This window comes from Mesoplodon bidens (assembly GCF_964165515.1).
Source record: "Mesoplodon bidens genome assembly, chromosome: 14".
Taxonomy (NCBI): Eukaryota; Metazoa; Chordata; class Mammalia; order Artiodactyla; family Ziphiidae; genus Mesoplodon; species Mesoplodon bidens.
In genome coordinates this window covers 81,765,298-81,906,652 of record NC_138170.1, presented here as the reverse complement: position 1 = coordinate 81,906,652, position 141,355 = coordinate 81,765,298, and the positions used below count along the sequence as shown (strand labels likewise).

At 52.7% G+C, this 141,355-nt stretch overlaps 1 protein-coding gene across 1 annotated transcript; it reads left to right on the top strand.

The window, feature by feature from the left end:
- Window positions 1–26,583: 26,583 nt before the first annotated feature.
- On the top strand, window positions 26,584–139,595 carry HPCAL1 (hippocalcin like 1). The gene is made up of 5 exons (XM_081253980.1): window positions 26,584–26,898; window positions 106,508–106,594; window positions 133,266–133,661; window positions 135,980–136,085; window positions 138,721–139,595. Exons 3-5 carry the CDS (start codon window positions 133,284–133,286, stop codon window positions 138,816–138,818), a joined length of 582 nt encoding a protein of 193 aa, XP_081110106.1. The 5' UTR covers window positions 26,584–26,898; window positions 106,508–106,594; window positions 133,266–133,283; the 3' UTR covers window positions 138,819–139,595.
- Window positions 139,596–141,355: the final 1,760 nt, after the last annotated feature.

Here is a 141,355-nt window from a genome sequence, read left to right as displayed (position 1 = left end):
TTCCTTGGAGGCCTCACCCTCCTCCTGGGGCCGCCACCACCATGCTGGCCTCGGGGAACCGCTTTGACTTTTAGCTTCTCTGAGCTGGGAAGTAGGCATCAGTGGCCTTGGTTTCCTTATGAGGGATACCTACATCTCCTCCCCCGCAACCGCCTTCCAGGAACAGGAGGATCAGGTCACAACCCTTAACAGAAAGGAGTTTTGCAAACTGCAACTCAGGCCACATTGTTATGTATCTGTCTGAGTCTGTTAAATCAGATGGTATTAAATTTAACTAAATGGCATTTATTTATTCATGCAATAAATATTTGTTGAGTGTCTACTATATCGATATATGTATGTGTCATGGGCTGACCAAAGCAACCAACCATCCTGGTTTGCCCGGGACTGAGGGATTCTGCAGGATTCAAGACTTTTAACGCTCAAACTGGGACAGTCCCACGCAAACTGGGACCGTGGGTCCCTCTGGACAAGGTAGAGGTCTCCATCCTAATGCAGGGGAAAGGTGAGCAGGAAGAAAGTAACCCTGGCCACCACCACCAGTTCTAACCTTCAGGATGATGGTAGTAGGAGGTGGGGTCTCTGGGGTGCTTAGGTCATGAAGGTGGAGCCCTCATGAATGGGGTTAGTGCCCAGAGAGATCCCTTCCTCCATGTGAGGTTACAGAGCTGTGAGAAACAAATTTCTGTTGTCTATAAGCCACTGGTCTGCAGTATCTCTGTTATAGCAGCACGAACAGACTAAGACACGTGTCCAAACCCAAAGGATTCATGTGATGGGAGAAACCACAAAGTCATATGGCAAAAGCATGAATGTAGGAGGGGTAGGGTTGGGGCCAATCATGCACTGACCATGTGGACACAGCCATCCCACTGTGATGGGTCAGGTCTGGGGGACAAACCCATCCCAGGGCCAGGGAGAGGTTCAGACACTCTGACAGACGCACCCCAGAACTACATGGAATATCAGGAAAACGGGCACCTCCCCAGCTGGAAAAGGGTGCTGGGCAGACAAAACCCCACAAACATCCTCTACAGACAGGAAGGCAACTAATGGCTTCCATGGGACAAAAACCACCAAGGGGCGTGAACATGGGCTGTGGAGCTCAGAGGAGACAATGCAACCTGGAGTGGCCAGGAAAGGCCTTTCTGGAGCGAGGCACACAAACTGAGCCTCGAGTGTGGGAGGAGGGGCATTGCAGGCAGAGGGAACCAGCTGCCCGCAAGCGTGAGGCAGACCTCTGCTCAGGAAGTGAGTGCCTGCAGCCCAGGGTTGGGGGTCTGGTGAGGCAATGAGGCAGGAGACAGTCAGGAGAGGCAGGCAGCCCACAGATCACAGAGGGGCCACGGGCCGGGGGAGGGGCCTGGAGTCTGTCCCTAAAGCAATGGAAATCCCTCATGGGCTTTAAGGAGGGGCGTGACGTGATCCCCCCAGCAGATGGGCAGGTGGCACTGATAGCAACCTGGGGGAAAGTGGGAGTGGGGGCTCTCGTGTCAAAACTAGAGACCACTGGGGACGGAGTCGCTGAGGCTGGAACTAGTAAATGGGGACACAGGGAGAGTAAATCAGGAGACATCTAGCACTTTAAAAGGATAAGGATTGGTTTCTCTCTGATCGGAGATGAGGCAGAGGGCGTGTCCAGAAGGAAGCCAGGTGCCCAGATAAGGAAAGTCAGCTCACACATCTCGGCAGCTCAACACAGCAAAGCTTATTTCCCGCTCAAGCAGGGGTTCAATCTGGGTGTCCTAGGCAGCTAGCTGCAAGCAGAGACTTAGGGATCCAGGCTTCTTCCCTCTTATAGAGCCACCCTGTATGACACGTGGTTCCCCAAGGTCCTCCCTGGGGGTTGCCCTCCCCTCTACCCACTAGAAGAAAAAGGAGGAAGAGGAGGGGGAGGGTTTTATGGACCAGGACTAGAAGATCCATAAATCACTTCCACCCGAGTTCCTCGGGCTCCGTCTCCATCGCATGTCCACACCTAGCTGCAAGGGAGCCTGGGAAACACAGTCCAAACTGTGTGTGTCCAGGAAGAAGAGGCAACAGACTTGGTGTTCAGCCTGTCCCACACCAGGTTTGGGGCTTGGGGGAACCCAGGCAGGGAAGACTGAAGGGGGAGGAAATGTGCGGAGGGATGGTCTGGGTGGCCTTAGGGACATCTCAGCGTGTGTCTACGTGGATGCATTGGCGAGAGTGGAGGCCACTAGTGGTACAAAGAGCAGAGGTGACAAACCTGGGGAAGAAGACCTCTCAGGAGGCTCTGAACAGAGGAGAGACTTTGTACAGGAGTCTGAGATTTCAAGTCCAGAGAATGTGACCTTTATTCTGGGGACAGTGGGGAGCCATGGTAGATCTTTGAGTGGAGGGGTGACCTACGCAGAACCGTTTCTTCATAGAAGGTAACGTTTGTAGCTTTCAGGGATTAGGACATGGATGCTTGTGGGGTCCTGGGTAACACAAAAGCCTGATAGGCCCAGAAGAGCCGGGGTTGCCCCAAATCCCCCCACCCCCTGCACATACACACGCTAGAGGTGCCGGCCTTGCCCAGGACTCGGCCCCCTGGGCTTTCAGGGTCTTCCTCACTCGGTCATCTCCTCTGGAGGAAGAATTCAGCCCAGATTTGCTGAGAATCCCTGAACATTCTAGCTGCCTCGGCTACAAGTATCCAGTGGGCTCCATTTGAAGAAAACCCAAGATAGAAAACCCCACATGTGTCAGCGCCCTTGCTGCTATTCCTGGTCCAGGTGAAACAGTCGCTTGGCAGCTAAGTCACCTTGCAGATCCTTTCAATACACGTCTCCTGGTGCATTTGAAATTTTCAGTTCCACAAACCCTTATTAGGTGCCAAGCGCTGTGTTGGACACGGAGCTGGGGCCCTGGAGGCCGCACACGTGAGAAGAACTCCCAGTGACTCTGAGAAGGCGGGGTTGCATCCAGGGCAGGGAGGGGCCTGCTCAGCGCGACCCGAGGGGACTCGCCTGGCGGAGGACACCCCTGCACGTCCCTGGAGCCATCATCTTCCTGACTTGCCTAAACTCAGCAGGATTTCCGAACAGCACCTCTGTGTGGAGCAAGGCTCCCTGCCTGCTGGCACCATCAGCTTATCTTTAGAGGCTGGAGGAGCTGCCAGAAGAGAGCTCCCCTCTGTGTCCAGTTACACCCTGGCTTTGCCATTTAACAGCTGCCCTGCGTGAACCAATCCCTCTCCTGCCTCTGCCCTCCATCTGCTCCCGGGAATGGGTCTCTGGGAACTAAAGTTTCCCTAGCTGCCGGGGCGGAACCTGGCAGCCTCCTTTCTCCTACGTCTGAGAGGAGGCTCGGTGCCAGGACCTGAGCTCTAAGGATGGAAAAGATACTCCGCCTCCCTCCAGATGCCCCCAGCCAGGTGGGAAGGCAGACTCCTAGACACTTAGTGCAGCAGCTTTGTCCCCGGACAGAACACACACCCTGGAGGGGCGGTGGGAGCGGAGGTGTCCTGGGGAGGCGGGGAAGCCAGGCTGGGGCTGGACTGCTCCTGCTGCAGTGTGCACGCTGACCGGGTCAGGGCTCCACCTCCACCTCTGCCCCAGGGCCTGCACCCCAGCCTGGGCTCTGTTTACGTTCCAGCTAAGTGTGCCAGCCCTTGTGCTGAGAGCAGTCTGCAGAGTCTCCCGTCAATGATTATTATAATACATGCCCCTGATTCTAAGAGCCCCCCTGCTAAAAGATGTACCTGCAATTGCAAAAGAGCATGAGGGGAGGGGATAGACCAGATGCAATGACAAGACTCATTAGAATTTCACACATATTATCGTGTGTGTGTGTGTGGGGCTGGGGGTTGGGGGGCAGCTTAGAATCAAGGAGATGTAGTGAATGAAGATGACGCATGAGGCAAACCATACCTCAGAGTGTGCAGTGCAGCAGTTCTCAAAGTGTGATCCAAGGGCACCCTAGGGGTTCCCCAAGACCTTTTCAAAGGATCTGCAGATCAAAACTATTTCCATAATAATACTTGCTTTCATTGTTCTGGTTCGCTCCTGAAGGTACAGTGGAGTTTTCCAGATGTGGGCACTATTATAATAAATAAATAATAAATGCAGAAGCAGGTATGTAAATCCCCGATCAAGCCAGACATTAAAGATATTTGCGAACAATGTAAAAGAATGCCTGCCACTCTTCTCACTAAATTTGCTTTATTTTAGAAAATATAGGGCTTTTTTTTTTCATGTAAACTGTTATGATGTAAAGGACTTATTATTTTTAAGTTAATTAATAAAAATATCTCTGAAATTTGGGAGTTTTCATTTCGATTACAATATATTGATAAGTATAACCCCCATACACAGAGTATCTCTGGCATCCTCAATAATTTTTAAGAGTGGAAGGGGTCCTGAGACCACAAAGTTTGAGAATGCTGGTCTAGAGCCGGCCCTGCCGAGCATGGAAGCTACTGAGGTGTCAGGTGGGGACGCTGCAGACAGCTCTGAACTTGGAGCAGGAGACAGGGCTCGTGGCAGCCTCTGAAGCGCCAGGCCCACGTGGCTCTGGGCAAAGCACATGGTTCCCCTGGACTCCCATCTCACCTCCCTGCCGGGGGGAGAGGGAAATCCAGCCCGCTCCAGAGGCAGCAGTCGACCCAAGAGGAGGCCAGATGTGGGGAGGGGAGGGCGGCTTCGAAGCTGTAAGCACTGTGCAAACACCGGCTTCATCACCTTTCACGTTGCTCCCTGGGCATCAGGGGCGTGTCACCAGCAAGAAGCCAAAACTACAGAAGCTGTGTCACTGGCAGGCAGGGAGTGGTGTCTTATGCACACGCACACGCACACGCACACGCACACCTGTTGCGGGAAGCGCTCAGGTGCCGGCCTCCGTCTGGCCCCCAGCTCCGGCATAAGTCAGATGAGCCCGGTTTTCTGACTTTGAAAGGTGGAGAGGGCGTGAGGGCGGAGGGCAGGCCAGAGGTGTTCCTCTCTGCTGGTCCTCAGTCCTGTTCCCAAGCAGGTGGAGCTGGGTCAGGTCTGGCAGCGAGAAGGACCCCACCCCGTCAGCTCCTGGGGTGGTTGAGCCCAGCCCGTGCCAGCCGCTCTGTACCCCCAGCGTCCTTGGGCACGCGGGGCTGGACACACGGGCACGGAGGGCCGAGGATGGAAGGCGCTGTGGCTGACCGGCTGGGTGACCTTGGGCACGTCCTTTCTTCTTCCAGGACCTCAGTCCACCAGCTGTGAAATGAGAGGGCTAGAGTCTGCTGTGGGGTCTGAAGCCTCCCACGGGGGGACCTCACCCAGGTTTCTAAGGGCTTCTGCCTGAGGAAGGTGCCCAGGGACCAAGCCCTCAAGGCTGCCCGGCTCCACCTGGTACCACTCCTCTTCCTCAGCCCAGCCAGGAGCCTTTTCGGGCCAGCCCTGCCCAAGACACCCCTAACCAGATATCGCAAACCTGGTATCCCAGGCTGAGTGGGAAGCGTGTGTGTGTGTGTGTGTGTGTGTGTATACCTACACTCTCTCTGCTTCCTGGGAGCACTTTCTTCCGTTGTGAGGCTTAGGTCAGAAGGATCATGGATGACCTGCCTTCTCCTTCCCAGGAATTGGAGTCAAACGCCCAACTGCAGCAAAGCTGGCCTGAGGAGACCACAGCCGGTTGGGGAAGGTTCTTTCCAAGGAGGACAGCGTCCCGCAGGCCCAGACCGCACACGCCCCCTGGGCTGCACACACAGGCAGGGGAGGGACCCGCCTGGCCCCGCTTTTCTCTTTTTCCTTCAGACCGTCTGGCCGATTCATATTTTCCAAAAGCCTTAGTGACCTCACCATCTCTTTATCATGCCTGTGGTTGAGTTAAAATTTTTTTCCAACTTCCTTTTACTTTTTCCAGCTGATTTAACTTTCCACGCTCAAGGCCACATTACACACCAGAGACTTCCTCCAGGCAGCAGTGGCAACACTGGTTCAGGCTGGGCTCTGAGTGGGGGACCCTCAGCCCTCTCTCCCCAGAGCTGAGCCCCGAGAAGGAGAAGGTAGGGCTGGGGGGAGGGGGCCCAGGGACCTGGTCTAACGTAAGGAGGGCTTAAAAACAACAACAACGACAACAAAAAAACGGAATTCCCTGGCGGTCCAGTGGTTAAGACTCCACGCTTCCACTGCAGGGGCTGTGGGTTTGATCCCTGGTCGGGGAAGTTCCGTGTGCCACGGGGTGCGGCCCCCCAAAATAATATAAAAACAAATAGATGAAATAAGGAGGGCTTCTCCTGCTCAACCCCACACTCCCCACTAAATGGCTGTGGCCCCCCTCCCCTCCTACTGTCCACGCAGAGCTCATGTCCCCAGCCCGCCCCCTCTTTGCCAGGAAAGCCCCTACGTATGTGTCAGGACACAGCTGAGGCAGCGCCTGCTCTCAGAGTGCATTGGAGGCTCCCAGGTTGGAGTGGATGCTCTTCGCCCCCTGGTGGGGCTGGACCGTGTCCCTTCCAAAGTCACACTGTCAAGTCCTAGCCCCCAGTAACCCAGAACGTGACTACATCTGGAGAAGGGCCCGAAAGAGGTAATCCGGGTGAAACGAGGTTGTGAGAATGGGCCCCAGTCCAACATGATTGGCGTCCTTATAAGAAGAGGAGATGAGGTCACAGAGAACTCAGACAGAGGGACGACCCCATGAGGACATGGGGAGAAGACGGCCAACTACGAGCCAAAGAGGGACACTCAGGAGAAGGCACCCCCGCCGACACCTTCATCTCAGACTTCTGGCCTCCATTTCTGTTGAGTAGGGCTCCCCCGCCCTCCATTTGCCATGGCAGCCCCAGGACACTAATATACCCCCTATGCTCTCCCGTCTCCCCGATTCCCTCCATGCCGGCGAGCACCATGTTGAAATGCTTTCTTTACCTTGACATCTCCTGCTCTGGATGGTGACTTCCCTGGAGAGGAATTCATCTCGCCATCAGTGCCTGGATGTCTAGGTATTCCGGGAATGCTTACTGGAGGGAACTAAACTTTTCTTAAACCAAACACACACTTTCTACAGCTCCTAGGTTCATGGATAAAATGTGGATTTAAAGAGTTGTTTCTCTGAATGCTAAATTAAATGCTTTGAAAAAGATTAATTCTAGGTGAGTTGCTTTAAATAGATTGCTGTTGAATTAAGCCTGGTGCCATAGCCAGTCTCCAGGAGGGCCCCCTTGCTGTTCACACCTTGTGTAAGCCTCTCCCACACTGAATCAGGACTGCTGCGTGAGGCCGAGAGACTACAGTGTGACACTCAGTGCCTTCTGAGGTGAGGTCACAGAAGGTATTGCAGCTTCTGCCTGCTTCCCTTGGGTCAGTTGCTCTGGAGGAAGCCGTCACACCATAAGGACACACAAGCCTCTTGGAGAGGCCCACATGGACAGGAGCTGAGGCCTCCTACCGCCGGCCGGCACCAGCCCCATGAGGGAGCAGACACAGACGTGGACCCTGCAGCACCCCAGACCTTCTCGTGAGGGCAGCCCTGGCTGCCGTCTGGCAGCAGCCTCATGAGAAAACTTGAGCAGACCTGTGTGGATGAAAAACACGTTGCCTGCCATTTCAGCTAACAAAGAATGTTACCTTGGGACTTCCCTGGTGGTGCAGTGGTTAACAATCCGCCTGCCAATGCAGGGGACACAGGTTCGAGCCCTGGTCCGGGAAGATCCCACATGCCGCGGAGCAACTAAGCCCGTGTGCCACAACTACTGAGCCTGCGTGCCACAACTACTGAAGACCACGCGCCTAGAGCCCGTGCTCCGCAACAAGAGAAGCCATGACAACGAGAAGGCCACACACCGCAACGAAGAGTAGCCCCCACGTTCGCCGCAACCAGAGAAAGCCCGCGCGCAGCAACGAAGACCCAACACAGCCAAAAATAAATTAAAAAAAAAAAAAAAAAAAAAAGAGCATTACCTTCCATCAAGCCATCAGCCAACGGTGCACCCTGGTGGGAATTCGGGATGGAGAAAAATAGGATACTGGCCCTAGATAGTTAAGATGCATAGGAAAGGAATGATTTCAGTGAGCCCTGACTCTTGCATCTCCCCATACGTAGAAAAGCACTACGATCATTAACTCGACGTGTCTGGTTTTTTTGCAATTAGCAGTAATCTTTTGATTACTTTTTTCTTTTTACAATAAAAATCTCTTATATGTCCTGGCTCCTTCCTCAGCTCTTTGGCCCCCTCCTCCAATATTCTCTGAGAGGCTGTCTCCAGGGCTATGGTCCTTAGTAAGTTCCCCAAATAAAACATAAGTCGAAACTTTCAGGTTTTTTTTTTTTTTTTCCCAGTCAACACGTGAATAATCCAGTTGCTCCTGAATTGCTGGTCGCAGACACTGAGACAGAATGAACGATTCTCATTGCTTCCAAGCACTAAGTACTGAAGGGATTTTTTTACATAGCAGTAGATGACCAGCACACACAGGGAAAAGAACCACAGAAAAAAGAAGAACAATCTAAATGGAGCCTGCACTCGGGTTGTTTCACAAATGCTTTTCAGTGTTTTTCAGATTTTAAAGAAGCAGGAAGTAGGAGTCATGAGTAGTGTAGTGTGGGGGCTGCCAGTGTGAGAAGAGCCACTCGTGCTCCAACCACGTGACCCAGGCTCAGTGGAGGCTTTGCCCCGTCATCACAGTTGACTGATGAGTGTACTTCTATATGATTTAAGTTAAAAATGTTAAGATATGTTTGAATTTTTTTTAGGCTGAAGAACAACTTTTATTTATTAAGACTTAATAAGACATAATATATAATAACGAAAATAATCAAGAACTAATAATGTATGAAGAAAAAGGATTAGTACTGACTGATACACATAACTGAAAAGCCCAAGCATGGCTAGATTCCAAGACTCAGATGATGCTCTCAGGATTCCGCCTCCTTCCATCCCTCGGTCTAGCTCCCTTCCCTCTAGGGTTCACTTTCATACAGACTCTCCACACGTGGTAATAAAAGTGGCATTCAGCAGCTCTAAGTTTAAATCCTACCAGCAGTAACTCTGAGACAAATAGTTTCTCTTTCTGAAGGGTTCCAGTACATTGACTAATTGGCCTGATCCAGTTCAGGCACCAACCTCAGAACCAGTCTCTCTGGGCAGGGAAAGTGTGATGCGTTGAACCTGGGCAGGGTCACATCCCACAGTAACCACGCTGCTGATTTAGAAAGGAGTCATTTCCCCCAAGAAAATTTCAGATACTGTTGCCAGTTGAATAGGGTAGATTCTAGGAAGAAAAAAATAGCAGATATTCATTACTATTCTCTTAAGAGCGTAAGCACTTAACCATATTTCTCAGATAAAGGAGTTTACTGAAATAGCTATGTGTGTGGTGGTTAAACTCTTACATTAAAAAAGGGACATTTTTTAAAAAAAAGGGACATTGAGTGATTAAGTCTACACCAATGTGTTCATGAAGGTAGTCTCAAATGCCCACAGACAATACTGAACACAAGAACAAATGCTCAACTTTGGTTTGTCACAATAATAATGAAAATAAAAAATATACAAAGGACCAAGAGCAGAGATTTGAGGCCTAAAATCCATATCAAGATATGTTTGGATTTTTAAAAATCATTTTCCAGGGAATCCCTAAGCGTGGTTAGGACTCCACACTTTCACTGCCAAGGGCCCAGGTTCAATCCCTGGTCGGGGAACTAAGATCCCACAAGCCACGTGGCCAAAATAAATAAATAAATAAATATTATTTTCTACTTGAACCCACTTCCTAAAATTTTGTTTATTTTTTGGCTGCGTTGGGTCTTCGTTGTTGCGTGCAGGTTTTCTCTAGTTGTGGCGAGCAGGGGCTACTCTTCGCTGCTGTGCGCAGGCTTCCCATTGTGGTGGCTTCTCTCTATTGTGGAGCACAGACTCTAGGCACGCGGGCTTCAGTACCTGTGGCACTCGGGCTCTGTAGTTGTGGCTCACGGGCTCTAGAGCACAGGCTCGGTAGTAGTGGCGCACAGGTTTAGTTGCTCCACGGCATGTGGGATCCTCCCAGACCAGGGATCGAACCCATGTCCCCTGTGTTGGCAGGTGGATTCTTAACCACTGCACCACCAGGGAAGTCCCCTTGACCCCTTGAGCCCATTTTTTTAAAAATTTAATTAATTAATTTATTTATTTGGCTGCGTTGGGTCTTTGTTTCTGTGTGAGGTCTTTCTCTAATTGCGGCCAGCGGGGGCCACTCTTCATCGCGGTGCGCGGGCCTCTCACTGTCGTGGCCTCTCCTGTTGCGGAGCACAGGCTCCAGACATGCAGGCTCCGTAGTTGTGGCTCACGGGCCCAGTTGCTCCGTGGCATGTGGGATCTTCCCAGACCAGGGCTCGAACCTGTATCCCCTGCGTTGGCAGGCAGATTCTCAACCACTGCGCCACCAGGGAAACCGGAGTCCGCTTTTTGATTAGCTAAAACAACACTGCTCCAGAAAGCTTGGAGAGAGTGTTTCTATGGGATTTGATATATACAAGTGGATGGCCCTTTGTGCAATGACCTCGAAGGTTGACTGTCAATCAAACATTAAAACATTTGTTATATTTTAAATATGATTAGATAGCTTTAATTAAAAAGGGGGGGGCTCATAATAAGTTCTTTGACGTAATCTGGGTTCAGGTCCTAAAACGGCTAAAATGGGTAAACTCATAGCACAGGTGGACCAGACCAGAAATAAGAGCGTTCCCACAGAGAGCTGCCGTCCGTTGGTGCTGCGGCCTGGCCGCCCTTCGGCTCAGCTGTTGGCTTGAAGAGAATTGCGTTTCTTCCCTTAAGTTTTCACGAACTGAAAAGAGCTTGAGAAGAGGCCGAGTAGCTCCCCCCGCCCGGGAGGGTAGCTGTTGCTGGTTTCACAGGCCTGGGGCTCCATCTCTGCTTGCCTCTTGCACATTCCCTGGGACTCGTCCTCATCAGGCTCAGCCAGCCCCTCCTGACTGTCACCGCGAATCGCCCCTCGCCTGGGCCCCATTCTCGCACATCCAGCCACCTGCGGGCATCTTGTGGATGCCACCACAGCTCACCACGACCTTGTCTCCCTTCCCCAGCCCTCCCACTCCAGGGCCCTCTCCTTGCAAATGGTGCCACCTGCCCACTCCTGAGCCAGGAGCCTGGGCTTCTCGCCTCTTCTCTCCCCGGCTCCCCTTACCTTCCATCAGGGCCAGAGTCCCTCTGATCCCCCATCCGCCCTCTCCTCTCTCTCTCTGCCCTCACGGCTCGAGGACCCACCAAGAGTAGCTGCCTTGGAGCCGGGAGACCTGGGTCCCAGTCCCTGCTCTGCTGGGCACCGGCTGTGGGACCTCGGGCTGACTGCTTCCCCTCTCCGGACCCTCAATGTCCCCGGATTTCAGAATGCTTTCAGGTCTTCATGCTCCGGCAAACACCGGTGTGGTGGCATTGTTCCAGGAAATGTCCCCACCTGAGGAAGTTCACACCAGGTGGCAGAGGTGGATGTTAATCAGATAATCACACACCTGGTTAATTGATCACACTTGCATGGGGTGCTATTGACATGTAAAAGGGGGGGACTCTTACCTACTGGCGGGAGGTTCTGGCAGGCTGCTTGACAAGTGACATCTAAGCTGCGACCTGAAGAAGGAGCAGGGGCCAGACAGGAGGGGACTTGGGGGCCAGAGCATTTCAGCAGAGACCATGGTGCACGTGGACAGCCTGAGGCTGAGCGTGGGGCATTGGAGGAACAGGAAGAGGGCGACAAGGGCTCTGCTTTGTCAGAGTGGGGAGATGAGGTTGGTGAGGTCACAGTGGGCATTTAGGCAACACCTTGTGGGCCGTATTCCTAAGAGAAATGAGAGGCTTTGAGGGGTTTTACCCAGGGGAGCAATGTGATTTATTCATGATCTGGGAGCCGATCTGTTCCACAGGGTGGAGTGGACACCCGAACCAGAGAGAGGCTCTTCCTGCACTGGAAGTGCATAGTCTTAACTGCTGGACCGCCAGGGAAGTCCTGAGAGAAGCTCTTCCTGAAGGCCAAGTGTGAGATGCTGGCAGTGGTCATGGGGATGGAGAGAGGCAGACAGATGCAAGGAATATTCTGGAAGCTGGACCATGGGGACTTGGTGGTGGACTGGATAGAGGAGGTAGGAGAGAGGGGTGGATCACAGATGACGGCCACGTTTGGGGCATGAGGCCTCAGGTGGAGGTCAATGCCACCTTGAACCAGGAGCAAAAGGAAATGGAGATGCATGAGTGCATGGGTGGAGACCATGAGTCCTTTCAAATTACAACACATCTGAAACAGAAATGAAAGAGAAGGAGGGCAGTAAATGGAGAGGAGCATGGAATTCTAGGAAGGATCTGTTGTTGTTGTTTTATTTTCAGATTGGGGATAGTAGAGGGTGCTTATCCATTACAATTGGTTTTGCCATGAGCTTGTTATGGACTGAATGCCTGGTCCCCTGAACTTCGTATGTTGAAGCCTCAGTCTCCACTGGGATGGTATCTGGGGGGTTGGGGGGAAGGGGTTGGGAGTTGATTAGGTCATGAGGGTGGAGCCCTCAAGAAGGGAATTAGTGCCCTCATAAGAAGAGGAGGAGAGACCCAAGTCCTCTTCCTCTCCCTTCTCCTCTCCCACCCTCTCTCCCTCCACCATGTGAGGACACAGGGAGAAGGTGGCCATCTGCAAGCCAGGAAGAGGGCTCTCACCAAGAGCCAAACCTGCTGACATAACGACCTTGGACTTCCCAGCCTCCAGAAGTGCGAGGGACAGATGTCTGTGGTGTAAGCCACCCATGCCATGGTATTTTGTGATAACAGCCCGAGCTGACTACTTCTGACACCACCGACCACAGGGTGTGGTTGTTCTGTCAGGAAAGCTTAGAGGTCGGCCATCCAGGCTGGGAGTGACAGCGACCCCCTCACGTCTGCCCTCCTGCCGGGAAAGTCTCCTGGGCACTTTCTGTGCCTCACACACACAGCTCAGAATCACCACCACGTCCCCATGCCCTCCTGCCTTTGGATGCAGGAACAGGGGTAGTACGTGCCTTAGCCGCAGGCTCTAGAACTCAGGGCACGGGGCAGAGATTCAAGAGCTGCCTCTTTATTTGGGAAGTGAAAGCCCAGGGCTGTGAGGGTGAGGAAACACCAGAAATGAGACGACTGTTCTTCCCCAAGGGGCAGTCAGGAGACAGCAGTGGCTCCCCAGGGGCCGGGCAGAGCCCAGAGACAAAGGAAGGCGCTGCATCTGCAAAGCCCCTCACCTCCCATCGGTGCAGCTCACTCAACAGGGAGCTCCCCTGACCCAGGGTGCATGCTCTGGTCCCTTGGGAAGCTTTGGGGAGAACTTCCTCACTGAAACCAAATCTCCCAGCACCCTGATCTCAGACTTCGAGCCCCCAGAACTGTAAGAAATTAATGTCTGCTGTTTAAGTCACCCAGTCTGTGGTATTTTGTTATGGCAACTTGTGATTTTGTGATTTTTAATAAGAAATATATATTTCTTCTTCAGCCCCACCTCCCACTTCCTGCCACAGAGCTCCTAAAACCCTTGGAATTTCCTAAACGTGGGAGAGATAAAGGTATCTTTTGTTATTCATAACAAGCTCCTTTCAACCGCCTCTGAGTTTATGTTAATGAAGTGACTTTGGAAAGCCCCCAGGGGAGACCTGAGGGGGGGCGGGGCTGGAGAGTGAGTTCAATCACCAATGGCCAATGATTTAATCAATCATCAAGCTCCATAAAAATCCTCAAAGTACAGGGTTTGGAGAGCTTCGTAGTGGAGCTTCCAGAGGGTGGCACCTCTGGAAGGGGCAGGGAGACTCCTCCCCGATGCCCAGCTTGCCCTGGCTGCTCCGGAGTTATATCCTTTGCTAATGAACTGGTAATCTAGTATGGAAACTGTTTTCCTGAGTTCTGTGAGCCACTCTAGCAAATTAATCAAAGCTGAGGAGGGGTCATGGGAACCTCCAATCTACAGCCAGTTGGCCCAGAAGCACAGATGACAACCTGGACTTACGATCGGTGTCTGAAGAGGGTGGGGAGTCGTCTCATGTGACTGAGCCCTTACCCTGTGGGGTCTGTCCCGCTCTTCAGGAGGACAGTGTCAGAATTGAGTTGTAGGGCACCCAGTTGGGGTTGTAGAGTTACTTGATGGGAAAACCAATATATGTGGAGTTCAGAATATTCTGTGAGTAGAAAGAACACAGGAGTTTTTCCCAGTTGCAGCTAGAGCAGACTAACAGGCCAGGTTTGTGCCCCAAAACTATGAGTAGCAAGTCGAATTCACCTCTGCTTCCTGCACAGCCGCTGACTGGGTGCCTGGCCCCAAAGCCCACAGTGTAAGCATCCCCAGGAGGGGCGAGTGAGTCCTGGGCCACAGCCTCCCGCAGGGATGGAGCAGCAGGGGAGGAGGGAGCCATCCATGTACAGTGAGGGCAGTGAGCGCTCATGGCCTCCTCTCTCAGTGTGTTCTCAACCTCACACCCGGTGGGGGAGGTCCTCGGGCCCAGATGGGTCTGGCAGAGGAGCTGGGAAAGGTAGGGGAAGACGGGGTGTCATGGCCATGACCTTGAAGCAAACAGAGCCTTGGGCTGCCTTCCAAGGGCTTGCATGTCCAACTCTCTGCACCACCCTTTCCCCAATTTTTTTTTTTTTTTTTTTTTTGGCCACGCTGTGTTGCTTGCAGCATCTTAGTTTCCCAACCAGGGATTGAACGCGGGCCACGGCAGTGAAAGCTCAGAGTCCTAACCTCTGGACTGCCAGGGAATCCACCCTTTCCCCATTGATTCAGTTATGAAAGGGTGTCACCAAGCACCACCCAGCTCAGAGGCTTCCCATCATCGGCCCAGCCCTGCTGGCCCCCAGACCCCCTCTTTGGCTGCTAGTGTTTTGGGCATCACTGGGAGGCTTCTGTAAGTACCAGCCTGTGGGGAGGGGTTTGTTCAATGAGGGTTCACTCCATGGCCAGCTGCTGGAGCCCCCGCCCCTTTCTCAAGGCCCACTCACAGCCCCTCCCAAGCAGCGGTTCATCCCTTCTCACCCCTCCAAAATGGAACCTCCCTGGTAGGACCAGCTCCCAGCCTGAGAAGCTGAGGGCATGGCACCCCTTCTCTCCTCTTTCACCCTCAGCCTCTTTATTCTTCCACCCCCAAAGTGCTCTCTCTTTTTCTTTCATGTTAGATCCTTTCTGCAAAACACAGGCTAGCTTAACTTCCATATACTTCCTGGATGTAAGGGAAAATATTTGCATTTTTCTCCTGGGAGGTGCGTTTAATGCTGGATCCTTTTTAAGCAACAAAGAAAACTAAGAGGAAAAAAATTGTAGTTTCCATTTCAAATCAAGCTGTACGTTTATTTCCTGTCTCACGTCACGCAGACATTTGTTGTCTGGGCCCCCAAAATAAGCCTGGAATACAGCGGGGAATAAGATGGTTCCTGCCCTCAGCACTCCTTGCGGGGGAGTCTGAGCAAAAGACCCAAGTCACAGAGCAGAGGTAGTGCTGGCTAGAAGGGTTCTCAGGGCCCCAGTGACTCCAGGGCAAGGGTGGCAACTGGCCCTGCAGAGAAGGGGGGAAGGGTCCCCAGGCACCTCTCCATCACCCAGGTGTTGAGGCACAGAAGTGGGGTGGCAGGAGGGGGCAGGGTTCAGCACTCCAGGGAAAAAGGAGAGCTTGGAGATAGAAGATGCCCCCAGGCAGCTCCTTCAGGAAGCCCCAGGGCTCCCATACCTCTGGAGCTCTGAGACACAGGGGGCTGAGTGGAGACTCCCCACCCAATGCTTCAGGCCCTCTGCCATTAGGCCTGTGACGTTCCTCTGTCAGAGGCTGGTGCAGATGCCAGGTTGAGCACAAAGACACACCGTGTCCTCTGGCATATGTTAACTGACCCTAAGCAGCCAGCTGGAAACAGGCGCAGCTCTGAGGGGGGCCTGGCACCCTGTGGATGATGCCTCCCCAGGCTCCATGGGGGGCTGTGCAGCCTCCCTCCCAACCTGCACTCCTGGCAGACACACCCGCGGCAGCCCCGGCACCCAGGTCCTCCTGGATGAGCATCCTTCCCCACAGTCAGTCTGGGTGTCCTGATTTTTGGAAAATATGACCACCATCCACAGCAGCTTGTACCCCAAGACGTCTGCAGGGAAGCAGATCACGTGTGACCTTCATGACCTGTCCCATCCCAGCTGCGCTAACATATGGAAGCTTCCATCATACGGAGCACTTCCCACGGGCGGACTCATTCACTCCCCTTGACAGCCTGCAGTGAAGCCCAGACAGACAACCTGCCTTCTGAGGCTGGAGACTGGTGTCCCGAGGAGTGAGGGAGCTGCTTCGGGGCGCACAGCATGGGCAGAAATGTGTGTTTGTGTCTGAGCTTCAAGCGGGGACCTGTGGTCCATTGCTTTTCCAACGTCACCACTGTGCTTCTCTTGCAAGAAGGAAAACTTGCCAAATACCTCTCTGGGCTGTCCCCGGGGAACCTGAAAGGACCTCACAGGGCAGAAAGTGGGGAGCACACAGAGAGCCACCACGTGTGCCTCGACTGCCAACACGGAGAGGGGAGCTGCAGGGCCAGACCTCCTGCGGGGACATTGAGCTGGGAGGAGGTGTCTGCACAGCTAAGAGCAGGAACAGCCCAGAGAGGTAAGAAAGGGCGGGGCCTGCAGAAAGGGGCGGGACTTTCAGGGTCACTTTATTTTTTAAAAATTTTATTTATTTATTTTGACAAGTGGTATTGCTTTATTTATCTTTTTATTTTTTCCTTTTTATCATTAACTTGTATCCTAAGTGTTTGCTTATCATTGTGAATACTACATTTTTTTTTTTTTACATCTTTACTGGACTATAATTGCTTTACAGTGGTGTGTTAGTTTCTGCTTTACAACAAAGTGAATCAGCCATACATATACATATATCTCCATATCTCCTCCCTCTTGCGTCTCCCTCCCACCCTCCTTATCCCACCCCTCTAGGTGGACACAAAGCACAGGGTCACTTATTTAATTCTTGAATCAGCCTCGGAGCGAAGAACGCTGAGTTCCAATCCCTGCTTCTCAGAGATGAAGAAACCCAGGCTCAGAGAGGTTGTGCGACATGCCCAAGGCTACACAGCTGCCAATGGATTATCAGAAGCCCAAGTCCCAAGGTCTGACCTCTGGTCCGGGAATGGCACATCAGAAACACCAGCCCTAGGCGCTGGCAGGCACCAAGCTCCCTGCTGGCTGCCCAGCCAGCAGAAGCGGTGGCGCTCTGAGTAGGAAGCCTGCCTCCAGTGCTGAATCACTCTGGCCCCTGGCTGGTGTGGGCAGGAGGAAGGTGGCTCCCCGGGCTGTGGTGACCACTTGGCCCTTTGCTCCCCAGGGTTCCCAGCAGCCTGGGTTCCCATGGCCTGGCCAGCTGCAGACAAGCCAACCCACCGACCCCTGCAGGGCCTGGCGAGGCCCCAACCTTCTCTTGTCGCTGCGTGTCTCCTGGGTTGGGGCTGCCCCATGCCCCTCAGCGTGCTTGCAGATTGGGCCATGCCGGCAGGTAACCCATCATCGTGAAGCCCCGCCACAGTGCTTTGAGGGAGCAGTACAGGGCCGGAGGGCACTCAGGGCGGCCACGTTGAGCCTTGAGATGAGCCTGAAGGGTGAAAAGTGCGTAATAAGTGGAGAAGGTGAGAAGGGCCTTCCCAGCGGGAGTGGCGTGGGCAAGGTTGCCTGTGGGGATGCAGGAGGGATCCCAGGGTGGCCCGTGCAGACTGGCCGATCGGGGGAGGCCAGGGAGAGGGGAGGCCGACTTCTGCTGTTAGGGGCCTGCCCACTTGTGGTGGGCCCTGATTTCTCAGCAGTCTCCACTTTGATCAGGCGCTAGGTGGGCTCTTGGGCAGGGAAGGCTGGCCGGGCTGGCCGATGGGTCCTGCCTCAGGAGCAGCTGGTGGTGAGGACGGCTTGAAGGGCTCAGTGTCTCGTGTCTTCACTGAGATCGGAAGATGGAGGTCTTGGGCACACACCCTGTGGGGAAGGTCCCTACCCTGTAGATTCTTATCCAACTACACATCTCTGACGGGGAGTCCCTTCCGGAGAGCAGGCCTGTCAGGGCCTCACCTGCCTTCCGCACAGGCAGGCCTGGCCCTTGCTTACCTCTGCCCTCAACCGGGGCTGCAGAGGCCCGGTGAGCTCAGTGTCCTGCTCCCTCTGAGCTGACGGTCTTTTCTGGCAAATCTGGACAGCCTCCCGGGAAGGTGGAGGAGGTGAGACGAGCCCCTGAAGCAATCCAGCAAATCCCCTCCTCCCAAAGCAAAGCCCAGCACCACTGCAGCCTCAACCCTGAAAAGAGAAGCGACAAAGCCAGGTGCTTTACTGTCTGCAAAGCGCTTTCAGCTTCCTTTTCTCGCTGACGTCCTGGCCACCCTCCACCTGAAGACAGTGATGCTGAGAGCTTCTGCTCTGGGAGGGGGAGGCGCAGTGCGTGTCGGACCAACGGAGGGCTGGGTGGGTCCAGAGACCCAGGTTCTGGAGCTGCCAGAGGCTCAGGGCATGGCCCAGGCCTGCCTGCGCCTCCCTACACCTGTAACGGACACACGGGGGCGTTGGTGGGGGGATTATTTCAGACCCTGTACCCCTGGAGCCTCCCTGTGAGCCTCTAGACCATGCGCCTGAAAGGCTGGGGATAATGCTGGGGGTTCTGTTGGCAGCTGGTCTGAACTCCAGAGACAGCGGACAGAGAAGGAACCATATTCTCCCCAAGTCAGGACAGGATGCTGCCCAGTCAGCCTGGGTTAGCCCATCACCAGGACCAATTTTCAACATCTTTATCGCCCTGAAAAGAAACCCTTTAGCAGACACCTGCCCATTTCACTCCAACACAGCTTCCAGCCCTAGGAAACCATGAATCTACCAAGAAAATAAAATGCTTTTACATTGGAGGTTAGATCTTTGCAGATCCTAAACCTGTCTTAACAGTGTAGATACGAATGTATGCTGACTTTTTCTTTTTCTTTCTCCTTTTTTTACTGCCATGCCGCACGGCTTGTGGGATCTTAGTTCCCTGACCAGGGGTTGAACCTGGGCCCTCGGCAGTGAGAGTGCAGAGTCCTAACCACTGGACCACCAGGGAGTTCCCTGTGCTGACATTGACATTTCCCTTCTTTCTTTCTTTTTTTTCTTTGACATTTCCTTTCACTGGAAAAGCCCTAAGACCCCCACCCCCTGCCCCGAGTCAATATTCCATCTTGACGCTCTCCCTTTAAAGTATACAAAGTATTTTTTATTTCAACTACTTTTTCATGGAAATCTTTCTAAGATATTGTGAGAATTGCCCCAACAGCCATTCTCTTCCTGTTCCTTAACAACAGGATCCCAAATTTATTTGGAGCTGCAAAGATATCATTTAAGGACTGCTCCCTTATTGGAAGGTGTAGCTATATAACAAAGCTCTGGCCAGTGAGATGTGAGCAGAAGTGTTGTGTGGCACTTACTTTCTCTTTAGAAAGGAGGGAGATGGCTCTTTTCCTTGTTTTCATCCTTCTGCCTAGAAAAAGTATGTAAGTGTTGGAGCTTTTGCAGCCATTCTGGGCCATGAGGGGACTTTGAGACTAAAGATGATGCAAGGAGGAAAAACACAAAAATAGAAGACCAAGTCCCAGTCACCTGGACAATTTTAATCCCAGACTTCCTGTCTTTGGGCTATTTCCTGTCTCTGGGTTTCTCAACTTTGTTGAGTTATAATTTACATAAAATAAATTGCACTCATTTTAAGTGTACAGTTCAGTGAGGTTTGATGTATGTATATACCCATGCAACCACCATCCCAATCAAGATATAGAATATCCCGTTACCCCCAAAAGTTTCCTTGTACCTTTTTGTAGTCAATCCCCACCCCCTTCCTCCATATACCTACTCTATCTCCTTTCTGTCCTGTAGATTAGCTTTGCCCTGGTCTACTTTTATATGAGAAAAAACTAAATGTTTACTTTGTTGAAGCCAGTATTTCTTGGGCCTTTATTATTTGCAGCTGATTCTAATGCAGAATTGAATATAGATATATTACACAGTCTCAAATAGAGGCTCCTAAACACATCGTATGTAACATGTTTTTGATAACTTCAGACCATTGTTAGATATCCTGTGTCTTTGATTGTTCCCTGGGAAACAGATTTGGAGGTGAGATTTTCAGGCAGGAGTTTTATTAGGGAGTGCCCTTGGGGACACACCTCTGCAGTAAGTAAGAGACACAGAATAAGGCAGCTACAACAGAGCCTCAGCCATCCTCACAGGGAGCTCTGAGGCTGGGTAGACCTTCAGGGACATCCTGAGCTGGGTCCCCAAGCTAACAGTTACTGGATGTGGGCTGTCCCTGGGGAGCGGTGAACCTTAGGCCAGGCAGCTCTTCTCACTCAAGGCAGTTCCCAGGGAAGGATGAGCCGAGAGCCATTAGTAGCCAACACTCCCAGCAGCTGAGGTGTGCATGCCTTGGGTCTGATGGGGAGTCTGGGAGGTGCATCACAGCAGCTATGATACCGCGAGTTCTGGATGGTATCCTCAGGGCAACTCAGGGCAGGGGCGTGGGAGCAGCTTGCACTTGCCTGGCAAGATCTTACGTCCCTCTTGGGGCAGATGCCTGGCTTTGTGGGCCCTGAAGCTCTCAGAACAGCAGAGGCCTGATCTTGGGGGCAGGGCCATGAGTCGTCAAAGAAGCTGTCTGCTCTGCTTCTGCTGGACCTTCCGTGCGCTTCTCCTCCTGGATTCCCTCTGGACAGTCCCTCCTACACCCCCTCACCAGGGAGGCTGTGGCATCAGATGCCTTCTCTCACTGTCTCTTAAACCCGGTCCCCCTGCATTGGGATCGCAGAGTCTTAACCACTGGACCACCAGGGAAATCCCTTGATCATCTTTTCCTGGTGTGTGCTTATTGGCCCTGCATATATCTTCCTTGGAGAAAGTCCTTTTCCATTTTTAAATTGGGTTGTCTTTTTTTTGTGTGTGTGGTACGCGGGCCTCTCACTGCTGTGCCCTCTCCCGCTGCGGAGCACAGGCTCCGGACACGCAGGCTCAGCAGCCATGGCTCACGGGCCCAGCCGCTCCGCGGCATGTGGTATCTTCCTGGACCGGGGCATGATCCTGTGTCCCCTGCATCGGCAGGCAGACTCTCAACCACTGTGCCACCAGGGAAGCCCTAAATTGGGTTGTCTTTTTATTGTTGAGTTGTAAGTGTTCTTTATATATCCTAAATAAAAGTTCCTTAGATATTTAATTTGCAAATATCTTGTTCCATTTTGTGGGTTGTCTTTTCATGTTATTGAGAGTGTCCTTTGAAGCACAAAAGTTTTATTTATTTATTTGGTTGGTTGGTTGCGCCGGGTCTTAGTTGTGGCAGGTGGGCTCCTTAGTTGCGGCTCGCCAGTGAAGCACAAAAGTTTTTAATTTTGATGTCTAACTTGTCAGTTTTTTCTTTGGTTGCCTGTGTTTTGGGGTCATAGCTAAGAAACCATTGCCTGATCCACAGTCAAAAAGAGCTATGCTTACGTGTCCTTCTAAGAGTTTTATAGTGTTAGCTCTTACATTTAGGTCTTTGATCCATTCTGAGTTAAATTTTTGTAAATGGTGTGAGGTAGGGGCCCAACTTCATTCTTTTTCAAGTGACTATCTAGTTGTTCCAGTACCATTTGTCGAAAAGACTATTAAGCACTTGAATCGCATCTAATCTGAACTGAGATGTGCTGTAAGTACAGAACACACGCTGAATTTCAAAGACTTAGTATGAAATAAAAAGAATGCAAAATATCTCATTCATATTTTTTAGATTGATTACATGTTGAAGTAATAGTTTTTATAGATTGGATTAAATAAAATGTATCATTAAAATTAATTTCACCTGTGTGGTTTTACTTTTAAAGTTGTGCCTGCATATGTGGGTTGTGCTCTCTTTCTGCTGGAATTTGGACACTGTTGGCTGAAGAAGGCACAGGACTGCAGGCTGTTCCTTGCACCCCACAGTAGTTGTGGAACTGTTGCAGGCACACACCTATTGTCCTGCTCAGGGCATGTACCAATTTCTCAGGCACCAGGAGCTCTATTTCCCAGAAAAGAAGCCATCAGGAGCAGAGCTGGAAAGGCAAGCACAAGCACAGGCTCCGGACGCGCAGGCCCAGCGGCCATGGCTCATGGGCCCAGCCACTCCATGGCACGTGGGATCTTCCTGGACTGGGGCACGAACCCGTGTCCCCTGCATCGGCAGGTGGACTCTCAACCACTGCGCCACCAGGGAAGCCCCAGCTAGCCTTTGATGTGATGATGATGTTGATGGTGATGAAGGTAACGTACTGATCGTTTATTGAGTTTCTCTCATACCATATGTCCTTGTACACACATTTGCCTGTCTTAGTGCAGGGGAGACATTAATATCCACATTTTACAAATTATGAAATCAGAAACCTGGTTTATCTTGACCCCCCGGAGCTTGCAAGGATGAAGGGGAAAGGGGGATCCATCAGAACGTGTCCCTGAGTCACATTCCCTGGGTGACCCACGGACCACAGCATCTTCTTTGGGGGCTGCCACAAACACTGGTAGACCTCAGGGATAAGCAAGATGGTCTAATGGTTCAACTTCCCCACCTCTGATCATCCGCTGACCAGAGGCAGATCCAGTGATTCTTACTGCCGGTGCTGCCAGCGAGTTCTCTGCTTGTTTCCTTTGCCTTGAGCTTCTGGGGTCAGGAGAAGGGCGGGCAGCCAGAGGGGCCGCCATCACCCGCTCTATTCCTGGCAGCCACACTGTAATTACAAACGAAACAGTGAAAGAATAAAAAGAGGACCTGGAAACAAGCGGGCCTCCACCTTCTCAAACATTCCGGGGCAGGGGTTTGTGACCTAGAACTTCATTTATTTGAAAGGACCTCCCTAGTAAGATACACACTCAAGTTCAGCAAAGTAGTACAGATAGTTTTTTTAAATAGTATTTTTTCTGATGCCTGTGTGGGCCCAGCACAGTGACACTGAGTCTGGCTTTAAACCTGGCTGTCACTGATTCTAATATGCAACCTTCCACACCTCATTTGTCCAAGCAGAAGTGTCCTCATCTGTAAAATGGGGGGGAACTAATCTCAAGAATGTTAGATGTGGTATATGTAAAAGTGCTTCAAAAACAACATCATACCCCAGACATAGAAAACAAACTGATGGTTACCAAAGGGGAAAGGGGGTGGGGAGGGATAGATTAGGAGTTTGGGATTAACATATACACACTACTGTACATAAAATAGATAAGCAACAAAGACCTACTGTATAGCACAGGGAACTATACTCAATATTTTGTAATAACCTATAAGGAAAAAGAATCTGAAAAAGAATATATATATATATATATATATATATAAATATAAATATATATATAACAATCACTTTGCTGTACACCGGAAACATTGTAAATCAACTATACTCCAATAAATTAAATAAATAAAAAAGAAGGCAGACTCTAAAACAAAATTTGTACATAAAAAATCAAATAGATGGAACTATTTAATATCTGACTCATGCAGAAGGTGAATGGTAATCTTCATCTCCAAGGAGATTTTAGAAATGATAACAAAAAGGCAAGTATTTTGTAATAACCTAAGGGAAAAGAATCTGAAAAAGAATATGTATATATATATCTGAATCACTATCCTGTGCACCTGAAACACAGCATTGTAAATCAGCTACACTTCAAATTTAAAAAAAAAATCATAAAAGTCAGATATTATTAAGAATAATCAGAGTCATTCCTGCCTTTAAGTTTTCACAGCTATCTTGGACACTCAGCCTCCAGACTATGAGACAATAAATATCTGTAGTTTAAGCCACCCAGTTTGTGGTACTTTGTTACCGAAGCCCCAGGAAACTAATGTAACACGCTACTCTGAATTTGCTTGCTTTCTTGCTCTAGTGATAAAATCCACATGTGCTTATTGAGTGACCACTGCATGCTCTCCACGAAGCTTCATAAGGGGTATTGAAGGAGCTGCAGACACAGAAAGGAAGATTCTCGGTTGTATCTCACCTGAGGGAGAACATGCCTTCCTTAGAAGTTCAGAGAAGGGAGAAGTACATCTGAGCTGAGGGATGGGGGGCCAGGTGGGAGCTGAACTGAGCCTCAAGGGATTGGTAGGTGCCAGATTGGTGGGGAGAAAAGGGGAAGCCATGCTGGGGGAGAGGAGAGCCTGGGCAAAGGCGGGGAGGTCCAGGAACGTGCCCATCTGCCTCTGTGCTTTCCCAGGGCTTTCTCATCCTCCAGCCTGCTTCTCCCCTGTGTCTATGTCTCCCCTCCTCATCTTTCCAGGCCCAGCAAGAATGTCACCTGCTCTGTGAGCCTCTTCTGAGTGGGTTTTGTGTGTCGTCATAGGTGGTCACAGCTCAGACCTTGATGACAGTGATTCCCATGCTCTGGTGGACATCTGTGGCCCTGTAACTGAGCTTCAAATTGTGTTCCGATTTTGTTTGCAATGAGCTCACCAAAGTGACTGTTTTCTTCTGGGCACACAGGAGACTGTAATTCCCAGACCCCGTGCATTCAGGTGGGACCAGGTGGTTAATTCCAATCAGTGAATGAGGTGGATGTACAGTGTGCCTCCTCCAGGGCTGGCTCCTAAGGACCCCCCAGACCCCCGGCTGGCGCTCTCTCTTCTCTTATTGCTGGCTGGTAGCCGAGGGGCCAGTGGAGGCCTCAGAAGCCCTGAAGGAGGGTGGTGGACTCTCTAGATGGAAGGGCTAGGGTTCCGGAGTGCTTGCATGGACTCTTCTCCATGCCCCCCGACCTGCACTGAACCGCACCCTGAGTGAGAAGTAGGGTCGTAAGTGTGACCACAGCAGAACATAACCTGCCCCCACTACCCCAGGCTGATAGGCCTGGGCTGGGCATCTGAGTCAGGGCACCTCAGCTGTAACCCTACCCTCTGCGTGGATATGCTACCAGAAGCCTAGGCAATGACCTTGGCCACTGGTCTCTGCTGAGAAGGAATGATGGAGCCCTTGGGTGCCAGAGCTGGGTCCCGATGACATCACCACAGCCCGGCACTGCTCCTGCTGACGGCCATTACAGCATTTAATGCTTGACGCAGGGCCCTAGGAGACGAACTCCCTCCAGGTTTAGTTCTATCATTTGTCTGCAGAGAGAGGGGCCTGGGATCAGACCACATTCTCTGCCAGCTCCCAGCCAATTCCCCCCAAAGCTGCCCATCACCATTTCTCTGTGCAGCCTCCTGTGTAGTGGGAATTCACTTACTGTGCTTTTGTGGAGGAGGATTTGAGGGAGGATTTGAGTTCTCCCCTGGAGACGCTGGAAAGACAGTTTGTCTCAGCCTAACGCTAACTCCCAGCTCCGCATTTATGGCTGGTTTCTGTGGTTACATTTCTTTGGGGATGTTTGGGGTGGGTGGTGATGGTAGTGATGGGGGTGATGGTGATGGTAGTGGAGGGGGGGTGGTGGTGGTAGTGGAGGGGGGGGTGGTGGTGGTAGTGGTGGTGGTGATGGTAGGGGTGGTGGTGGTGGTAGTGGAGGGGGTGGGGGTGATGGTAGTGGAGGGGGTGGTGGTGGTGGTAGTGGAGGGGGTGGTGGTGATGGTAGTGGTGGTGGTGATGGTAGGGGTGGTGGTGATGGTAGGGGTGGTGGTGATGGTAGTGGAGGGGGTGATGGTTGAGGTGGTGGTGATGGTAGTGGAGGGGGTGGGGGTGATGGTAGTGGAGGGGGTGGTGGTAGTGGAGGGGGTGGTGGTGATGGTAGAGGTGGGGAGGGTGGTGATGGTAGTGGTTGAGGGTGTGGACATATTTGCTCTTCTAGACCCCCATTTTCTGGGGCTGCTGGCAAGGGGTCTTGGGAAGCACAGACCCTGACGTTTGTCAGCTAGCTGCTCACGCCAGGGCCATGGCAGGCAGACGGGAAAGTCTGCCGAAGACACCTGTCCACCTCCCCGAGAGCCAGGGACTCTCAGTCCCTGGGACTAAGATGGCAACCAAGCCCCTTCCTTAGCAGAGACTGAAGACCCACAGCATGTCAAGGAGGGAAGGGCCCGAAGAAGCCCGCTCCTCGTCCCGTCCATTTTATGGGTGGGGAAACCGAGGCCGAGGGAGTCCAGGGGATTTGTCAAAATGGCCTAGAGGCAGCAAAGGTAAGCAGAACTGGAACCCAGGCCTCCGTTCTCCCGGCCCCCGGCTCCTTCCCTGAACCAGGCGCGGGAATGCTTGTGGCATCTGCTCACGGGATGGGTGGTGAAGGGGATCAGAGGGGCCTGACAGGCAGCCTGGGGCGACCGAAGCCTTTTCCCCTTCTGGGCCACCTGGGCCGCACTTCCGGAAGAGGGCTCGGGGTCGGCCCCTCCCGGGTGCCGCCTCCAGGCCTCTCCCACACCCTCAGGCCAGAGGCCAAAGGTTAGCGAGGCGGAGCCAGTGCTTGGCTCCACCCCTGCTCCGAGATCCACGCAGGGCTAAGACCGGGTCAAGGCCTCAGCTGGGCAGAGAGTGAGCTAGACAGGAGCAAGGGGCCGGCGTTGGAAGAGCGGAGGCCGGGCGCTGCAGGGCCATCAGGGGGCGTGGTTAGGGACGGGGGCGTGACCTGAGTGGGTTGACGGGCGGGGCTAAATTGGGGCGTGGTCGAGGCGGGGGCGGGTCCGCAGGAAACTTGAGCTCCCGCCCCGGCCGCGCGCCCCGCCCCCGGGCCCTGCCTTCCCGTCCCTTCCTTCCCCGGTCTGGCAGGCGGGCCGCGGCGACTGCAGACGGCGGACTGGCGGATCGGCGGACTGGCGGGCGCCTCCACTTCGCTCTCTCCCTCACTGCCGGCTTCCTTTTGTCTTTCTGGGAGGAGATGAGCGCAGGGCCGGCGCGGCGGCTGCGGGCGCACGGAGGCCCGCGCTCCTAGGCACCCTTTCCGGCCTCGGCGCGCTCGCCCCTCGTAGCGGCCCGCGCCCGTCCCAGCGCCGGTGGCTCGGAACTTGGGCTCGGGGAGCCGGCGGATCGCGCGTCCTGCGACGGAGCAGGTAGGAAAGGGGCGGGCTGCGGGGCTGCGGGGAGTACGGGCGTGTGCACCGGCGTGCGCTGCGATCGGGCTCTCTGCGTGTGTGTGTGCGTGTGTGTGTTGAGGGGTGATTGTGTTTCTCTGCGCGGTGGAGTTGTGGTGTGAGTACGGTGGTGTGTCCCTGGAATGGCGTGTCCTCGTGGGGATCCGTGTGTGCAGTTGGATGTGCACATTTGGGGCTGCGTTTGTGGAATTGTGTGTCGGGGTGCAGTTGCTGGTGGGGACCGGGGCGGGGAACGTGTCGTGTGTGAGCGGCTGTGCGTGTGGCGCGTGTGGCAGGGTGGGCGTGGGCGGTCCACCCCGAGCGCGGAGCCTGGGGTCCCGGCCGGCCGGCCCAGTGCGGACGCAGTACAGAGCCCCGGACGATAGCTGGGATCCGAGGGGGCTAGCCCGGGCTTAGGGGGCAGCCCGGGCTAGCCCTGCCCGGGGACAGGTCCGCGCGGCCCACGTGAGTCGCCTGTGTGCTCTGGCCAGGGGAGGGGGCCCTCGCGGCGGCCATCTGCTCCCTCTTCCCCAGGCGGAGGGGCGACGTACAGAGCCCTGCTGCGGAGTTAGGAGCCCTGGCATCGCCGTGACTCGCACTGCGACCTGGGCCCGACACGCCACCTTCCCGGGTCGCGGTTTTCTTATCAAATGGGGACAGTTCCTCCCTCGGGGTCTGTCGTGACGGTTAAAATGAGAACCACTAAAGATAGCTCTCGGCCCAGTGCCTGGCGCATAGTAGGTGTTAATGTTAATTGGATTAGCGTCTCTCTTTTAAAAAATCCTTTTGTTTTTTTTATCGTGGGTGGGACTCTTACACCGCCCCCCCCGCCACCCCGCGCGTGTTTTGTGCCTCAGTCGCCGTCCTAACTTAACCATGAAGCTCCGAGATTCGAGAAAGTTTAGGCTGCCTGCTGCGCCGCCTCCCCGCCGCAGCTCCCGGGCGGCGCCGCCTCGAAGGTGCAGTAGCGCGCAGCGCGGGGCGCCGGCCCTTCTCCAGCTGCGAAGGCTCCGGCGCCCGAGCGGGGGTCCCTCTCCTGGCCGAAGGCAGAGGCTGCGGAAGTCAGGAGCCCTTTTGTTCAACAAGTGCCTAGTCCCCGGGGCGTGCACATCTGCGATCTGAGAGCCCCGGTGTGAAGTGGCGCTCCCCGTAGAGACGGATCTCGGGCTCCCAGGGCACCCTGGCCAGGCCTGGTCACGCCGAAGGCTGCCCCCTTTTCCTCCCCGCCAACATCGATTCCCCCTAGAGGAGCATGATTGCCGGGACGACGAGTCCTGCCTTAGGCCCTGGCATTGAACACCCTCTGGGTACTGCACCCCCCCACCCCCACCCGCACCCCCCCCCCGTCAACGGCAATCCCCTCTCCCTTTGATCAGCCCTACGCAGGAGCCTGAGGGTCTGCATCCTCGTCCCACGCCTGAATTTTTAAATTGTTTAGTTTCAAACCTACTACTCATTGAACTGCAGTGAATGTGCACACAGCTCTGACCACGATTCTCTCTCTGGTGGAGTCCTGCCAGCAGCACCACAGCGCTTGCTCAGGCCCAGCAGGGTGAGCTGGCCAGGGCTGCTCTGCCGCTTTCTGCCACAGCCAGTGATTCCTTCCCTCCATCTCTGGTTTCTCTCTCTCAGGACCCTTCCCGGTAGGAAAAAAAAAAAAAAAAACCCTTCGCCAAGGGAGCAGCTGACCTCATGGTACATGAGGTTGTTAAAATGAAGCGCTGGCATGGAGTGGGCAGGGCCTGCGTTTGGGTCTGGGTGGCTTTCCAAGTATCGGATGCTCCCGGTTGGTGTGCTCAAGGAAGCTTGTTCAGGCTTTTATGACACAGTAGCAGAAACCTCTGGTTTGTCTTCCACCAGGACCAAAGCCCTGAGATTTCAACAGTGGTTGCAGGTCAGGGGAATGAATAAGCTAATTTGTTATCCTGATTTGGTGTCAGGGGCATACTTAGAACGGAACCTGCTTTTCGTGTTTCATAAAATGACTTTATATCCTAGAGGAGAGAAGGCTCTTGATCGGAATCCTATTCTCTTCCCCATAATCCAATTCAATAATAATATTAAAAAAAATCAGTCTGACTTTCTCTGCTCAGAAGACAGACCAAAAGCTGGGATTTTTTCCCCCTTAGTTAAAACCAGCCCTTTGCCTTAAAGAAACCAGTGTTTTGGCCCTAGATCTATTTCTGTTTCACTTTTGAAAGCGCCTGTAATTACCGAGCTCTTGCGGTTTTATTGGATAATGTGCCAAAGGGAAGGGCCAGGGGCTCTGCCTGCTGCTTGCCGTGGGTCGTGGTGCCGTGTTCTCGCCTTGCCTGCTCCACTTGCGTTGCAATTTTTGTAAGTTGGAAAACAGATGTCAACGTGCGATAATAATTTGGGAGACCTGCCTTTGGGAATCAGATGTCTGGAAGGTCATCTTCTTGTGGAGAAACAAGAATAAGTCAAAACCCCAGAAGAACAAAGATTTGCCCCAACTCTAGCCAATGACCCATTCATTTTCAATAAGCCCTTCCAGAGAGAGAGACTCTAGAGAAATAAAAAGCTTGGACGAATTCCTTCAGAATTTGTCCTAATGTCCCTTTCTGGCCTCAGGGCTGTGCAGAATTAGAAATACAAGCGACAGAAGGGCAAGGAGTGGACCCCCGTTGGCCCACATTCCCCAGCCTGGGCCTTGCACTCACCAAGCCCCATTTCTACTTGGAGCTGCTGTGGAGTTTCATCTGGTAAAGAGGTAGTGCTATCCTCTGGGGCTGGCGCCCCCCTCTTTTCAGGGCTCTGTGTGCACAATTCCAAGGTCACCATTCACATAAAACTGGGTGAGGGACTTCCCCGGTGGTCCAGTGGTTAAGACCTCGCCTTCCAATGCAGGGGGTGCGGGTTTGATCCCTGGTCGGGGAGCTAAGATCCCGCGGTGATCCCGCGGTTTTCTAGTGGCCAGAAAACCAAAACATAAAACAGAAGCAGTATTGCAACAAATTCAATGAAGACTCTAAAAATGGTCCACATCAAAAAAAAAAAAAAAAAGTCTTTAAAAACAAAACAACACAAAAAATACCATAGTGAGTGTTCATCCCTCAGGGTGGTCTGAATTCCCCTTATTCCCACAGGCCTCCCCCAGACTTACTCTAAGACCTTGCATTGCCACTTGGAAGTGGTGGAGTGCCAAGGTCTGATAATCCAGGGTATTAATAAGGAGCCCAGAGTTTATTTGGCATCAGATAGCAAGCTTCTTGGCAGCCAAAATTTTATCTAGGTCGAGGATTGGGTTTGTATTAGAATTTAGCATCCCAGCAAGCCCTAAACCGTGCTTGTTTGTTGCAGGATAATGCTTCCAATTTATGAGTTGCCAGCCCAGACTTGATGGGGGATTATGTGTGTTTTGCTAGTTTGTCAGCCCCTGATGTCATTGTGCTTGGGGAAGGAGGGCACTTGGAGACTTAATCATGCTCTACTTTAGGACTCACCATTATGCCACAGTCTCGTTGGGTTCCTTTCGTGTTTTCATGCCCACACGCAAGTCTGCGCATGTGTGCACCTCATGTGGCTCCTGTCCTCTTCCCTTTGGGTTGAGTTTCTAATCAGGGGATGACAGAGGGTAATTGTATATGGAGATAGCAGAGCGAGCTTAGGGCCTCTCGGCGCCACTTGCCCCATGGAAAAAACACTTTCTTTCAAATCACTTTCCACCAAAAAGAAAAAAAATCCGTTGGAATCCACTGGTGTGGGTTTAATGTAACTTCAGGTAATCAATACAGTTTGACAGGTGGAACATTTCTTAGGCACTGAGCAAGGTGCAAGTCTAAAGAATTAAAAAGAAAAAAATCATCTGAAAAGCTCAGTGAATCCTTTAAAAGAGCCTTGCCTCGTCCATGTCGTTTCAAGTCGACTTGAGTTTCAGGGGCAGTGCTTCATATCTTTGCGTTCATGACACGTGACTAACTAAAGACACTTTCTGAAAGGCCTCAGGCCCCGTCCCCTGCCTGCATCAGGGCAGCAAAGATGCCTTCTTTTACCTTTTCATTTTCCTTTATAAGCCTAGTGTACCCTCCCCCTAGACCCCTGCTTGCTAATCCAGTAGCTGTGTTTTCTGGATATTAGAGTCTTAGTACAACCCAGGCTGGCAGGAAGCCAGAAGACTGGAGTAGGGGTGCGGGTATCAGCCTCACCGGCTTCATTAGACGAGGAGTCTTCTTTGAGGAGCTAGTGATGGGTTTCTGACCCTTGGTTAGGAAATACTCAGGACTGTTAAATTCTGACTCTTTGGATAAAGCAACCATGGTCCTGGACACAGGAAAAAAGCTTTTGGAGGTATGCAGGTCCCCTCTTGAAAGTCTTCCCTGATTGCCTGAATACCCTGTTGCCCTGGCCGAAGTCTTCCCTTGCTATGTGTCCCCTTCAGCAAGGGACGTGTCCCCTCGCTCAGGCACCTGCTGTCACGTCTGTGCACTGACAGGGAGCTCTCCCACCGCCCTGACCCCGTGCTGTGTGTGTGCTCTGTGCTACCACATGTCACAGCAGAGTCCAGAGCGCACCGCACCCTGCCCTCCCCCCATTTCCCCACCCACCTAACGGGTCAGACCTCTGCTGCGCCGGCCTCCTCCCCATACCCACACCTCTTCTGCCCAACGCCCAGCAAAGCCTCATCCCTTAGCCTGGAGCTCGGCTTCCATTTCATCCTGTCCCTTTCCACCCCCCCTCCAACCCCCTTGTTCAGTCTCTTCCTCACTAACTTCTTCTGAACACCTACTGTGGCCTTGCTTCAAGCTGGGCTCCGAAAGACGGCCACGGGCTTCATCCCTGCCCCTGAGAGCTTGGTCTTGGGGAGAACATCTAGTGAGCTGGTGGAATTCACAGGTGCTGGGAGGGCAGCTCCTGCCCCTGGCCCAGGCCTGGGGAAGAGCCTCGGGAGGAGGTGTCTGGAGGGAGGTGGGACAGTGAGGGTGAGGCCAGGCAGGTGGGCACAGTGTCTTTCTTCTCTCCCAGCCAGCTTGATCCACTAAACTCCTACTTGATCTTAAAAAATTTTTTTTTCAATTAACAGCTTTATTGAGGTGTAATTTATATACCACAGAGTGTACCCATTTAAAGTGTATTAGTAGGACTTCCCTGATGGCGCAGTGGTTGAGAATCCGCCCGCCAATGCAGGGGACACGGCTTCGAGCCCTGGTCCGGGAAGATCCCACATGCCGCGGAGCAGCTAAGCCCGTGCGCCACAACTACTGAGCCAGTGTGCCACAACTACTGAAGCCTGTGTGCTTAGAGCCCGTGCTCCGCAACAAGAGAAGCCACTGCAATGAGAAGCCTGCGCACCGCAATGAAGAGTAGCCCCAGCTCGCCGCAACTAGAGAAAGCCTGCGCGCAGCAACGAAGACCCAAAGCAGCCAGAAAAAAAAAAAAAAAAAAGTACTGTTAGATGGGACTTCCCTGGTGGTCCAGTGGTTAGGACTCCGAGCTTTCACTGCTGCCGGTGAAGGTTCTATCTCTGATGGGGAACTAAGATCCTGCATGCTGCACGGCGTGGCCAAAAAAAAGAAAAGTATTATTCGATACTTTTCAGTAAACTTACAGAGTTGTGCACCTGTCACCACAATCCAGTTTTAGAGCGTTTCCCTCGGCCCCGGAAGGCTCCCTCGTGCCCATTAGCTGTCACTCCCCGTTCCCACTCCTGGCCCCGGGCAACTACCGTCCGGCTTCCTGTTTCTAGATTTGCCTTTTCTTCCTATGGTTCCTTTTATAGATTTGGCTCAAGGGTCTCCTCTGAGAGGCCTTCCTGGAGTCTTCCAGTTAGAATTGGCTTCTCCCTCAGGCTGCTGAAGTAGCCAGTGCTGTCTCCCTGTGGGCCGGGGAGCTCTTTGAAGGAGCCTCAGGTCTTACTGGCCCGTCATCTGTCACCTAGCACAGCGCCGGGCACCTGGGATGCCCAGAGCATGTTGGCTGGACTAACTGAAGTTGCCTCCCTCACGTTTGTTTTGTGAACTCCTGAGTATCCAGCAAAGTGTTGGAATTTAAAGTACAGGGTGTGTAATTGTGTTGTGAGGCCGTGCTACATTATCTTGTTTCAGCAGGAACATGTGAGGCAAATGGGATCAAACCCATTTTTTAAAATGAAAACGTGGAGGATGCCCAGGGCAAAATAAGTAGCCCGAAGCCATTCGTAGATAGTAGAAGCAGCAAGAATTAAACCTTCTCTTCCAGGCCTATTAGGTAGTAAGGAGATGCCCTTCTGTGGCTTTTCCTGTCATCACCTCCCAGGCAATGTAAATTTCTTCGAGGGCGTGAGTGGTACAGGGCGCAGCTTCCTTTGCCCCAGTACTTGACCGGGTAGGAGTGACTCAGTTTAAGTGTGTGGACATACAGAGAAGTTTCTTGGTCAGTAGATGTGGAGGAAGGCCCTGGGGGAGGGAGGGGGCTCAGGCGCCTCCATACATTGTGCGTTTCAGAAGTCTCTTCCTGTGTCATTTTTTAAAAAATTAATTAATTTTATTTATTTTTGGCTGCGTTGGGTCTCCGTTGCTGCACGCAGGTTTTCTCTAGTTGTGGCGAGCGGGGGTTACTCTTTGTCGCGGTGCGCGGGCTTGTCATCGCGGTGGCTTCTCTTGTTTCGGAGCACAGGCACTAGGCCACGCAGGCTCAGTAGTTGTGGCGCTCGGGCTTAGTTGCTCCGCGGCATGTGGGATCTTCCCAGACCAGGGCTCGAACCCGTGTCCCCTGCACTGGCAGACGGATTCCTAACCCCTGCGCCACCAGGGAATCCCCTCTTGTGTCAGTTTTGTTCTTTGAGGGAAGTAGCAGGGGAGGAGATCCCATTTTACAAATGTGCAGCCTGAGACACAGAAATTGTACACCCAGTGTATATAGATGGATCTGGGTCTGGTGTGTAGACCACCAGGTCACAAATGGTCTCTACCACTCACTGGTGCAGAGAACTTTCACCGTGGACACTGAGAGTGTCTTGTTTCTTCCTGAAGGATTGGGGTTGTTAGACCCTGTTTTTCAGAATATCCCAGGGGAAAGACCAGGGATGGGGTCAGGCAGACCGGGGTTCCAGTCAGTCTCTACTCTGTTGTTTATTGGCGGAGTGACCCTTTCTGAGTTTGCTCATGTGAGAAAAGGGGTTCTGGGCCTCCATCAGACAATCTCATGAAACCTGGATGTAGAGGACCCAGTTGAGTCTGGCTGGTCACATGTCTGCGGAAATGGAGGCTGCTGCAGGGCTTCCTCAGCAATAAATGTTTCTTTTCAAATTCAGGATTATTAGGCATATTTTGACCAGACTGTAGCAGCAAGGCACATGACATGAGAGTCTGTGAACGTGTGTGTGCCAAGGGTCCTGGAAGGGAGCCGGGAGGGTCATGCTTTGGAGTTTGTGGAGCTGCCTTGTTGGATTGTCCCAGCTCGCATCTCCTGCAAAGCGTCGCTCAGGGTCCCTGATGCAGCCACAGTGACCCTGAATTTGGGGCGGGGGGCGACACAGAGAGAGAGACCTGTGGGTTATTCCTCAGACATTAGGAGGCCCAGACCCCCTAATCCCCTCCCGCCTTGGGCACTTGGGAAGCGTTTATTAGTTTGGATGCGTGGGTGCCAATGGGCTGAAGGGGGACCCCTGGCAACACTGGCAGAGTTATGGTTCTGAGCGGCCGTATGTGTGGGTCACAGTGCTGTTTTCCCTCCAGCAGCAAAACGCTCAGGTCTCTGCTTCCTTCCTGTGCATTTCACAGACGTTTCCAGAAAACAGCACTGACGACAGCTCCCCCCTTCCCTGTCACTCCCATCCTTTCCCTCTGCTGCGCTGTAATCCACTTTTGGAGGGAAGTGAGAACGTCTCCAAGTCAATCACCTGGGTTTAAAGACAGTCGTTTCCAATGTCGTGCCATTTTCTGTATTTACGGGCGTGGCTGAGTGAGCCGGTGGGGGGCCCCTGGGGGGCAGGACTGCTGGCGGCTTGCCCCCCCCCCCTCTCTCTCAGCTCTCCCCGGAGCGTGGGGCGGCGGCGGCGGCAGGGATGCGGCTTTATTAAAAATCCCTCAGTCGTGCGGTGCCAGTGCCACGCTTTGTGACGCAGCCTGGACGGCCTGGCTCAGCTTCCAGGGGTGGGAGCCCGGCCGTGCTGGCTGCTGCGGCTCGTTTGGGTGTGTTTCTCCTTCCTGGTGAGTAAAGGTAGGAACAGGCCTTGGACAGACGCTAAGCCCCGGCTCTCCTTCATGCCAGAACTTCGACATTCTTATTCTCTGGGGATGGCTTTTTTCCTCTTCTTTCTCTCTAAAGACAGGATAAAGGATTGCTGCTTTTATTAGCCTACGTTCCTGGGGATGTGCGTTTACCTCACCTAAAGACAACATGGCCTGGCTGCTTGTTCTCAGAGCTAGCTGTACAGTGAAAGCTTGTGCATTTGGGAATTATTTTCAACGTTGTTGGTGGGGGTGGGGCAGGGGAGGTGTAGCGTAGGTAAGGGACTCCAGGTCCTCGGGGCCAGGGACCCTCAAGCAGTGTAAAGGTCTCACTGTGTTCCTTCCACTGTAACTCCTTCCCCCTGGGTGTTGTCCCCTGGGCCACTTGCTGGCTTTCCAGTACAGCCACATCATCGCCCATCACTGGTACCATCATTGTCATCCTCATCATCACCATCACTAGCATCGCTATAACCGTCATCATGATCACCGTCATCATCATTCAGTCTCAGCATTGCTTCCCAAACTTTGGCTACTGCATCCCATAGCCCATTTCTGCCGAATTAGCTGTTCTTTGGGGGGATGCCCCCTAGTGTTAGGGGGGTAATGAGGGGTGTTACGACAGGATAGTGGTAGGCACAGAGGACCCGAATGGGTGGATGATGGAATGTTACTCTGCAAGTGGCCTCATGAGCATATCTAATCTGTAAGATTCTTGGAAAAACCTCACCTGCGATGATTAATTTTAAGTGTCAGATTAAATTTTATTTTTTAATTTTATGTGACAGGGCTAAGGGATGCCCAGGTAGCTGGTAAACCATTATGTATGGGATGTATAGGTATGTCTGTGAGGGTGTCTCTGAAGGAAATTAGCATTTGGTTCAGTAGACAGAGTAAAGAAGATTGCCCTCACCATTGTGGATGGGTGTCATCTAATCCATTGAGGGCCTGAGTAGAACAGAAAGGCAGAGGAAGGAGAAGTTGGCTCTTTCTCTTGAGCTAGGACATGTATCTTCTCCTGTCCTTGGACTTCAGTGTTCCTGGTTCTTGGGCCTTTGGATGTGAACTGGGACTTACCCCGCTGGCTTTCTTGGTTCTCCAGCTTGTACATGGCAGATTGTAGGACTTCTTGGCCTCAAATTGAGCCAATTTCTGTAATAAATCTATCTGTATATGTATAAACAGTAGTCCCCCCTTATCGATGGTTTCACTTTCCAAGGTTTCAATTACCTGTGCTCAACTGTGGTCCAAAAATGTTAAATGGAAAATTCTAGAAATAATTCCTAAGTTTAAAATTTTGTGATGGGAGAACAGTATGGAGTTCCTAAAAAAACTGAAAATAGAACTACCATACGACCCAGCAATCCCACTACTGGGCATATACCTTGAGAAAACCATAATTCAAAAAGAGGCATGTACCACAATGTTCATTGCAGCACTATTTACAACAGCCAGGACATGGAAGCAACCTAAGTGTCCATCAGCAGATGAATGGATAAAGAAGATGTGGCACATATATACAATGGAGTATTACTCAGCCATAAAAAGAAATGAAATTGAGTTATTTGTAGTGAGATGGATGGACCTAGAGACTGTCATACAGAGTGAAGTAAGTCAGCAAGAGAAAAACAAATACCATATGCTAACCCATATATATGGAATCTTAAAAAAAAAAAAAGTTCTGAAGAACCTAGGGGCAGGACAAGAATAAAGACGCAGACATAGAGAATGGACTTGAGGACGCGGGGAGGGGGAAGGGTAAGCTGGGACGAAGTGAGAGAGTGGCATGGACATGTATACACTACCAAACGTAAAATAGACAGCTAGTGGGAAGCAGCCGCACAGCACAGGGAGATCAGCTCGGTGCTTTCTGACCACCTAGAGGGGTGGGATAGGGAGGGTGGTAGGAAGATGCAAGATGGCGGGGATATGGGGAGATATGTATATGTATAGCTGATTCGCTTTGTTATACAGCAGCAACTAACACACCACTGTAAAGCAATGATACTCCAATAAAGATATTAAAAAAAGAAAAAAATAAAATAAAATTTTGTGATGTTCTGAGTAGCATAATGAAATATCACACTGTCCCACTTCATCCCCCTGGGATCCCCAACCATCAGCATCATCTGCTCCTGACATCCAACCATCAACATCTTGATGGCTCAAGTGATCCAGGATCCCCAAAGCAGATGATCCTCCTTCTGACGTATCATCAGGTCAGTAGAAGCCTAACAAAACATCGCAATGCGTACGTCATTCACCTCACTTTATCTCATCATGTAGGCATTTCATCATCTTATGTCATCACAAGAAGGATGCGAATGGTACAGTATGCTATTTTGAGAGAGAGACCATATTCACATAACTTTTATTACAGTAAATTGTTCTATTTTATTATTATTGTTGTTAATCTCTTACTGTGCCTAATTTATAGTTTAAACTTTATCATAGGTATGTATGTACAGGAAAAAAAAATAGCAATATGGGTTTCAGTACTGTCTGGTTTTAGGCATCCACTGAGGGTCTTGGAACATATCCCCCTCGGATAAGGGGGGACTACTGTATGTGTGTGTGTGTATATGTATATATATATGTGTGTGTGTGTGTGTGTGTGTGTGTGTGCGCATAAGATATATGCATATCCTGAATTTGCATATGTCTGTTTATCTGGAGAACCCTGGCTAATTTACCACCCATTCTTTCAGGCCCAGGGGGGAGCCACTGTCACCTTTGTCCCCCCAGGGAGGACAGATTGGGCTCCTGGCCGCATTCTCCAGGCCCTTTGCTGATGCGCCTCTCTAGGGCCTGCCCTAGCAGGTTGGGGACTGAGCTTCTCTGCCTCTCCCAGGGCAGTGGGCCTCTTTGCATACGGGGCCCCGGTGGATTTCTCCTCCATGGCCCCGCATTCCTGGCACTGAGCCTGGGACTCAGTGGATGTCCAGATGTGTGGCCAAACCACCAACCATCCTCTTCTCTCAACTGTAGGATGGTGAGTGAATTGAATTATTTAAAACTTAGCACCTCAGCTAAGGGGCTTGCTTTGCAGGCCTGAATGTGCGACTGTGCGGTTCATTGCACTAATGCTGTTTCCTGTGCTGTCGCTGGTGGTGAGTGTTTTACGCGCTCATGAAAACTGCAGGACAGTGGCCTGGAAAGCATCACGACCTTATGGGCTGGTGGAGTGACTGCCCTCCTGTTATGAATGTCTGGTTTTACTTGGCATGGGCGCTTTTCCTCCCCAGATCTCAGTTTCCTCATTTGTCAAATGCAGCTCAGGGCTAGATAACCTGTAAATTTTCTGTCAGCTCTATAAGCCAGGAAAAATGCTTAAAATTGTAAACTTGAGGGGCTTCCCTCGCGGTCCAGTGGTTAAGACTCCTTGCCTCCACTGCAAGGCGTGCAGGTTTGATCCCTGGTTGGGGAACTAAGATCCCACATGCCGCGCGGAGTGGCCAAAAAAAAAAAAAAAAAAAAAAGTAAATTTGAGTTGTAGGGCACATCCGACATAAAGTATAGAGAGAATTTTATAGCTAAACTGACTGCAACAAAAAAATGAACCTCTTACGAAACACAGATGCAACTGCCATCTGAAGAGCTGGCATCACAATTCAGAAGAGAGTGATAATATAGAGGAACAGATTTGTGGAGCACAGACTAGAAGGAAGTGGTAAGGCAGAGGGCACTGAACTTAGGGGGATGACCTCTGTGTGCTTCATCCACCCATCCGTCCATTCAGTGCCTTCTTATAACTTCCTGTGCCAGGGATGGTGCTATGTCTTAAGGAAGCTGAGATTAAGAAGACAGGGATTCCTGGTACCAAGGAAGAGTGTGATTTCATTGGGGTATTCACTGTGGGAGCACGGAAGCAGGTTGGCAGTTGAGCTGAGATCTTACGCTCTAGATCCGAGAGCCTTACTTAGGAGCTGTTTACGATTCCTTTTTTAAAAAAAATTGTTTATTTATTTACTTCTTTGGTGGCACTGGGTCTTAGTTGCGGCAGGCGGGATCCTTAGTTGCGGCTCGCCAGCTCCTTAGTTGCGGCATGTGAACACTTAGTTGTGGCATGCATGTGGGATTTAGTTCCCTGACCAGGGATCGAACCCGGGTGCCCTGCATTGGAAGCACGGAGTCTTAGCCACTGTGCCACCAGGGAAGTCCCATGTTTACAATTCCTTTAAGAGGACAATATGGCAAGAAAAGCCAGTGTAGAGGATATAGATGTTGCCCTCCTCGGTGTAATGGGGCACTTCTGTTTTTTCTGGGAGGTCATGCCGCTCATGATCTAAGAAACTGGTGGACTGAACGACTTGTTTTGACTAATTGTGAACCAGAGAAAAGTCAGAATTGGGGAGTATTGTAGAAGATAAGTAGTTGTATTATTTTCAGACGAAAGTATATGTATTGATGCAAACTCCTGACCAGCTTTCACCTCAAATTGGTCTTTTTAATGAGTTACTAAGACTTCTTTGAAATGAACATATTTCTGGTAGTAAGCTAGTATTTGCTAAAGGGGTTGAAAATAAGCAATTTAAACGTGTCTCTTAAATACGGGGCTGAAAAGCAAGATGTAGAACTAGATAGGGAGGGGAAAAAAAGCTCAGAGAAAGTAGATGGGAAGGAAATATCCCAAACTGTCAGCAGTTGAGGCTGATGGGATCATGAGTGGTTTCTCTTTTCTGCTTTTTCATATTGCTCTACATTCTAAATTTTCACCCACGGGAATGTATTCGTTTTGCAAGTAGGAAAAAAAGAAGGTTTTAAAAAGGAACCCAAAGAACGCATTCCTCTGATAACCTTGTTTATCCTCTTAATTTGCTTAGCAAACTTTCTTTTTATAGTCAGACTGGCTGGAACCCATAAATTCCATACTTGTGATGATTTGAATTAATGGAAATTTATCCTGCTACATTGTTAGAATTTGTTAATCTCATCTAAATTCAATACTGAGTAACTCTATTAACTTGGATATAAAAGAAAAATGTTCCAAGTCTTCCGAGAAATTCGCCATTTCAACATGGCAGGGCTAGGGTTTGTTTATGATCTAGGATGTGCTGCTTCTGTTTTGTTTGCCTCCACTTTGTTTTGTTTGCGTTCACTTTGTTTCCTGACCTGTAAGGAGGCTTCGCGGCTCCTGCTGTGTTGACCTTGGGTCTTTTAATGAGGTGGTTTGATGTCCTCGGGCCACCTACCCCGGCTTTTCCTTCTGTATTCTCGTCCCGGAGTGGTCGCGCAGTGGCCCTCTTCCAGGAATAATCTCCTTACTGTTGGTCTCTCAGGCTGATGTGTTTTAGCTCCCTTTTGGTTTCCCATCCCATCCCAGCCCTTCCTTCCTGACTCCCCCAGAGGGGAACTGCTGGTCTTCAGCTCCTGCAAATTGAAGGACTTCTGAGGGTGATCCTTCCCCCCTGCCTGTGCTGCTCCTGCCTTGAACTTGGGTGGATGTTGGGTTGACTTGGGTTGACCTTGGGTTGATCTTGGGCTTCTGTCGGGTTGACTGTCTGTATTTACCGGCTGGTGAGCAGGGCCATCTCAGCCCTTCTCAGGGCCGTGCCTGACTTTCGGTGGCATCCCTCCAAAGGCGTCTTAGGCTGTTATTCCTGTCGTTTTGCAGAGGTTTAATCTGTCTGAGTCCAGGATATTGAGTCAGCAGTGGAAAGTTATGAAGGCAAAGCCAGCCATAAGAGAAACTGGCTAAGAGGAAAGATTAATTTCAGAGTGAATGAAGGAGAGGGATGCTTGGGGGCTGGGCTGTCTCTCCAGGCAAATAATATTGCTGTAAAATGTGATAAATCAGAGGATGCCTTTGCCACTAGCTCAGTGCCTGCTCATAGTTTCTTGGATTAGAAATTAAAAAAAAATCATATCTTTATAGTCTAGTGTCTGTATTTATGATCTTGTGAAAGAAAATATAATTGTCAGCAAAATTACATACACATCTGGTTAATTATTTCAGGATCTTCACTATGAGGAAACCATATTTTAAAAACATTAGTATGGCCCCTGTGTTCAGAAATTGTTATTTTTGAAAGCTGGGTCCTTAGCTTATTGCGGGATTCCACATGGAGGTGGGAAGGAAGCTCTCCTGTCACTGGAAACAGGTAGGTTACCATGGAGACCGGGTGTGTCCCACTTGTTTCCTGGGTATCCCAGTTGTCCTGGAGAAGGAATAAACCTCACTTTCTGTGATGTTTCTGAAACTGTGTATGTGAATTAAATTTTTCTAAACAAAGGTCCTCTGTTTTGTTGACTTACACAGGGATTTCTGACATAATTTTGCCCTCCGTTCTGTTTGCTTAACTTTTAACACGCATAACCCTACCTTTCCTGCCAAAATGCTTAAAATGAATGGAAGGAACACCTACCCCAAAACAACAACTGGAACAAAATCTTTGAATAAAGCCAGGAACGCTCGCTTTAGCGTGAACGATGATTACCCTGTACAATTCAACAAATTAGTTCAGTAATTCTGTATTGTATGCCAAGTCCGGCTCTGGGCCCGGGGATACAACGACGAGCAAGGTGTCGGGGGACCTGCCCTTGTGGAGCTCATATTATGATTGTGACCCAAGACAGCGGGAAGCCAAGGAGGGACCCTGGGCTGACCTCCCCTGGCTCATGCTGCTGGCCACTGCCACACAAGGGGGCCTTGAACCCCTCTCACTGTCCCGTGGGGTGAGGGGCCCCGGGCCTTGTTGGAGGGATGACACAGCAACTGATTCGTTTGAGCTGTTCTTATTCACAGGCATTTTCCAGAGTGTAGAACAGTGCTTTATCAGCCTGCTTATCATTTTATACACGGAAAAAATCCTACTCATGCCTCTGCTTGGGTCCCTCTCCATCTAATAGTTTCTAAAGGCAATCCCTTGATGGTTAGCTGTGTAGAAAGCTCTTTGTGCTTCCTGCGTCTTGTTGAACACCTGGCAGCTTCCTTTCTCCCTTCATCCAGTTCGGCTTCAGCATCCTCCAACCCCGTGGAAACAGACTGCCTCCCCCACCCGCAACATCAGCAGCTGGAGGCCCGCAGTGGGCATCCCTGCCTCGCTTTCCCGCCCTGTGCTTCTTTGTGGTCACTCCATCAGCAAAGGCACATCCACTCTTTTCCTTCCCTTCTGCGGGTTGGTGGTCATGAGCGAAGGCCTCCTTTGGCCCCTCCGCTGGACGGCCCGTTTTGCACAAACTCGTTAACTGGTGGGGACCTCGAGTGGGCTCGTCACAGCCTGCAGAGGCTGTACGTGGGCGTGGAGCAGAGCTGGGGGCTGTGTTGGCTTTCAGCGACGTTGAGAAAGCGGCAGACACCGGCCTCTGTGTGCTCTGTGATTTGACCGGAGAGCTTGGTCTTGCAGCTGCAGAGGATGCTGCGATCTGAACAAGAAAACAACCTTCAGACCCCAAGTGGCCTGGGCTTAGGGACATCCTGCCTGGTTGGGTTCCAGTTTGGAGGTAACTGCACACTGGAGATGTCTCTTCCTGATGCTGCCCTGACTTCCTTACCGTCTAATGGATAGGGAACAGACCATTCTTTTTTTTTTGGAAATAATTTTTAGTGGAGTATAGTTGCTTTACAGTGTTGTGTTAGTTTCTGTTGTACAGCAAAGTGAATCAGCTATATGTATACATATATCCCCTCCTTTTTGGATTTCCTTCCCATTTAGGTCACCACAGAGCACTGAGTAGGTTCTCATTAGTTATCTGTTTTATACATGGTAGTATATATATATCAATCCCAGTCTCCCAATTCATTCCCCCACCCCAAGACCATTCTTTTTAAAGGAAAAAAGTCACCTCTATCACTTTGTCCTGATCCTGCTTTCCTCTCTGAGGCTCAAACACCTCCCACCTTCACCTTCTCCACGCAAGTCCCTTGGGTCTGCCAGGCACTGCCCTGGAGCATCTGTTTCCTCATCTGTGAAATGGGAGTTATAGAAGAAGCTCCCAGGATTGTTGTAAAAATAGCCACTAGACCTCTTGTAAACTCTAAAGTGCTATATGAATGTAAGGACCATCACCATCATCAGCATTATTATCATCATCATCTTCATCATCACCAGCCTTTTTATTCACATCCTGCTGCCCCTGACACATGATTGCCTAAAACAGCAGGGTCTTTCTGGTTTCCTTTGTGGAATTTGAGTTCCCAGTCTTCTGCCCTTTTCCTTTCTCTGGTCTGCAGTCAACCTGTGGTTTTCATTTTCCTCCTGCAAGATGTGAGCCCACAGAAGAGGTCCGGGGAGTGTACTGGCTGAGCCTTACAAAGGATGTGGAAATCTGTATCTGCTTCTCCATCTTCTTGGAACGTCGGATCCGCTCCGTCTTTCTGTCTGCCAGGCAGGGAGTGACTGGCTGTTTGTGTGCTGGGCAGCCTGGGAATTTACTGCTCAGATTAAAGACGTCTGTTGAAATAAGGGCAGTCAGCTTGGCTCAAATCAGATCATAGATTGAGCAAGCAGCTCCCTTAAACCTGCTTCTGGATTACAGCCAGCTGTGTGGTCACCTTTGTCGAGGACAGAGGGCCAGGATGGGGTGGGGACTTGCTATGAGACTCTCAGGGACTTTTTTCTTTATTTTTTCTTTTTCTTTTTTTAAGGGACTTCTTTCACATCTGACCTTCTCCTTGCTCAGGGAGCTGGTCCTGGGGACTCCCCATCACGGCCTTGGGTTTGGGCTATGATTCTCAGCGCCATCATTTGAGGAGAGGAACATTTGCTACACCCTTCTGCTTGCCCCTTGCACCCTCCCAAATCACTCTCACAACTCCCAGCCTTCTCAGGGGTTGCCTCTTCAAAGAAACCTTCTGGGCCTGCTCAGGTGACCTGCTCAGGTTCCCTGCTCTTCCTGGGGCACTGCTGCTCCGGCTCCCACGGCCCTGCCATCTGCAAGGCTCTGGTCCTGGCCAGTCACCTCCAAACGTGGGTCTCATCTTTCCTCCAGGCCAGGGGCTCCTAAGGGCAGGGACCATGTACTGAGTAGTCTCCCTTTAAGTAGAGACCGGGCTTGGGAAGAATCCCTGGGTAGGCAAAGGCGCTCTCTCATGAACCAGCCCTCCATTCCTTCCTTCATTCATTCACATAGCTCCCACTGTGTGCCAGACTCTGCTCTAGGAGAATATCCAGCAGAAATCCTGACCTCTCAGAGCTGATGTTTCTAGCTGGGAGCAGCAAGCAGTAAACTAAATTAGTCAATTTGCGGTATAATACAGTAATACTTAGAAGATGTGGGGGAAAAAAAAGGGAATTCCCTGCTGGTCCGGTGGCTAGGACTCCAGGCTTTCACTGCTGAGGACCTGGGTTCGATCCCTGGTCGAGGAACTAAGATTCTAAGCTGCAAGGCGCAGCCAAAAAAAAGAAGCTGTGGAAAAAATGTTAGTGAAGGTCCAGAGGTATTGGATGGGGGGGGTGAGAAATGAAATTTTAAATAGAGTGGTCAGAGAAGGCCTCATTAGAAGGTGATATTTGAGCAAAGACTGGAAAAAATGAGGGAGCTGGTCACGTGGAAGCTGGGCAGGATGGCAGGCACAGGGAACAGCAAGTGCGAGGTCCCCTCTGCTCAGAGGCTGGACAACTAAGGGCGCAACCTTCCAGCCTGGAGAACCCAGTGAGTTTTGGCCAGTGGGATGTCAGTTCAAGGCTGCTGGCACGCTCTCCTATCCCTGCCCCCCTCCTGAATAAAAAGCCAGAGTCCCAAGACAGAAAGATTTTGACCCATCCATCTTCTCCTGCCTGAAAAGCAGATGCAATTTGTGGAAATAGGGTAGCCATCCTATGATGACGAGGCTGAGATCCATGTGCTAAGGATGGTAGAACAGAAAAAGACTCTAGGTCCTTGATGGCATTGTTGAACCGCTGCCCAAGCCCTGGACACAAAGAAAACCCTTTCTTGTCAAAGCCATGGTTTGCTGGGTTTTAGGTTGTTTGATGGAGTGTCCAAAACAGAACCTGCTATTCCCAAGTCCCCCAGATAGACCACTGCCTGCTCAGATATGGAGGCAGGCCCAGGAGACATTCTAGCCCCTTCTCAGCTTTTCTTTCCCTCCATCCCGTCAAGCTGGTCTCTTCAGTCAGTCACCAGGATCTGGATCCCCCAGACCCATCCCAGTCTCTCCAGCGTCACCACTACTGTGCTGCGGTCACACCACCTTTTTGCGTGATTGTGTTTCTAGCGGGTTTCCTGACCCCACCTCTCCCCACACCCACCAGGCCTATCGCCCACACACAGCCCCAGCCCCAGCCCTGCATGAGCCTTCTCTAATGTATGTCGGTGGCGTTGCTCCACGCTCTCAAATCCTTGCTTGCAGAGCAAAGTCCAAATGCTGAGCGTGGCCTGAAAAGCCCTCCTTGTGACGCTCGACCCTGCCTGACCTCTCGACCAACCCTCATCCCCTACATGATGTCTTGAATTCCATTGACTGGCAGTTCCTTATCACCCATTCACTCCTCTGGGCCTTTGCACGTGCTGTTCCTTCTGGGAATCCCTGACCGCACCCCCTCCCCCAACAAGCACTCACACATCCTTCAAGAATAGAGCAGGGCTTTCCATACCAGTTGATCCCTTTTCCTGTGCACCCGACTCTATTGTCCATGTTAGAGCACCTCTTGGAGGGGGGGAAATGGCATTTAAAAAAATAAGTCTTCTTCCCAGTAGACAGAATTCCCCGGAGAACAGAGATCAAACACGTGTGGTCTAGAGACTCTAGCCTATGTTGGGGAATTGCTGGGGGTGGTGGGTGACTGAGGCAGTTACAGGTGGTGGCCCCCAGGTGAGGTCCCTGTAAGGCCACCTGGCCCGAGGCAGGGGAACGCAATCCGATTCACAGGTTGCATCAGACCGAAACTCTCCGGACCACCCAGTTCCAGAAACTGACCCGGAGGGTTTCCGGACCACCCAGTTCCAGGAACTGACCTGGGGGCTTTCCACCTGGCCCAGCCTTCCCTCCTTTCGAGGGGCGGGACTAGCGGTCCCAAGACTGATGTAACCGGCACCAGATAGTGCCACGACACCCGAAGAGACCACCAGATAAGGAATACCCTGCGCCCTCCCAGACTCACCACACCCCTTTCCCTTCTTCCCCTATAAAATCCTGCCCAACCCTCGCCCGGGTGCGACTTCTCTGGCCCCTTTCTCTTGGACCAGTGAACCTCACCCGGGAGCGCCCCCTAATAAAGCTCACTTGAAGCTTTCCTCTGTTTCGCGGTGCCATCTGGTGCCATCTGTTAAGATCCGACCTTACAGTCCCTTCCCTCTCACCTGCACCCATATCCTTACAGGCCCAGAAGTGCCTTCTCCAGGCAGGAGCCTCACCTCACTTATAATGATAATGAAAATAGTAAAAGCTCAAGTAACTGGCACCATGCTAAGTGTTGTACATGCTTTATCGCAGGTAATGAGAGGTGGCCCACCTTTACTCATTCAGCAAATGGTTATCCAGGGGCCTACCAGGGATTCTTCTAGGCACAAGGGACACATCAATGGGGGAAAAAAAAGACCCTCCCCCCCAAAAGACAAAACCTCCCCTGTGTCCTCATGGAGCTCACATACACTTCCATTGTGGCTACTTCACACGCCTTGCACTAAAGCACCAAAAGCATTCTGATTATTAATTTTTAAGTGCGATGCAGGAAGTCTATGAATTTGAGTTGATGAATTTCAACATGCAAAAGGTCCTGCTGTCTTCTCAGAAAAAAAGAGGAGAATTAAGCAAAAATGTGCTTCCAGCGAGTCAGTGAAGAATTTTTCCAAACACGAACATTTTAAATTATGAGCTTTCATCTTGCTGTTTTAAGGGTCCCGCTATTAAGAACTCATTCACCCTGTTGTCATTAAGGGTGAAACCGAGACGTTTAGTTATGTAAAAGCCAATTAAAATAAATGCAAATACTGTTTCATTGTAATGTTAATTTGAGAGCTGGATCAATCAAAGGTTGTGGAAATGCCAAAGTTGTTAAGACTTTGGTTGCCATGACGACAGCACTCTGTCTCTCCTGGTCTGGTATTCAGGTTGGGGCTCTGGCAGTGACTGCGTGTCTCCGGGCAGGGTTGGAGCTTCCTGCAGTCAGGTCTGGGTTCAGCCAGGCTGCCTGTTTCGTGACCTTGGGAAGAAAGTCACCATCTCTCTGCTTTAGTTTCCTCGCTGTAGGGACGGCCCCTCCACAGCTTTGAGTGTAACACAGGCATTCCGCGCTTCTCAGAAACCACCGCATTCAGTTTTGGGATTTCTCGTTGGCCCTGCTGGTTTTCAGCCTCCCTTTTGGGGAATGTGAATAACAGAGGCGAGGGAAGGTGAAAACACCTCGCTGCTCCCGCCTCACCTGTCTGACCTTTGGTGAGAATGGAGTTCTTTATCATCGTGGCCAGTGGCCAGTGAATAGCTGCCCTCTTGTTGTTTGTTCTGTTGTGTGTGTATGTGTGTGTGTGTGTGTGTGTGGAGGGTGAGGGCAGTTGTTGGGTTGAACTCAGTGCTTTTAACCCATCGCCTGCGATAATCACATTTTCTCAGGGGGTTTTCTCTGGGGCCACCGTTGTTTTCTAGATGAGGACATCGGGACTTGGTGGGTGGCTTGTCCGAGCTCTCAGGCTCCAGGTGGCTGGGCCAGGATTGGTGCAGGCTCCCAGCTGCTGGGATGGGCTGTCCCCATGGAGCCCCGGAGGCCCAGGCTACTCGGCCTTTCCCTGCACCCGTTTCTGCAGAGAATGTTTCGGAGTGGGTCCCAAGAAGCCTCCCTCGTCACCATCAGGCTGACCAGGCCTCAGTCCCCAGCTCCAGGCCCAGAGCTGCCATGATGTTTCTTTTGGGGTGTCCTGCAGAGAAGCTTCCTCGTGCTGCGTGGTTTTAGGACGTCACGAGCCAGAAAAGTGCGCATTAAACATCTGCTCTCCTGGCTGGAGGAGGGCCCAGGAGCCATTGCTCAGGTGCCGCTGGCCTGACTCACTGTCCCTGCCCTGCGGTCCTGCTCTCTGGCTAAACCAGGGCTAATTAGTGCTTTCTTGGGGCTGCACTCCGGGTCCTTGTTGAATGAGATCCGACTGGCCTTTTCCCACTCTTGGGGGGTGGTTGTTGGGAAATGATGAAGCAGTTGGGTTTTTTTTTTTTTTTTTTTTTTTTTTTTTGCGGTACACAGGCCTCTCACTGTTGTGACCTCTCCCGTTGTGGAGCACAGGCTCCGGACGCGCAGGCTCAGCGGCCATGGCTCACGGGCCCAGCTGCTCCGCGGCACGTGGGATCTTCCTGGACCGGGGCACGAACCCATGTCCCCTGCATCGGCAGGCGGACTCTCAACCACTGCGCCACCAGGGAAGCCCCTTGGGTTTGTTTTTTTATTGGAGTGTAGTTGCTTTACAATGTTGTGTTAGTTTCTACCGTACAGCAAAGTGAATCAGCTACACGTATACATATATCCCCTCATTTTTGGATTTCCTTCTCGTTTAGGTCACACAGAGCATTGGGTAGAGTTCCCTGTGCTATACAGTAGGTTCTCATAGTTAACTATTTATACATAGGATCAATAGTATATATAAGTCAATCCCAATTTCCCAATTCACCCCCCCCTTCCCCCTTGGTATCTATACGTTTGTTCTTTACAGCTGCAGTTGGGGTTTTTTCAACTCTGTGCAGGAGACAGGTGGTTGCACTAACGTTTAACCTGCTGCAGAGCCGCCTGAAAGTGAGGTGAGGACCCAGAGAACTCAGAGGGGGCGAGATTGGACATTTGCCACGGGCCTGCGGTGGCCAGACTCCACCTCGGTGCCCGCCCCCACCGCCTGCTGGGAGCTCCCCAAATGCATCCGGGACAGAATAAGCGCAGAGGCAGCAGGGGCACCGGACAGCCTCGCTCCCAGGCCTGTTGGGGGGTGTATGGGTGAATTAACGTAGCCATGTAATCTTGGGGCTGCTTCGGAGGTCTCAAAGTGCAGCGGGGGTCTCCCTGCCTCCCAGGCTGCTGGCCATGGGGCCTGAGCGAATGCTGCCCAGTTGGCCCCAGCACGTCACTGGGAAGGGAGGGTGCTGGTTTCAATGTGGGTTGAAGGAGGCTGGCACGTCATCCCCGTCTGGCATACTTGGTCTCTTAAAGCAGATGGTGGGAGCCCTGTGGTTCATCCTGCTTTCAAAACCTTGTCTGGGGACCTCCCTGGTGGTGCAGTGGTTGAGAATCCGCCTGCCAGTGCAGGGGACACGGGTTCGATCCCTGGTCTGGGAAGATCCCACATGCCGCGGAGCAACTAATCCCGGGCGCCACAACTACTGAGCCTGTGCGCTAGAGCCCGTGAGCCACAACTACTGAGCCCATGTGCCACAACTACTGAAGCCCGCGCGCCTAGAGCCCATGCTCTGCAACCGGAGAAGCCACTGCAATGAGAAGCCCGCGCACCGTGACGAAGAGTAGCCCCCGCTCGCCGCAACTGGAGAAAAGCCCACGCGCAGCAACGAAGACCCAACACAGACAAAAACAAATAAATGAATAAATTTAAACAAACAAAACCTTGACGGGCCACTCTTTGGGGGTGGAGGTGGGGGTCAGGTTGTGCTGGCGGGGCGCTTGCCCCGGGAGTTAGCGGCCTGGTGTGTGCGGCCTCCCTGCCTCCCGAGCCTCAGTGTCGCCACCTGTGAGGTTAGGTAAGGCCTGGCCAGCTCGCTATCAGGGTGAGAATCAGAGGGGAGAGTGTGAGAGAGGCTGGCTTGAAGCCTGTGGAGCCCTGCGTGAGGGACTTACTTTCCTTCTCAGCGGCAGCGCTGATAAATTTATGAGACGTGGTTTCTCCCTTTGGAGGACTTGGGGTGGTGTCACTAGACATCTTCTGTCTTTTATAGAGCCCTTGCCCCCCCTTCCCCCTCCCCACGCACCTTGAGGTTGGCCGGGGCTTTCTGACAGATGCTCCTGGCTTCCAGCCTGGGCTGCTGGCTACCGAGTCCTCTTGCCCCAGATCCACCCTGGGGTCCAGCTGCATTGGACCGTCACCATCCCCCAAACGCATCCCCCTCCGGCCTTCAGCTGTTTGTCTTTGCTGTCCCTTTGGCTCAACGGCAGGTGTCAGCTCCTCTGGGAAGCCCTCCTTCCCCAAGCTGGAGCCAGCTCTCTGTCTGGGTGGTCAGAGCACACAGGGCTGGCCCCTGCTTCGACGTGTGGACCCCACATCTTAGAGGCAGAGAGAGCAAGAGCCTCTCCACCGCAGCATCCTCCAAGGAGATGAACCCATCTGGGACGTGAGCCGGGGCCCTTCCCTGTGGTCCAGAGCCCCGTGCAGCTTGTGGAATGGCTCCTGTCACTTGCGTCCACCTGGAATCTGGCTTCACCTTCCCCCCTACTCTTGGGATTGGCAGCCACGGCTAAGAGTTGGGGAAATACTCTGGTATTCTTCTAGATCATGTGAGACAGAATTTCCAAATGTGCATTTCGTGCACAGCCGTTCTGTTACCCCAAAATATGTAAAGCAGCTCGCTGGTGGCGGGGGGACTGGGTCCGTTGCTTCTCTCGAGCCCACGCAACGGCCAGTGATGGGTTACATGCCGGCTCTTTGCTTCTTGGCGCCGTGAGCCCCAAGCGAGTCCCTTAACTGCTCTGAGCCTCTGTTTCCTCACGTATAAATTATCCTGACCGGGAAGGCTGTCACGAGGATTCTATGAGCTAGTGTTCATTAAAGTGCTATTGTATTTTTGTTAGTTATTTTGGTAATGTTGGGGCTCAAGTAGTTTTTTTCTGATTTATTTTTTTGTTTTGGGACTGGACAGGAACCAATGTACCAGAGTCATCTGTGGGTGTGAGTACTGTCACCTTCAGCCAGGACTTAATTTTGGCCCCAAGCTCTGTCTTATTCTGGGAGAGAATGGTATTATTATTCAGAGCCGATCTGCGCGGGACTTGGTTCTCTAGGTAGCGTTCTCTGCAGATGGCATTAACGCTAACGACTTACTATATATGTATTCACAAGTGGGTGATTTATGGTTACACCAGACCCGTAACTTTTCATTTCCTGACTGATGTAGCAGAAGCTTCATTTGTAATGGCCTGTTGCATTTAGTAAGTGTAAAAAGACTTCAGTTGAGGCCATCTCTGTCCTCAAGCCGTTTGTTCGTGTGGTTCTGAGGCAGCCTGGCCTGGTGTGATGGGTGGGACAGCCCAGGGGCGCCCGCACTTGCCCCCACGCGTGGCCTCCTTTGTCTCCTCAGGCACCCTCTGCAGTAGGCGGATGCTGGGGAGGCTCCCATTTCACAGAAGGGGACACTGAGAGGCCCAGAGAGGTTAAGTAACTTCTCCGAGGGGTCACAGCTCTGCATGGGAACTCAGGGGTGTCTGAGTCCAGCAGTGCCTGGCACGGAGCAGGTGCTCGGTAAGATTTGTTTACCACCATCTGGGTTACTCCCCCACCTGAATACTGTCTGCTACAGACGTTCTGGCCTGTGAGGGGGTGTCAGGGAAGATTATTAAATGCAGCTTCCTGGCCTCATCCCACCTCTTCTGCCTCAGGGGCACCGGGGGTGAGCCTCAGAATGCCTGTGAGCTGCCCTGGGGTGGGGCGCGGTTCGTGCACCTGGAAGTTAGAAACCCTTGGCTCCGGCTTTGTGGAATCCAGCTCCTTGGCAGTCCTATGGTCAGCAGGATAATGGCCCTGAAAGGAGTCCACATTTTAATCCCTGGATTAAAATGTGTTACCTTACATGCTACCTTACATGCTAAAGGGCTTTGCGGTGCGGTTACGATGGAGGATCTTGACACGGGGAGAGTGTCCTGGATGACCAGGGTGGACCCGGCGCCACCAGGGCCCAGCTCTTCAAAGGGAGGAGCCTTTCCCAGCTGTAGTCAGTCCCATGGCAGTGTGACTTAAGAATGGGCAGCGGGGCTTCCCTGGTGGCTCAGTGGTTGAGAGTCCGCCTGCCGATGCAGGGGACACGGGTTCGTGCCCCGGTCCAGGAGGATCCCACGTGCCGCGGAGCGGCTGGGCCTGTGAGCCATGGCCACTGAGCCTGGGCATCTAGAGCCTGTGCTCCACAACGGGAGAGGCCACAGCAGTGAGAGGCCCGCGTACTGCAAAAAAAAAAAAAAAAAAAAAAAGAGAATGGGCAGCGATGCAATGCAGCGCCGCTGCTGGCTTTGCAGATGGAGGAAGGGGCCAAGAGCCAAGAGATGGGGGTGGCTGGTAGAAGCTGGAAAAGGCAAGGAAACAGATTCTCCCTTAGAGCCTCCAGAACGGATGTGGCCCGGCGACACCTGCCTCTCAGTGAGACCCGTCTCTCCTGCGTCACTTCACACTTTCCCCCCAAGCACAGCCCCCGTCCCACCTTCCTGGCCCACTGGTTCCATCCCCCTACCCACCCAGGCCCAGATTCCTGGCCTCCAGGTAGGTGCTGGGCTGGCGTGGTTCCCAGGTGCAGGAACCATGAAGTTCCTCCGAGATGACGATTCCTCTAACAAAGTGTGTTTGAGGTGATGCTGGCCCCATCAGCTAGGCCTCAGATTTGCCACCCTTTTTCTGATAAAGCAGCAGCAATAGGCCCTGCTCCCCTGGTCTGCATGGGGGCACAGGCTGTGGCTGCACAGATCGGTGGACGGTCCCAAGAGTCTGGCTCCAGGATTAGCCGAGCCATGCAGGGTCTCCCACCCTCAGAACATTTCCTGTTATTTAAATCTTGGTTCTTTTGCTTTTTAAACTAAAGACTGCAGTTTCTGTGGAGAGCCAGAGGTGTTTTCCTGTTCAAAGTGGTCCCGTGATCTTTGAGTGTGTGATGAGGGCCTCGTGATGGGACTCGGTGAGGCCTTGATGGTCCCAGTGTAGATCCTTCTGCTGAGGAGGAAAGATGATAAATGTTCCCCGACCAGGGATCGAACCCATGCCCCCCTGCGGTGGAAGCGCGGAGTCTTAACCACTGGACCGCCAGGGAAGTCCTGGGTCAGTTTCTTAACCACGCCACTCTCAGTGTTTCTTCTGAGTGGGAGGCTTAAATAACAGAGATTGATGGCCTCACAGTTCTGGAAGTCTGAGATCAGGGTGTCAGCAGGGCTGGTTCCATCTGAGGGCTCTCTCCTTGGCTTGTGGACGACCACCTCCATACTGTGTCCTCATGTGGTCACCCCTCTGTGCGTGTCTGCGTCCTGATCACCTCTTCTTCTAAGGACACTAGTCAGATTGGATTACGTCCACCCGTATGACCTCCTTCTAACTTCATCACCTCTTTAAATAGCCTGTCTCCGGATACAGTCACATTCTGAGGTCCTGGGGGTGAGGTTGTCAGCGTATGAATTTGGGGGACATAACTCAGCCTATAGCACATGGGAATGACAGTGTTGACCTAATACCGTTGGTAAGGGGTTAATCTCAAGGATGATGCATTTAAGGGCTTAGCACACTCAGCAGGTGGTGGCCAGCACTAACTATGGAAAAGGAAAAGGACTCTTTCTTGAGTGCCTCTTATATGCCAGGTCTAGGTTCTTGCTGGACCCTCTTGTCTTACTGATATGCAGAGCAGCCGCTTTCTACACCTGTTCCTCAAAGCGTGGACCCTGACCCTCTACCTGAGGATGCAGATTCGTGGGCCACATGCCAGCCTTCCGGAGTCTGAAGCTGCTCTGTCGGGCCTGCGAATTTGCGTTTTCAATACAGGAACTGCAGTTTGAGAACAACTGCTCGAAGCCCTGTGGATTCTGCCTCACTAGCACGTTCCCGTCCATGCCCTGTAGTCCGCTGTCTTGGCCTGTCCCTCGTCCCTCCCGTGGACCAGGCGGTCCCACTTCCCCGGTCGCCTCCACGTCCATCCATGCCTCTTGTCTAGGCTCCCAGCTGCAGTAGTGACAGAAAAGAAGCCACACACGACTGCTCCGCCCTCTTGATTTGCACTTTGGGGACGTGCCAGTCATCTGCAGAGAGCAGCTCCAGCTCTGGGGACTGCCTGGCGTCCAGTTTTGTCCTTCCTGGGCGCCTGTCCACCCCTCCGCCACTCCCCAGGTGTCCCTGGTCCCAGCCTTCAGGAGCGGCTGCCGTCTGTGGAACCGGCAGCCTCTCCTGCTTCCCAGGCTTTGCACGTGCCCTTCCTGCGGTCCGGGGATCCTGCCCTTCACCCTCCTCCTGCGTTTCCTCCTGTCCCAAGTCCTCAAGCACTGGGCTAGGCCTCCTTCATGTCCTCTGGGGCACCGAGCACCGTCCCAAACCCAGGGACACTCAGGAAGTCTTTGTTGGCCAAATGGATGCAGGAAGTGGTTTTCCAGGGTAGGAAGTGAACTCCCAGGAACTTTTCAAGGCTGGCTTGGACATCCTTCCTTGTTAGGTGTGTCCTCGGGGAGCGGAAGACCGTGCACCTTGTGAGTTTGCGTGTTTTGTGCCTTGTCCGTCTCCTCGCTTGTTCCAGGCTCTGGGTCCTCTCCGGCTACTCCTTCCTCCCCATTTGGCGTGCTGTTTCTGATCTTCTTGGACTTGGAAATAAATAAGCCGCCATCACTTGCTTGGCCACATTGGCCATGGCCGTGGTGGCCCCTGGCTGAGCTACTGCCTGTGCTGGTGACTTGCCCTTGGCAGGGCTTGTGTCACCTGCTTTCTTCTCACTGGGAGCCCCATGTCACCTGTCATCATTTCACTAGGAGTCCTGTGTCATCTGCAATTGTTTCCCTGGGAGCCCTGTGCCACCTGTTGTCCTTTCACTTGGAAGGCTCTTGTCACCTGTTGTTATTTCCCTTGGGGGGGCTCATGTCACCTGCGGTCATTTCACCTGGGAGGCCTTGTCACCTGTTGTCATCTCGGGGGGAGCCCCGTGTCGCCTGTTGTCAGGTCACGCCCTGCGATTGCTGGCTGAGCTGTAACCTGGTGCACACCTGTGCTCGTGGCACCAGGTAGGGGGTTGGGCTGAGCCGTTGCTGTTACCTGCTCTGCAGCTGGGGGTGCAGGAGGGTGGACGGGAGGGCCTGAGCCCTGGTGAGCGCCCCACCTGCCCTGCCACCCCCCCTCACCCCGCACCTGCATTTTATCGAGGTTCTGGGTAAGATTTCATTTTTAAACCCTTAGCCAGAATGTTTGAAAACACTAACAGGCAATCTCCAAGGCCTGCCCAGTGCTCACCTTCTTTGGCTCGTAAACCATATCCTATCAAAAACTGTAGGTACAGGGCTTCCCTGGTGGCGCAGTGGTTGGGGGTCTGCCTGCCGATGCAGGGGACACGGGTTCGTGCCCCGGTCCGGGAAGATCCCACATGCCACGGAGCGGCTGGGCCCGTGAGCCATGGCCGCTGAGCCTGCACGTCCGGAGCCTGTGCTCCGCAGTGGGAGAGGCCACAACAGTGAGAGGCCTGCGTACCGCAAAACAAAACAAAACAACAAAACTGTAGGTACATCCACTAGCGGTCACTAAGGTCAGGGCGCCTGTCCTCCCTGTTCCTATGAACTGCCGTGGCTGCCTAGCCTGGGTGGGTGATGATGGCTGAGAGGAAAGGCAGCTTGGGGTGTGGCCGGTGGGACCCCTGCGTGTGAGCATCTGTCCTGGCCTTCAGCATCCACAGCATCCCCCGCTGGTCCCTTCACGGCCGTGCTCCAGGCCGCATAACCGACCCCTGAGCCGCAGCTGTCCCCTCCCTGCCGCCTGGCGGATGTGGCCTGCACTTTAGGGGGCTGAACACAGCTTTGGGGAGCAGGGTTCCCAGCTAACCGGGTGGGAGAGAAGGACACCACTGTCATCCCGTCACAAGACCTGAGACATGGCAGCCTGCCGATGGGCGGTAACGGGCTTTCTAAAGAAGGGCCTTGAGGCTTTTAGCCTTGTTGACCTCATGTAGCTCTGAGTGTTGATTTGCATCGTGGTGCGTGGAGACAGGCTGCCGTCTGAGGATTTTCCTTGTCCTGCCACTGGCATCAAACTGGAGTGGGTCCCACGCCCCGGGGGCTGATGAAAGCCCCTCCTCCCTGACGTGAGCACAGAATCACTTGTTTTGCAGACTCCCAGAGACATGGTTCCTAAACACCCGTTTGCTTATCTCATCTGCCTCCCTTCTTACTTCTGTGGAAGCTGACAGAGGGTGGTTCCAGGGGGAAGTGACTTGCCCAAGGTCACGCATTTGGAGGCAGTGCTGGACCAGAGCCCGCGTCCTCTCACTGCGTCCCCAGCCCACCTCCCTTCCCTCCTCATTTCCTCTGGCCTCCTAAGCATCTACCATCTTATTCCAGTCAAGACTCCGTTACAGGACCATGATGTTCATCATTTCTCTGACTTTTTTTTAAATGTGTGTTTAAGTCCCTGTACCCAACAGGTCTCTGTTTTCTCTGGAACCGCCCTCCTTCCCTCCGGCCACTGTCCCATCCCCACCATCCCGTGGTTCTCTGCAAGTCCCTTTTTGACCCTGCCACCCCCTCTTTGGGCAGCTTCTGCCCGGGGTGGCCCCTGTACTCCCTGCCAGGCCTAGGGCTGTTACAAATTATCCTGACATTTGCTAAACGGTAGGGAGACTTTATTCAGGACCATTGAGAAAGGGTTGACCCTGTTAAACTGGAGGAGAATACAGCGATGACAAGTGGGAATTCATAACCAAGGAGCAGGGTCGAGGGGTCAGTGGATGGAAAATTACTAAGAGGACACATCAAGTGTTGGGGGAATCTTGCTAAGCTGGCCTAACGGGATTGTTGCTACAGGCAGGTTGAGGACTTGGACCTCAAAGGTGGGGGATGAGGAACGTGATCAGGGATTGGGGGGATCAGATATCAAGGGTGGGGGGATTCTCCTTAAGCTGACTGGGCCAGGCAGGGGAAGCCAGGAGGGGCTGGGTGGGGTGTGAATTAGGGGTGGAGAGATGGGGTGCAGAGGTCCAGGTATGAGCTAGGTCATGGTGGGCTTGGTCTTTAATCAGCCTCTTGGGCGGATGCTGACAAAGCTACTTCTCTTTTTAAAGATTATTATTATTATTATTATTATTTTATTTATTATTTTTTTTGGCGGTACGCGGGGCTCTCACTGTTGTGGCCTCTCCCGCTGCGGAGCACAGGCTCCGGACGCGCAGACTCAGCGGCCATGGCTCACGGGCCCAGCCGCTCCGCGGCATGTGGGATCTTCCCGGACCGGGGCACGAACCCGTGTCCCCTGCATCGGCAGGCGGACTCTCAACCACTGCGCCACCAGGGAAGCCCTAAAGATTATTTTTTCCCCTCTGATACAAGCAATGTGTTTTTACTGTTGAGGCTCGGGCAGCAGAGCGGAGCGTAAATCAGGTGGTCGTAATTACTTGTAGACACTTGTGCCTGCGCTTGAGGCTTTGGCGTTTCTCCTTCTGACCCCACTCTCTGTGAACCCTCTGGGGGAAGGGTTCTGCCTTGGAGGTCAGGGGAGCCAGCATGATGGTCTCAGTAGCCTCCTGGCCTCAGCACAGGCAACGAGAAGCCTTCCCTCCGGGGCTGGGAGCCACTGCAGCCTCCCAGGCAGCTCCCCAGGGTGCTGACGTCAGGTGCGCCTTCACCTGGCCATGCCCAGGGGCGGGGCACCGCCTGGGACGAGCTTCTAGAGTCTGTGTTCTCCAGGAGGCAGGTGTATTCCTTCCTCTGTCCCAGACCTTCCCTGTAAACTGGAATCCCGCTGTGCTCCCGAAGCTGACAGGTCCAGAGTTCACCTGTGGCCGTTTTGCTTTTGAGCTTGACTTGATTTTTGCAGAAATTGTTTTTTTCACACAAAAATTCTTGGGAAAGATTGGGGAATGCAGAAAAGCAAAGAAGAAAGAAAAAAATCCCCCACAACTATTGCTAGCATGCTGTTGTGTACCCCTCAAGAGTTATTCCTGTCTACATAGAGGAGTCCGTGAGGTCTGGAAACATTGGCAGGTAGACACAGCATCATCAAGAACATCTTCAACCTGAGAGGGAACAAAAGAATGTCTTCGGTGTCCAGACTTTATAGATGCCCTGTATATACTTGTAATAGAAATGTATATCTTTAGCAAAAATAAGATCATATTTTCACTTATTTTGATTGATGGTTCCGTAAAGACCTGTAAACATGACAGATGGGCGTAAAACAGTATCACACGGTTGTTTTAAATTGTATGTTCTTGAGTTCTAGTGAGGCTGAACGCTTCAGTATGTTTATTTTCCTTTATGGTTTCCTCTGCTGTGAGTTGTGTGTTCATTTCCTTTGCTCAGTTTCTTTTGGGGTAATTATCTTTTTCGTATTGATTTATAGATATTTTTATATTTCAGAGACTAATCCTTTGTCAGTAGTGTTATTTTTATATTCTGCTTTTATTTTTAATTCTGCTTTTTTAAAGTTAACATATTGAGAACGTTTTCCCATGCCAATGTCTACATCATTTTATTGGCCTTCCATTGTGGAGATAGATAGAAAGATAGATAGATAGAATTTGTTTAACTGGCCATTTAGGTTGTTTGCAGTTCTGTATTAATAGGAACAGGGCTGTGTGTCAGTCAGCTAAGTTATGTTCTGGTAACAAATGACCCCCCCCGAATCTCCATGGTTTACAGCATCATAGGTTTCTTTCTTGCTCAGGTTACATGACTGTCCCTGTTGGCTATGGCTCTGCTTGATGCCCTCGTCCCTCTGGGACCCAGGCGGACAGGGCAGCCTCATGTGGGACATTGCTGGTCTCATGGCAAAGAAGAAAAGATGGTGGAACACGATGGTTCTTTAAGCTTCTGCTCAGAATCGAGAATTGACGTGTACCACGTGTCAGTTCCCCTCACACTTCATTGGCTAAAGCAAACCATATGGCCAGGCCTGATGTCAGTGGGGTGGCCCACCTCACCGTACCCACTCCCCTCGCTGTGGGGGAGGGACAGTGAGCATTTTGAACATTACAATTCACCACATGGTATAATGAACGTTCCTGTACCTCCCTCCTCCAATTTGTGTGTTTATGCCTGAGGATAGATTCTTAGAAGTAGAGTTGCTAGGTTAGAAATATGCACATTTGTAAAGATTTTGCTATTTATTATGTTTACTAGGTTTCATCTGTTGTTGCATGTCTGCTGTGAAATTATAAGTAATTATCAGTTCTGATGACCATTTTTATTTTTTTATTTTTATATTTTTATTTTTATTTTTTTTGCGGTACGCGGGCCTCGCACTGCTGTGGCCTCTCCCGTTGCGGAGCACAGGCTCCGGACGCGCAGGCTCAGTGGCCATGGCTCATGGGCCCAGCCGCTCCGCGGCATGTGGGATCCTCCCAGACCGGGGCACAAACCCGTGTCCCGTGAATCGGCAGGTGGACTCTCAACCACTGCACCACCAGGGAAGCCCCCATTTTTATTTTTTAACATTTATTTATTTAAAAAATATACCATATTTATTTGTTTGTTTAGGCTACACTGGGTCTTAGTTGCAGCACATGGGATCTTTGTTGCAGCATGCAAACTCTTAGTTGCGGCGTGTGGGATCTAGTTCCCCGACCAGGGATCGAACCCAGGTCCCCTGCATTGGGAGCACAGAGTCTTACCCACTGGACCACCAGGGAAGTCCTCTGATGACCATTTTTAGAAGAAAACAATACATGGAAATACGTCACTGCACCCCTCCCCCCTCATGACTATAACATCTCATCTAGCTTGATAGTTGTCAGATTGCTTTCATATTTTATTTACTTCTCACAGCCACCTTGGGAGGTTTGGTGTTACAGGTGTTTCATCGCTATTTACAGACGAGATGCCTGAGGCTCAGAGAGGTTGAGAAATGTGCTCAGGGCTGCACAGCTGGTAATAAGGAGAGGCCCTGATTCCAGCCCTGTCCTGGGCTCTCTCTCTGCCATTATGGCCTTTGGAAGCTGTGACTAGAATCTTGCCACCCATCCCCTTGCTCCCTTCCTCCCCACAGCCTGCCTTTTCCTCCCCACCTCCCCACCTCCCTTTCCAATCACGCTCAGTGGCTGGGTGTGCAGTCCCCTGGGAAGGAAGCACCTGGGCCAGACCCGGGCTTAGGAAGGCCCTGGTGGTGTCCCTGGTGACGCTGTCGAGCCTGCCCTCTGAGGACGAGCCGCCCCTGCTGCCTTGGCTTAATCTGTATCACTGACCATCTTTGGATTTGGGGAGGGGATTTACTATTTTTAGAAAAATTAAAGGAGCATTATAAATCCTTTTAGTGGGTAGAACTGAAGAGACATGATTCTTTATTGGGGAGGGTGGCTTTTTCTTAGGAGTGGTGCATTTTAGACCAAGGGGACTGGTTAGAGTGATGTTGAGGTGCTGAAATCTATGTAAACCTCACAGCACGGTCACAGTAAACGGAAGGGGGTCCTCCTTCCTCGTGGAGCTGCCCGTGTCTGGCCGGTCTCTACAGCAGAGGAGGAACTGAGCTCAGAATCGTACTTCTTATTTCTTTGAGATGGAGGTGACCTTCTACCATCTTGCCGTCAGGCTATTCATTTCCTCTGAGCCTACAGTTTACTCATCTGTAAGATGTAAAAGTCTTCCCTGCCTACTTTGTGTGGCTGCCTTGAGGAGCCCGTGAGATTTCACAGAAGTTTAGGACCAACTATAAATGCATACATATAAATGGATGCCTCCGCCGCGATGGCTAGAATCAAAAAGCTGGACAATAACAAGTGTTGGTGAAGATGTGGAGAAATAGAAGCATTGCCAGTAGGGGTATAAAATGGTGTAGCGCTTTGGAAAAACAATTTGGCATTCCTCAAACAATTAGACATAGAGTTACCATATGACACAGCAGTTCCATTCATTCCCAGAGGATAGAAAACACATGTTCACCCAAAAATGTGTACGCAGATGTTCATAGCAGTATTATTCATAATAGCCCGAATGTGGAAACAACTCAAAGGTCCCTCAACTGATGAATGGATAAACAGAACATGATATATCCATGCAGTGGAATATTATTCAGTCATAAAAAGGAATGAAGTATTGACACAGGCTTCAACATGGATGAAGCTTGAAAACATTGTGCTCGGTGAAGGAAGCCAAACACAAAAAGCCAATTATTGTACGACTCTATTTATATGAAGTGGCCAGAATAGGCAAATCTAAAGAGACAGAAAATAGATTAGTGGTTGCTGGGCTAGGAGTGAGGGGGCTTAGGAAGTGACTGCCAGAGTGTGGGGTTTCTTTTAAGGGACGATGGAAATGTGCTGAACTAGATGGTGGTGATGGCTGTACGACCTTATGAATATGCTAGAAACCACTGAACTGTATACTGTAAAAACAAAACCAAGCAAATATTAATGGACGGTATTTTGACAAATTACTGGGAGGCAACATAAGGGAACAGAGTGTGAACTTTTGAACCAGACAGGCCTGGATGTTAGTTGTGTGATTTTAAAAAAAAGATGGCTTAATCTTTTTGAGCCTCAGTCTCCCCAGCTGTAAAGTGGGGCTAATTCCCACTTCGTAGGGTTGGAGGGCAGACTCAGCAAGGTGATGTTTGTCTCACTTGGCACTGGCAGATGCTCACGGAGTGGTGGCTGTGATTGTTTGGCCACCTTCTCTGTGCCCGGCTCAGTGTGCCAGCCGTGGCAGTGCAGTCATGTGGGCTCATTGATGTAATAATGGGGAGAAGTGCAAGCTAATGTTTATTGAGTTCTTACTATGTGCCCCCTCCCAGTGTCTGAGTGCTTTACTTGTACCATCTCTTTAGTTCTCAGAGCACCCCAGTGGCCTACTGAGATAGCTAGCGATGGACAGGGATGTTTCCCAGGAAGCACCGGGGTGGGGGGGCAGTGGTGGTGGCACGGAGGGGACAAGATGTGCCGCGAGCTGGGCATCTGAAGCTGGGTGATGCGTACCCACCATTCATTACACTCGTCTCTCTGTCTTGTATATATTGGAATTCTTTTTTTAACAATGAAACGTTTACAGGCCAATAACCCCGTGAGGTAGGCGCTATTATCTGTGTTCTACAGATAGGGAACTCGTGGTACAGAGCGTACCAGGTTACACGGCAAGACTCAGAGACAGCTCGCTACAGTCTTCTGGATGCTGGGGCTTAGCAACCAGACTGGCGAACAGGTCCCCTGGGCCAGTGGGCCTCCTGGGGTTACTTGACACCAGTTCTTCCTACTGCCAGAGCTGTCGAGGGCCTGGGGCTCCTGCGTCGCCCAACCCTGGCTGATACCCTCCCCTTTCCTTATCCCGACAGATCCAGACTTGACAGGTGGGAGATTAAAGGCTGGGGATTAAAGGAGGAAGACATTTCCCTTCTGCCCCTAAATGCAGGGGATTCTTGGATAATCTGGGCTTCGTGACATTGGGATGAAGTTGGTTCACTTGATTATGTTGATCTGGTAAAGTCTGTGGGCACGGACATCACTTTGTTTCTCATACTGTGACCTCTCAGAAATTTGGGAATCAAATGGTGGGGGATGGGGCATGTGCGCCTGCCCTGCTTTCTAGCCCCATCCCCACCTCGCCACCCCCAGAGCAGAAATAAGACCCAGACCTGAGTGTGAAATGTAGCCCTCCAACCAGCTGTGTGGCCTTGGAGAAGTGGCTTAACCTCTCTGCCCAGTTGCTTCACCTGAACAGGGAGGCTGTTAATGCTTCCTTTACTGATTCCTGGAGCTCCTCCTGTGGGTCTCCAGGCTGCTCTGACCACGTAAGGCATAGCGATTATGTTATAGGGGCGATTATGTTATAGGGGCGATTATGTTATAGGGGTGATTATGTTATAGGGGCGATTATGTTACAGGGCCTGTTGCTAAAAACGGCACCACAATCCTGCTAAGGGTTGGCAAAGAAATGTTCCAGTTATTAATGTTTCTTTAATGTTGGATAATTCAGAATGTCACTTACAACAGTAGGGGTGGTGACTTTGCGAGGCCATCTGTAAGTGGGTGTGGGAATGCCCCCGGAGGGGTGACATCGTTTGTCCCACGGGGATGCAGGCTCACGGGGGCTGAACTGGCTGGGCCACCAGGTCTGTAAGTGGCAGAGCTGGGTTCCAGCCCCAAGCTTGTCACTCCCAAAGCTTTGCTTTTCTGCTATCACTTTGGATGCCAGGGGAGTTTCCTTTGGGACTTAGTCTGATCTCTGAAGAGCCTCTGAGAAGAAACTCTGCAGCCTACAGGCCCTGCAGGTTTCTGTCTCTGGCTTGAGTGCCCAGAGCTCCCCTCCCCTGTCCCTGCGTCCCTGTCCTGTTGACTTTCCTCTGGGTAAGAAAAAGCTCTTATAATCAAGATGATTTCATTCAATTAACCCTCAGACTTCTCTTCTCTGGGCTCAATCATCCCATCCCCCCCCTCCCCTCAGAACATCTGTCATAAATTCCAGATACTGTATTGGATGTGCAGTAAATTCCAAATAAATTACGTGACGGCCCACTAACCTATGCTCCATATAATGCATCTAGAGGGAAGTTTTCAGCGGAGCTGTGCTTTAAATTGACTGTCCTGGGCAAAGTTTCTTAAAGCCTAGGCTGAACCCAAGGGTCCAGATGTAAAATGGAAATTGTGGCAGAAACTGAACTACAGGGGTGCTTCTGTATCAGGTTCAGCTGTGACCGCAGGTTGTGGGCTGGGTCTTTAAGCAAAACTCTCCTCTAGAGTCATGGAAGCTGCCCACAGACTTCGGAAACCTAATGGGGAACTGTTGGCCCTTACAAAATCGGGAAGTGATTCCAGGGCTGCTGAGGCTGTGTTGTAAGACCGCCCGGGGGACATGGGAGAAGCGCAGATAGAGCAGAAGCTGGTATGGCCCAGTGCTTCCACAAGGATGTGACTGTGTTAAAGCAACGCCTCTTTGATTACCCTGGGGAAAATTCAAATATTTTGAAAAGATCCAGGAGTTTGGAGTTTCGGGGTCCTTCCTTGCAGAGTTGCGCTGTTTCATTTAGATAGGGATTTTATAGGATTTAAGGCAGATTTTTTTATCGCTGGTGAGTAATCGGTGACTCGTCATTGAATGAGCTTGGGGGTGGGGACGCTGCACTGCTCGGCTGCAAGGGGCACCCCGCCTTCTCTGCGCAGGCGCCTGGAGTGCAAGGCCGGGCAGCTCCGGCATCTGGATGCTGTGATAAAGCGTTGCAGTCCCTGGCCTCCAGCCTGATGGGGGGGATGAACATAAATAATATCGCCCACGGGGACGAGTGCCCAGAGAGCTCCAAGAGGGACTGATTAACCCTGCAGGGGCTAGTGGTTGAGAGAGGCGGGAGTGGGGGCGCGATTTGCTAGCCTGGGCTTTTAGGGTTGCTAGACTTTGGCTTGGGAAGAATTTGGGGCCAGTGCATTCCAGGCATCAGGAACAGCACGTGCTAAGGCATCTGGGCCGTGAAGAGCCAGATGTGTTTAAGCTCTTTCTGTGCCTCCAGTTCTCTCTCTGGTTGAGTTTGCTTCTGTCTCAGGGCAAGGAGAGGGACAATCTGTTCCTGGGGTGGCCTGGCTGCCCTCCAGGCTGGCCAGAATGTTCCCGCCTGGCCTTTGAGGATTCTCTCCGTCTGTCTGTCCTGTGGCCTGAATCCAAGGCTGTGGCGTGTCAGTGGCCGTTTGCATCTCTCCCCGCAGTGTCCCCTGTCCCCCTCACGGGGAGGCTGACGTACCAGCCAGGGCGTGGCTGAGCCATGCGGTGGAAACACAGGCTTTGGAGGCTGCCAGCTCCTGATCAGGGCCTTGCGTGGGACTGCAGGGAGGAGGAGGACTGTTTCCTTCTAACTGAAGTCCAGTTGAGGTTGGCAGAGTTTTAAGACAAGGGAAACATTCGGCCCTTTCCATTCCTCTTTGCACCCCCTTCCCCTCCTGTGCCCATCCTGCCCCTGTTCTCCCCTAAGGCAACCCCTTTAAAACACACCTCACTCATTACTTATCCCCTCTTCCCCTACCCCTCTGCTAAGAGGGTCCGTGCTCTGAGTAGTGGCTCCCTTCTGGGGCAGGATGAATGCGACCTGGTGGTAATTCACACTAGAGTGTGAAGGAGTGGTGGCACCATATCTCCCCCGGGACTCCTGGGTGTGTGTGTGTGTGTAGGGGGTGTTTGGATGGTGGGCCATGCTGGGGGGGGCGGGCAGGTGAGCCAGCCTAGCATCTGCCCACAGACTTTCATGTAAGCGCTTCCCGTTCTCAGGGTCATCCTTCCTTTCGTTTCTGAATTTGGAGGCTCCTTGAAGTCTGCAGCATTTTCGGGGTGAGGAGGGGCCTAGGGTGGGGCCTCTGGTACGTGGGTTTGCAAGCCGCAGCTGCCTTTGACCGCAGACCTTGGATTGCGCGTGGCCAATGGCGGCTCAGAGTGACCCCACTGGAACCGACTAAAGCTGAGTCTGGAGGGCAGACGCAAAGCACGTCCCGGCAGAGGGGCGTTTAGACGGGCCACCGCCGGCGTATAAAGTCCTTCTGCCGTCCTCTTGGTCGGGTTGGGGCTGCGGGGTAAAGAGTGGCCAGAGAAGAAAGACAGAGGGCTCAGCCTGGAGGCTGGACAGACGGCCCACGGCCGACCTCTTCCTAGGCAAGCAGTTCTCGGGCAGGCCCGCGCCCCAGGAGGATCACGCTTTTCCTGGGTTATTGAGAACCTTAGCGCACCATCTCTTTGAAGTGCAGACCGAGCGGCGCGGAACAGAGGGCTGTGTATCCTGTCTGCATGGGGCCCTGACCTGTTGCTTTTTTTTTTTTTTTTTTTTTTGCGGTACGCGGGCCTCTCACTGTTGTGGCCTCTCCCGTTGCGGAGCACAGGCTCCGGACGCGCAGGCTCAGCGGCCATGGCTCACGGGCCCAGCCGCTCCGTGGCATGTGGGATCTTCCCGGACCGGGGCACGAACCCGTGTCCCCTGCATCGGCAGGCGGACTCGCAACCACTGCGCCACCAGGGAAAGCCCTGACCTGTTGCTTTTAAACTAGGTTCTTGAGCTATTGAAGGACCAGGGATGCAGGGTCCCTTGTTAAAAACTAAACGAGAAAAGTCAGAACAAGCCAGCCACTCGGAGGACTGAGTGCTCCGGTGACCTCATCAACCCTGCTTTGATCCTGGAGGACCAGGCAGACGTGGCCTTTGATGTGCGCTGTCCCCGGGGCTATCACCGCTGAGTCGAGCTGTCTGTGAAGGCAGTGCTGCTCCTCTGAGCCAAGGATTAATTATGTAACAGAGCCCAGATCCCTGGGCTGGCGGCCATGCCACGAAGGGGCCACCCCTGCCCGAGTGCCCCCAGGTGCCTTAGGGGTAGCCAGAGGCCCGTTTATCTGGGAAGCAGGAATGAAGGGACATCTGTTACTCGGATGCACTGAACAGTGTTTCTTAAATTGTACAGTTATTGTCTTTATGGCGTCCAGAATAACTTCTTGGATATCACTCTGCAGGTCCCTGAAATGGAGCCTGGTGCAGAGAAATGAAGAAAAGCTATCGGGCATCTGCAGCCTCTATTATACCATCTGGTGGCTCAGAAATATTTTATAATCAAATGAGTAAGACGGGTTTCTTGCACGCCACGGTCCCCTCCACCCTCCACCCTCCCCTCTCAGTGCGCTGTCTCTCCCTGTCTCTCTCTTTCTCTTTGTCTGTCTGTCTCTCTGTCTCGCTCGCTCACTCTGCTGTCTTTGGGAAACACCAGAGAAGCCTGTTCCCAGCAGTAAGATACCATCTACTAGCTGGGTGACCTTGGGCAGCTCTGTCCATTTTCCCATCCTTGGTTTGTTCCTTTGTAACATGGAGGCGCTCAGTGCTGTTATGTGAATCAAAATGAGATATCTGAGTGTGTCCTACTTTGATGCTACTTACTACTTGCCTTAGAAAGACTTTTAAAGATTGTATACGTGAAATTTTTCTGAATATAGATGTGATGCATGCATGTTCACTGTAGAATATTCAGAAAATATAAAGAAACTAGAAAACAAATTAATCATGTGTAATACCCCTCCCTGCAAAGGGGCAACCACTGAGAACATTTGGCCATTTGGGGGAAGAGTTTCTAAGTAGCTCGAGCACACAGATGGTCTATGTGCTCAAACCAGGGGGAGTAATTGAGTTTATAAATGGAGTGTGAGTCTCTGGGCACGTCTGAGTGTGCTCCCGAGGGGGCATGTATGTGTGCGTGTGTGCTCACGTGTGCGCGTTGCCTTGGGGTCTTTGGGCCTGCCTTGGTCCGAGCAGGGGCCCACAGGTCCCCTGGTGGGGCACCAGCTCTGTTCCATGGGTGCCTTTCTCCGAGAGGAGGCGGGGTGCTGGTGGCACGGGGGGCGGTGAAGGTGCACTGCTGGCCTCCTCTGTGTTTGTTTCCGGCAGTGCTGCCGAGGAGCTGGTCCGGCCCCGCAGAGGCTGGGCCGGGAAGCCTTGGGATGTGGCAGAGGAATCCTGGTCCTGGGATGCCCCACCCGACTGGTCCTCGACCCCATCCCAGCCCTCGTGCCTCATTTAGGACCGGCCCTTGGAGCCCCCAGTGCTCACTTTGTCTGCCTGGTTCACCACCCTGCTCCACCAAGAGGCTTTTTTCCTCTTTGGGTAGGGAAGCAGTTCTGTCTTCTAGAGACAGTTAAACAAAACACATCTCCAGATACTCTTGAGGGTGTTTGTGTCTTAAGTCGCAAGCCAGGTGGTGTAAACGATCAGTTGAGTGTGTCCCCCCCGCCCCCATTGACTGGGCAACTGAACTGAGGACCCCAGACCCAAGACACGTGTTTAGTTACATTGATTAGGTGCCGGGAGAGCCTTCAGCCTGGTCACCGTCAAGCAGAACTAAAAGTTCTGTATCTGCAGGACGACGGTATAAAAATGAGAACACGGCCCAGTCTGTCACTCTCTCTCTCCCTCCCCTTTTGTTTCCCATGTCTATTAAAGCCCCCATATCCCCTACACAGACGCTGGCCCTCCCCCTCCCTCCCCCTTCTCTCTCCCTCTCGACACTCCCCCGTCTACTGCCCAGACTAGTTTCTGAAGGATTTGTATTTACTTGCTTGGGGCGAGGGGGGCGGGGGGAAGGGGGTGGTGCGAACCATTCTCATCCTCAAAGGGACACGGCGCTCACGGACAAGCCCGAGTGTTGTACGACTGGAATTCACTTTCAGAAGTCGTCCCTGGAACACCTGCTCCAGGTGCTGGCTGGTGGTGGAAGCTGGTCACGTGAGTTCAGCCTGCCATGCAGGCCAAGCTCACGAGAGGGAGTGTGTCTGATCATGTGGCCTCTGGGGTCCGAGCGGTGGGCCCTGATCTTTAGGAGGACTTGCTCACACGGTCACTGGTTTGGTCTTTGACCCACTAGCCTTCCCCTCTGAGCACCTCCACGGTGCCAGGCTTGGCCGTGGCCGAACCTCACGGGATCCAGCGCATCCAGGGGAAGCTTCCTCCCGAGCTGGTGGCCGGCTTGGATCCTGGTGGTTTTATGTTCGGTAAAAACTGTGCCTCCCCAGGGCCTGGTAATGGTCGTTCCGGCTGAGCTCCAGTCATGGGTGTAGTGACCTGTAGTGGGGCAGTGGGGACGGGGCGGGGGGCAGAGGTGGGGGGAGGAAAACAGTTTTCAAATGGCCACACTTTCTGCTCCTCATTCGGAAGTGCCTCTTGCTACGCTGGGGTTCCAGGATCTGATTTGGGGGTGTCAGTCCCTTCCTTCAAGTCCAGCTCAGAGGCTCTGGGTCCTCCTGCCGGCCCCTGGTCCCCTGCGGATTTAAACACCCGTGGGTTATCGCCTCTCTCCGGGTGAGGGTGGGAATTCCCGGAGGCCTCCCTCACATCCCTGGGATGCACTATGCGCCTGGCACAGAGCACGGGCCGAATCGGCTCACCTTCAGTTCCCCAGTCCCTTCGTTTCCATGTCTTCGTGGATTCAGTCCGGGTCCTGGCTTAGCAGACTGTATTTCAAACATAAGAAAGCGTAGCTATGAGAATGGGAGGAGTGGCTGTGCAACAGAAGGATGGGAGGCATGTTTCAGTGGCCCCTGCCATTTCAGAAGCCCTGGTCTGCAGCAGAAGGATAGGTGTCCTGAGAAGCCACTCTTCACTGCATCATGCATTCTTTCCTTCCATTGTTAGATGCCTACTGTAAACCCAGCATGGTGCTGGGGACGTAGAAGCCAGATCAGCAGGGGAAGAGTTAAGGTACAGTGAGACGGACCTCTTAACTGACTTATTTTGCATGTGTCAAAGCAGAAGCCTTGTGTTTCTTTAGAAATACTCTGAATTCTGGCCTTGTCCCAGGAAATCCAGATTTGCATGGCGTGATGTTACTCAAACCTGTTTGATCTGGCAGCCTTGTCTCATTTCCAAAAGCTAGCCTGCCTCTCCAACTGCTGACCCAAAATGCTTAGTGGAGGGGCCTATCTTAGTTTCCACCAAAGTAAGGAATCTATTTCAGTGTTTATTACCTCTCAGTGAAAGTAGCAAGCACACTCCTGTCAGGGAGTCCTGGTTGGTTCCATGCTGTTCCCTTTCTGTTTCTCCTCCTTATTTACCTGTGTAGCCCTGGGGCACTTTGTTGGCACCACCGGGGACAATGCTGGCCCGGACAGTGTGGCAGTCCTGAATTTCTCCCCATTACTAGCTGGAAGTAAAAGAATCTGAATCTTAAAAAGGAAAATTTATCACACATTTTTCTCTACTATAAAAGCAATACATACTCATTAGAACATCTTGAAAATACTAGATGATAAAAAGGAGAGAGGAAAAAATGACATCTTGTCACACCTGCCCTGGTAACCATTGTATATTTGTGTCCAGAAAAAACCCTCTTCTGCTACCATCAGCGCTGGCAACAAGTTGCTTAATTAAAAAGAGTATTAAAGAGGGGATCATAGAAATGAAAAAAAAAGAAAAAGAATACAGGCATATCTTGAGCATTTTATTTTAATGTAAAACATTTCATTTTAACATAAAACGTGTGTTCATTCTGCCATCATCTGATTTAAGGCCCAGGCCTTTCTTGGATTACCACTGGATAGTGTCCACATTATCTTTTTTGTAGTATCCTTTAATACATTTTCTGTGATTCTTGGTTTCTATCAAGTGCCCAATACTTGCAGATTTTTGTACATCCCTAATATTATACAGCTATTTTGTCTGTGCCTGAGTTAACAGCAATCTTCCCCAAATATTCAACTCTAATTTCATAAAAACAATTCCTTTTTAACGCCTTTTCCAATGGTTTATGTAAAATTTAATTAAGTAATGTAATAAGTACAACTGGACTAAGCAGGTTTGAGGACAGACACAGCTGAGTCTTGGCGAGCTCAGAGTGCAGCCCGCCTGAGAGGGTCCGACAGGCCCTGTGCCTCACAGAGGGAGCTGAACACTTCCCACAACCCGGGGGCAGCTCAGGGGATGAAGTTAACGAAGCTCTGTTTTCTTTTTCAGGTCTTTTTCTCTATCTATGCTCTTAAAAAAAAAAAAAGAAATTTATTTATTTATTTTTGGCTGCGTTGGGTCTTTGTTGTTGTGTGCGGGCTTTCTCTAGTTGCGGCGAGCGGGGGCTACTCTTGATTGAGGTGCGCGGGCTTCTCATTGCGGTGGCTTCTCTTATGGTGGAGCACGGGTTCTAGGGCACGCAGGCTTCAGTAGCTGTGGCGCACAGGCTCGGTAGTTGTGGCTTGCGGGCTCAGTAGTAGTGGCTCACAGGCTCTAGAGCGCAGGCTCAGTAGTTGTGGCGCACGGGCTTAGTTGCTCCGCTGCATGTGGGATCTTCCGAGACCAGGGAGTGAACCTGTGTCCCCTGCATTGGCAGGCGGATTCTTAACCACTGCCTCACCAGGGAAGTCCCCTATGCTCATTTTTATATATGGAACATTTTGTGTGCTTTCCCCTCAACTTGGAGAAGTCTCATAATGTTATCAATTCCAGGCTGAAGTTTTTAAACTTAAACACACAACAGGTAACATCTTGCTTGTGGTAAAAGACTGAAAGCTTTCTCTCTAAGATCAGGAACAAGACAAGGATGTCCACTTCTATTTGACAGTGTATTGGAGGTTCTAGCCACAGCAGTTAGGCAAGAAAAAGAAATAAAAGACATCTAGATTGGGAAGTAAGAAGTAAAACTATTTGCAGGTGACATGATTTTGTATAAGGAATCTGCTAAAAAGCTATCAGAGCTTATTAATGAGTTCAGCAAAGTTGTGGGATATAAGACCAATATATAAAAATGAATTGCATTTCTATACACTTGCAGTGAACAACCTGAAAGTTAAGTTAAGAAAATAATTTCTTTTACAGCAGCATCAAAGAGAATAGACTGCTTAGGAATAAATTTAACAAAAAAAGTGCAAGACTTACACTCTGGAAATGAGAAAATATTTTGAAACAAAGTGAAGACCTAATTAAGTGGAAAGACATCCCATGTTCATGGAGTGGAAGACTTAATATTGTTAAGATGGCACTGCTTCCTAATTTAATCTGCAAATTCAACACAACCCCCTATGAAAATTCCAGCTGGACTCTTTGCAGAAATTGACAAGCCTATTCTAAAATTCATATGGAAACTTAAGAGACACAAAATAGCCAAAACAGTCTTGTAAAAGAAGAACTAAGGAGAAGGGCTTACACTTCCTGATTTCAAAACTTATTACAAAGCAAGAGTAATCAAGATGGTGTGGTACTGGCACAAGGATAGACATATAGATCAATGGAATAGAATTGAAAGTCCAGAAATAAATCCTCACATTTACAGTCAATTGATTTTCAAGATAGCAGATAATTCAATAGGGAAAGAATAGTGTTTTCAATAAATGGTGCTGGTACAACTGGATAGCTGCATGTAAAAGAATGAAGTTGGACCTCTACCTCCCCCCATTTATAAATATTAACTCAAAATGGATCAAAGAGCTAAATGTAAGAGCTAAAACTATAAAACTCTTAGAAGAAAAATAGGTCTAAACCTTCTTGACCTTGAACTAGGCAATTATTTCTTAAACATGATACCAAAAGCATAAGCTTTAGGTAAATTGGACTTCATCAAAATTAAAAACTTTTATGCTTCAAAGGACACCATTAAGTGAAAAAATTCACAAAATGAAGCAAAATATTTGCAAATCATATATATATTTTAGAATTTTATCTGGAATATATAAAGAACTCTTACAACTGAATAATAAAAGATAAACCTATTAAAAAATGGGCAAAGGCTTTGACTAGACATTTCTCCAAAGAAGATATACAAGGGACTAATAAGTGTGTGAAAAGATGCTCAACATCATTAGTCATCAGGGAAATGCAAATCAAAACCACAGTGAGGACTTCCCTGGTGGTGCAGGGGTTGAGAGTCCGCCTGCTGATGCAGGGGACACAGGTTTGTGCCCCGGTCCGGGAAGATCCCACACGCTGCGGAGCGGCTAGGCCCGTGAGCCATGGCCGCTGAGCTTGCGCGTCCGGAGCCTGTGCTCCGCAACGGGAGAGGCCACAACAGTGAGAGGCTCGCGTACCGCAAAAAAAAAAAAGAAAGAAAGACCTTATTAAGGTTTCTTTTGGCTCTGTGTAGGGGGCCCACAAGGCCTTGCTATGAGAGTCTCAGAAATCAGTACCTATTTTCTCTTATTGGGACATGGGGGTCCCTGGCTGAGGCAATGGGCTCTGTCTTGGAAAGTGTGTTCTTGTCCCTGGGAACATTAGTCATGTAACAGTAATTTACCCCAGGACTTGTACAGAGTGGGATGGTACTGATTTGTGAGCCTTTTGGCAAAACATACTTGTTCATATCTGGCAAGAGACCAGCCTGAAGACATGCCATGCAAAGCCTGAGTCCACGGTCACAGATGAGGTCCTGCCCTGCTCTCCACACGTCAGGGGAGACAGGTGGAGAGAGAGAGATGATGGGGGTGGGGTGCAGAGAGATAGACAGACAGACAGACATAGACACACACACACACACACAGATCTGCAGAGAGAAGGAGGCAAGGAGACCAAGAGGAGGGGAGAGATGGAGAGAGACACACACACGGACACGCGGAATGAAAGAAAGAAAGAGATGTGCACAGTGGGAGAGAGACACGGGGGAGGGAGACAGGGAGATGGAGAAAGACACAGCAAGGGCGAACAGACTAGGAGAGAGATGCAGAGACACGCTGGGCAGAGATGGAGAGATAGGGAGAGAAAGATATGCGCAGAGGAAGACATGCAGAGACAAGGTCGGGGGAGAGACACGTGGAGATGCGGGTCCAGAGAAGGGCGGGGGGAGAGGCCGGTGTCGTTGGGTTCACTCATGCCCTGGCCTTTCGCCTCCTTGGGAAGCATGGTTTCTGAGCTGCCTGGTGCCCCCCCCCACCGCCTCATGCCTGTGAAGGGACAGAGCCCCCCGTGGGAGGAGCCTGGTGGGGACACGCCCCCCATGGGAGGAGCCTGGTGGGGACACGCCCCACCCCGCCCCCCATGCTTATTCACTCACTCATTCAAATCATTTGTTTTCTGATCCTAGCAGTAACCCTGTGAGCCAGGTATTTTTACTGTCTCTGTTTTATCCATAAATGGATACCCAGCAAGGTTAGGTAACCTGCTTAAGGACACACAGCTCCCAAGTCCAGGGCGGAGACCCCTTCTAGCCTGAGGGTCTGGGAGGTGGCTTTGAATTAGACCTCGAAGGACAGGTTGACGGGGAGCTCGAGGTGGGACAGGTGGTGCAGACACTGGGGGAGGGGGTGGAGACAGGCTGCTCCGTGCTGGGCGCCCCAGTGCGGGTGTCACACACACGGTCCCCTTAGTCCTGCAGCCACTCAGAAAGGCTAAGTAAATGGGTAGGATGGGGACCCAGGTCTGTCTGGCCTCACAGCAAGCCCATGCCCCCGTCAGCCCACCACCCGGGGCTTGGCTGGCAAGAAGGAGCCCCCCAGTTGGCATTCCAGCATTGGTGGCACTAAGTGAGCGGCCGATGTACTGAGAAGCCCTCAGCTTAATTCTCCAGGCACCTCCCGGCCTCCCCCAGATCCGGCTCCTGCCCTGGGCTCCCGTGAGCTCCTCAGGCCTGACCGTGTTTGGGGGCTCGCACCTTCACTGGCCACCCATCCCCCAGATCCTAGCCGTAAATCCTCATCTTTGAGGCCGTTTAAGGAAATTCCCCGGTGGTCCGGCGGTACGGACTTGGTGCTTTCACTGCCGTGGCCTGGGTTCAGTCCCTGGTTGGGGAACTAAGATCCTACAAACTGCGTGACGCGGCCAGATAAAAAAGCGGTTTGAAACGGCCATGCTCTCCACCTGTGGGATGTGGGCCTCCTGTTCCTACCACGAGCCCACACTGTCCATTCAGGCAACTGCATCCTTTTATAAAAGGTCCGGATGGCCGAGGGGGATAGAGGAGGAGTGCGGGGTACACGCCAGGTACACGCAGTTGGGGGGTGGCCGGGGCTAGGGAGGAGGGAGGGCCGCGCAGGTGACGGCCATGTGACGAAGTTCCCACACCCTGGCCTAGCCCGGAGTCCTGCGTCCCCTATCTCAGGTTTCCTTCTTTCCCATGTGAGCATTTTCCATATTAATTCGCAGCGCTTCCTTATCTTACTCCTTCATCCATGGTGTGAGCTGTGTGATGCAAGGCCCAAGTCTCATACCTTCTGTGGCGCTGATGTGGGCAGAGAGGCGGCAGCTGGTCACGGTAAACGACCCCAGATGAAATGCGGGAGGGAGCGGGCCCTTGTGGGGCTTGGCACCAGCAGAATTCTATCCTGATTGGTTTCCCACCATCGCCGGTGATGCGTTTCCCCCAAGGAGTGTATTAGAAAGAGCAAAAATGCCACTGGCATCAATGATTAGATTACCCTGAATTGAGCATCGAACCAGAATGTTCTTTTAAACATCACGACCTTCCCTCCCCCCGAGGTGTTTTCAGAACAATGTTATTTACTCCTGTTGTTTTCCCCATTTGCAGTTTAGAGAAGAAAATCAAGAAATCATGTTTCTCTTCCCGGCACAATCCCATCCCCGACAGCAACAGTAAGGAAGCGTCATCCTGTTACGAAATCGCAGCAACTTCTTTGGGCAGAAAGGATGTTTTCTTTTTTCTTTCTTTTTTTTTATAACCAATGTGATTTTTTTCTTTTTTTAACCACATAGTCTTTATTTATTTTTTTTTAAATTTATTTATTTTATTTTATTTATTTTTGGCTGCATTGGATCTTTGTTGCTGTGCGTGGGCTTTCTCTAGTTGCACCGAGCGGGGGCTACTCTTCGTTGCGGTGCGCGGGGTTCTCATTGCAGTGGCTTCTCTTGTTGCGGAGCACGGGCTCTAGGTGCGCGGGCTTCAGTAGTTGTGGCTCGCGGGCTCTAGAGCGCAGGCTCAGTAGTTGTAGAACATGGTCTTAGCTGCTCCGTGGCACGTGGGATCCTCCCGGGCCAGGTCTCGAACCTGTGTCCCCTGCATTGGCAGGCGGATTCTTAACCATTGCACCCCCAGGGAAGCCCAGAAAGGACGTTTTCTTACCAGGGATGAGAAATCATACGGAGCAGCGGGGGCTGAGGGGGGAGCGGCCACACCTCCCCAGGTGTACCCACACCTCCCCAGGTGTACCCACCCCCAGGGCTGCTGCCCCTGCGGGCTGCCAGCTCTGACCACCTGCCCATCATCTTCCTCCCAGCCTGCTTCCTTTCACGTGGCCCAGGAGGCTTTGTGAATTGCCGGCAGAAGGAAGACCCTTTCTGGCTAGACGTGGCCCTGCTTGCGATGACTCTGGTCCCCCTTTATAAACGGACAGATGTAGTGTCGGGTTGTCAGGATAGCTGGGTCAAGCCCTACCTTTTTAATAGAAAGTCTGAGGCGGGAAACAAGAATAAATCAGTAGTGTAACCGTCTGAAGAGCCTCCTTCTACTTCAGAAATGCCTGGCGACCACAGCAGTGGCCATACGGTGGGCAGAGGGGCAGCCTGCCCCGTGAGGGCGCCCCCAGCCCCAACCCTCTGGCTGGAGTCGAGCCTCCCAGGTGAGGTGGGCGCCCCCGGCCTGGTGCTTTTGCAGGCGTCCGTGGGCCTGCTTTTCACCTGGTTTCTCCGCAACTGTTTCCCTTTGTCGTCCCCGCAGGCATGGGACTGCCAGCCAGCAGCTAAGGAGCTGAAACGAGGCGCCTTGGTTCCCAGACTTCCCCAGTCCCGCCCCATCCTCGTGGCCTGCGTGGCAGCCCAGAGGCCCTTCTCCCACCGTCTGCCCCGAGCCACAGCGAGTGGGGCCTCCTCCCTCTGGCTCTCTCCGCAGGTGGAGCCTCCCAGCCAAACCTGGGCCTCAGAGGCAAGAAAGCCACGTCTCTGAACCATGAACACGCTGGGCTTCCAGGTCTGCTGGGTGGTGGGTGGTTGGTGGCCTCACTCTCCAAACCCAGACCAACCACAGCACCCGGTTCCCTTCCTCCTGGGACCCTGACTTTAGTGACACCGTGGCTTGATGTCGGGCCAGCTCCTTTCCACCCTGAGTGAGGTGGCCCCCTGCCCCCACCCCCCGGCAGAGGCCAGCGCTCCCAGCAGTGCTGGGCGATTTTATTTCTGTATTTAAGGATGCAGTCATGCACACGGAAAACCCCTTTCAGAGGAGGCCGGGGTCCTCTTCTTCCCCCAGCTTGAGAGGCCCTGAGTTGGCTTTCCACCTCCTTGTGCATCGCTCTCTGGTTTGGCATCGGGGCTGAGCAGCACCTTCGCTCACTTGCTCTTTGTTTGTCATTCGTTCCTCCGCTGGCATCCTGTCTGACCTTGCGCTGGGGCTGCTGGTCACTAGCAAAGGCTCTCAGTCTCGCGAGGGCAGTCAGACCCCACGAGCACATTGATGGAGGGGGCATGGGCTAAAGGGGGTGAGGCCCGACTCCCCTAGGGTACAGGGTGTCCGGGAGGCGTCCTTGGAAGGGGCTGCCAGGGGAGAGCGCGCTGAGTGGGGAGGGGATTCCAGGCACGTGACGCCTTGTCCAGGAAATTGAGAAGATCCTTAGGCTTCCAGGAAGGGTGAGCTGAGGCTTTATCTGACTACCCTGTTTGATGAAAGACTGAAAAATGGAAAGCAAAAACAAAATAAAACTAAATCTCGGACTTCCCTGGTGGCGCAGTGGTTGAGAGTCCGCCTGCCGATGCAGGGGACACGGGTTCGTGCCCCGGTCCAGGAAGATCCCACATGCCGTGGAGTGGCTGGGCCCGTGAGCCATGGCCGCTGAGCCTGCGTGTCCGGAGCCTGTGCTCCGCAACGCGAGAGGCCACAGCAGTGAGAGGCCCGCGTACTGAAACAAAACAAAACAAAACAATAAAAACACTAAATCTCATCAAAATTTCCTTTGGAAAATGAATCCCCTGTGATAGGAAAACAGCCATCTTCCTAGTATGAGGGCTGAGCCCTGTGCACGGTCCAGAACGGTTCTTCAGGAGCCCGCCTCTCCCTCCACTTCCCTCTTCTCTCTCTCTCTCTTTTCCTTTCATCACACTTTTCATTACTTAGCCAACAGCCTGTCTCCTGCATGTGCTGCGCAGCTGCGAGATGCTGGGTCCATGTGGGAACAAGATGGCCAGACGTGGACCATGCTTTCAAGGAGCTCATTGTCTGGCCTGTTGGCCCGGGCCTCTATTTCTATAAATACTGGATCAGGATGGGTGAGAGTACCCTGGAAACCCTGGTGTGAATCGGATGGTCACAGGCTCCCAGGTGATGGGGGAGTTCAGTCAGTGGTGGATGGGTGGGGGGGGATCAGAGAGAGAAGCAGCTGGTTTCACTTTCCATCCATTATCTCGTGAGGAAAGTGTACAGAATAACTCACGTTTTGCTCTGTCTCTGAAATTTGAATCCGTTACCCTACTTGCTTGCAAATTATTGGAAGGGAGAACTCCCAGCAAGGGATCTTGGCCAACCCCAGCTGTCTGGATCTTACTTCTCTCTCCTTTGGTTTTGGGAAACCAGTCACATTTAGGGACTTGAGATGGTCGCTTCGTCAGTTACTTTGCAGCCGAGTGCCTAAGCTGTGAACAGTAATGTTACCATTACGCTTACAGCCCTTCTTATGTTGTAAACGTTACTCTCTTACATCAGAAGGCTGGGCTCTGTTATGGTGACTGTGTCTTTTGATAATAACATTACTAACATTTCCATGGCTCTTGAAAGCTTGCTGAGCGCTTTCATATACATCAGCTAATTTGATTCTCACCGTAGCACTAGGAACGGGAGTTCTATCATCTCTCATAATGAGGAAACTGAGAGAGAGGTTAAGTGACGCGCCCAAGGTCACACAGCTAATACGTGGTCGAGCAGGGCCTCAGTGCTGGTTCGACTTGACTCTGCTGTCCTTGAATATGGGTTTCTCCACCAGCCAGTCTATATTGAGCACTTGCTGTATGCAGCATTATGGGGGAGAGTGGAGCACAGGCACGAGCAGGCAGTAGCAGTCAGAGCTTGAGTGGTGGCATTGGGGGAGGGTGGCAGCCTCAGGCTGGGGCAGGTGTATGGGTGGCACCTGGACGTCAGGTGGGGACAGTACCTGTGGGAGGCTAGTGTAAACAGCAGGCAGAACTTCGAATGCCTCTGGGTCCTGCTCCCCTGACAGGTCAGGCAGGCATTCTTGGGGGTTTATTTCTGCAGAGAGACATCTGGGGAGTGTGGCGAGAACAGGGAAGGAACATTTCTGCTCATCCCTCTACTTCCTTATTTAGATGAGCCTTCATTCCTTCTGGAAAGAAAGGTGAGCCGCCCAGACGGAAGGAGGCCCAGGCCTTCACAATGTGCTATTGTAGGCTTCTGCTAGTTGACAGCCTGTTGGCGGGGGACACAGCAGTCCCTGTGCTTATCTGCAGACACGGGATCCCATTCTGCTGCTGCAGGCCCCGAGGCTGTGCAAAATGCATGCTTGTTTATGCCGGGGGTGGGGGGTGGGGGTGGGGACCCACATGGCACCTGCCTCGGCCTTTCCCCAGCGCCCACGCTGAAGGGGAACGCTGCCTCCACTTGTCCTCTGTCAGATAGAAGCACCCCTTCAAGGGGCTCCTTTGAACGGTGGCTTGAGGACAACCCTGGCGTGTATTATAGAAAGGATGAGGTCAGGTGATTCCTGAGCAGAGAAGGATCTTAGGGATCTTAGGGATTCCTGTATGGCTGGGAATCTCCAGCCCAGAGAGGGAAAGTGGTTTTCCCAGAGTCACACAGCCTTGCAGCACTGTTCTCTCTAGCCCATGCTGTCTGATTGGTTTTTTTTGAAGTGGACTTGAAGATGAGGGGGTTTTGGGGTTTTTTTTGCTTTTTGTTTTTAAACAAATGCAGTAAAGAGCAGAGCAGCAGGATAGCCATTTTTCTGAGGTCACCGTGACACCATGGCGAGGAGGGAGAGCGTTTGACTCAGAGAGCTCGGCAGTGTGAAGCGAGCAGACGCACCCTCCAGTGTGGGTGGGTGGAGGTTTCCCCTCCATCACCTCCATTTTTGCTGCCCCCAAACTTGGCCGTGTCAATACGTACTCACTCCCATAAATTTTTTTTTTTTTTTTTTGCGGTACGTGGGCCTCTCACTGTTGTGGCCTCTCGCGTTGCAGAGCACAGGCTCCGGACGCGCAGGCTCAGCGGCCATGGCTCACGAGCCCAGCCACTCCGCGACAGGTGGGATTTTCCCGCACCGGGGCACGAACCCGTGTCCTCTGCATCAGCAGGCGGACTCTCAACCACTGCGCCACCAGGGAAGCCCTCCCATAAGTTTTATGTGTGGCATTTGAGTTCTATGAGAGGTTCTGGGCCATCGCTGTATTTCTGGAAGGCGTGACCCACTTTCCCTCAGAACCACCGGGGATCTGGCAGGGGAAGGTGAGACTCTTGGGTCCTCCCAGAGCTACTGATCAGAATCTCCAGGGTGGGGCCAGGAATCCACATGTTAAACCTTAGGTGGCTCTTAGGTCAGCCAAGGTGTGAGCGCCCCTGGCCCGGAGCCAGGATGTGGTTCAGATGTGGCTGTCCCTTGGGTCAGCAATTCCCCATTCCTGAGCCTTGGGGTTTATTCTGTAAGGCGGAGATACCACACTGCCATTCTAGGTCACGATTGCCTGCCGTGTAGAAAGGCGTTCAGCGCCCAGGGAGTGGTGGCCTTCAGTGGGCCTGCTAAGTGGTGAGCAGGGCAGGGTGATTTGGGTGCAGAGGGGGTGCAGGCACTGGGCGGTGGGACATCCCCGCAGGGAAGGTACCTCGTCGTGATGGGCCTTCTGGAGGAGAGTGGCCTCTGGGACCAGAACTCAGATCCTCTGACCCTGCTTTTGCTTCTCTGGAATGATGTCCTAGGACAGGAAGATCTTGGTTATTTCAGTGGACACCCTCACCGTGCACCTGCTCCAGGCCCTCGTGTGTGTTTGCGTGCGTGCGTGCATGCATGCGTGTTTGTGTTTGTGTGTTGAGGGTACTTTCCAGAGCCGGAGCCCCAACTCTAGACATGTTCTTGGAAACAAGTGCACCTTCCAGCAGCGAGGCGGGTGGCTAGTGTGTCTGCCGTGTGGACCGCCAGCCCGGAGTTGGAAGGGGGTGGAGTGGAACTGGGCTCCGTCCTGGGAGGGACAGCAGGTCTTCCCCAGGGATGGCTGTTTCTGGAGGCTGCAACCAGGAGCCGTCGCTTGCCTTCCCGCCTGGTCTGGGATGGTTCCCCCTCTCACCCCTCCTGCACCACGACGTGCCCGTCGCAACCCCACAGCCGCCTCTGCCTGCCTTAGCTGCTGAGGTGGGACAGTCGTGACAGCCACTAACAGGTGCCAGGCCTGCAGCTCCCACACGCTCATCTGAGTGAGCTGCTGTCTGTCCTGACCTCACGAGGCTCTGAGAAGATGGAGGGTGAGCGGTGCACTGAGCCGTCCGTCTGGACCAGACCCGGGGCTTCTGCTTTCTGGAACCCACTCCTCTCACCGTCTTTCGGAGGAAGTGCGTCGCCTGCTGGATGCGAGTCTCCACCGCCCGTGTCCTGCGGGCCCTCCCACTGAGCTCCAGTCGGACTGGAATTGGAATGTTCACCACGGAGGAGGGATGCTTTGTGCACCAGAGGCGCTCACTGCTGCATTCCTATAAATAGCAAAAGCTCGAATTCAGTTAAAGGTCTGGTTTTCCCAGAGCACATCTGTCTGGCACCGGGGAACCAGCATCCCTAGCTCATGGCACCTGGTCCCTCCTGGTCTGACGCCTCCCGCCTCCCCGGTCCACCTGTAGCCTCAGCCTCCCACCTCAGTGGCTCCACCGTTACCTCTGGAAGCCTCTGATGCCCGCCCCGCCCGTCCACCGAACTGTGTGCTGTCCTGGTTTCTACCCCCTGGTGTAGACACTCTGCCTGTGCATCTCTGAGCCTCTAGCCACGGGCACGGGGAGCCCTCGGCACTCGGTGAAAGCACCAGTGGTTTGGCTGTTAGATCAAGGATGCTAGAGCTGCAGGAGCCCCAGTGGATCTCACGCAGGGGACGGAGTCAGGACTTCCGGGGGACAGTGCTGCAGGGCAGACGCTGGACCCTCAGTGTGAGGATGGGGGCTTCTACCAGGCAAGAGGGGCCTGGAGCCCCACGCAGTCGTTCTGGGCCTGCCTCTTGGGAGAGGAGCCAGTCAGGAGCACGGCCCCCGAGTCACGTTGGGTGGAAGGAGATGTTTCTGTCTTGCTATTTCCAGTTGTTTCTCCAGTTTCTTGTCATCTGCCTGGTCCTTGAGGAGAACTTTGTCCCTGCACGTGCTGGCACTTATATGAGATATTTAATCTGTGGAGGTGGGCAGATAGTGGCGCTGTATCTGGGGGCACTTTGTTGGCATTTTTTAAACTGAAATTTTTATTTATTTTTTATTATTATTATTTTTTTTGCGGTACGCGGGCCTCTCACTGTTGTGGTCTCTCCCACTGTGGAGCACAGGCTCCGGACGCGCAGGCCCAGCGGCCATGGCTCACGGGCCCAGGCACTCCGCGGCATGTGGGATCCTCCCGGACTGGGGCACGAACCCGTGTCCCCTGCATCGGCAGGCGGACTCTCAACCACTGCACCACCAGGGAAGCCCCTAAACTAAAATTTGAATACACTCTTGTGGAAAATTCATAAACTTTAGAAGGAAACCAGTAAATATGTGAAATAATAATAATAATCACTATAATCCCACTTGTTGGTTTAGATATATATATTTTAGGCTTCTCAGCATAAGTTTGTCAAAGTGCCAGAAAAACTCTCGTCCCATTCCACAGTCCACAGCCCCCGTGGAAACCTCGGAATTGTCACAGTGGGCCTGGTGCTGGGGGTAGGTCTGCCCTGGACCCCCGTGCTGCCTGGGGGTCCTCATTTTGTCACGTGGTCCTTACTGCCTGCCCTGGGACTTTGTGAGTGCATGTGTGTGCGTGGGTGTCAGCGTGTGTGTGCCCACAGGTGTGCATCCGCAGTCACTGGACTGGAGGCCCCTGAGGGCAGGGCAGGTCCCTCTCCTCTCTCCCCAGTGCCGGCCTGGCATTTAATCCTGCGGTCAGTGGAGCTTTGCTGACCGCCGGGGACCTCCCTTGGGAGCCTTCCAACTCCCCCGGTGCGGTGGGTGCGTCTGTCCTCAAGCTCAGTGTGTCACGTCCTCGTCACCCTGCAGCACACCTCCCAGACTCTCAGTCACCGCCACCTGCCCCCCGCCCCTGTGGCATCCTCGGCCGGCCTCCAGCACAGGCACCGGGCACCGGAGCTCCGGGTCACGGAGGTGTGTTTGGGCCTGAACGATGCGTGATTCCCGAGCCTCCCCGTCACCTGCACCAGCAACTCCAAATGACGCTTCAGGAATTGAATTACGACGTTTCAGTACTTGCAGAATTCAGGAATAGATAATTTGATTACATCTGTTGGAAGTCACTGCCCCAACTGGCTTTGTTTTCTTAGCCATCATCTGTCCCGAGTGGGGAGAGACAGCAGAGGAATGCCACAAGGACTGCATTTTCCCCACAGCGCGTCTCCCAAGCTGGTGGTGGCCTGTGGCCTTTTCTGGGGGTTGGGGGAAGCGTGAGGCCGCCTCCAGGTAGGACCCAGACCCGCCCTGCATGCCGCCCGGCGCCCGGCTGCCCCGCCTGGCCCACATGGCCGAACTTGCCTTGCACCCAACCAGCTACAGATGCCGCTTCAGGGTGGCGGCTATAGCAGAGGGATGTCCCTCCAGCTCTGTGGGATCAGGGAGAGGGAGACATCCCCCTGTGCCCCGTAGAGTCACAGAATACCTGCGGCCTGATTTCTGTGCCCCATCTTGCTTCTTTGGGGTTGTTTCCTCGGGGTCACACGTTCCACGGGCCCCGGCAGCCCTCTTGGCTGGCTGTTCCTTCCTTCACCCCTTGGGAAATTCTCTCTGGGGTTTTCCGGCCTCACGGTATCAGGAGAGCCTGTAGAGGTCTCGGAGTGCCCTTCTTGGCCCTGCAGGGGCATCTGCCTTCCTGCCTTCTGGCCGGGAGTCTGGGGGCCGGGCGAGTGTAGACACTTGCCCCGTGCGCCTGTCTGGGCTCTGCGTGGAGCTGAGCTGGGCGCCTGGCCAGCCCCCATCCAGGGTGCGAGTCCAGAGGTGTCTGCTGCTGCAGAGAGGTGGGAGCCATGGAGGCCCTCCCAGCAGTGAGACAGGAGGCAGATTTAGACCCTGGTGTGTCCAGGAAGAAGTGAGTTTTCCTAAGGAACTTCAGAGGAGAGAGTCTCTGATCCAGAAAGGACGGCCCTCAGCCTGCTGCCAGCTCCCGTCCCCTCCTTCCGCTCTGCTCTGACATGGTCCTTCTCTCTGTGCTGCTGATGTGTGGACATCAGCTGGACCCTCTTGCTCGGGTGATCTTGGGTGTAGGGTCAGGCTGCACGGGATCCAGGCCCATGGCTGGGCCTCTGTTTTCGTCTCCCACGTAGGGCCCCGGGCCCAGGGCCGGGAGTAGGCCGGAGGGAATGTAACCGAGCCCTGCCTAAGAAATGAGAATGGGGCCAGCCGCAAGGCAGGGAGCTGGTTGATAAAACATGTTTTGTTGCGGTCGTTTTAACCAGCAGTGCCTGTGGGCCTCCTGGAGTTTTCTGGTTCAGTTCCTTTTGATGAGGAGGAAGTCCAAGCACTGCAGGACCTGCTCCTGCCCCCAGGGGCTCTCTGGACAGAGGGAGGTGTTCTCACGGTGGCCCTGATACAGCTCCCAGGACAGTGGGTGCAGTGGGAGCGCTGGGACGGGATCCCTGGAGGAGGTGGCAATTAAGCCAGCCAACTTTGTTGGCAGCTGTCACCTATTTGATTCCCTCTTTTGTTGTTTGTTGTTGTTGTTTTGGTTTTTGTTTTGGCTGCGCTGTGTGGCTTGTGGGATCTTTGTTCCCCGACCAGGAATCAAACCTGTGCCCCCTGCAGTGGGAGCGCATGGAATCTTAACCACTGGACCGCCAGGGAAGTCCCTTGATTCCCTCTTAATCAAATAATATACATTGTGTTTGGATCCGACAGGGAAAGCTGCACATGAGCTAAAAAGCAGCGTGAATTCAACCAGACCGGAATTAGTTATACTTTAAGAAGTTCAACTTAGGATTTTGAAAACGGGAAAGGCTCTGGCCTCACTAGGCCACTCCCAGTGTGCCCTTGAACCCTTTCCACCCCTTGAAATATGCTTCTTAACATTCAGGAAAAACCAACTTTCTCCTTCTGTATACAGCCCTTATCTCTACGTGCAGGCCGTACCTGGTCCACTTACCTTCAAGAAATGACTGGGTTAGGCCCCAGGGCTGGTGGGGACTCAAGTATTGTGTTTGGCCTCCTGCCCAGGGCAGCCCAAGCTTGTCCTTGGCGGGGCCCCAGTGGAGGTAAATAAATAAATCTGGGAGCCCTTTTCTTCTTTGTCTCTTGAATCTCCCCTTCCCCTTAGTAGCCACTTCCCCATCCTAACGCCTCCAGCTTAATTTTCTTCCAGCCCAGTTCCCAGCAGTCCTAGAGGGGTTGAGGCATGGGGCGGAGGACTGAGAAGCAGCACGTGTGCGTGTGCACCCGTTGTGTCCATGGCTGCATGCACGGAATTTGGTCTCTGTGTGCGTGTGTGTGTGTGTGTGTGTGTGTGTGTCCGCGTGCGTGCAGGGGACTTTGGGGTTAGGATTTTGGCCTGTTTTGTGAGTTTGTCCCCAGCTGGGGAAGCTCTAGCTAGGTCTTCGTGTGCAGAACCGGACTGTCTCTCCGAGGAACAGTTAGATGGATGCTGGCAGGAAGAGGAAGTGTTAGCCTCGGGGCGGGTTGGATCGCCCGTCTGAGCCGAGTAGGGTCCTGCACACTTGGCTGTCCCGGGGCTCCGGGCCGGGTTGGCCCCGGTCCTGTTCAGGAAGCCAGTGTGGGTGGCGGGGAGACTACGGTCCGCAGGCCTGGCCGCCCTCTCCTTGGGCCGTGACTGGGTCTGCTGCACTTTGGACGGCTCTCTCATCCTCAAAAGGCGGCTTCACATCCCTCGTTTCCTCTGCCTGATGAGTCTGAAGGTGATGGAATACACCTCGAGGGCCTTCTTTCTCTAACGTAAAAGCACGGGAACTGCGTTGCTTAACTGTTGGGTGTTGGGTGAACGGGGGTCAGTCTAGTTTCACCAGCTGGTTCTGCTCTCACTTTGGCTTCATCCCTGTTTCTGATCATTCTTTAACCGGGGCTAAAGATCTAAGAGGTTGCCTTTCCGTGCCATGAGCTGCGTAAGGGAGCCGGGTGGCGCTGTGGGTTGCGTGGCTCAGGTGAGGGAGCAGAATTTCCCGAGAGGTGCTTCTTTGGGGCACAGTTTGGTTCTGCCTGAGTGTGTCGAGTGCCCACTTCCCACCCTCCTTCAATTATTAAGCCCCTATTGTGTTCCAGACACTGTGTTCCATGCGGGGGATACCCGCTGGGTGAGGCTTGATGCCCGGGATTCCCCGGTTGCGTGGGGAGACGGGCAGGGGAGCATAGATGTGACACAGTGTCACGGGCACTGCCACTCGGGCAGCGGGGGCCCACACTCCCTGGCCCGGAAGCTGAGGCTGATCCTGGAGAAAGTGGCCAGCCCCCTGTGGCCTCTGGAAGCCTCCTGGACCCCTCTCCCCACCTCTCATCCTTCAGCACCCTCCCGAGTGAGCGGATCAGCACTCAGGGGCTCCCCTGCCTCACTGTCCCCACGCTGGCCTTACCCCACAGGTGGGACATCGGGGGCTCAGAGCCACAGGCATGTTCCAGGCCGGTGAGGCTAGCAGGTCTGAGCGCCGATGAGGCTCCAGGAAAGAGAATGGCCTGTGGGCCGGGGGAGGCGGGTGGGCAAGATTCCCGGACTGGATGGGAGGCAGGCGGGAAACTGAGGCCCAGAGTGGCGGGGCTTGTCCTGGGAGGGGCGGAACCGGGCCTCCCGCACGTTCTCCCTGGAGACGCTGCTGCTTCTCCGTGAATAAGACATGAGGGGGGCGGAGGCCTCGACGTGGCATGGTTATCATTTGACTTGATAATAGAAAAATTAAAATTTAAAGTGATCTAAAGTGACAAGTGACAGGAAGGTTCCTAGACGCCGGAGACTGGGTGGCAGAGCAGCTCTCAGGACAGATGGTGTCGGACACAAAAGCCCCTGGACTTGGCGGGTTTTTAAGGTTTCAGAATCCTAAGGCAAGGACGAAAGGTCCCTTGATTCCGGGGCGGCTGGAGGGTGTCCCCCGTCTTCAGCGCTCTGAGTCCCGGCCTCAGGCTGAGTCACATGTCACAGCTTTGTTTCTGGGTGTAGCCTCTGCGGTCCTGGGGTGTCTCCTTCCTGCAGGGGACCAGAGCTGACCCCCTCGGATCTGAGGCCTCCTTCTCATTCAGATCTCCCACCAGCCTTGGGAAGCAGACTCTCCTCCCACCCGGCCCCCAGCCTCTGGAACCAGGAAGGCCCCCGGGCCGGGCAGGCAGAGTCCCTTGGGAAGCTGGGCGCCCTGGCGTGGCCCAGTGGTGCCCCGACCCCAGTAGATTCGGATGTTCCCATTCCTAACCAGAGGGCCCTGGGGCTCCTAATCCAGACCGCCCACCGTGCCTCACCTGGGCTCCGGCATGGCTGCCTTTCTGATGCATTTTAGTCTGTTTTCCCCCTGGGCCTCTAGGAAAATCCAGCTGGCTGCATCCTTGCTTCCCCGCCCGGGGCTCATGGTGACCTGGCTGGCTTAGCTAGCAGCCCCCCAGCCCGTCCCCGTCCCCACAGCCCTGCGCCTCCCTTCCTTCCTTCTGGGTGTCCTAGATCTTCCCCTGAGCCACTGGGCCACGACCTTCAGGTCACTGGGGCAGGACGCCGGAGCCCAGGGGACAGCGGACCGCCTAACACACTTACTTTAATTAGAAGAGTTATGTAACAATCTATCAGGTAGTTGGCAGAGTACAGGGCAAAAAAAAAGAAATCACGATGGTGGCTTCCCAAAGCAGGCTCTCTCTCCTCTGTGTATCCCCTTCTGGTCTTTGTTTTCATTGCAATATCGGCACCTACCTTCCAGGGTTGCCTGTTGCCCCCCATCTGATAGTTCTTTTCGTCTTTACAGATTGCCCTGAGGGGCTGTTTCTCTTCATGTTTTTGTTTTTAATTTTTTTTTTACAATGTTGTATTAGTTTCAGGTGTACAGCAAAGTGAATCAGTTATACATATACATATATCCACTCTTTTTTTTTAAGATTCTTTTCCCATATAGGCCATTACAGGGTACTGAGTAGAGTTCCCTGCGCTGTACAGCAGGTCCTTATTAGTTATCTATTTTATATATAGCAGTGTGTGTATGTCAATCCCAATCTCCCAGTTTATCCCCCCCGCCATCCCTTGGTAACCGTAAGCTTGTTTTCTACGTCTGTGACTCTACTTCTGTTTTGTAAATAAGTTCATTTGTACCCTTGCCCTTCATGTACTGCCGTCTCTTCAAGTTCTTATAGAGCACAGGGTGCAGAGATGGGGCCCCGTCCTGCCCTCGGAGGGGCTGACCCTCTAGGCCGGAGGCACGGTTTGAACTGAGCTGGCCTTCCCAGGGCCCCGTGACTGCCAGGCCCGTGCTGGGTGCGGGTGGGGCCTGGCTCCTAGGAGCGTGCAGGGAGACAGACATGGGTGCATCTAGTTCAAAGATGAAACATGTGACGGGATCCAAGTGAGGCAGGCGTGGGGTCTGGAGAGGGGGGTGTTGGGTGGAAAGGAGAGAGTGCTTTGACTGAGAGGTTCCGTGACGGCCTCTTGGAAAGGCCTGGGAGCTGAGCTGGGACAGAGAGGAGTCAGGCAGACCTTCCCCCCAACCAAGCGGCGTAGAGATGGCGTCCTGACCCCGTCATCCCCGGTGAGGACCAGTCTGCTATTACCTTGTCTGGCGGGACGGGTTGGGGGGAACGTCCAAGGGACAGGGCTTCGCTGGCCTACTCGCCACACAGAATAGACGCCTTAAAGTACTGACTGGAGAGGGCTTCCCTGGTGGCACAGTGGTTGAGAGTCCGCCTGCCTATGCAGGGGACACGGGTTCGTGCCCCGGTCTGGGAAGATCCCACATGCCGCGGAGTGGCTGGGCCTGTGAGCCATGGCCGCTGAGCCTGCACGTCCGGAGCCTGTGCTCCGCAACGGGAGAGGCCACAACAGTGAGAGGCCCGCGTACCACAAAAAAAAAAAAGTACTGACTGGAGGGATGGGAGGGGGAGGGGTGGTAGGCTGATGTCTGTGCAATGGAAGAATCCATGGGCTGGCCTCAGAAGGGTGGTCTTTGCAGGGGGATCTGAGCCCAGAGAGGGTCTGGGGTCTCTTCCCTAGTTAGCTGTCTTTGGAGAAGAAAAATGGGAAAATCATAGACGAACAAAGCAGTGTGGGGAGGGGAGAGAATTCCTACCCTTAATCCCAGCACAAAGGCAACACTTTGGTGTACATCCTACCCCGGGATGCTCCTGCACAGATCCGTAATCCTACAGATGTGGTTTCATACGTGGGATCATCCCGCATCTACTGTTTGAAAGCCTGTTTTTTTTTCACTTAGCGACGTTTCGTCCTCTGTAGAATTCACCCGGCAGCACCGTATTGACAAGAAACCTCTCCTGCCCGTACACCCCGTTACTCATCTTGGGGCTGGTCTTTGGGGGTCTTGGGGGCTTTTCTTAGGCCCAGAGTTGTGTGTCACAGCCGTCCGGGTAAAGCACAGCGGCAGAGAGACTGAGAATGACCCCCACTCCTGTTTCATATCATTTAGGAAACTCAAGACAAAGCTGTCAGACAAGACGCAGAAGTAAGAACACAAATTACAACTACATCCTTGGTGGTGGTGATTACATTAACTGTACGTGAATTCTGAAATCAGAATTGACCTGGATTTCAGCCCCAGATCGTCATCTTAGCAACCGGGTGACCTTGGACGAGTTAGCTGCCCCATGTATGGTGGAGACAGTGCCTCCCTCTGAGAGTTGGAGGAGAAAAATGAAACCCAAAAAAAGTCTCTACAACAACCCCTTGTGCACACGGGGCCCTGAGCATGTGCTGGCTGCCTTTCTGCCCTCCTTTTGTATCTGGTAAAATATGAAGGAATCAACTGGAAAACTATCAATTAGTAAAATAATCAGAAGAGTAGTTGGAGAGATGATAAATATTCATATCAGCCACGACCACTTATTATCATATAATATTCAAAGATCCCATTCTTGAGCTGAAAATACTATGTCGGTGGTCACACAGCCATACACATTCGTAAAATCCACGGAACCGTATACCTAAAATGAGTGAATTTTACAGTATGTGAGTTATACCTTAAAGGGCTTGACTTAAAAAAAAAAAAGACCCCATTCTTAATGCCGACAGAGCATATGAAAATACCCAAGTCTAGCATTAAGGAGAAATATGACTGACCTAGATGAAGAAGAAAAAGGATTTAAATATTCTGTTATTTTTTCCTTGTTACAAAAGTTATACATGTTCGTGCCTCATTCAACAGGTGTTTATTGAGTGCCTGCTATGTGCCAGGTACTGTTTTAGGCTCTGGGGATCCACCTGAAAAATAAAATGACAAGCTTCCTGCCTCAAGAGGTGCACATTTCTTGGGGGGGGACCAATAATAAACGTGGTGAGTAAATCGTATCACGTGTCAGGTGCTACACGCCCCGGGAAGGCATTTATTGAGCAGCGTGATGGGGAGTGGAGACAAGCTGGCGGGGGTCTTGCGGTTTTAGGTAAGTCGTGGTGGCAGACCTCATTAAGAAGGTGATAGGTGAGCAAAGTATGGGGCCCACTGCCGAGGAGGGTGGTCCAGGCTGAGCCAGTGCCAGAGCCCATGGAGGAGTGGAGAGCAATTTGGGGCAACCTTAAAAGTCTGACTGAGGAAATAAACCCTCCTCACCAGGCAGGACCGCCCCAGGTCACACTGTCTTAGAGCTCCTTCTCTCATGAATGTCACAAAATGCATGTTTCATTCAAGGTTACCATAATGGGACTCTATATTTTACATACTGTGTTGTGACCTAACGTCCTAACTTATTGAAAAATGTTACTCTGTTTATTAAAATCATCCTGTGTGGCCGGACTTTGCAGGCTTTGTCACTATATCATTCCTCGGCGTGCACTATGATTTGTTAAACTAACACCCTGCTGTTCAGTGCTTGGTCCTTCTAGAAGGCGCCGCCGAGAGGCGTGAGGGAAGCTGGGTGGCGGGGGCCAAGTCCACTCTGAATGGCCGAGTGGGAGGTGGCTGAACTGAGCCCCAGCTAAAGCCCTTGGTACTAAAGGTACTAAAGTACCTTGTGTGTCCAGAGTTGCTGGACGCTCTGGATTTATTCTGTTTTTCCATTGCTTTAGATGTAGAGGTGTGTCCCCTGGACACGTGTGTGGACGGTCACTGCCATACTGCTTGCTGATAAGTTTGTCTCCCAATCTGTGGACTCCGGGATAGTTAAGTGGCCTCACCCACTACCTGGCTGGCACCCGAGTACCTGGCCACAGAGGACCCCCTCCCACCTGGGCGCGGTTCCCTCCACTCCTCCCCGTCTGCCTCTAAGCCCACCTGTAGGTCCTCCCTCCTGGAAGCTTCCCTTCCTCTCTGCTCACATTGAGTGTCTCCCCAGCAGATGAGCAACTCCCCGGGCAGCGCCCGGGGCCAAGGTTATTCACCAAAACACAGAGCCACCTGCTTTCTCCTTCTCTCCTGTCTTCCACTCAACCCAAGTGCTGGGTTTGGCATTGAGACACAGAGGTTCTTAGGGAGTTCTGTTCTGGAGAACTGCCGGCCCAGTGTGGAAAAGCAAACATGTAAACATATATGAACAGTCAGAGTCATCCCGGGGGCACGAGCTGCCGAGGGGCAGGGAAGGCAGCACGGGAGGGGGCATTGAAGCAGGTGCAGAGAAGGGAGGGCTGCCAGAGCCAGAGGTATGGGGCTGGGAAGGCCTCTTCCCTTTGGACTGAAGGCCTTAGTTGAGGCAAGGTGGTAATTTCCAGGCTCGTGTCCTCCTGTCAGCATGGGTGTTAGAGGACAGGATGACACTGGCCCTTTTGGGGTAACTTGTTTGGATTCGGGCTCTCCATGGGATTTCTGACATAGTAGGATCCTGAGGATGCCTCCAGCTGTCTGAATTCTCTGGCATGTTCCAGTGTCAAGACCCTGCAGCTGCCTTGCCCAAGGCAAAATGGAGGAAGGTATAGTCTCACGCTTGGCTTTTTTAAAAGGCTGCCTTGAAGGGAGGTGTGGGACTCGTTTGCATGAAGCACTAACATTTCCGAGGCCCACAGGGGGCCAGAGAGATATGGTTGCAGCTGTCAGTTTTACCTCCTGTCCCCAGAGGATGGTGCTGCACGGTGCAGGGCGCGGGGCCAGGGGGAGCCTGCTGTCCTTTGGGCGTCTGTCGTGGAGAAGCATGTCCTTCAAAATATGTTTGCTCTGGTTAGGGGCTTCCCTGGGAGTGCAGTGGTTGAGAGTCCGCCTGCCAATGCAGGGGACATGGGTTCGTGCCCCGGTCCGGGAGGATCCCACATGCCGCGGAGCGGCTGGGCCCGTGAGCCATGGCCGCTGAGCCTGCGCGTCCGGAGCCTGTGCTCCGCAACGGCAGAGGCCACAGCAGTGAGAGGCCCGCGTATCGCAAAAAAAAAAAATTTTTTTTTTGCTCTGGTTATAAAATGCTCATTGTTAAAAAGGCGAGAAATAAACAAAAGAAGAAAGCAAATATAATCCGCAGGCCGACAGTTCAGAGATAATCACAGCTAACGTTTGGGGCCATCTCTTCTGGTCAGTATTTATTTACAGAGAGGTGAAGAGACATAGCGGTATGTCGTCCTTGACGTCATGTAACAGTCGTGTCACGTCCCACATTTTCCATTTACTCTCATTTCAGCCCATTTTCCTGCGTCATTAAAAAGTTTTTGTAGGGACTTCCCTGGCGGTCCAGTGGTTGAGACTCCGCGCTTCCACCGCAGGGGGCATGGGTTCAATCTCTGGTCGGGGAACTAAGATCCCACGTGCCGTGCGGCATGGCCACAAACAGAACAAAATGAAACAACAACAACTACAGCAAAAGTTTTTGTACACTTTTAATGGAGAGTCACGAAGTTTTGGACTTGGACATGGTTCAGCCCAGCCTTCTCATTCCATGGAAGGTGGTCCTCGGGCCCTTGGCACGCTCCCGGGGCCATCGGGACAGAATGGGGAGTTGGCACTGGATGCGACCCTGTGACCTGCCCCCCGTACCACTCTGCTTCCCTCCACTGGAAGCGTGTTTGGGTCTCCAGCCCACAGGCCTGCGATTGTCCACCCGAGCAAACGAGCGATTCTAGAGATGAGACCTGGAGTCCCAGCTTCCCAGCGGGAGTTAATTTGCAGGGGAGGTGTCGATGGCTCTGGGAGGCGGGTCTGAGGGTGGCCATATGTGAGGACACTTAACTTCGCCTGCTTTTTGATGGGGTGGGCTATCAGAGGACAGCTGTGGGCCCAGCCCTTCAAGCAGGGTGCAGCTGGGCCTCTGGTGATGGGCGCTGAATATCAATGGTGAGGTGGCCTCACAGACAGCAGAATGACTCGACCCCCAGACGCCTTGAGTGATGGGATGGTGGTTGCCGACTGCATCTGCATTTTCAGCCAGTGCTTTATAAGATGTGGCATGTGTATCAGATTGGCTGAGGGTACAAAACTGGAGAGCTGTGAAATTCCAGAAGCTCTGGTAGGTTGAAAGGACAAGCGGAACATAAGATGAATTTAGCAGGGTTAAAGGCAAGCTGTGCACTTTGGTTTAGTACAGATTCATTCATTCATGAGCATGCAGGTTTGAGAAAAAATGGAAAGACGTGGGAGGCTTCTGCGCACACGCGGATCCTGACTCTTCCCGGTTGGTCCACGCAGGCTGCACTGCAGCCTCCGAGCTGGAGTCTGGAGCAGGCCCGGCTGTGCATCCTCTGGGCGAAGCTTCCAGGAACCATGCGGCCCTCCTGTAAGGGAAGGTGGGCTCCCTGCACCGGGTCTACCTGGAGGTCCAGACAGGAATTGTCATCACTGCAGAAAACCTTGGCACAATTTTAACTGCACAAATGTCTACAGCACCGAAGAGGTGTAGGCAGAGCTGGTTGTGAAACTGTGGGCTGCGTTTCCCTTTGCCAAGGTAAATTTATAATAAAAAAAAAAAATTCCAGCTCTCAGTCAGGAAGTGCACAAGGCTGGCTTGGTCTAGGGACACCAGGGTCCTGCGTCCTGGGGATGGTGAGAACGTGGTGGGCAGGCCGGCAGAGGTCAGCCTGCCTCCTCGGGGGGCCAGAGAGTATTTACGCAGGGGCACTGCTGTGGGCTGGGCGGGGGTGGATGTGTGTCTGCTGTTTGTGTCTTCAATATGACTGGCCCCTGGGCTTCTTCACCCAGGCCAGCCCTGCTGGACACAAGCCTGTGGGCTCCTGGCAAAGGCTTCCCCACCTGATCCTCTCAGGTCCCTTTAACCTGGGAGCTGGGGGTCCTGACTGCAGCCGCCCACCACCCTGTGGTGTGTCAACTGCCCCTGCCTGGGTGAGGGAGCGTCTTGGGAATCCTTGGAAAAGCTTCTCCCTATAGACCCCACCCCTATGCATGGCTAACTCTTAGTCATCCTTCAGGTTGCCATTTAGATGTCACCTCCTCCAAGAAGCCTTCCCAGATCCTTAGATAGGGCTGTAGGTCTCACCATGGCCCCCCTCGAATCCTATACTCACTATCCTCATGGCACTTGTCACTTTGCCCCATAATCTCCTGGGACACTTAAGTAAGCTCCTTGAAAGCAAGAATTGCGCATGTTCCCTGTTGCATCGGTAACACCTGGGAAAGTGCCTGGCACATAGTAGGTGTTCAATTAAATGTGTTTTGAATGAGTGAAAGGATGCATAAATGAGACTTCAGACCAGCCCATCACTCCTGTGAGAAGGGTTAAATGTGGGAACCCCTGGGCGTCTTGGTTGGCCTGGGTCACCACTGGTGCAGGACAGGCAGCCCCCAGGTCTTCATGGGGGCTCATACTACCCCGAGGGCCGGGCTTCCTAAAACATTGCCCGCTGCCCCCGAGTGGGGTGGGTGTAAAACGTGGCTGTGGTCGCCACGATTGCGGGCGGAGCAGTGGCTCTGCGCCCTGCAGGACCTTTGACCTGGCATTTGGGGATGAGGGTGTGGTTCCGTCAGCGCACCCCTGGCCACTAGATTCTGAAACCAGTGGAGAGGTGGACCCAAGTGATGAGCAACAGGGGACAGCGTTTATGTCAGGGTCTCACCCTCGGCACTGTGGACAGCTTGGGCCGCATGACTGTTTGTGGTGGGCCGACCTGTGCACTGTGGGGTGTTCGGAGCATCCTTGCCTTTACCCATCAGGTGCCAGTAGATGACTCCCCCGCTGACGGCTTGCTCTGTGGCCAGAATCAGCTTCCCGCTACTTGCTCTCACCCTTAAAAATGTTTCCCAGTCGTAGGCAGGCCACTGCCAGCGTCCGCTGTCGGGGCAGAGTAGGGGAGACGGGAGCGGGGCCGGGGGAAGGAGGTTGGAAGGTCGTTTCTTTATCCAGGTCAGATAAGCCCCCTCCTTCCTCCCCGCCGAGGAGAGAGGTGAGAAGTGTCGCTTTTGCCGAAGACCCCTCGTTGCAAGGACGGGGATGGAGGAATGGAGGGACAGAGCCCGCGCGCCCACATCACGCGGGGCAAGTCTGCAGAGAGACAGCTTTCAGCTGAACGAGCGCCGTGGGCCGCGGGGTGCCCCGCTTCACCACCACGCTGACCACGCTGACCCGCGGCTCTGTGCCCGCCTGTGGGACCCGCGGTCGGGCCGCGTCCCGTCCACAGCCCCTCCCCTGTGCTACAGACGCCCAGCGGCAGCCCCGGCAAAGTGCGCTCAAAGTGAGGGGGGCGGGGCTTCCCTGGTGGCGCAGTGGTTGAGGGTCCGCCTGCCGATGCAGGGGACACGGGTTCGTGCCCCGGTCCGGGAGAATCCCGCGTGCCGCGGAGCGGCTGGGCCCGTGAGCCATGGCCGCTGAGCCTGCGCGTCCGGAGCCTGTGCTCTGCAACGGGAGAGGCCACAACGGTGAGAGGTCCGCGTACTGCAAAAAAAAAAAAAAAGTGAGGGGGGCGTTGGGGGAAGGTGGGGTCCTCCCCGAGGAAGGGGCCGCGGGGACGGAGGGCGTGTTCTAGGCGGAGGAAGTAGTGGCGCCGAGCCCCGCCTTGGCAGTCAAAACCCCTGAGGCTTTTCTTCCCAGCTGTGAAGTGAGCTGAGAGGCTGGAATCAAAGATACAAACACGGAGAGGGCAGAGACTCAGCTGCGAGTCGGAGCACTCGTGTGTGACAGTTGCTTTGCAAAGGTTTTTTCTTGTCATCCTCCCAAGAGCCCCCCCAGAGCACCTGGGGCCCTGAGAGGCCCAGAATCTGACCTAGGGCTGCCCAGGGCTGCGAGGCCGGCCGAGCTGCAGTTGATCCGGGGGTGATTCGGGGACTGCAGCACTACCTCCTGGTGGCCTCAGCTCCAGTGTGTGTGGGAAATGCGGTGCTGCGGGCTGAGCCCCTGAGGGTGTCTGGGGCACGGCCTGGGACTCTGCATTCGAGCAAGCGGGCCGACCCCAGGCTTGGGTCCTGATGGGTGGTGGTAGGGCGAAGCAGACCCCGGAGTGGGGGCCTGGGGAGGCTCTGTGTGGAAGGCAGCTCCTTGGGACCCTGTCCTCCGGTGTAAGTGCTCTGCCCAGGAGCCCCGTGCCAGGCCTGCAGGGCCGTGATTCTCCACGTGGCGCCGGCCTTCTTTCACCCGCGGACGCGGAATGGACCGCTGCGTGGGCAGCTCCCGCTGGAGCCGCCTACACCGGGCGGCGGGATCCAGCGTCTGCTCGGCCGAGCGCTGCCGCTAATAGGATTTGCAGAGCCTTTCAGCTGCCGCAGGAACCCAGAGGCTGCTCGTTTGCGGGGAATGAATAATTTATTTGTGTTTTCAGATGACTTATCCCTTCATCACGGATACGGCACATCGGCTGCGCAAGCTCTGTGCTGAATAAGTGGCTGGATAAGTGGCTTCGCAGGAGAACTTGCCTTAATGCTCCACGGCCCTGGCTGCCCGTTGGCGGGCTGCTTTGCAGGCTGCGTTTCAGGGGAGCCCAGATGCTCTCTAGGCGCTTTCCTTTCTTTGTGGGGAAGTTATGCTTTTCCTCCCGGGTACCTGCTTTGGGAAGCACAGCCCGGAGCACAAGCTGGCCTGGGGGTTTCAGGGTGGACGGACATTAATGCCGGCAATGCACTAGAGTCCTGTCTTGGGGGCGGGGCCGTTTCCCGTTTCTGTGTGTGACCAGCTGAAAGCCTCACGTGATCGCAGTCACCCTTAAAAGTCCCCGATATTCACGAGTGTCAGCGCCCGCGTTGCACGCCCCCACTCCTCCGATGGTCCCCCTGACACCAGCCTCGGCACTGCTGTCCTTCCTTCCTGCCCAGGCTGCCCCGCGGATCTTCCTCCTAATCCCTTGCTCAAGAGCCCACCGTGGATCCCTATTGCCCAAAGCGACCTGGACCCCAGTGTTCAAAGCCCTCCATGGTCTGGCTGTGTCGTCCTCAGCAGCCTCATCTCGAATCTCCTCTTCCTCGAAGCGGCCTGGTTGCTGATTCATTCATTAAACGCTGACTGAGGGTCCGCTCCGCCGCCCTCCAGGCGCCGTGCATGACAGATGTAGGAACAAGACCCAGCCCTCCCAGCGCTCAGTCTCAAGGGCCAGGAGCCCCAGCAGGCGGGTTCCAGGCAGGCCTCACAGACTCCCAGCGCCCCGGGAATGGGGGGAGGCTGTGTGGGAAGGAGTCTCGGAATTTTCCACATCCTCAACCTGAGGCCCCAGGGGTACCTGGACTGGGGCTTGATTGTCCGAGTCCTCAAACGCTAAGTGCTGGGGCCTGGGGGACCACCAGGGCTTCAGTCAGGGCACGGGGCAGGCATCTGGAGCCTGGCCTGAGGAGACTGCTCTGTGGGCAGCCTGGCCAGGAGCGCCTCTGCCTGCCCTCCTGCCTCTGCACAGACCCCACCTCACTACCCTCTGCACTGCCTTGCACATCTTGCTTAATTACACTTAAATGCTTAATTAGTGCCGCTTTCCTTGCTCCTTTATCTGTTGCTCCTCGAAGGCAAGGTTTAGTGTCTGGCAGCCTCCACTGCACAGGTCATGTGGCCTGCAGGGCCCGGCAGGCTCAGCTGCCATAGCACTGTCCGGCTGTGTGACCTTGGGAAAGTGGCTTAATGTCTCTGAGCCTCCATTTCCCCATCTACAGGTGGGTGATGATCCTGAGACTGGGGCGGTGTGTGAGTGTGCCCAGTGGTCCTGAGGTAGAGCCTTAAATGCTAGGAGCTTCGAAGGCTTCCACGTGAATGTGTCGCCTCCTCTGGTCCTCGCAGTCCCCTCTGGGAGCTCACGGGGTGGAGGCAGTCACGAAGGACAGGTGACTTGCCCAGAGCCACATGGTGACATGTCAGAGTCCAAATCTGATGCGCTTCGGGCCGTTTCCATGTGAAGGGGGTGCTTGGTACCCACCCCCACTCCTGATGCTCTAGTACCTGCTGTCTGGGGCATCCAGGGTGGGCCCAGGGACACCTTGTCGAGGAGCAGCCTTCCTGTCCTTTGTTGCCCAGCTGTGGCTGCACTGGCTGTGAAGGGAGGGGACTTTGGGATGGCAGGTGCGGTAAGGGCACCCCCGTGCTCCCTTTCCTCGTCGTTACTTACTCCAGACATCCACGGTGAGGGACCCCACCTGGGCCTGCAGCCAGAGAACAGAGGCCACGGGGCGCCTGTCCACAAGGCATGGCCACTGTCACCTGGTGACCCCTTCCTTGACTCCTGTTTAGAATTGCAAACCCCCTCCCCCTCCCCCCTCAGGACTTATAATGTGTGGCATGAAGCATATGTAACCAGAACTTAAGCCCCAAGAGGGCAGGGCTCTGGGTCTGTGTGCCCTCTGTGTCTGGACGGTCGGCCGACTCATGGGCCGTCGGGTCAGTGGATGGAGGCACACAGGGCCGAGAAGCAGGTGGGCTGCCAGAGCCAGCTCCCACCTCAAGCCTGGGACCAGACCGGGCACATCCTGGGCTGGCAGAGAGACTCCTTCCTCAAAGAGACAGCTATTCTGAGGGGGAAGAACTGCTTGGACATCAAGGAGCCCCTTTGGGAGTGGTGACAACTCCCCTGAGTGACCTGAGTTGGAGTCAGAAGCCCCCAGTCTCTTCCTTTCTCTGGCCCTGTGGCTCCAGGAGAGACCCTGAACTTCTGGGCCTCAGTGTCCTCATCCATGAAGTGGGTGTGAGACTGAATCCAGTGTCCACCCCCGCTGTCATGAAGTCAGCTGGGGTCACGGGTGTGGCCCTTGCTGCGGTTCATGGGGTGCATCATTCCTGTCCTCCCCTGCCCATGGACTTTCAAGGAAAAGAGCAATGTTGACGGCTTGTTCGAAACCCTTCCCCTCTCTTCTCCAACATCGTTACTCATAAAATTCTCAGAACATTTGAGAGAGAGGCCTGTGGCCCAGCTCATGGGACAAGTGACCAGCCGGGGACAGGGGACATGCAGTCTGAGTACCTGGAAGGGGCCTGAATCTCCGCATCTCTGCCCAGCACATTGAAAGCGCCTGCCTCCGTCCAGGAGTGTGTCGGCCTTGGACCTGGCTCTGTGATCCTGGGTGAGACCCTTCTCTTGGGGATGTTTGCTCAACTGCAAAGTGAGAGAAAGGGTGGGACGACGTGGGTGGTTTTTCTTTGTTATTATTCTTTGCAGCGGAACCTTTTCCCTCCCAAGTGAAGTCATGGTGGAGGTCCATGTACACGGCAGGTGAGGTGGCCTCACGGGGGGTGGGGGAGGCCTGGCCACTTCCCGGCACCAGCCTGGGGTCTCTAGGGTCCCCTCCACTGCAAAGGCGTGAGGCTCGTTCTCTGGCCGGGACTGACAGCTGACAGTGGGCGTGTCTGTGGGCAGAAGGTGCCCCCAAATGGAAATTGCCGGCTCGGGTTTGGACTTCTTGCTCCCCCTTCCCCGGGCCTACCGGTGTTTCCCCTGTGGCTGCCTCATTGTTCTCTGTTGGCAAAGGTTTGCTTTTTCCTCCTCTGTCGGGAACAGGAGGTGCCTCAGAAGCCGCCTGAGAAGAACGCCAGGCAGGGTTTTTACGGCCCCTGGTCCTGGGCACTCTTTGGCATCAGGACCCTGTCGAGGGGGAGTGGTGGCTGGGCCCCCGGAGGCTCTAGGAATTCATTAGTGGGCAGTGAGCCATTTTATGTTCTTTCCTGCCTGTGGAGCATCAAGAGTGAACAAACTTGAATGTTATGTCTCAAGGGAATGCAGCACCTTTAGAAGTAACCTGCCCCTACCCCCAACCCCCCACCACTAGGGGAGGCCTGGAGGGTCGCAAGGAGGTCCCACTTTTTGCTGCCCTCAGTTCCAGGGAATCTTATAATCCCATTCCCCAGTGCCTGGTATTTTTGTAGCACTCTCTGGTTTTCCAGAGCTCTTCTACAGCAATTGTGCTTAAAATAAAAATGTGGGGACTTCCCTGGTGGCACAGTGGTTAAGAATCTGCCTGCCAATGCAGGGGACACGGGTTCGAGCCCTGGTCCAGGAAGATCCCGCATGCCACGCAGCAACTAAGCCCGCATGCCACAACTACTGAGCCCGCATGCCACAACTACTGAAGCCCGCATGCCTAGAGCTCGGGCTCCACAGCAGGAGAAGCCACTGCAATGAGAAGCCCGCACACCACACAAAGAGTAGTCCCCGCTTGCCACAACTAAAGAAAGCCCACGCGCAGCAACAAAGACCCAGCACAGCCAAAAATAAATAAATAAATAAATTTTTAAAAATAAAAAAATAAAAAATAAAAATGTGATCTCCCTGCCCCGTCCTCTCAGCCCCTGCTCACTGCCGAACCCATCTCTTACCCCCCTCCCCTGGCCTTGTCTGCCGTGCTTTGGCCACACTCACCTTCTTGCTGCTCCTTGACAATGCCAAGCACACTCCTACCTCAGGGCCTTTGCACTTGCTGTTCACTCTGCTCAGAGCTGTTTTCCTAAGTCTGTCTCTTCCTCCTCTTGTGTGTCCCTGACTCAGGATTTCCCTGAGCATCCAAGCTAGAGTATCGCCCTGACCCCTAGCCCCCTGGTAACCTTTGTCAGATCACTTCATTTTATTTTTTTCCTAGCAGTTTGTGATCTGCGCTTACTTTCTCTATTGGTGTCCTGTTACTGGAAAGCCAGCCCTTTGAGAAGTGGGGTGCTGGTCAGTACTCAGTATCCCTGATGCCTGGCACATACAGTAGTTCGTCAGTAAATTTCTGTCCAATAAATGGGTGGCTGACATTTCAGGAAGTGCAGGCTGGGCGCTGGGTCCACAGGGGTCTCACTTTGTGAAAACTCACATCTCTAGCAGCCTCCCTGGACAGATGTGGGGAAACTGGGGCCCCTGGAGGAGGTCAGGGCCTGAACCCAGCCTGCCCGACTTCAGAGCTCTCTCTTCCCACCATTTCATAAGTGGACCTGTCTTGGGAGACGTCCATGGGCTATGAGAACAGTTACCACCAGTCCTCAGCCTGCGTGGGGCTCCTGGGAAGCCCCCAGATCTGCCGGGTGGGCTGGGATGGATGCAGGAATGACAGCGGGTGCCTCGCTTCCTTTCTTTAACTTTTTACTGAAATTTAACTTGCGTGCATTAAGTGGACAGCTTGGTCAGTTTTCACAAAATGAACAAATCTGCATCACCAGAAGCCCCCTCATGACCATTTCTGGTCATTGCCCCCCACCAAGGACAGCTGCTAGCTTGATGCTAATCACCATGCGTCCATTTTGTAAATGGACTCACACAGCATGTACTCTTCTGTGTCTTCCCGTTTTACTCAGTGTCATGCTTAGAGCTTCATCTGTGTGTCATGTGTCACTGAGGTTCGTTTTGATTGCTCTGTGGTCCTCCGCTGTACCAACGCATCACAGTTTCTTATTCATTGATGGCGGATAGACACAGGGACGGTTTCCACCAGCGACTTTTACAAGTCGTGCAGCTGTGAGCCTTCTCGGTGGACATAGGTCCAACTTTCTGTCGGGAATCTATCAAGAAGTTGAATTTCTGGTTCATGGAGTGTGTGTAGTCATCTTTAGTAAATATGACAGTTTTTCAAAATGGCTGGAGATTGTAGGTTCCTGTTGTTTTTTGACGGGAGCTCAAATACCCAAGTAATGGGAGTGGACACAGGAGCTACAATAAGACGTTGTGAGCGCCCACTGGAAGTTGGGAATGCAGCTGGCCAGCCGCCGGGGCCCCAGGTGACCAGAGGGCTAGTGCTGGGTACTGGTCACGGCCACGCAGGGCTCAGGGTTTAGCTCACTGTCGCATTGATGTCCTTCCCAGTCCTGCCCCCTTTGTGAAGCTTGCATCCTGTGTGGTCTCATCAGCACGTCTTGGCTTCCATGGTATGTTCTGTGGTCTTTCCCACCCCCAGGGACATCTGCAGGACATGCAGCCCCTCTAACTCAGTTCTTGAATTGAGCGGTGGAAGAAAATGCCTCTGTCTCGTGCCAGACGTCTGTGTGAGAAAGTATTCTGTGAGCCACTGCCCTGATTACCTGGGGACCGTGGGGGGATTAGTCATCCTAAAACCACAGTCACCTCAGAAATAGTCATAATCCAAAATCCATCCGTCTTTGACTCCAGACCCACTATATTTGTCTCCCACCGGGACTTTGCTGCTGAATTAAGTTGGACTTCAGGATATATTAAAATAATCGGTCATCTCTTGAGCACACATCCACCCTGGTGTGATCAGGCAGATCAGAGGCAGCCCAGGAGGCCTGTGTCTGGGCGAGAGGAGGCGTCGAGCCCTGGCAGGAAAAAGCTTGTGTAGCTGCCTTTCCCGAGGGCTGGCCAGCAAGGATGATGGGCACGGAGCCCTCCAGGCCTGGGCAACTGGAGGAGGAACTGGCCCCAGAAATGGCCCTAGAACTGTTGATTCTTAGGTGGTGATTCATAGTGAGTGCCCTGCGGGGCAGCCTGTGTGCTTTCAGGAACTGAGCTCTTTCAGCCTGGACCGAGGGTGTATCCTGAGGGACTCCTCCCTCCCTGCCCCGCCAGTGGACCAGATCACCTCCTTGAATGCAGAGCCATCCTTAGAGCTTGTGTTTGGCTGCCCACCCCTGACATCTGGCACAGGCCTGCGGGTACCCCACTGGGCTGTGGGCTCCTCAAAAGTTGGGCCAGTGTCCCTGCACCTAATACACAATTGCAGGCACTCAGCATGTTTCTGGAGTGCATGCTGTGGGGAGAGGGGGGTGTTTCAAGGCAGTTTTGCAGCTCAGCCCGGATTTGAGTCTGCCAGGTTCTCAAGGTCAGCCACATGGACGAGCTCTGGCCCCATTGGGTCCCCGGGCTGTAGCACTGGGAAGCCCTGTGGTTTGTCTCCCTGCGCCTGTGAGCCTGCTCTTTGCCGTTCTGTCCTCTGAGGTAGAGAAGTACACGAGCACTGGCCTGGATTCTGTTTTTTTAAAAGCAGCTTTATTGAGGTCTAATCCACGTTCCATACAATTCACCCTTAGAAGGTATACAGCGCAATGGTTTTTAGTACATTTACAACTATATGTGATGCTATTGCTAATGGAATTGTTTTCTTAATTTCGTGTTCGGATTTTTCATTGCAAGTGTACAGAAATACAATTAATTTTTGTATGTTGATCTCGTATCCAGCAACCTTGCTGAACTTATGTTATTAATTCTGTTAAGGTGGGGTTTTTTTTTTGGTGGATTCCTTAGGATTTTCTTTCTTTTCTTTTTTCTTTTTTTTTTTTTTTGCGGTACGCGGGCCTCTCATTGTTGTGGCCTCTCCCGTTGCAGAGCACAGGCTCCGGACGCGCAGGCTCAGCGGCCATGGCTCACGGGCCCAGCCGCTCCGCGGCATGTGGGATCTTCCCAGACCGGGGCACGAACCCGTGTTCCCTGCATCGGCAGGCGGACTCTCAACCACTGCGCCACCAGGGAAGCCCAGGATTTTCTATATATAAGATCATGTCATCTTCAAATAGAACTAATTTTACTTCTTCTTTCCAATTCCGATGGCTTGTGTTCTTTTTCTTGCCTAGTTGTCCTGGTTACAACCTCTAGTATAATGTTGAATAGAAGTGGCAAGAGTGGGCCTCCTTGTCTCATTCCTTATCTTAGGGAAAAAACATCCGGTCTTTTCACCATTAAGTATGATGTTGGCTGTGAGTTTTTCACAAATACCCTTTGTCAGACTGAAGAAGTTTCCTTCTATGCCTAGTTTGAGTGTTTTTATCATGAAGAGATGTTGGATTTGTCAAATGCTTTTTCTGCATCGAGACGAGCATGTGATTTTTGCTTTTTATTTTATTGTATGATATACTACATTAATTGATTTTCAGATGGTAAACCAACCTTGCATTCCTGAGATAAATCCCACTTGGTGTGATGTATAATTCTTTTTATCCTTTATGTTGCTGGATTTGGTCTGCTAGTATTTTGTTGAGGGTTGGTTTGTTTTTGTTTTTGTTTTTTTTGCGGTACACGGGCCTCTCACTGTTGTGGCCTCTCCCGTTGCGGAGCACAGGCTCCGGACGCGCAGGCTCAGCGGCCATGGCTCACGGGCCCAGCCGCTCCGCGGCATGTGGGACCTTCCCGGACCGGGGCACGAACCCGTGTCCCCTGCATCGGTAGGCGGACTCTCAACCACTGCGCCACCAGGGAAGCCCCTGGTTTGTTTTTCTTTTCATCCATGCCCATCAGGACATTGGTCTGTAGTTTTCTTCGCTTGTGAAGACTTTGTCTGGTTTTGGTATCAGGGTAGTACTAGCCTCATAGAACCAGTTGGGAAGTGTTCCCTCGTCTTCTATTTTTTGGAAGAGTTTGTGAAGAATTGTTATTAGTTCTTTAATTGTTTACAGAACTCAGCAGTGAAACCATCTGGGCTTTTCTTTGTGAGTAATTTTTTGATTATTAATTCAATCTCTTGCCTTGTTGTAGGTATTTCAGACATATTTCTTCTTGAGTCAGTTTTGATAGTTTGTGTCTTTCTAGTTGGCTTAGAGTCTTACAAGAATGTTTTCAAGACCTCTCTTTGCTCTTTTAGTCATTGTTGACATTTAGTGTGTTCTCCCTATGAGCAAGTATTTTGTGTGTGTGTACATTAGCTCATTTAATCTTTATAAGAGCTTGATGAACTAGGTAGGATTATTATCATCTCCAATTTACATCCTGGAAAACTGAGGCAGAGAGAAGTTAAGTAATGGGCCAGGGTCACACAGCTAGGGAATAGGAGAGCTAGGATTTGAGCCCAAGCAGTGCAGCCACACAGCCCTCTCTGTTCTCCCGAGGCCTTGCTCTGTGCTGGGAGCTGGGAGTACAAGAATGAGTCAGTCCTGGTCACTGCCTGAGTCACTCCCCAGAGACCCCAGACCTAAGAGAGGGAGGTGCCTTAGGCCTAACGTGAACAAAGGGCTGAGAGGTCAGGCAGGGCCCCAGGAGAAAGTGATGGGTGAAGAGGGCCTTGAAGGAGGGTTCAATGCAGTGGGGCTTGTGGGTGAGTCAGTGAGTGTGGCCCCTCCCCAGGGCTTTTGTCTCCTACCTCTCCTCTCTCCCAAGTGCCCAGAGAAAGGAAAGGGTGTCACAGAGAACCTTGCCCTCCGATGCTGATGCCCCGCCCAGCAGGAGGAGTTTGGAGCAGTAGAATTGGGCCCAGGAGGTCTGTCTGAATCACCCAGGCCTCTGCAGTTTGCTGTCCCGGAGAGGAAGAGGCAGGACCATTTGGAAGACAATTGTGAGACAGAAATCAGGAGCAACCAGACGTAACTCAACAGAATTATTTCTGCATAATGACTTCTGCTCCTTGATTCCATCTCTGAGCAATGACTGTAATCTTTATCTGTCACAGGAAAGCTGGTGGCTGGGGGAGCCCCTGTGGCTTAGCGATAGAGCCAGGAGGAAATTTGCAATTTGAGTTAATGGAGTGTTCCCAGGCAGCCTGGGAGCCAGAAGCCTCTGGAGTGATGGCCCCTCCTGCTAGGAAACCTGGTGTCAGAGCTGGCCCAGCCTCCCAGGGATCCAGCCTTGGCCAGTGTCCCCGAGTCTGTTTGCTCCTCTGTAAACAGGGGGTTAGAATGGACCTTCCCCGCCACGGCTGTTAGGAGGGCGAGATGATAAAATGACCACCAGACACAATGCTTCTAGCACATTCTGCCACCGACTCTTGTTACTGGTTTCCACAAGGGTGACCTTGTGGAGGGCCCTTGACCCTGTCCGGACCTTGATTTCCCTGAGTGTCAAAGCAGGGGATCACAGAGTCGTGAGATGAATTCGCTGAGATCATTGACATGAAAGCGCCTTTTAAAAATATGAGACGAGGTGAGCATAGATGAATTTTAGGGCGGTGAAACTGCTCTGTGTGATACTATAATGGTGGATGCAGGACATTAAACATTTGTCCAAACCCACAGAATGTAAAACACCAAGAATGAACTCTCATGTGAACTATGGATTTGGGGTGATAATATGTATCAGTGTAGGTCCACCGATTGTAACACATATACCCCGGTGAGTGGAGGGGATGCTGAACGTGGGGCAAGTTGTGTCTGGGGGACAGGGTGTCTGTGGCATCTCGGTGCTTTCTGCTCTGTTTTGCCGTGAACGTTAAACTGCTCTAAAAAATAAAGTCTATTAAAAATGTTACATATAGATACATATATGTGTGTATGTATATATATAAAATCTGTAAGTGACCTCCAGTGAGAATTTCTGGTGGGAAGATGTGTGGCTTTTCTGCTCCATGTCTGGAATCCTAGCAGTGAGTTTAAATAATGTAACTGGCCTATGAAGCTCTGTATTGGTGAAGCAGGGTCGAATTTCAACTCTGAGCAAAGTGCACTCTGCCTGCAGTAATGTCCGTGTGATGCATTTTGGGGCACTCGTTTGTCAAACATGGATTATTTATTGAGCGCCTGCTGCATACAGGCTCTGGGCCAGGAGCCAGCTGCACAGAAACGAAGACGCCGCCTCCCTGCCCTTGCAGAGCTCACAGTCAGTTCGGGGGAGCTGCAGCCCCTCATTCTGCAGCAGCAAGGGGAGCCCCAGGGGCCCTCACACTGTGGGGGCCTGGGCTTTCCGGGTGGGTGAGCTACTCTGTTCCTGTCCTCAGGACCACTCCAGTGAGTGCATATAAACCATGATCATTGCTGTGGAGGGAGAGAACCTTGTATTATGAGAGGATAACGGGGAAATGTGCGAAGATTGCACGGAACCGACGGGAGAGAAAGTCAGTTGCTCTGAGCCCGGGTGTCCCCACCCCATGTGACTGGTCTGTCCTCTCTTCCAGGGCATGGTCTAGCAGCCTGGGCCAGGACGTGGAACCGGCCTCCGAGGTTCTGATCCCTGCTCCCTCTCCGCCTCCACTTGGCCTTGGGTAAGTGTTCCTGGACACCAGACGGGCCTGGGGGCAGGTGAGGATGGGGAGCTGAGGGGCCAGTCAGGACCCACTCGATAGGGTCCTGACCACGTGCCGGTGTGCACGGACCTGACCCAGCTCAGCGGAGCGAACAGGGAAGACTGGGCTTTGGGGGGACAGCCTGCCCAGCACTCCCATGAGATGGGTCAGGAAACTGAGGCCTGGAGACAAAAAGAACCACCCAGGTCCTACAGTAATCTAGGTTTCTTGTCCTAAATTGGCCGGGTTTTTGTGGGTAAGTCATTTGGCCTGGGTGCTTTGGTTGTGGGATGCGTCCATTGAGGAGAATTAGCGAATCAGAATATAAGGGGCAGGGAATTCCCTGGCGGTCCAGTGGTTAGGACTCGACACTTTCACTGCTGAGGGCCCGGTTTGATCCCTGGTCAGGGAACTAAGATCTTGCAAGCCATGCAGCAAGGCCAAAAAAAAAAAAAAAAAAAAAAAAAAGGAATATAAGGGGCAGACTTTTTTTAAAAAACTATTTTATTTATTTATTTATTTATTATTTAAAATTTTTTTTTTTTTTTTGCGTTACGCGGGCCTCTCACTGTTGTGGCCTCTCCCGTTGCGGAGCACAGGCTCCGGACGCGCAGGCTCAGCGGCCATGGCTCACGGGCCCAGCCGCTCCGCGGCATGTGGGATCTTCCCGGACCGGGGCACGAACCCACGTCCCCTGCATCGGCAGGCGGACTCTCAACCACTGTGCCACCAGGGAAGCCCTATTTATTTATTTATTTATTTATTTATTTTTATTTTTTATTTTTTTTTAAATTTTTTTTTTTAAGGGAATTCCTTTATTTATTTGTTTGTTTGTTTGTTTATTTATGGCTGTGTTGGGTCTTCGTTTCTGTGCAAGGGCTTTCTCTAGTTGCGGCAAGTGGGGACCACTCTTCATCGCGGTGCGCGGGCCTCTCACTATCGCGGCCTCTCTTGTGGAGCACAGGCTCCAGACGCGCAGGCTTAGTAGTTGTGGCTCACGGGCCTAGCTGCTCCGTGGCATGTGGGATCTTCCCAGACCAGGGATCGAACCCGTGTCCCCTGCATCGGCAGGCAGATTCTCAACCACTGCACCACCAGGGAAGCCCCTATTTATTTATTTTTAATAGATCTTTACTGGAGTATAATTGCTTCACAATACCGTGTTAGCTTCTGTTGCACAACAGAGCAAATCAGCCATATGCACACACACGTCCCTGTATCCCCTCCCTCTTGGGCCTCCCTCCCACCCTCCCTGTCCCACCCCTCTGGGTCATCGCAAAGCTCCCAGCCGATCTCCCTGTGCTATGCGGCTGCTTCCCGCCAGCCGACTGTCGTACATTCCGTCGTGTGTACATGTCGATGCCGCTCTCACTTCCCCCCACCTTCCCCCTCCCACCCCGTGTCCTCAAGTCCACTCTCTACGTCTACCTCTTTATTCCTGCCCTGCCACTAGGTTCACCAGTACCATTTTTTTTTTTTTTTTAGATTCCGTATATATGCGTTAGCCTACGGTATTTGTTTTTCTTTCTCACTTCACTCTAGGTCCATCCACCTCACTACAAATAACTCAATTTCGTTTCTTTTTATGGCTGAGGAATATTCCATCGTGTATATGTGCCACATCTTCTTTATCCATTCATCTGCTGATGGACACTTAGGTTGCTTCCATGTCCTGGCTATTGTAAATAGAGCTGCAGTGAACATTGTGGTGCATGTTTCTTTTTGAATTATGGTTTTCTCAGTGTGCCCAGCAGTGGGATTGCTGGGTCATATGGTAGTTCTATTTTTAGTTTTTTAAGGAACCTCCATACTGTTTTCCATAGTGGTTATATCAATTTACATTTCCACCAACAGTGTAAGAGGGTTCCCTTTTCATCACACCCTTTCCAGCATTTATTGTTTCTAGCTTTTTTGATAATGGCCATTCTGACCAGCGTGAGGTGATACCTCATTATAGTTTTGATTTGCATTTCTCTAATAATTAGTGATGTTGGGCATCTTTTCATGAACCTCTTGGCCATCTGTATGTCTTCCTTGGTGAAATGTCTATTTAGATCTTCCACCCATTTTTTAACTGGATTGTTTGTTTTTTTGATATTGAGCTCCATGAGCTATTTGTATATTTTGGAGATTAATCCTTTGTCTGTTGCTTCATTTGCAAATATTTTCTCCCATTCTGAGGGTTGTCTTTTTGTCTTGTTTATGGTTTCCTTTGCTGTGCAAAAGCCTTTAAGTTTAATTAAGTCCCATTTGGTTATTTTTGTTTTTATTTCTGTTACTCTAGGAGGGGGGCCAAAAAAGATCTTGCTGTGGTTGATGTCAAAGAGTGTTTTTCCTATGTTTTCTTCTAAAGGTTTTATAGTGTCTGGTCTTACATTTAAGTCTTTAATCCATTTGGAGTTTATTTTTGTGTATGGTGTTAGGTAGTGTTCTAATTTCATTCTTTTACATGTAGCTGTCCAGTCCAGTTTTCCCAGCACCACTTATTGAAGAGGCTGTCTTTTCTCCATTGTACGTTCTTACATCCTTTGTTGTAAATTAGGCAACCATATGTGCGTGGGTTTATCTCTGCGCATTCTATCCTGTACCACTGTTCTATATTTCTGTTTTTGTGCCAGTACCACACTGTCTTGATTACTGAAGCTTTGTGGTATAGTTTGAAGTCGAGAGCCTGATTCCTCCAGCTCCATTTTTCTTTCTCAAGATTGCTTTGGCTATTCAGAGTCTTTTGTGTTTCCATACGAATTGTAAGATTTTTTGTTCTAATTCTGTGAAGAATGCCATTGGTAGTTTGATAGGGATTGCATTGAATCTGTAGATTGCTTTGGGTAATACAGTCATTTTCACAATACTGATTCTTCCAATCCAAGAACATGGTATATTTCTCCATTTGTTTATGCCATCTTTGATTCCTTTCATCAGTGTTCTATGGTTTTCTGAGTACAAGTCTTTCGGCTCCTCAGGCAGGTTTATTCCTAGGTATTTTATTCTTTTTGTTGCAATGGTAAATGGGAGTGTTTCCTTAATTTCTCTTTCTGATTTTTCGTTATTGGTGTATAGGAATACCAGAGACTTCTGTGCACTAATTTGGTATGCTGCAGCCTTACCAAATTCATTGATTAGTTCTAGTAGTTTTCTGGTGGCATCTTTAGGATTTTCTATGTATAGTATCATGTCATCAGCAAATAGTGACAGTTTTACTTCTTTTCCAATTTGTATTCCTTGTATTTCTTTTTCTTCTCTGATTGCCGTGGCTAGGACTTCCAAAACTATGTTGAATAAGAGTGGTGAGAGTGGACATCCTTGTCTTGTTCCTGATCCTAGTGGAAATGCTTTCAGTTTTTCACCATTGAGTATGATGCTTGCTGTGGGTTTGTCATATATGGCCTTTATTATCTTGAGATAGGTTCCCTCTATGCCTACTTTCTTGAGAGTTTTTATGATAAATGGGTGTTGAATTTTGTCAAAAGCTTTTTTCTGCATCTATTGAGATGATCATATGGTTTTTATTCCTTAATTTGTTAATGTGGTGTATCACATTGATTGATTTGCATATATTGAAGAATCTTTGCATCCCTGGGGTAAATCCCACTTGATCATAGTGTATGATCCTTTTAATGTGCTGTTTGATTCTGTTCAGGATTTTTGTATCTATGTTCATCAGTGATACTGGTCTGTAATTTTCCTTTTTTGTGATATCTTTTTCTGGTTTTGGTATCAGGGTGATGGTGGCTTTGTAGAATGAATATGGGAGTGTTTCTCCCTCTGCAATTTTTTGGAAGCGTTTGAGAAGGATCAGTGTTAGCTCTTCTCTAAATGTTTGATAGAATTCACCTGTGAAGCCATCTGGTCCTGGACTTTTGTTTGTTGGAAGATTTTTAATTATGGTTTCAATTTCATTACTTGTGATACATCTGTTTATATTTTCTAATTCTTTCTGGTTCAGTCTTGGAAAATTGTACCTTTCCAAGAATTTGTCCATTTCTTCATGGTTGTCCATTTTATTGGCATATAGTTGTTTGTAGTAGTCTCTTAAAATCCTTTGTATTCCTGCAGTGTCAGTTGTGATTTCTCCTTTTTCATTTCTAATTTTATTGATTTGCATCCTCTCCCTTTTTTTCTTGATGAGTTGGGCTGAGGGTTTATCAGTTTTGTTTGTCTTCTCAAAGAACCAGCTTTCAGTTTTATTGATCTTTGCTATTGTTTTCTTCATTTCTATTTCATTTATTTCTGCTCTGATCTTTATGATTTCTTTCCTTCTACTGACTTTGGGTTTTCTCTGTTCTTCTTTCTTTAGTTGTTTTCAGTGTAGGGTTAGATTGTTTATTTGAGAGTTTTCTTGTTTCTTGAGGTGAGGTTGAGTTGCTATAAACTTCCCTCTTAGAACTGCTTTTGCTGTGTCCCATAGGTTTTGGGTCATTGTGATTTCATTGTCATTTGTTTCTGTGTACTTTTTAATTTCTTCTTTGATTTCTTCAGTGATCTCTTGGTTATTTAGTAGTGCACTGTTTAGCCTCCATGTATTTGTGTTTTTTAGTTTTTTTCCTGTAATTGATTTCCAATCTCATAGTGTTGTGGTCAGAAAAGATGTTTGATATGATTTCAATTTTCTTAAATTTTCAGAGACTTGATTTGTGACCCAAGATGTGATATATCCTGGAGAATGTTCCATGTGCACTTGAGAAGAAAGAGTATTCTGCCACTTTTGGGTGGAATGTTCTATAAATATCAATTAGATCTATCTGGTCTATTGTGTCATTTAAAGCTTGGGTTTCCTTATTTATTTTCTGTTTGGATGATCTGTCCATTGGTTTAAGTGCAGTGTTGATTTCTCCTTTCATGGATGTTAACATTTGCCTTGTGTATTGGGGTGCTCCTATGTTGGGTGCATAAACATTTATAATTGTTATATCTTCTTCTTGGATTGATCCTTTGATCATTATGTAGTGTCCCTCCTTATCTCTTGTAACAGTCTGTTTTAAAGTCTATTTTATCTGATACAAGTATTGCTACTCTAGCTTTCTTTTGGTTTCCATTTTCATGGAATATCTTTTTCCATCCCTTCACTTTCAGGCTGTATGTGTCCCTAGGTCTGAAGTGGGTCTCTTGTAGACAGCATATATATGGGTCTTGTTTCTTTATCCATTCAGCCAGTCTGTGTCTTTTGGTTGGGACATTTAATCCATTTACATTCAAGGTTATTATCAATATGTATGTTCCTATTACCATTTTCTTAATTGCTTTGGGTTTGGTTTTGTGGGTCTTTTTCTTCTGTTGTGTTTCCCACTTAGAGAAGTTTCTTTAGCATTTGTTGTAAAGCTGGTTTGGTGATGTGAATTCTCTTAGCTTTTGTTTGTCTGAAAAGCTTTTGACTTTTCCATTGAATCTGAATGAGATCCTTGCTGGGTAGAGTAATCTTGGTTGTAGGTTTTTCTCTTTCATCACTTTAAGTATATCCTGCCACTCCCTTCTGGCCTGCAGAATTTCCACTGAAAAATCAGCTGATAACTGTATGGGGATTCCTTTGTATGTTATTTTTTGCTTTTCCCTTGCTGCTTTAATATTTTTTCTTTGAATTTAATTTTTGTTAGTTTGATTAATATGTGTCTTGGTATGTTTTTCCTAGGGTTTATCTTGTATGGAACTCTCTGTGCTTCCTGGACTTGGGTGACTATTTCCTTTCCCATGTTAGGGAATTTTTCCACTATAATCTCTTCCAATATTTTCTCAGACCTTTTCTTTTTCTCTTCTTCCTCTGGGATCCCTATAATTCGAATCTTGGTGTGTTTAGTGTTGTCCCAGAGGTCTCTGAGATTGTCTTCAATTCTTTCCATTCTTTTTTCTTTATTCTGCTCCTTGGCAGTTATTTCCACCATTTTGTCTTCCAGCTCACTTATTCATTCTTCTGCCTCAGTTATGCTGTTATTGATTCCTTCTAGTGTATTTTTCATTTCAGTTATTGTACTGTTCATCTCTGTTTGTTTGTTCTTTAGTTATTCTAGATCTTTGTTAAACATTTCTTGTATTTTCTCAATCTGTGCTTCCATTCTATTTCTGAGATTCTGGATCATCTTTACTATTGTTACTCTGAATTCTTTTTCAGGTAGATTGCCTATTTCCTCTTCATTTGTTTGGTCTTGTAGGTTTTTACCTTGCTCCTTCATCTGTGACATTTTTTTTTTGCTGTCTCATTTTTTTTTCTTTTTACTAGTGGGATTGTGTTCCTGTTTTACTGGTTGTTTGACCTGAGGCTTCCAACACTGGAGTTTGTAGGCTGTTGGGTAGAGCTGGGTCTTGGTGCTGAGATGAGGAACTCTGTGAGATCTCAGTCCAATGAATATTCCCTGGGGTCTGAGGTTCTCTGTTAGTCCAGTGGTTTGGACTTGGAGCTCCCACGTCAGGAGCGTCCCCCCAACCCTGGGCTTGTGAATCAAGATCCCACAAGCTGTGTGGGGTGGCAAAAAAAAAAAGAGAAAAATAACAAAGTGAAAAATAAAATTAGGAAACTAACAGATATGTTAGAAAGAATGTAAAAATAAAAGTATAGATGAATCAACAACCAGAAAGTACATCAGTACCACAGTAGTAAAATAGAGGAGGGGGGAAAGGAAAAAAAAAGCGGGGGTGGGTGGATGGAAAGGCCTTGGCTGTGGAGGGTGGGGCCTAAGCAAGGGTGAGGTTTGGGTGGGTGGGCGGGGCCAATGCTTAGGACCCCCAGGGCTGGAAAAGGCCCTGGGCGCTGTGTGGGGTGGGGCTTAGGCTCAAGGAACAGAAGGGGCCCAGGCGTGCCCCCAACCCCGGTCTCAGAGGGCAGAGGACCTCACCTGGGGGCCCAGCAGGCTTCCTGGGCTTGAGCGGGCGGGGCAAACTCCCTCCTCTCCTCTCCTGCTCTGCCAGTCTGGGGTCTGGGAGGGCCCCTCCCGCCTGCCTCTCCTGATCTCCCCAGCCTTCCTCCTATGCCCCCGAGGACCCATGTGGCCTGGAGGGGGGTTTGGAGGGCAGGGGATCACCCTGGGAGCTCAGCAGCCTCCCAGTGCCTGAGTGGGTGGAGCAATCGCCCTCCACTCCTCTCCCGCTCCTCCCTGAGGGCAAGGGGCAGACTTTGAAGAGGACACTCCGGAGCAGGGAACGGGTGAGTGTGGTCGGGGCCCTCAGTGCTCCCAGCCCACATCTCACAGGATGCTTGGTGCCCCTCTCCCAGGTGAATAGACTTTGCTCCATCCCCAAACCAAGGTGTGCAAGGACACAGCACCCTGCAGCTGGCTCCAGCTGTCATCCCTGAAGACAAAGTGGAAAATGGGTATAGAGTCCTCCCTCCTCTAACTAAGAAGGGGCCCCTGGTCGCTGAGGCTCTTGCCGCTGAGCTATTCCCTCTCCACCCACATCTCCTGTCATCCTCCACCCAGACCGCATCCTCCCGGAGGCACAGGGTCCCAGTGCTGAGCCTCCCCTCCCCTCCCGTCTCACCCTGTCAGCGCAGCCCCCTCCCATGACCACACCGGGACCTCAGCCGCATCGTTCACCTCTGACAGCTTGGGTTCAAACGCCCCCTTTTCCCACCCACCTCCCTCTTCCCAGTCGTCTCTCTCTGCCCCCCCCTTTGCTACCCTTCCTGTCTCCCCACAATGATCACAGGAATCTCTTCCTCGCCCAGAGCCCCGCCAGCCTCCTGTCCTCCTGCATGGCAAGGCCCTAACCGGGTCCGAACCCCAAACCCGGAGCGCTGAACCCCGCCTGCTCTCCTGTCAGACAAGGGGCAAAGTGCAAGGTAATTAGCATGACCTGTGAGCCCTTCATCTGTTTGAATCCGCTACGCTCCGGGCCTCATCTCAGGCTTTAGGTGTGAGGGAGGCTCTGTGAAAGCAGGGCACCTGCACCGTCTGAAGGTGGCATCCAGCCCCCGGGCCTTTGCTCAGCCTTGCCCTCTGCCTGCACCACCTTTCCCCTTGTATCCGTTTCACACATCCCATTCTTTCCCAGGCCTTCCTGATCCTGGGCAGAGCCGGTGCCTGTCACCTGTGCCCAGAGGCACTCTGTACTGCTCCCTTGTGATCCCTATTGCCCTACGGACTGCACTGAGCCAGCCGGCTGCGGCGCTGAGAAGCCAGCCGCTCTGCTGTGTTGCTCTTCTCGAGCTGAATGGTCAGTCCTGTCCCGAAGGAAGGAACCAGTCGGTGGGTGGGACAAAGGCCTTTGACCTTGGACCTGTGCCCTCGGATCCCTCTAGCCACGTAGCCTCCCCCCAGTCTCACCCATAAGGTGGGTAATCACACCTCCCTCCCTGGGGTGGTTACGAGATTAGAGCTAAGAATAGTGTCCTGTGTGGTGCTGGGGCCGGTGCGGTGCTGGGGCCGGTGCTGGGGCTGGGGCCGGTGCCGTGGCGGTGAGAAGGAGGCTCGGGGGCCTCTCAGCTCCTCCCCCTTCTTGCCCAGTTGCTCAGTAGTTAGTACAGTGACTGCTCTTCGTCCTCAGCCCTGCCCTGCCCACCCCCAGTGCTGTGAGCGCCCACTGAGGCCAGGGATGTGGGCTCTGTTCCCCAAGTGGGGGGAGGGCTTGGGGCAGCAGCTATTGGAGGCTCAGCCCTGCCTGGCCATGCCCAGCCCAGGAGAGCCAGCCTCAGAGTCCTCCCAGGACGTCTGGAATTTTCTCGCCCTCGGAAGCAGAGGATGCCGCTTTGTAATTCTCGTCTTCCCACCCCGAAGGCATCACCTTTAGCGCTCGGCTATGAGGCTAAGATCTGGACCCCAAGCCTGCTGAAGGGTCACCACCTTAGTTTCCGAGGTCGCTGGGTGCCCGGCATGACGACCGGTGTGTCTGAGGGCAGATGCCAGGTTGCCGGTTCCATCTGGGGGCTCCCACCAGATGTGAGCTGGCAGCTCAGACCCACAGGCCCCTGCAGACCCCGGGTGCAGCCGCTTTCAGGCCGGCACGGGTGCCGCGGCACCAGCGGGGCACTCTCTCTCCTCCCCGCATCCCGTGGGTGGGGCTTTCCTGCCTCTCCTGTTTGGACACCGGGGTGTGGACTTCCTGACAGAGGGGTGTTACTCCCACTGCCCCATCCTTCCTTCTCTCATCTTCCCTGTTCACCCAGTGAAAGCATTCACTGGGGTGGAACAAGAGACCCAGGCGGGGCCCTCTGCCTGAGGAGACAGATGAGTGAGTGGGTCTCTGGGCTTTTCTCCCCAGAGAAAACAGACACAGCCTCACATGGAAGGTGCTGCTTTCAGTAGTTCAGTCTCCTTTCGCCAGCCCTGTTGGAGCTGGCTCTCCTTACCTGGACATCACCTGCATACAGATGCCCAGCTGGAGGCTGGCGGGTGGGCACAGGTGCACGGGGTGAGCGTGGTGCCTGGCCAGGTTGAGTCCTGCTGAGGCTAGTAGCGAGGCGTCAGGAGCTGAAGCAGACGCAGGGGTCCAGAGCGGGCAGAGGAGCTGGTCCGTGGTGTCTCTTCCCATCCCGGGGCCCCGGGTATTTTAGTGCACACACGGCACGTATTCAGTAACCCCTCCACCCCTACCACCAAGAGATCAGGAGCTCTGGGGGGCAGATGGCACCTCCGGCACAGGAACATCCTTGGTCAGGATGTGCTGGGTCAGTGATGGGAAGTGGGAGGGCCCCTTCTCTCTGTCCCTCTGCCTTCGGTGATGGAGAAGCCAGTGTGTCCCCTGCATCCTCCATCTCGGCCCACCTGCTCCAGGCACTGGAGAAGACGCACCTGCGTGCTATGGCCGCGGGTCCCAACCTCCCCCCGACCCCCAGCAATCATGCATTCATTCCCTCGACAAACATGTACCGATCACACACACTAGAGCTTCCAGGCTCTGGACTTCCCATGGAGAACCAAGTAGAATAAAACCTGGCCCCGGCGACTCTGTATTCTAGTTGCGGGGAGAGAGACAATTCAGTAAAATAAAGAGAAAAAATAAAGTAGGCAAGGGGATAAGAATGTGTGTTGGGGCTTCAGTTTTGGACAGAGGACTTGCAGAAGGCTTCACTGAGAAGTGCCCTGAGCCAGGACCTGATGGAGGCGAGGGAGCAATTTGATACCAGAGGAAGAGCCAGTGCAAAGGGCCTGTGGCAGTAGCGTGTCTGAGGTGTTCAGGAGCGGCGAGGGGATCCGTGTCACTGGGGGGGATGAACAAGTGGGGGCTAGGAGGTGAGCCGGACGGGTGGGAGGGTGTAGGTCACTCACAGCCATAACCCAACAAGGAGAAGCGTCTCAGTGCAGCCGAAATCGCACTGCGTGGTGGACCTCTGCACACACTTCAAAGATAATTATTGCTCGTAGAGACTTAACCATGGCTGTGTAAGATGGTAGATGAGCAGGGACGTGGAGACCAGGGGTTCTGCAGGGGCCGGGAGACACATGACCCCGGGCTACCCTCTCCTCTGGGTGCTGTCCACCTGCCCGTCCCGAAGTGGCCTGCAGAATGGAAACTGCTGTGGTTTTGAGGCGGGGCGCCAGGAAAGGGAAATCGTTCCTAGGCTGTACGTTGAGGGTTATTTTTAGAGTAACTAGCGATGACTTGGTAATAGCACTTCCTGTGGCGTCTCCTTCAACCCTCAACCGCAGGCGCAGGTCCTGCGTGACGAGCGTCGTGGGCAAACGCGTGCTCACATGTGCGCACACACACGCACACACTGTGGGACGTACCACTTGGCTCGGCATTCTCATCCACTGCGCGATCAATGGAGGGGTGGGGGCCGCTGTCCCGGCCTCTCTGCGGGACGGCCAGCCCCAGGCAGGGGAATCGTGTCTTCCGCATCCCTGAGCTTCTGCTCTGGGTAGGTTTCTGCACGAGAAGAAAGGCGGGGGTAAAAGGAAGGGCACCTGCTGGTCAGTCTTTGCTCAGTGCCCAAGGGGCGGGTCAGAGAGGGAGGCTTCATAATGAACAAACGAAGGATCAAGCAGTGTCCCCGAGGTCTCGCTGCCCGCTGGCCCCTGGCGGGGCCCCTGAGCCAGGTCTGAGCCCACTCGGCTCTTCCGTCTCTGTCGCCCGCCTCTCCCGTCGAGCCCACGCTCCTTCCTTCTGGCTTCGCCTCCCAAGGCACCCGGAGTGACCCCAGGCCCATGGCCATGATTTCTGAGACAGCCCAGATTTCACATTTTCTCTCCAGTGGACCCCTCAAATTTTCTTGGGTTTGTCAGACCCCAGGTGCACATTTTTAGATTAGAAATACCCCTGGGGCATGCTTACCAAACGGTAGCTCTGGTGGCTGTTCCTAGGACCTCAGAGGGTCTCCAGGAAACTGGCTCTTCCACTGATGTTACAGAACATCTGGGTCAGAAGGGCTCTGATGGACAATTCGGATACCTGGAGGGCCAGGAAGGCGGGCTCTCGGGCACGCTGGACAGCGCTCCGCAGCTACAGATGCACTGAACTGCTGGGCCCGTGGAGGAGCTGGGGCTGCCTGCCAGGGGCGCCCTCGTCGCCGGCCTTTTCTCTTCCTCTTCCTTGCTTCCTCTCACCAATTACGCATCCATCGTGTGTGTGTGTGGGGGGGGTGGGGGGGGTGGGGGGGTGGTGCTGTGCTAATTGGCTGTGGATTATTCCTAGCCGCACCCTGAGTAACTGGAACTCAGCTCTATGTCTTTGGGGAAGAGGGTCAAGGAAGGACCCCTGGGCCCTGGCCTGGAATGCCACCTCCCTTCCCTCCCCCTTCTGCACCCTTCCGCTGCCTCCCTCCCTCCCCACACACCTCCAGCACCGTGCTGTCTCAGAGTTAGGCTAGAGTAGGAACTAACTCGGAGTAGAAAAGGAAGGAGGAATTCACGCCTTCCACGCCTCCCTTCCTTCCCAGCTAGACTGGAGGAGCTTTGGGGGCACCTTGTACTCTTGTGTATCCCGATGGTTCCCACTCAGTAGGTGCTCAGTTAATCTGTGTTGATCGACACTTTCTGTGTGAGTTTGTGCTTTGGCCCCAGCTCTCCCTGTAGAATCTATGGCTTCTGGTGCTGTGATTTAAAGAATAAAAGTGGCAAAGGGCAACGTCCACGAGCTGTCTTCACTCTGATTATAAATCCAGTCTCTGATGACAGCTCAAGACCGTAGCCCTGGGCCCACCAAGGGGCAGCTGGCCCCTCACCATTTGTGTGTCTTGGCCAGGCTGATGCCACGTTTAGGAAAAATGACTTACTGTTTTTATTTCTCTCCAAAGACGTTAAACATGAATCAAATAGCAGATGAGATGATTCACTGGAAGTTTTCTTCCAAGTTTCAAAAAACACACACAAAAAATGGGGATTGGTGTGCTGAACCGCACTTGAGTGAAGCCAGGCAGTGTTCGGCGGATGCCATCCCTCCAGGGGCTCTGCCGTGGGCAGCACCTCGCAGAGTGGACCTTGCCCTGAGGTTGGAGCCCTGTGTCAACCGGCACAAAACCCCAGGGGGGCCACGTGGTTCTTGAAAACACCTCAAGTCCAATGTTTATAATGATATTTCTTCTGTTTCTACCCAAGACATCATAGAATGTGACCAAACCTCATTCATTTGGGGCACAGGAATTCAAAATTTGGAAAGGATTCGTTTAGGACCCATGGGTTGAGAATTGAGTCATCACTCAGGCAGGAACCTGGCAGAAATTAGCTTTCTACCACCTGCTGGGAGAAAAGGGAACGGGTCTTTTCCCAGGGATCCCGGGGAGAGGGACACACACTCCAGCCAAGTGGGCGAACTTCTCCGGTGCTGTGGAGGCCTCCACTGGGGATAGATAGACTCCAAGACGTTTTTTAGAGTGGGACGTGCCTGGGGGCCACATTGTCCAAACTCATATTTTTTAGATGAGGAAAGTAAAGCCGTGAGACCTGTGACTTACCCAAACTCGCCCAGGCCTCCCGAGTCTGCCCTGAGCGGGGAACGTCGGTGGCTGTGCTAATAACAACTGATTCCTTTCTGCGCACTGCAAACGCCCGTCGTCTACCTCACAGCTCTCTGTCATTCCAGTCCTTACCCTTTGCCTGAAAAAGAATTCAGAGGCATTTTTTCAGGTATTTTTTGACTCAGACTTTACCCAAAGGGCAGTTCAAATTTGTAATTAGTCTGAATTCCTGGCATTGGATGGTGTTTTCTCCTTCTTTCTCCAGCTCCTCCCCACCCTGCATTTGTCCTTTTGTTCCTCAGTGTCCTCTACTGCTCCGTATTGTTCCACGCTGTTCTACACTGTTCACTCCTGTTGTGTTGCTAGGCCAGTCATTGCCCAGGAAGGTGCCTGGACAGGTAGCAGGCCCCGCTGTGCGGCCTGGACGGGTACTTGCTGGCGAGGGTCTCCCCAGAAGCTCGGGCCTCTGAGTGTTCGAAGTGGAGATGCTGCCTGGGCTCCCCGCCCACCTCCCCGGCCGTGTTCTTCCAGCCACACCACACATGTTCACACCCTCACGCCGCCTCGAACGCTGACTTCTCCTGGAACGCTGCTCTGACCCTTCTCCACTGGGTGGACGTTCCCCGGATGGCAGCTCGGAGGCCCACTCGCCCCTCTGCGCCCGCGGAGCCCGGCTCCGGCACGGCTCACGTGTCCCGTCTTCAGGTCCTGCTGGTGCATAAAGTATCTGCGAGTTTAGTAGGTGTATAAGATAGAGGTGGCACGAGTGCGGGAATGATAAGCACGGCCCGTACTGTTTTCTCTGGGATCATTGAATTCCCAGGAGGGAAATCCTCCTCATTCCATGCGCTGTCGTGTAGGAAAGGCCTTCACCCCGAGAACACCGCCAGCTCCACCACCAGGCCTGAGTCTGATTTGCGTCCCAGTGCCAGGAGCCAGAGAACAGACCGAGGCTTTCAGACAGTCAGTGGTGGGGACCGCACCAGTGTGGAGGAAAGGGGCGTGCTGGTGTGGGATGGGTGTGGTGCGTGTGTGATGTGCGTAGGGCGTGATACGTGGTATGTTGTGGTGTGTGTGTGATGTGCGTGGTGTATATGTATGGTGTCTATGGGTGTTGTGTGGGGGGTGTGTGTGTGTGTGTGAGGTGTATGTGGCATGTGCAGTATGGTGTGGGGGGTGTGTGTGTGTGTGAGGTGTATGTGGCGTGTGCAGTATGGTGTGTGTGTGCACAGGTGTGTCACAGGCCCACCGAGGGCTGCTCTGTCCAGCACAGGTCTGAACGGCCGGCCTCCCGGGAGCGCAGGGCTTGCTCTGGGCTCCTTCCCCTTCAGTATCTGCGAAGTTCCCAGTCCTTCAGGGAGCCTGTCCTGTGGTAAACAGGATCCTCGTGCCCGTTCAAGTGGACCTGAACCAGTTAGAAGCCACAGGAGACGCCTTGCTGTTGGAGAGAGCCCTTCACCTCCTCGGGATGGGGGTTCGTGGTGTCCGCGTCGCGCTGATCCCCGGGGCCTCAGGCTGGAGCCCCACTTGCCTCGGGCAGTATGAGCCCAGGGCTCTGCCGCTGTTCAGGGACTGGGTTTCTCCCATCCTTTTCCCCCATGTTCTCTTTGAAGAACAGGAGTTGGATTTTCACTGGCCCCGCCCCCGCTGGATGTATTGAGCTGCTGGGAGCCCAGGCCCCCTGCCCACCCGGGTGTGTGGCCCAGGGTTTAATACCACTGTGTCGGGCGTGCAAGGGAGAGGGTCGGCCAGAAAGTGTGGGACCGCCTGCAGCCTCCAGCCTCCCGGCCTGGCTGTGTCTGATGCTGTGATTAAGCTCGTCAGGCACACCACGCATTTCTTTTATCATCAAAGCTGTGATATAACCTCCGAAGATTTGTCTGATGCTTAAATTTGTCAAAGCCCTTTCACAGCCTTCATTTCCCTTTATCCTCACAACTACACTGTGAAACCAACAGGTTGGGACCATTATTCCCATTTACTGCCAAAGAAACTGAGGCCCAGAGAAGCTCGGAGACAGCCAAGACCAAAGGGCTGGAGAAGTGGGTTCTGGGAGGAGACTCAGGCTGGCCATTTACCATCCAGTGGGGGCCCCTTCTGTACACAGTCCCCATCCTGACTGCAGCCCCCAAGGCTGGCATTCGGTCCGCTTTACAGAGAAGCATCAGAGGCTCAGTCTGGAGCCTTGAGACAGGGGGCTGCCTGACTAAAGCCCAGCGAGGAGCCCCCGCCCCACGCCTCCCAGAGCCGCCTGTCCAGCCACTGCGTGCTGGGTGCTGGCCCACCAGCTGGGCCTCTCCTTCTCGGTTCCTCTCCTGCTGGGAGGACGTTGCCTCGGGGAAAGACTGCGGCTCACATCCCGGCGGGAGCGTCAGAGTGGAATTGCAGGTTCACTGCCGCCTGCCTGCGGGTCTTTCGCCCGCGGGCTGGGTCTGCGTGAGTCACTCCGCAGCCAGCCGGGCCCAAGCAGCCAGGAGGAATTTACTCCAAGATGTGCAGCGGCCGGTGTCCCAAACCTCCATGTGCAATAAGCCAGCTGAGGTGGTGGCCCCTCTGCCAGCTCTGTCCCCCCCAGGGCTGACCGAAGGGGGAGCAGACCTATGGCGGGGCTGGGAGTGGAGGGAGTGGCTTCTGAGATCTCACACCGGTTCCTGTCTTCAGCCCACCGTGTACAGGCTGCCGTGGCCTCTTAGGTTTCCTTCAAAAGAGCAGTCAGCCTGCGGCCGGCTCTGCGTCCCTGAGGTGATGCTGTGTGACTCATATGTTTGTTAGTTTCAACCTCGGAGCTTTTATGGTTCCATAGCACGGTGATAAGAGTCCTGAGTCCTGGACGAGATTCATTCTGAGCGTTTTCCTGGGGCATGGGTTCTTTCTGGGGAGGGTTGGGGGGCGTCACCACCCGCTGTTCCAGCCCCTCCTGTTGCTCCCCTTGACCTCTGCAATCGGCGTTGCGTTTTTGGCATTCTTCTGCAGTCATGCTCAGTGCTCGCGTCCCAGCCTCTGTGGCACTGGGTGGGTTCCCTCTGGGCCTCCTTGCCCTGGCACACACTGTTGCCTTTGTCCGCCCACCTGGAGAACTAAGCCTGGCTCAGGCCTGCGCTGTCAGACCTCCCAGCCGTCTCACGGGGGACAGGCCAGCCCGGCTCCGGCACTCCTGGACCCTCGTAGGTCAGCCTCATTCGCCACGTTACCCGTATCGTGGGTGTGCTGGGGGCACCTGGGAAGGGTCTCTGTGTCTTGTTCATCCAGGTGTTTCCATGCCCAGCACAGAGTGGGCCTCAGGAACATTTGTGGGCAAAAGGGAACAAATTTCCCTCCCCACTCCAGCCTGGCATTTGGGGCTGTGCCACCATAAGCGTCAAATTTGCCTTCAAAGCGAGGCACTAAGGCTCCAGGTCGGGCAGAGGAAGCCCCAGGCTCTGTGGCCAGGACTGCACACCTGGATTCCCACCTGGCTCGCTCAGGCCCACCTCTCGCCAGGTGCTGCTGGCCCTGCTCCTGGCCTGGCATCCAGCACCCTCTGTAGAAACATGGGACTCACCTATGGCTGGACATGCATGGCAGTTTCAGCATTAAGAAACGTCACGTGGTCTTGGTTTGGGTCCTGCCTCGAGTCCTTTTCCCGCTGCATCATCAGAGTCCGTCGAGAGAGGCTCCTCCTCTCGGGCATTTCCCCTTCCTCTCCCTGTCTTGCTCTTCCCCCAGAGGCTCATTTACGTCTGATCCACTAACCTGCCTTCCTCACTGGGGAAGCAGTTCAAAGCGCTCGTCCCCTGAAGATTCAAGGAGCAGTGACCTTGGCTCTGGGGTGAGGCTGCACCACTCAAGTGAGAGATCCCAGCTGGAGGTCAGAGTGAGCCCCCGTGGCGGAGGACCACATAGTTGGGGGTGTGTTCACTGCAGGAGGGAGGAGATGGCATCGCTACTCTGCTGCAGCTGGTCCTGTGCCGATACATGGAACTTTCCAGAACACCAGGTCTGAATTACAGAATGTCCCTTCATGGAGCTTCAAACCTGAGCAAGAGAGCGCTTGGTCATCCTAATCCCTGATGTTGCTTCCCATTTTCCTGTTACTGGAAGAGTCACAAACTGTTAGAACAAGAGGGTCCTAGAAGAAACCCATTCACTTGTTCATCTGTTCATTCATTCAGACACTGCGCTAAGCCCTTGGACACGCAACCATTATTCACATATTTTTACTGAGCCTAGTTGTGTGCCAGGCCCTGTTCGGGGCAGTGTGGGGATGTCATGGTGAGCAAAAGCAGGGAGTCAACCATGTATCAGTATAGTGCCAAGTAGTAGGAACGGCCATGAAAAGGGGGCAGGGTAAGGGCGGGTAAGCAGCATCCGCTGCTTGAGATGGGCTTTTTGGAGGAGGTGCCCCCAAGAAGACTCGAGCAAAGATGTGAACATTGAGGGAGTGCACTTTGCAGATACTGAGGGGGAGGGCAGACGAGGTGGAAGGAACTGCAAATGCAAAGGCCTTGGGGCTAGAACATGCTAGCAGTTTCTCCTACTAGCATGAGTGAGGTATCCTCTTTCCTAAAGGAGCTCACAGTCTAATGAGGGAAAAACATTAGTAAACGATGCACTAAAAGTTGAGGTCATAATAGAAATAGGTTTAAAAAATGGTATTGGAATGCAGAAGGAAGAGAAACCGTAGAGGGGTTAGGAAATGCATCCGTGAGTAGGTGACATTTGACCTGGGCTCTGGTGCATGAATAGGAGTTTGCTGGGTGGCTGAGAGGAGCAGCCGCATGGTTGACCTGGTGATTTCAGGCACAGAGTATTCAGGGAAAGCTACCCACAGTTGCTATTCCTGTTGTGTTAGCGGTTTCTGCAAGGGAAGGAACATCCTCTCCTCTCCAGGACTTTCCTTTTCTCCACGTCTTCCTTTTCCCCTGGCTCATTTAGGGCATGTCAACCTCAGGAAAGTGGAAGGAGAGGATGGCTCAAGATAAGGAGGAGATTTCTCTGCCTTGCTTGGCCAGCCTGCCTCTTTCCTTCCTTCTCCCTTCCTCTCTCTTTTCCTCTCCTCCCTCCCTCCCTCCTTCCATCCTTTCTTTTATATATTTTTAAAGCTTTGGGGAGTCGTGGGATTTTAAACTGCTGGGGTGGGTACAGAAGTCAGGAGGACTTTCAGTTGGATTTCTCAACCGTGGTCATTGCCTGGAGCCCATCCAGCATGTGAAGCTGTGATGCAACAGTTTTTCAGGAAGCCTCTGGAAAAGGGCTCCCCGAGGTACGTGGGCTGAATTTGGATCCAGGTACACCCTGTAGCCACGGGCTCCAGAGGTGTTACTAACCCCCTCTTGCCCTAGGTCTCACCTGGGGCTTTTGTGTTCTCCCTTAGAAGAGGAGGAGGGACACCCCCTTTCTGCAGCCCCTCCCCCTGGCCTTATGCCTTAGCCAGGACCAGACCTGGGTCTTCATTGCAGCTGGCCTCCGGCAAAGTTCTTGAAGCTGCTGAAAATAGAAACTTGTGGGACTCACATGTAATTATGAAACGCAAACACCCTTATCTTTCATTCAAGGGCACCAAGGAGTGAAATAAACACAGGCCACCTCTCCCAGCTGGCTCATAGCTAGCAATGGGTCTGTAAACAGGACGCTAAGGAACTTGGTAGCCCCCTAAACCGTGCCCCAAGGATCTACCCACCCAGTGCCGAGCAACCACTAGATAGACAACGCGAGTCACCTATATATGTAATTTTAACTTTTCTGGTAACCACCTTAAAAAAGTAAAAAGAAACAGATGAAATTAATGTTACCAAAATAATTAATCTATATCTCAAATGTTATCATTTCACATGTAATCAGGATAGAAAATTTATTTTTTAATTAATTAATTGATTTTTGGCTGCGTTGGGTCTTTGTTGCTACGCATGGGCTTTCTCTAGTTGCGGCGAGCGGGGGCTACTCTTCGTTGTGGTGTGTGGTCTTCTCATTGCCGTGGCTTCTCTTGTTGTGGAGCACGGGCTCTAGGCGTGCGGGCTTGCTCAGTAGTTGTGGCTCGTGGGCTCTAGAGCGCAGGCTCAGTAGTTGTGGCGCATGGGCTTAGTTGCTCCGCGGCATGTGGGATCTTCCCGGACCAGGGCTCGAACCCGTGTCCCCTGCGTTGGCAGGCGGATTCTTAACCACTGCGCCACCAGGGAAGTCCCGAAAAATTATTAATGAGATATTTTTTCCCTGTATTAAGTCTTCAAAATCCAGTGAGAATTTTACGCCTAGGGCACTTATATGAATTCAGATCGGCCACATTTTAAGTGCTCAGTAGCCACTGTGGTTACTATATTGGACAAATACAGCTTATAGATGGAAAAACTGAGGCACCGGCGAGGTGGAGGGGCGGGGTCAGAAAGCTGGGAGGCGGGGTCTCCAGCTCAGGTCTTGGGGAGCCTGCCCGACTGCGCCTTCTAGCGTCCACCCAACCGCACTGCAGCCGGAGCCACCCCCGCACCGGGTCCCGGCAGTTGTCGCAGACCTCTTGGGACAGGACTGGCCCCTCCTCAGAGCAGCTGCACTAGAAGCCCAGGCAGCAGGCGGCTTGCTTCCCACCTGCATACTGGGAGGAAAGGACACAAAGGCAGTGAGCCTCTTTCCCCACTAGGACCCGGGCTCAGCCACAGGAGGAGCGTTCGTCCATGAGTCATCAGGAGAAAGACCCAGGGCTGGTGCTGCATGAGAAACAACACAAACCGCCAGCTTTTCTCCTGCCCCTCCAGCCCCCCGTACCCCACCCCACCCACCGTGTCCTGTTCTGCCAGACAGAACAAGCACTGTCTCAAATGAGCCCTCCTTGAAGTGCAAATTCACTGCAGCCGCCCCTCCAGCCTTTGGCCTTTTATGAGGAGTTAGTTCCTCCCACCTCCCCCATCATCTTCCCCCCAAGTGTTTCTAAGTCTGGTTGGCCCAGCAAGCTTTGGAGATCTGAGGTGATGAAAGCGTTTTAGAGCAACGGGATGAAATGACTACCCACGCTGGCAGCAGGCGTTGAGCTGTGATTAATGGGACATCCGCGCCCTCCGTTCCAGGAAGCGGGCAGCTGATAGGAACGACGCCATTAAAAAGGCTTTAATTTGCAGGCAATACAGACTTCGGGTTAAATATTTTCATAGGGCTCCCCAGTTTCATGTTTACTTTTTTTTTCTTTACAATTTAACACATTAAGAACAGTAACCTCTAGAGTAACTGAGAACCACAGAGATGGCTGTTAGCGCTACATTAACTCCCTCCCCCATTTTTCCATTACTGTGAATTAAAATGTCGTCTTCGATGCCCTCAGAAGGGTGTTGTTTGTCTGATCCAACCCCTGCTTGGTCGTGAAGCTCTTTAAGCCCAGTAAGAGATGGCTCTGACCTTGAATCGGTTGTCCTCCCCTGGCACATCCGTTCTTCACCCCATCTTTCACTGTAGATGAAAGTAAGATTTTCTGGTAAATGAAAGCTGGGGTGTTTGCCTGATGACAGGGCCAGGGGGCCATTTCTGCTGGGAAGTGGGAGTGGTGGCTTTGTCTTTGCAGAAAGGCTTGCGTTTTGTCAGCCATCTTCCCAGCCAGCTGATCGTCAATAAGGTTGGTTCATTGGCTTAATTAGTAACAGAGGGGTCACTGGGGTGCAGCGTTCCACCATCCACCATGTTCCCTTGAGGCTGCCTGCTTCGGGCCAAGAGCCTCCGGGACAGAGTGCTGAAATGGGGTTCTTTAGAAATATTTCACCCGAGCCTTTGGAAAGCACACGCAGGCTGATCCAGGAGGTGATGGGGAGTGCCGGTGGGGCTTTATGTGACATTCATGGGCCCCACTTCATGGCTTCATGAGAGTCACAGTGGGAAGGCTGTCTTGTGAAACTGTCTGGTGAGAAGTTTAATGGCGAGAGGAGACAGAGGAGGTGGTCGCCAGCTGGAAGCCCCGCCTGTCACAGGCAAGCTCGTGCCTCGCACAAGCCTCAGTTCTTTGTCTCTAAATCGGAGGTGACAGAGATGCCCTGGCCTGCTCCCAGTGACCCCTGCCTGCAGGGCCTGGAACCTGCCGTGTGCGCCCTAGAGGTGGCCTGTGGGAGTCGAGCCTCCAGTGGCTTTTAAAGCCCTTGTCATTCAGTTTGGATTCCGCGTGCCACCTTCCTAGGCAGGCTGCCTCCGCTCCACAGGGGAATGAAGGATTCCTCCTCGGAGCTTGGACCTTCCCCCGCCCCCTCCTTCGTGTCACTTATTATGCCCCATCCGTATGCCATAAGTAGCCTGGAGTGAGAACCCGGACCTACGTCCCCAGGCATTTAGGGGACCCAGTGGACTGGAGTATACTGCGCACAGCCTGTGCACCCAGCCTGGAGCCAGACCCAGAGGACACGCCGAGGGCAAGGGCGGCCTGCACCCCTGGGTTGAGGTTTTTGGGGGCGGAGCACCGGCTAGTGCACACATGTGCCCCACAAGCATTTGCACAGTTACTCGGGTGCAGGACGTGATGCGGCACACAGGATTTGTAGACAGCGAGTTTCCGGATTCTTTCAGGGGGTGCTATACCGTCTTCCCTGATTCCATTGCCTTTCGTGGGGGGGGGGGTCAGCCCTTGTGATGAGAGGCTTCCGCATTCAATAGGGACACAGGATTCTTCGACCTGGGACCTCCAGACCCAGGGGTCCTAGACCATCAGACCGCAGAGGGGCCCAAAGAACACTGTGGTCCTTATACCGCTTGCCACCCCCACCCCCGGTTTTAAAATTTGTGGTAAAATATACATAACATAAAATTGACCATCTTGGGCTTCCCTGGTGGCGCAGTGGTTGAGAGTCCGCCTGCCGATGCAGGGGACACGGGTTCGTGCCCCGGTCCAGGAAGATCCCACGTGCCGCGGAGCGGCTGGGCCCGTGAGCCATGGCCGCTGAGCCTGCGTGTCCGGAGCCTGTGCTCCGCAACGGGAGAGGCCACAACAGTGAGAGGCCCACGTACTGCAAAAAAAAAAAAAAAAAATTGACCATCTTAGCCATTTGTAAGTGTACAGTTCAGTTGTGTTAAAGTACATTCACACTGTTGTGCAACCAATAATCTCCAGAACTCTCTTCCTCTAAATTCAGCTTGGGCTCTTAGGGGCTTTCTGCAAACAGAAGCCCTCTCCCCAACTCTGGATTCTTACCTGGTACCCCAGGATGGCTTCGACATCCTTGGAGTTGTCTTGAGCTTTCTGTAGCAAAATTAATGTTACCGACTTTTAAAACGGTAATGCTATAAGTCAGCCCTTTAATTCAGCTGACTGGGCATGGTCAAGAAATCAAAGCAGAGGTGGGTACCCTACTTGAAAGCCGTGAGGTCTCCCTAAAGGACATTTGAAAATCAGTGATGGATTCCTACAACATCGTCCTCAAAAATATGGTTTCCCATCAGCCCTGATTTTGACAGCCCCAGGTTTTACTAACTCAACCTTCAAGACAGTGGCAGGAAAACAAGTTTTTCCACCCACGATTTCTTGGTAGTTTTCCCCCAAAGTAAAACTTATCTTTTTTGCTTCCTGGACCCATCCCTCAATTTCTCCCAGCTTTGCTTTTCCTCTCTGTACAGCTGGGAATGCCAGGCCGGCCCTGCCCATCTCCCAGGGTTCGGGGTCGATCATAGAGCTCCGTGGTGAAGCTCAAATGGACTCCTGGTCACATCCCAGCTCCAGCAGCTGTGGGACCCTGGGAAAGTTACTTGACACCCCCGGGCCCCAGTTTCACCATTTGTGAAACGGTCTGCACAGTGCCTGGCACAGCTTGGTGAATTGTGGCTGCAATGGGGGGTTTTGATGCTAAAATGGACCAGTGTGAGTGACTCGCCTGCATCCTACATGCCCTGGCCTTGATGAGCTCTTCAAAGGCAGGACCCAGGCCTGATATGTCTGTCCCAGAGTCCTCCCTTCTCCCCTCTCCCCATCCCGTGAGCCCCCAGAACTCTCAGGAAGGACCCCTTGCATTGTATCCCCCAAAGGGGAGCACACCCAGGCTCTGCTGGAATGCCAGCTTTGCCAGAAACCACCCTGCCTCAGAGTTAGCAGGTGTCTGTATGTGTGTGTACACAACCAGCACCAGCACTGCAGCGGGAAGGCCCACTCAATCAACACAGACATCTGTTCTCCGCCGGGCCCAGGGGGCCGCTGGGATTCTGCAGCCCCACGTGCCTGCCTGCGGGGACACGTGAGAAGGGCTGGGAAAGCTGAAGCCTCCCCGGGCAGACCTCGGAGCCCTCGGCTGTCACCTTCTAGCGGTTGTGTTGACCGTACTTGTCATGCGCCCTGATATGGTCCCTTCCTTTCCATAAACATTCGTTACATTGGGTGGAGGAGGTGTAAGGAGTTGGCATTTCCGTGGGATCAGAAAGAACACAAACCACAGACACATTCTGAGGCCAGTTGATACCATTGTTCTGAGCGGTGGTTTGGTCTTCACTGAGGTGAACGGATTCTAAAAGGAACGACCGTGGGAATTCCCTGGCGGTCCAGTGGTTAGGACTCAGCACTTTCACTACCCGGGCCTGGGTTCGGTCCCTGCTCAGGGCACTAAAATCCTGCAAGCCATGCGGTGCAGCAGGAAAAAAAAAAAAAAAAGATGTAGAAGGACCAACCCTCAGCTCTCAGAGCCCAGAGCTTCACAGAAGATGGGTTGTTTCCACGATGAAAAGTGCAGGAATGCTAATCGGGAAAAGGCTGCACCATTAACTATTGAAGGTGGCCGGGAAGGCCATGTTCATGACCAGGGTGCCCTTCCCTGGGCCAGCCTCCCCTGGACCAGCCGCCCCTGGCTGCCCCCAGCAAGGTGTGGGACGGGGCCAGATGACCTGGTCCAAGGGCTGGCTTTGCCTCCAGAGCCTCTGGGTCTGTTTCCTCCCTGGTGAAGTGGGACTAACAATACAGGCAAGGTGTCTGATAAAAACAAAAGTGTCCCCCAGTCCGTGGACCTTCTTCTGATTGTCCCCGGTGCTGGTAGATCAGGAGTTAAAGCTCTGGGAACCTCACGGTGCCCGGGACGCGGTTCTGCCTCACGGACGCCGATGCCACGCGGTATCAGGTCAGTTCTCGGGGCAGCTGTCTTAGGGCCCCAGAGCTGCTGCATCAAAGCACCACAGACTGGACAGCTTCAAAAACAGAAATCTATTCTCTCTCGCTTCTGGAGGCTGCAAGTCCAAGATCAAGGTGTCGGCTGGTTTGGCTCCTTCCGAGGCCTCGTTCCTTGGCCTGAAGACGGCCACCTTCTCCCCGTGTCTGCACACGGTCTTCCAGAGGGAAGTGTGTCTGTGTGTCTGTGTCCCAAGCTTCTCTTTCAAGGGTACCAGTCAGATTGGATCAGGCCTCACCCATATGACCTCATTTATCTTAATTACCTCTTTAAGGACCCTGTCACCAAATACAGCCACATTCTGAGGTCCCAGGGTTAGGACTTCAGCGTGTGAATCTGGGGGGGACAGTTCAGTCCCCGACGGCAGCTGGCCCGCTCCGCCCGCCCCTACGGACACGTGGGCACACGGTGCTGGAAGAGGGGCCTCAGGTCTCAGCTGAAGGAGTGAGGAGCGAGGAGGGGCAGATGCGGTGAAACCCTCCACACTGCAGCCCCTTCTGCTCGTGGATGCTGCCTTTGAAGCATGCGATGGGAAGTTGAAGGAGAGACACCTAAGACAAACCACTCCTCTCCACACCCTCCAGACACGGGCTAGGAGACTTGCACAATTAAGAGGAGTGTGGAAAATACAAAGCCTTGAGAGCAGCTGAACTGTGTAAAGGACTGAAGATTAGCCTTTTTAGTGCAGGAAATGCGGAGGTGGAAGTGTGCAGTCTGCGGCGTGTCTTAAGTCAAGTCTGAGAGCCCTGGGGCGGGGGAGTGGGGCTGCTGGGGGCCATTGGAAACTGACAACCAAGTTACGTAGAGATTTGCTGGTTTCCACTTATTAGGTAAAGCAGAAAGTAGAGATTGTAAACCTTGATGACGTACAAATAGTGGTTCCCATGCACGACAGGAGCTGATGTGGAAGAAAGGTGGAGGAGAGGTTAGGGGAGGAGAAGGGAATGAGTAGCTTGATCGTACAGAGAGCGAGAGATCCAGGTCAAGTGGCTCAATCAAGAAATAGAGGACTCTTGTGTGTTTATTTTTTTGAATTAAAAAAATACACAGAGTTCAACATTTGAAATTACAAAAAGATTTACACTAAAAAGTCTACGTTTGTATTAAAAAAATTAAAAATGTATATAATAAAAACAGAAAGTAATGGTAGAGGGATATTTATTAAAAGAAAATATGTTTGTTGTAAAAGGATAAATGATCCAAAGAACATTAAAAAAAATCAACTATACTTCAATGAAAACTAAACTAAAGAAAAAAAAAAGTCTCCGTTTGACCCTTGTCTATCAGCCGTCTCTCTTTCTGTAGCCAGTGTTATCATTTCCCAAGAAGTCATTCCAAACATACAAGCATGAACATATATATATATATTTTTTTCTTCCACAAACGGTAGCAAACTCTATGTGCTGTTCTTCACCTTTTCTTTTCACTTAAAAATAGATCTTGATGATTATTTCACATCAGCTAGTAATGACAGATGCCTGGGTTGTTTATTATTACAGACAACGTGCAGGAATTGGCCGTGTACAGAGGCTATTTGCACGGGTGGGAACATCTTTAGATTTGTTCCTAGAAGTGGGGTTGCTGCGTCGAAGGGAACGTGTTTGTAATTTTGAAAGATATTCCTAAATCCCCCTACTTGGGGGTTAGAAAAGGAACTTTCCTATAATTTAAATTTATATCAATTTAAATTTCATATAATTTCAAGTCATAAAGATAACAAGTAAAAACAATGACATATATGTATGAAACTAATAAAACCTGGGAGGAGACAAAGAAGTAAAAGGAAGTGCCAGGGAAAATATGTAAACTACACTGATTGTATTTAGTAATGGGGATTTAGTACTTAATGTTTAGCATTCATAAATTAAGAAGCAGTTCAAGGGGGTTACCTCTGGGACGAGGGTGGAAAGCCTTTTGTTTTCATTTTCTATTCTATATGCTTCAAAAAATGAGTAAGCCATGTGTACTAGTGTTACTGTGAAAAATCAGAAGATAAAAGGAGGTGGCGAGGTGAAAGCTGTATTAATGTCTAGTAAGAGTATCACCCCAGGGTCAGTCTTACGGATGGGTCTTACGGAAAACCTCGCTGGGGAGCACGCTTCTGCACACCCGCAGGTGCCTGAGACTTTACTACGAACCTTAGAGACATGCATGTACTCTTGGTGCTAATTCTAGATCCACCCCTGCCCCCCACTCCCAACCAGAGGGCTTCTCGGAGGCAAAAACAAACAAGAGGGACCCCTTAAAAGCTTCTGGATGCCTGTTCTAAGGATAAAATCAGAACATAGAGCCCGAACAAGAAAAGAACTGCTCAGAACACAGGGTGTGGGGTGCAGTCAGCGTGACAGTTTTGCCTGAAGCTGATGAGGGTGATTAAGGGTTTCATCCTCCAATCTTGTACAGCCCCTGCTGGGCACTTGATAAACGCCTCATTCCACGGATTTCAAGTTGCTGTGTTTTCCACCTTTCCACATTCTGGAAGTCAGGATGTGCCTTTTGCAGCGCGAGGTGACCTGTCCTGACTCCACCGGAGCATGGCCTTCCTGGTGGTACACAGACCGAGGGCCCCCCTCCCCGCAGGGGTCCTAGGAGGGCTGAGGCACTGCGTCGCGGGGAGGGCCGGAGGCGGGCCTCTCCAGCCCTCGGTGCGGGACACGCGGGGGACGTTTCTCCGCGCCGCTCGGTGGCTGTAGGCTGTGGGGCGCCCTCCCCCGCCCTGATGGCCCCAGCCCGGGCCCCTGTCTTGCAGGTGTCAACGCCGGCCGCCATGGGTAAGCAGAACAGCAAGCTGCGGCCCGAGGTGCTGCAGGACCTGCGGGAGAACACGGAGTTCACGGACCACGAGCTGCAGGAGTGGTACAAGGGCTTCCTCAAGGACTGCCCCACCGGCCACCTGACCGTGGACGAGTTCAAGAAGATCTACGCCAACTTCTTCCCCTACGGCGACGCTTCCAAGTTCGCAGAGCACGTCTTCCGCACCTTCGACACCAACGGCGACGGCACCATCGACTTCCGGGAGTTCATCATCGCGCTGAGTGTGACCTCGCGGGGCAAGCTGGAGCAGAAGCTCAAGTGGGCCTTCAGCATGTACGACCTGGACGGCAACGGCTACATCAGCCGCAGCGAGATGCTGGAGATCGTGCAGGTGCGCCCCGGAGGGAGGGGCTGGCGGAGCGCAGCCGCGGGGGTGGGGCTGGGGCTGGGGCTGGGGGGGCGGGGTCCCCCGATGCCCCGCCCACTCCAGACAGCGCTCCTGTCCTCCCCAAGCCTTCAGCCCTTCGCAGCTAGGTGACTGCCAGCCCCTCCCTCGTGTACTTTTGAAAGTGACCAGTTGTCACCGGACTGGCGGGTCCTTGCAGATAGTGATGAGAAGAGCCTTTGTTTACTGATCACTGGCCATCCATCAGGCCTGGCCTAAGCCCTTTGATGAGTTGTGGCCTTCCCGACCCTGGCGGGGCGGAGGATGGAGGTGTCATTCTCTGCATTTCACAAAATCTGAGGCTGGGTGGGGGACCGTGACTTCCAGAGAGTTAACAGAGCTGAACTATAGTAATTCAGAGGGAATTACAGTAATTGAGAGGACCCTTGACACTTGCAGAAGCCACCTGCCAAGACCTGTTCGAGTCCCCGTGTCTGAAAATAAAAGAACAAACAGTTTGTCATGTCCCCAGGGACGTGCAGTGGTAAAGCAAAACTGAAACATTAGTGGCCGCAGAATAAGCTCTGGTACAGAAAGCACTTCAGAGACCTCTTTGCCTCGACTCCAGTCAACAGCTCTGGCAGGGGAAGCTGTTTTCCAGAAAGAAACCGTGTTTTGTTCACTTGCCCAGCTTCCTAGGTGTGTGGTGGAGAGGCACAGAGCTGCCGCTGCCTGGGTGCCTCCTGGAGCCTGGGCGGTTCAGTTCTAGAATTCCTCAGAGGAGATGTCCTCTACACAGAAGGAACTTCCGGGCTAAGCCACAAACAGAGGGTATCAAACCCATGAACTCCTAGACCAGCAGCAAGTGGCCTGAGGCGTGACCAGCCTATTTCCTAAACAGGTGGTTTTCGCACAGTGAGAATAAATCAGCACAGGTTCAGGGGACTCTGTTTCAGCCCTGGCTCCTGGCCCTTAGCGACAAGCGGTGGTAAAAGGAAGAAATCTCCTTCTCAGGAATCACCTGTCCCGGCCCACAAGCTGTCCCGTACGCTTCCCTGTCCCTGGCCAAGCAGACCGGCCCGGCCAAGACTTAGAGACACAGCAGGACAGCGAGGGGCCCCATGCCTGTCCAAACGGGATCTGGCTGCTAGGCGCCCAGACCAAGTTCCCAAACTCTGAGACCCTTCCCGTGGCACCCGCAGGTGGCTTGGCCTGCTGAGTGGGATGCCCGGCCGCTATACTGTCGTCAAAACGGACGGGGTTCTAAGAGCTTCAAAGCCCACCAGAGGCCGGGAAGGGTCTTGGCCCTGCCTCCTCTGCACTTGAACAAGTGCCTGCCCCTCTCAGGAGGGGGTCCTGTCCCAAGAGGCCCTGAAAGACACACTGGCCGTGCTGAGAGGCCTGGCCACCTCCACCCTCCTCGGCAAATGGAGAGGGGCCAAGGAGGAGAGAGTATAACAGATACCAGAAGCCTCCCTTGGGATCATTCCTTTTTGGTTTTGTTTTGTAAACCTGCTTTTTAAGATGCTACAACTCTCACACTTCTGCTGTCCTTGGTGTGTTGTTTCAGGAATGAGACTCTCAGTCAAGCCATCTCCGCACAGAAACCCACAGTGGCACAGCCCCTCCCCCTCGCGAGTTACTCTGATGAGCTGCTGGTCACTGGCCTCATCACGCCCCCTGGACACACACACACGCACACACACACAACACAACACTAGGCCGGGCCCCTTGGACAGAGACACACAGAAATGGCTGGCAACGGTGCTGAGCCCTTGGATGGCAGTGTCCTGGGGTTCTCGGTCCTGCTGGAGAGACCCCTCTGCCTTGGCGCTGGCCTTTCTGGGGCTAGTTATGTGGCTTTCCCTGTGGGCTGTCTTTTTTTGCTTCTAACTCAGGTACAGCAATCCCATAGTCAAATGTTTGTGGCTACGGGTGCTGAGTGATGGTCGCTGCACGTATGCGCCTGTGTCACCACCACCCTCTGTGAGTTAGCATCCCCAGCCCCCCAGAGGGCCTGGGAACTGTCCCACCTCCCGCCCCCGCAGACACCCCCAGGCTTATAGCTGTCAAAGTGGGTTGTTGGGCCTGTTCCTGAACTTCACGTAAGTGAGTCTGGCTTCCTTTTGCTCACATGCTGTCTGTGACATGAGTCCACAGCATTGGGAGTAGCAGGGAACATTCCAGCTGGGGAGGGTCCTGCAGCTGTGAGCATCCTGACCTCTTGTCCTGCTGTGGGCTGGGCAGAAGCTCAGGCCTGTGCCCCACCCACCCAGGGACACCCTAGAACCTCTGAGCACGTGTGTCTGTGTCCCCCTTTGCAGGCTATATACAAAATGGTGTCCTCCGTGATGAAGATGCCCGAGGATGAGTCCACGCCGGAGAAACGGACGGACAAGATCTTCAGGCAGATGGACACCAACAATGACGGTAGGATCCCTGTGTGTCGGGCCCCACTGCTGGGAGCAGAGCTGTGTTTGGGATCCGTTCCTCCTCTGTAGCTTCTCAGGCCTCACCTGGCCCACGCCTGGCCCTGTCTGGCCAGTGCAGCTGTGCTGAGGGGAGAGCCAGAGCTCAGAGTCGGGGCACTGGGCCAGCATCCTGCCCCATGAGCCATAGTCTCCTTGCTTCTAGAACAGGGAGACTGTAGGCCCGTGGGCATGTCCCGGGGAGAAGAGGCAGCTATGCCCTTGGCACCCGGGCCCTGGAGGGGTTGGGATCAAGCCTCCCAGGTGGTGGGGGTCCCTTTGCCCCCCACCATCCCTCCCCCAAGCCTCAGTGGCCCCAGGGACTCTGTCGGGATGTGCTGGCCTGCAGCAGCTCTGCCAGGATCTCTGGGCCCACACCGCAGCAGAAGTGGCGTGTCCAGGAGGGGCGGTGGCGACCATACAGTGAGGACGTGCCCTGTGTTTTCTTCTCTGCATTGGCCGAGAGCTTCTGCAGGGTCCCTGCCGGGGAAGGTAGCTATGAAACTGGAGGGATCCGCCAGTGTTAAGTGCAGTCCCAGAGTCAGGTCTGATTTGCTTCTGAAGGATAAAGAAATGCAGCACTTAGAAAAGAAAAAGAGAAAATACCCCCGGGCTGTGCTGGAGATTAAAAATAAGCTAATGCAGGGCCTCCCTGGTGGCGCAGTGGTTGGGAGTCCGCCTGCCGATGCAGGGGACACGGGTTCGTGCCCCGGTCCGGGAAGACCCCACATGCCGCAGAGCGGCTGGGCCCGTGAGCCGTGGCCGCTGAGCCTGCGCGTCCGGAGCCTGTGCTCCGCAACGGGAGAGGCCACAGCAGTGAGGGGCCCGCGTACCACACAAAAAAATAATAATAATAAAATAAGCTAATGCACAGAAAAGTGCTCCTAAACCCTCAAGTGCGGTTTGCAGATGACGCCAAGGACTGAGCCAGCAGGGGGAGGGGGCAACGTGGCTGTAGGCACATCATCAGCAAGGAAACAGTTTTCAAAACATAATCCATCAAATGTAAAACAAGACGGCCTCGTGCCTGGCGTTGCCTTTGGGCCAATTTAAAACATGTCTTCTGCCTTCCAGGGTAGCAGCACAGGCTGTGGGTTCGACAGACCTGCTCCAACCAATCTTGGCTTTTGTGAGCCTCAGTTTACTCCTCGGTGAAATGGGGATAATAATTCAGTCTCTTGTGGTTTTGAGGATTCAGTGAGATGGAGCCAGTAGACCTCTTAGCACAGCGCCCAGCTCTCCCTCCACCCACCTCTGCCCCGACCCCGCAGGGCCCGCTCTGGGCACCTTCCCAGAGTGTTTGTGAACTTGGGCCTGTGCCCACCGGGACAGAGCTTCTCCTGTGAACCCCGGGGTCCGTGCATCCCTGGAGCTCGGAGAGCGGTGGAAGAGGCGATGTTGGAGGAGAGAAGAGTGGAGCAGGGGAGGTCCAGAGCTAGGCCCTCGTCCTCCGGGACTGCCCCACACCTCCCCTGCCCCCCTAGGCAAGCACAGGTATCACTGAAGCACCCTCTCCTGTGACCTGAGCCTGGCCGAGCACCAGGAACACCCTGATGGCTGCAGGACAGGCTGTGCTCAGGGACCCCCAGCCCCTTGCCAGCCCCGCTTTCTGCCCGGAGGAGAGGCTGGTGCTTTCAGAAGTTGCTCGCCCTGGGCGGTCAGAGCCAAGTCCACCGACCATATGAATAGTAACCAAGCCCAGTAACCCCTGTCCATCATCAGAGGGGCCCAGAGGTCTTCTCTTCTGCCGAGGGGATGGCTGCCCCTCCCTTCCCAATCCATCCCTTAGCCTGGGGTTGTTTAGTCTCCCTCGGGGCCAGCCTGTCTGCCCCCGCTGCTGGGGACCTACAGGAGGAGGTGTGCCTCTCGGCAGTGGGCAAGCAGGAGGTCCCTGCCTGGCTTCCTGGCAGCAGCTCACTAACTGAGTGCATCCTGCAGGCCAGGCATGGGCTGACCCCTCAAACACATCCTCCCAATTAACCCTCCCGGTGGCCCTTTGAGATGGGCGTTCCCACAATCCCACCACACAGATGAAGACCCTGGGACGTGGAGAGGTTGGTAGCTTGCCCATGGCGGCAGAGCTGCGAGCCCTTTGTGTGCCGGGCATGGCCTCAAGCTCCTGCATTCCCTTTACTGCTGTCCTCCGGGGTAAATGGCTCTATTTCATTTTACAGCTGCAGAGCCTCAAACGCAGAGACAAGAAGTAGGTCCCCACCCAGGCCTGGCCCTCTCGACCCTGGGTTAATTATGGTTTAGAGGCAGATGTCATGTTCTTTCTGGACAAGGCACATCTTTCTTAAATAAGGCGTGGGGCTATTTCTGAAAGGGTTTCAATTGCCCCACCAGGCACGGCCTGCTGCTATACTGGGTACGTCCTTTGAGGTGCCCGGTGCTTTGCAATAAGCACTGAAAGCGTAAAAGGTTTTTCCAGAAATGCCCTGGAAGTGTGTGGAGCCTGGACGCGTCTAGCTTCAGGAGGGCTCAAGACTTGGACCCGAGGAGACGTCCCTGACACAGGAGCTGTCCCCGTGCTCTCCTAAGGGTGATGAACTGTGAGCACTGGCTAACTCCCATTTCTCCCGTCCTCCATCCCACAGGCAAATTGTCCCTGGAAGAATTCATTAAAGGTGCCAAGAGCGACCCGTCCATCGTCCGGTTGTTACAGTGTGACCCCAGCAGCGCCAGTCAGTTCTAAGGGGTCGGCGTCTGGACAGTGCAGAGAAACACAGGCTCGTCTTGCCGGTTAAGCTTTGCTTGCAAAAGTGGATGCCTCTTCAATCACTCCTGCTCTCCCGGGGCGGCCAGGCAACACGCATCTGGCGCATCTGCTGGCTTGGTGGCCACGCCTCCCTCCTCACCTGGCCTCCTCCCGCCCCCTCCCCAGTCCCTCCAGGGCGAATTCCCTGGCATGTGGTTACTCCCAGGGCTCACGGTGTCCTCGCTTCTGGGGCACCTCCCTGCCCGCAGGGAGCCCAGGGGACACCCCAAGGATCCCGGCGGGACTTTCTAAGATCGCGCCAAGGCCAGATGATTGATTTTGTGATCGCAGGTGACTCTGTGGGAAAAATGGGGACAAGAACAGAGGGAGAGAAGATGGGCAAGCCCTCCCCGTGCATGGCTCCACCCAGCTCGTTCGTTTTCTCTGACCAAAGCCGCTTGCACGTATATATACTGTGGTCTCCTTTTAATATATAAGTTATACGTATGGTGAAGTGAAGTGTAACGTGTAGGTCCTGTATTTAATGCCTCGATTGCCTTTGAAGCGTGGTTCCCTCGTGGCCTGTGATCTCCCCGAGCCTGGTTATTTTGTGGTATTTATGCCCTCAACCTGCCCTTTTCAAAAGGACGTGCATGCGTGCCCAGGGCCGTGGAGACCCTCCCGTCTGTCCGCGTAGTGAGCGCAGCATCTCTGTAAGGTTTGCCCTCCCTGTTGATTGGTCTGGCATTTCCTGTATTAAAATGATCAAATAAACGGCATTGTCTGAGTTTTGTGTGGGACTAGGAGACCCCGTTCTGCTGCTGTGGCCTCCGCGCTCCCCGGAACAGGTGGATTCAGCAGGCCCTGCTGCTATTTGTAAACTTGGCCCCTTCTGCATCCATGTAGCCGTTACTGTGTCTATAAATCTTGTGCAGCCTGTTCTTCAATATCTGCCTAATGCCAAGAAATATTTGTGGAAATGAAAGATGACAGTTCTTGGAAGGTTTGACTGTCAGGCTTCTGCCTGCATCCACCCCCCGCCCCCCCCCGGCTCCCCCGCCAACCCCATGGTTTAATCAGCAAGGTAGCAGGACCGCACATCCCCAGCGAGGACCGAGCGGGGATCAGGGGTATCGGCACGGGGCCATGAGGGCAGGCCTGGTTTCTCAGCCTGTGGCCATCGGGATGCTTCTGGTCTCAGAAGCAGAAAGCCCAGCAGAGGGGGCTTCAACCATAAGGATGTTTCCACCATGTGCCGAGACTAATGCGGCAGCTGGGGGGCGTCACTAAGCATGTCCAGGTTCCTTCCACCTCCCCACCGCCCTGCCCCCGGCCTCACAGGCAGCTTCTGTCCTTGCACTTGAGTCCTTGGGGTCCCCGCAGGGCTGTCACCGTGCAGGGCAGCTCAGCTGACCCGGGAGCCTTCCCCAGGCGGGACGAGAAGCAGCCTGTCCTCTGTTCTTCCTTAAAGGGGAGGAGAACTTTCCAAAATTCTCCTGTGCTCCCTGCCCACCACTTCTCAGTGCCTTGGCCAGGAGTGTGAGGTGACCGTGACTGGCCAGTCAGGATGCACCCAGCTGATGAGGGCCCCCCCCCCGGGAATGGCGCCGGGAAAGGTGAACAGGATTGGGGTTCTGGTTCCAGCGTCTGGCACATCCACCCAGGGGCCACGTGGCCTCGCCGAGTCTCACCTGTGGAAGCAGTGCAGCGGGGAGACAGGTGATCGAGGTAAGCGGGCCGAGCGTGTAGCCCGGAGCCTGACCCACAGCGGGCTGTCAGGGACTCTGGCTGTTTTGCTGATTTTAGTAATCTTAATACCTTTTACCATTCCAGGCCTCTGAATAGAAACGGTGAGCCCTCCTGCAAGTGACTTTCCAGCCAGTGGCACTGCCCGAGGCTGGACCTTCGTGGGCTGCGCCAGGGGGAGGAGGGGTGGGAGGGGGAGGCCAGGTGACCCGGGGGTGGACCCAGCTTGCTACAGAGAAGCAGGATGGTGCCTTGCCAACTCTGCGTGGCCTGGAGGAATCTCCCCTCCCGGAGAGAGGCTTATATTTTACAAAATGTAAGGAGAACTGGCCAAGGCTAAATCAATAGTGCTTGTTGCCTGTTGAGGGGAGGCGGGGAGTGCTGCAGTACTACTAACAGGGGACACTGCCCAGGAATCAGGCACAGATGTAGCAGGGTTCGCCCCAGAAACAGAGCCAAGGGGGTGTCTCCCTCTGTATGCACACATGTATACTGGGGTGGGGCGGGGGAGAAAGAGAGAGAGATTCATTGCAAGGAATTGGCTCATGAGATTATGGAGGCTGAATGAACACACGATCTACCAGCTGGAGACCCAGGAGAGCCGATGGCATTAGTTCCACTCTGGATCTGAAGGCAGGAGACCGACATCCCAGCCCAAGACCGGCAGGCAGAGGACGAAATCTCCCTGCTCGGTTCAGCCTTTTGTCTAGTCAACCCTCTGGATGAGGCTGCTCGCATTGCCGGGGGCGGGAGGGGCAAGCCAAATGTTCATCTCCCCCAGAAACGCC

Excerpts from the sequence above, each read along its gene's own strand:
- HPCAL1 (XM_081253980.1), top strand. The coding sequence starts at position 133,284 with ATGGGTAAGCAGAACAGCAAGCTGCGGCCCGAGGTGCTGCAGGACCTG. Across the intron at positions 133,662-135,979 it reads AGATGCTGGAGATCGTGCAG|GCTATATACAAAATGGTGTC; the intron begins GTGCGCCCCGGA and ends CCCCCTTTGCAG. Across the intron at positions 136,086-138,720 it reads GATGGACACCAACAATGACG|GCAAATTGTCCCTGGAAGAA; the intron begins GTAGGATCCCTG and ends TCCATCCCACAG.